Source organism: Arvicola amphibius, chromosome 7 (genome assembly GCF_903992535.2).
Source record: "Arvicola amphibius chromosome 7, mArvAmp1.2, whole genome shotgun sequence".
Lineage (NCBI taxonomy): Eukaryota > Metazoa > Chordata > Mammalia > Rodentia > Cricetidae > Arvicola > Arvicola amphibius.
The window spans coordinates 47,762,028-47,867,004 of record NC_052053.1 but is presented as its reverse complement, the minus strand read 5'-3'; the positions used below and the strand labels follow the sequence as shown (position 1 = coordinate 47,867,004).

Below are 104,977 nucleotides of genomic sequence, written 5' to 3'. Positions count from 1 at the left end.
TTGGGGAAAACACTAATTGTTAGGTCTTTATCCATCATAGCCATAGAAAGTCACCTGTCCACTTTCTCTACTGCTATTGTGCATTCTCTGCAAAGTTCAAAAGCAAGTGCTTGCGTTATTTTTCCCCCTGTAAAGAAGCTGATTGGGAAGAGTCATGCTGACAAAAGGGATGTAATGATGTTCTCCAGGAGTGGAGCTGGCAAGCCAGTCACACAAGTCTTCCAAACACAGAGGCTGTGTGAATCTTGAGGTCATTTTATGCTAAGTGAAACAAGCCAGTATTATATGGTCCTTATCTCACAACCCTGCAACTGTCAGGTCTGAGAACAGGGACTGTGGGGAGACAGGAATGGGGGAAAAGACCATTGTTTCATGACATCAGTTTCCACTTAGGATGAGAAAGTTCTGGAAATCTGGGCTAGGCACTTAGGAACGTATTTTACTGAGTTATATACTTAAAATTTTTTATTACATGTATTCATGTGTGCTTACTTGTGTACCCACAGGGCATGTATGGAGGTCAGAGGACAACTTCTGGAGTTGGTTCTTCTTCTACCATGTGGATCCTGGGGATCAAACACAGGTCATCAGCTTGGTGGCAGGTACCTTTACGTGCTGAGCCATACCGCAGACGCTAGCTCGTCCTCCTCCAAGGGGTGCGGGCATCGATGGTGCGGGCGCAGGGTGGCTGCGGAGGACCACCCCCCACCACCTGTCGCGACGGGTGGGGCCGCAGGCACAGGGAGGGGCCCTTGCGCCTGCCCCAGATTAGTGGCATAGCTGAGTTTTTGGTGTTTGAAATAGGGTCTCATGCTGTGGCTTAGTCTGTCCTGAGCTCAGGGCAATCTTCCTGCTTTAGCTTCCTGAGTGTTGTGATTGCAGAGGCGGCACCATCATGCCCAGATCTCCTGCTGATCTTAAACACATTTTTTAATAATCAGTTTCATAAACCATATCAAATCTCAAAAAATGTTAGCTTCCCATTGTCTAGAGAATAGCCTAATGACAATTTTGAAAAGCTTGCATCAGTCTACTGTCCCATGGCAATATTTCTTACTGCTTTTCTCCGTGCACCTATCTTTACTTGAAAAGCACAATACTAGCTGGGAGTTTTGTCACTTAGTAGAATATGTGCTTCTAGTAGGTGAAGCCCAGGATCAATTCCCAGCACTACAGGTCAACAGTCATCTGCCTCAGAAGAGTCCAAATGTATACTTGCTTTTACAAACTCTTGCTTTAAAAAATAGAAATATTTTATGTGTATGAGTGCTCGCCTGCAGTATGTAGATGCCTAATGCCCTTGGAGGCCAGAAAAAGACTTTGGATCCTCTGACTGGAATTACAGACTGTTGTGAACTTCCTCAAAGGTGCTGGGAACCACACCTGGGTCCTTTGCAAGAACAACAATTGCTCTTAACTCTGAGCCGTCTCTCCAGCCCCTAACCGGGTATTGTCTAATAAACAAAGCCTGGCTTTTACTAGGGACTATCAGTAAGCCCTTTACAATGAGTATTTTTGTAAATGCATCACATTGCTGGAGGCTCACAGCTCTTGTATGCTTTTGTAGATCCACAGGAAATCCAGTGACTTCATTAAGTATGGTAGAGCAAAGAGAATTAGTCAGGTGTGAAAAGGACATGTGAGCAGCTCTGTGGCTTATATCATCCTGGCACCTAGGGATGTCTGAACATCATTGTTACTGCGGTCATCACAGGATTCCTGATTGTGCGTGCGTGTGTGCGTATGTGTGTGTATGTGGGTGCGCGGGTGTGATCCCAAGGCCAACAAGAAGCCCCCAGAGTCATCCTTTTCTGTATGGTGGATGTGCAGAGGTTGCAGCCTACTGGAATTCTCAGCACATCATCAAATCCGCACTAAGATGATATAGGACAAAGAATGACATGACAAAAATTTGGGCACTCAGCCCAAGAAATGAGGTCAAGCTGCAGTGAAAGCAGGCAGATGAGTGAGAGTTTGAACTGAAGAGAATGCAGCTTGTAGCATTCTGTGGCAAAGAATCTGATGTGCCTCTGTGGAGCTACAGCTATCAGCTGGCAGTCATGGTTTCTGAGGTGACACTATCAGTGGGTATCAAAACCCAGCCTTCAATGATCTTCTTTGTTCACATTTGAGACTCCATTAGGATAATTAGCATCGAATGACAAATGCCAAGACTGCTAATCACATCTAAAGGAAGAATATTAAATTGCTAAAAAAGGTATTCTCGCCAGGTATGGAAGCACATCCTTTAATCCCAGCACTCAAGAGGCAGGCGGATCTCTGTGAGTTCAAGGCCAGCCTGGTCTACAGAGTGAGTTCTAGGACAGCCAGTGCTGTTACATAGAGTAACTCTGTTTTGAAAAACCTAAAAGGAAAAAAAAAGGCATTTAGCAATCTTTCTTGTTGGACTATCTTTTGATCGCCAGCTCCCAAATAACACAAAAACTTACTTTTAATAACGAACGCTTGGCCTTTTAGTTTAGGATTGTCCCCAACTAGCTCTTGTAACTCGAATTAACCTGTTTCTACTAATCTATGCGCTGCCAAATGGCTCAGTTACCTCTGCTCTGCACTGTATGTCCAACTTCTTCAGAGTCTCACTGGTCCCTCTGGTGTAAACTGCATGCCTAGATTCCTCCTCCACATCTCTCTCTTCCTAGAAATCCCACCTATCTCTCCTGCCTAGCTATTGGCCACTTAGGTCTTTATTAAACCAACCATAGAGACATATCTTCACACAAATACTCTGAAACCAAGGTCTTCTCAGGCTGGTGAGATGACTCTGCTGGTAAAAGAATTTGTCACATAAGCCTCAAACTTGAGTTCAATCCCCAACCCCTCTAAACAGAGAACTGACTCCACAGTTGTTCAACGGCCTCCAAATGCATGCTGTGTTACACGAGACCATATGATCAAGCACTTATCTAAATGGCTTATTATTAATTAAAAACCAGTAGTCAGATATTGGGATAGAATAGTGATAGATTAAGAAAACCGTGGAGGAACAACCAGATGACCCTCTCTCTACACTTCCCAGATCAAAAGGGCCCACAGATCTTTCTAAGCCCCTCCCTACTCTTTCCTGTACCTCATTTATTTGTTTGTTTGTTTATTTATTTATTTATTTATTTATTATGCATACGATATTCTGTCTGTGTGTATGTCTGCAGGCCAGAAGAGGGCACCAGACCCCATTACAGATGGTTGTGAGCCACCATGTGGTTGCTGGGAATTGAACTCAGGACCTTTGGAAGAGCAGGGAATGCTCTTAACCACTGAGCCATCTCTCCAGCCCCTCCTGTACCTCTTTATCATATCCTGGGTCCTCCAAAATCTCTCTGGGTAATTCTGGTCAGCTAGTAATTGATTCTACCCCGATTCAAGGATAATTTTATTAACAGTGCCAGAGTGTCACAGTGAGATAAAATAGCAGGCCCCTTCCCATTTATCTACATAAAAAGAAAAGGTTTTAACTCTAACACAATAAAACTATATACAAGAACAATTATCAGGCCTTGTCTAAATAAAAAGGGAAGGTTTAATATGAACACAGTAAAACTACACTTAGAACAATTATCAAATAAGAATTATATTTACAATGCAAAGTCCACTTATTTTGTTGTTGTTGTTATTTCGTTTTTGTTTTTTCAAGACAGGGTTTCTCCATGAAACAGCCAACAGTCCTGGCTAGGCTGGAACTCACTTTGTAGAGTTAGCCTCAAACGCAGAGATTTTCTAGCCTCTGCCTCCTGAGTGCTGGGATTAAAGGTGAGTGCCATCATCACCTGGCCTACTCCATTTGTATTTAACAAATTCAGAGAAATTACTCTATTATCATATCTTGATGAGTCCAAAGTTTATACCTAACCCACTTTCTACCATAACTTGTATTACCAGCCTAAAATAAAAATCATTTTAGACCTTAAAACATTTTCTTTTTTTTTTTTAAGTTATTTATTTAGTATACAATATTCTGTCTGTGTATATGCCTGAAGGCCAGAAGAGGGCACCAGACCTCATTGCAGATGGTTGTGAGCCATCATGTGGTTGCTGGGAATTGAACTCAGGACCTTTGGAAGAGCAGCCAGTGCTCTTAACCTCTGAGCCATCTCTCCAGCCCCCTAAAACATTTTCTTAAACAACTTAAGCTTTTATGTCTCTCAACTTTATAAACTTTACATCTCTTTTATAAGTTTCTTTTCTGAATTTGGTAACAAAGAAAACAGTATAACTATCTATTCTTCAACCCCACCAGAGACCTGAGAAGGATAAACTAATACCTGAGTAAACAAAGCAAACAACTTCCAAAACTATAGAAAGGACAGAAACATCCTAGCTGCCTAAACAGCCACCCAAAGCTACTCTGCAACACTGGGGTGTCTATCTTTGGCCTACAGGCCTATCTAGACTATCTGACATACTTTTCTGTGAAGCAGGAATTTTGAAGGACTATCTTACTTTGTCTTGACAAAGCTCAGCAGCTGCCTGTTGTGTCCTGCTTGTATAATTTGGACAGCATACTATCAGCAGTGGAGGCAAGGGCAGTTTCTTGTCCAAGGACTAACTTTGCAACAAATGAGAGCAAACTCTATATGGAGGTTCTTCAGTGTCTGTCATCTTCTCTGAAGTAGATTGGTGCTCCTAGGAACAGACGTATAATACTGTCATGAAGAGCTTTTATGTTATAAAACATCTTAAATGTCATATTCTGTAGGTCTCTTAAGTGTTTGAAGAGCACATAAAATGTATGTTTGGCCTTGAAAACATATCTAATATGACTACAAGTCTAGTCTGATTCTTAGAGATGACTAACTATTAAACCTGCATTTAATGATCCTAAATAGTTTATAATAATAGCTTTCAAGGACTAGTACTTTTTTTTTTTTTTTTTTTTTTTTTTTTTCTTTTTCTTGGTTTTTCAAGACAGGATTTTACTGTTTAGCTCTGGCTGCCCTGAGACTCGCACTATAGACCAAGCTGTCCTTGAACTCACTGAGATCCACCTGCCTCTGCCTCCCAAGTGCTGGGATTAAAGGTGTGCGCCACTGCCACATGGCTTTATATTACATTTTTGATATAACAAAAATGGATGGAGTCCAGTCTCCTGTTCAAGTGTACATTCTGTTCTGTTACATTGGTGGACTTAATATTCTTACTTCTCTTCCTGGAAAGGGGCACTGCAGCTGGAGCCCAAGGTCTCTGGCATACTAGGTAAATGTTATAGTCTCAATCCCCCACATCTCTTGCTTGATCAAAGTCACTTACTGGAACATCATTTTTTAAAAAAAGGAATGATATAAAACCAGGTTTTCCAAGATGAAGACAAAGAGGAAGAAACACATATTCCATACCTAGACCTGCACAAAGTTATGCCCATAGGATTTACATATACTGCTCATTTGCAAGACACAGATAATATTGAGGCAACCACATAATGGCAAAGGATTTTTAAAAATTCAAACTTTATTACTTTTTGGGCACTGTAGTAAACAACTGAAATGCTTAGGCCATTCAAGAGAACCAACAAATACCCACCACACAGGGCCCTGTGCCTGCTGGACTAGATTTGATCTGTGGCTCTGCCTCTGCAGTGCACAAAGAGAGTCAATCTATTCATAAAACAAATACCAGCTTCCACCTGAGAGAGTCAGCTCCTCCTAATGACCAATGCACTCACTGCTGATGATCTTCAGCTTATACCTAATGTTGTAATTCATATCTCAGTCAATCTTAGTTTTTGTCAGAAAAACAATAAAAAGGTACAGAATCTAATACAGCATTCCCAGCTATCCAGGGACCAAATTCCAGATCAAGAAGACAGAGAGTACTCTATAGTTCCATGTTCCTAGTCTTGATCCACATACCAACTACCTTGACGCACTCTGGAGTTCAGTCCATGCCTACACCACACATGTCCTCTGAATATACAAGTAGTTTACAAGCCATAAAGTATAAAGTGCTTTACCTCACACTCAGACTGCATAGAAGATACTGGCCTCTAACATCACATGATACTTTAAAGGGAATCTTATGAGATTTACTCTTTTGGGTATGGAAAGGGATGGGGCCGAGGGTGAAAGTGAAAATGGTGGACTTGCTCCGGGTCAGAGGAAAACACAAAGTCTCACAAACTTTCGGAAAGATCCTGGAGACAAAGGATGCATCCCAGTGCTAAGTGCCTCTTCTGACTCTTCTCATAGCTTGTTGTTCTGTCCTGACACCTATAGGAACTACCAAATCTGACAAGAGACTGGCAAAAGGCTGTAAACTATGAAAATCACAGTCACATGGTACAAATATATACATAAGAACACACTGATGAAGTTCTAAATCTGACATGATTTCTTCCAAACGCGCTGTCTCAGTTGCTTTATTGTTGCCCCTCCTGCAAACTGATGTGATGACTGCTGACGGAGGACATCAGGAGCGCCAGAAGGAGGAAGTCAGAAAGCCTTTGGGGACAGGAATCTCCCTGCGTTGCAGACATTTCTGGATATGAAAGATGAAGAAAACAGGATGAATTTCTGAAAAAACTGCCTCTAGTGTTAACAGTGGGGAGACACTGAGGGACAAGACCCAGACCAGAGAAAGAGAAGACAACAGTCTAACGGATCTGTGGAAATCTAAAACAAATGTAGAGTTGTTTTTATGCCTGCCTACCCATTTCCCCATAGCGTGGCCCCATCTGTCACCATCACTATTTTACAGGTTCCCAGAAGCTGGTGATCAATGGCCTACCTTGACAGAACTACTACAGAGCTCTAGATGACCTGATAAGATGAATGTCTTGGTACTTGGAAATGAAGGAAAAATCCAAGCAAAAGTACAGTATGGTCTCAGAGGCAAAGTAGCCACATTCATAGTTCCCTTCACCTGAGACTGACAGAAGAACCTTGGGTAACGAGCCAAACAGTTTGTAAGAGATTTGTTACACACACCTTACCATCTAATACTCTCTGAGGACAGCTACCTGATGGGCAGTGTGGAGAACGTATGCAGGGGTGAAATGGCATACTGTGGTCTAAAATGCAAGGGGAGAGCCGGACGATGGTGGCGCACGCCTTTAATCCCAGCACTCAGGAGGCAGAGGCGGGCGGATTTCTGTGAGTTCGAGACCAGCCTGGTCTACAAGAGTTAGTTCCGGGACAGGCTCCAAAGCCACAGAGAAACCCTGTCTTGAAAAACCAAAAAAATAAAAAAATAAAAAAAATAAATGCAAAGGGAACTATGAACAAAAAGCAGAGTGTGGGAAAACAGAAGAGATAGCTATCAGGTCTGGAGGCCCAAGACTGCAGGACTCCAGTGTGTCTCAGGCTACAGTGTAGGGAATGTTGGAAGGGAGCATCTTACCTCCAAGAACTGCTTCAGACGTATGAAAGAACCCATCTGTCCTGAGCTTGTGATGGCTTCAATTCTGTAGGGAAAGGGAGGGAGAAAAAGAGAGAGAGATGTGAGTCAAGTAAGGACTAGATCCACTGACTCTTCTAAAGAATGCTGGCTGTGCTGGGAATGGAGGCGCACATTTTTAATCTCAGCACTCAGGAGGCAGAGGCAGGCAGATCTCTGTGAGTTCAAGGCCAGCCTGGTCTCCAGAATGAGTTCCAGGAAACCAAAGATACAGAGAAACCCTGTCTCAAAAAAACAAAATGAAACAACAACAAAAAAGAACGCTGGGTGTTCTTTCAAGTGGTCCTTGCTGGTCTCCCAAACGGACAAAGGAAAGGGACACACTGCTCTCTTCTGAGGTCTTTGTGACCAGACAGGATGAGTGTCACCAAAGCATTCCCCCTGCTTCAAATCCCAATGAATTTGGAGGAGCACTTCAGGGTGCAAGGGTGAAAAGCATACCACAGTCAGAGAATCTGGGGGGCAGATCAGCTTCTCCAACTGACTTAATGATGGACTCAACTTCATGGCTCAATTGGTGACTACTTGTAATCACAAGTATTAGAAACAACACATAAACACACCAGAGCCAGGCATGGTCATGTACACTAATCTTTAGCACACAGGAGGCAGAAGTTGTAGGAATTCAGTGTCACCTTTGGCTACATAGTACGATCTAAGTTGAGCCTGGGCTGGAGAGATGGCTCAGTTAGTAATGTGAATGCTACATAAGCATGAAGAGTTGAGTTCCATCCTCAGAACACACAGGAAAACCACAGATTGGGGATGCACTAATAAATTCTAGAGCTTGGGGACAGCAAAGAAAAAATCCCTGAGGCCTGGTGCCCAGCATTTCCAGACAGTTCTAGCTTCATGAGAGATACTGGTTCAAAAAGTAGTGAAGAGTGATAGACAGAAACACCTCTGAGTTACATGTGCATGTGTACACACAACGCCCCCCACATACACCTGGGCACAAAGCTCAAGCCTATAATCTCAGTATTTGTGAGACTGAGGCAGGAGACTGCTGAGGTTCAGGGCATCCTGGCCTACAGAGTGAGATCTTGTTCCAACTCCTCCTCAAAAATCAGCCAGTATCATCTCAGTGGTGCAAGAGTGCATGCATCTAATGTTTTTTTTTTTTTTCTTTTCTTCTTCTTTTTTTTTTTTTTTCGAGACAGGGTTTCCCTGTAGTTTCTAGAGTCTGTCCTGGAACTAGCTCTTGTAGACCAGGCTGACCTCAAACTCAGAGATTCGCCTGCCTCTGCCTCCCAAGTACTGGGATTAAAAGTGTGCGCCACCACCGCCCGGCTGTATCTCATGGTTTGAATGGAGCCTAGAATGTGCTAGATAAGTGCCCTACCACCCACAGCCAACATCAAATACCTTATTTCAACATCTTCCTAGTTTATACCTTTCCTTAACAAACAATATTTAAAAGGTGTTTTCATTGAAGTTCATAATCATTTATTCAAACATAAAAGAGAAGAAGTCGGAGAGATGGCACAGTGGTTAAGAGGACCTACTGGTTTTGCAGAGGACCTGAGTTCAATTCCCAGCACCCATGAAGAGCAGCTTACAACTCAAGCTCTGGGGGCTCCAACACCTCTGGCCTCTAAAGGCACATGCATAAATTATATGTGTGTTTGAGAACATTCTCAGGTGCAAATACACAGTTAAAAAGAAATTTCTTAAAAAATCAAAGAGAAGGATGAGTAGAAAGATTTCCCCTTTTTTTCAAGACAGGGTTTCTTTCTTTAGCCTTCACTATCCTAGAACTAGCTCTATAAGACCAGGGTGGCCTGAATTCTATTGCCTTGAACTCTACCTGCCTCTGCCTCCTGAGTGCTGGGATTAAAGGTATGAGTCATGACTGCCCAACAATATTATTTTTAAACCGATCTCTGTCTACATCATGAAGACCAAACCCAGGCCCTTGGTCATGCTAGGCACGTGCTCAACCACTGACCCTCGTTCATTTTTTACTTAAGTCAAAAATACCACACACTTGGGAGGCAAGATGGCTTGGGGTGTGTGTTTGTGTTAAAGAAGTTCTTGATACCAAGCCTGACTTACCTGAGTTTGATTCCAGGAACCCATAAGGTGAAAGGAAAAACCTCGTTCCCATATGCTGTCCTAACTTCCAAGTGTACACTGTGGCATGCACAAACCCAACCACAGCCCCACCAATAAACAAAACAAAAACAAATACAACTTTAAAATAAACCATGCACAAGGTCCACAGCCAACAGTAGACAGAAAGCCAGCCCAGGTTGGAGGTCTCCACAGGGTCCCTTCTCTCGGAGCTTGGCAAACTCCACAGGAGAGAGAGAGAAAGAGGTGGAACTGTGGGATGCAGAGGTTGAAGACAGCAGGAGAGCACGGCCTGTGCGATCAACTAAGCAGGGCTCACCGGGCTCACAGGGACTGAACTGACAACTGTGCAGCCTGCATGGGTCTACAATAGGTCCTCTGCATAAACATGTTGTGGTTGTTGGCTTGGGGTTTTGGGAGGACTCCTGACAGTGGGACTGGGGGTGTCTGTCTCTTTTGCCTGCTCTTGGGATCCCTTTTCACCTACTGGGTTGCCTTGAACAGCCTTGATGTGAGGGTTTGTGCCTGGTCTTATCATACCTTATTGTGATGTGTTCAGTTGATGTCCTACAGAAAGGCCTGTTCTTTTTTGGGAGAAGCAAGGAGAAGGGGAGTGGATTTGGGGGAGGGGAATAGGGAGGGACCTGTGAGGAATGGATAGAGGGGAAACCGCAGTCAGGATATATTGTATGAGAGAACAATAAATAAAAGTTTTAAAAAAAAGGCCGAGACAGAGTTGGTAAGAGCTTGGGACAGTCTAGGTTACAAAGACTCTCAAAACAAAAGAACAAGAGAGAACAAAAAATAAACACTCAGCCAAGAAATACACACAAACACTGCACTAGCACTGAGGAATGGCTTCAGTGTTACCTACTAACTCCCAAGTGGTCTGCTTTAACAAGCCTATACCTGGGAAAGTAGTCCTCTTTGATGAGAAGAATCATCTTCCAGAACTGGACCTGGTACTGCTTCATGAGGGCATTCCCACACACCTAGAGGGAAAGTAAGAACCATGAGCACAAAGAACAAAAATCAACTCATGAGAGAAGCACAATCACTCCTTTTCCTATCAGTCCTATCAAACATCTCAGCTACAGCATCACTTAGCTAATTAAGGAATAGGCAGAAAAGACCCAACTTTTTTTGTTTTTTTGTTTTTGTTGTTCTTGTTTTCGAGACAGGGTTTCTCTGTAGCTTTAGAGACTGTCCTGGAACTAGCTCTTGTAGACCAGGCTGGCCTCAAACTCACAAAGATCCACCTGCCTCTGCTTCCTGAGTGCTGGGATTAAAGGCGGGTGCCACCACCGCCCAGCTTCTTTTTTTTTTTCCCTAAAATTTATTTTTCATTATGTATAGTGTTCTGTCTGCATGTATGCCTGCAGGCCAGAAGAGGGCACCAGATCTCATTACAGATGGCTGTGAGTTACCATGTGGTTGCTGGGAATTGAACACAGGACCTCTGGAAGAAGAGCCAGTGTTCTTAACCTCTGAGTCATCTCTCCAGCTCTATAGTGGTGGTTTCTAAGGGCAGGAATTTATGAGCTTTTAGAGAGGTTACATTTTCTCCCCAGAAAGTAGGAATGAAAACAGCAAGATAATGATCCTTCCACAGTGGGTAACCAAACTGAGACTGGGTGACAGCACAGGATAGCTAGCACCCTTACAGAGCACAGAGAAACAAGGAGAAAGAACATTTATGGAAGACTAGACCCAGGGAGATCCAGCTCCTGTTTCCAGTGTCTCAAGAGACTCACTTGCACAGCCTACCATAGTTCTACTACTCAATAGTCCTAAGATGAAGTCTACTTTTTTACTTAGGCTAGGACATATATTATTGCAGAGGGCAGAAAGTACTTGTGTACACAGATCAGTAAGAGAGGCCAGGACAGTTAAACTCACAGGCATCCTTCAAAGGAAAGAGGATTTTGTTTGTTTGGTTGTTTTTTCGTTTTTTGTTTTTTTTTTTTCAAGACAGGGTTTCTCTGTGTAATAGTCCTAGCTGTCCTGGAACTAGTTCCTATAGACCAGGCTAGCCTCAAACTCAAGAGATCTGCCTGCTTCTGCACCTCCACCGCCCAGCTGGAAAGAGACTTTAACCTGCCCTCCTCCTGGATGTAGTCTACAACCTGGTGATCCTTTGCTGTCTGATGAGCCAGGCTCAGCCTGTATCTTACAAAAAAAAATTTGTTTTACTTATCCCAGGCCCTTTCCCCCTAAACCCTGTGCATTGCTTCTCAGCTAAAACCATCCTTGTTGGAGGTATCATCTGTACTTCACAACAGCCTACGTGACTTCTATTTTGTCTTCGGGCCAGGCCAATCCTGACTCCCACAGACGTTATGTTTACCTCAGCCGTTCTCCCTAGACCTTTATCTTGAGCACTGCTTCCAAGCCAACAAGAACCCGTTTCAGGGATGAAGCCATATGTACTTTGTAAGGAGTTTTAATGTAAATGTGTCTTAAGTATGTTGGACTCACAGAGCTATATTGTTATCTGAAAAGATTTTTCCAAACATGTGCTCTGCTTAAATGTGGCAAAAATATATGAGCTGATGTCACATCCCAAGAAGTCCTGGTCCAGTACCGGGCTGAAATGAATTTCATTCTTCCCTCACCTGAAGTGTTTCCCTTGTCTGTGGACCCCCAGACATTATAACGAGAAGAACATGGTCGACAGAGAAGTAAGTCAAGGGCAGTGAGAGGGAAAGTGGAAGCGAGGCCTGTCTCGTGCCTCGTGCTGATGACAGCCGCCTGACGCTGTTCACTACTTGGCTCCACTTCTAGGCTGCTTCCCCACTCATTTTAACCCATGTTCAGAAGCCACCTCAACCACTGGCTATCTCTCATTTGATAACGAAATTACCTCCAAGAAGTCAAACAGGAGAGTGGCTGTCACATCTGATAGAGGCTCCATGTTTAAGATCTGTGCCAACCAGCGCCAGCCATGATTTAAGCCATGAGGATGAGCCTGGAAGAAAAGCAACTGTGTCATGACTTCATCTCATTTTATTCACAGAATAAACTTCATGTGATCACTCAGCCATTAGACATGAACCCATGCATGCATGACAGAACAGAAAAAACAAAAGCTAAGGAAATCTTACGCAGGGTTTCTCTGCGTAACAGCTCTGGCTGTTCTGGAATTCGCTCTATAGACATGGTTGACCTCAAATTCACAGAGATCCACCTGCCTCTGCCTCCTGAGCACTGGAATTAAAGGCATAGGCCACCACCACCTGGTTCAGTGAAATACTCTGATCCATGTGCAGGCTTCCACAAATTTCTTACATGGTTCCTTTGATATGTACACATCAGTTTCATGTTCAGGGAACTTGCCGTTTGTTTGTTTGTTTGTTTCAGATGCAGTACTAACTTTCTAGCCCAGGCTGGCCTCAAATTCATGGCAATACTCCCTGGCCCATTCTCCCATGATGGGAGGAGTATAAAGGTAAACCATCTTGTCTGACTTTGTTGTTGTTGATTTTGGCTTTGGGGTTGTTTTTTGATGTCTTTGTTTGGAGACAGGGTCTCACTAGCATTGGGTAGCCTGGAACATCTATGTAGACCAAGCTGCCATTGAACTCACTGTCCCTGCCTCCTAAATGCTGGCAATAAAGGTGTGTCACTATGTCCCCCACACCTGACTTTTTGTCGGATTTTGGTATTGCAGTGACAGGGTCTCACTTTGCAGCCCAATTGATCTGGAACTTGCAATCCTTCTGCCACAGCTTCCTGGTGGCTGGAATTACAGGCAGCACAGCACAGCTGGCTGAAACTTTTGTAAATGCTATAACTTGTGGACTCTGTTCTAAGATTAGCTCTTTATGGCCTCAGCTGAGGCAGCAACTGAACTTTCTTATTGATTCAAAAAAGTTGCCTAAGAATCAATATCCACTTCTCTAAAATACCATAGTCTTTCCCCATCATTCCATAGCATAGCCTCTCTGAAGAACAGCTTGCAAGAGCCCTCAAAGACCTGCTGACAGCCTTGGTCACCAGCCTGTGGGCTCTACTGGAAAGTGTGAGATCTTTTTATTTTTGAAAATATTTTAAAATATTTATTATATATACCATATTCTGTCTGTGTATATGTCTGCAGGCCAGAAGAGGGCACCAGACCCCATTACAGATGGTTGTGAGCCACCATGTGGTTGCTGGGAATTGAACTCAGGACCTTTGGAAGAGCAGGCAATGCTCTTAGCAGTTGAGCCATCTCTCCAGCCCCAAAGTGTGGGATCTTTAAGAAGTGGAGTCCAAGTTGCAAAGTTAGGTCACTGTGGACATACCCTTGGAGGGGATACTGAGACTCCCCCCCCCACACAAAGTTTTTTGCATCTTTCACGAGCCAACTGCCATAAGCAGCTTTGCTCCGCCCATGCTTCTGCCATGATGCTATGCCTCACCATGGCTCCAAAGGCAACTGGACCTAGTGAAAGTGAGACTGGAAGCTCTCCCAAATGTCCTAATCCATGCATAGGTTCCCACAAAGCAAACGAGAAGTTTCCTCCCTGTAAGCGGATTATCTCAGTAATAGAGAGCTGACTAACACAAAGGCTGCAGTTGCTGTGGGTGCTGGGCTACCACTCCTATCAATTCCAGGCTGTTTTACCTACCTCTTGCCGGTTTCCATATGGCCACTGGAGCTGGATGATGGCAGCATACAGACGGATCATCCCAGACATTCGTTTTAGAAAGTTGTCCTGTTGCTCCACCTTAGAATCTGTCACTTGGTAGCCAAGCATCCTATGTGTGAAGATAAAATTCAGAATGATGAGGCCAAAATGAGGGTGACAAAAAGGCTTCTTTTTATGGCTTAAGGTACTACTAGTTGCACTTTGCATTATTATTACAATTATTTTATCTGAACAAAGCATGATACTCAAATTTCTATTTGTAAAATTTAGCTCTGCAAAGCAAACTCATCAGTGAACTCAGAAATAAGGAAACTGCCTAGGTAGTGGCTAGTTTTGACAACCTGACACAAGCAAGAGTCATCTGAGACAAGGGAACCTCAATTGAGAAAATACCTCTATAAAACAGCTATAGGGAAGCCTGTCGGGCATTTTCTTATGGTCCTGGGTGCTGTGAGAAAGCAAGCTGAGAAACCATGAGGAGCAAGCCAGTAAACAGCAACCCTCCAAAACCTCTGCATCAGCTTCTGCCTCCAGGTTTTGGTCCTGCTTGAGCTCCTGCTCTGCCTATTTTCCATGAAGAACTGTGATACAGAAGTGGGAGGGAAGAAGCCCTTTCCTCCCAAGTCACTTTTGCTTATGGTGTTTCATCACAGCAGTAGTAACCCTAGCTAAGATAGCTTCTCAATGAGATCTAAATGACTTACCCCAGTTTGCAAAGCTGTAAGATGAATAAATTCTAAGACTTAGGATTCTAGATCCAGTATTCTTTCCAGTGAGTAATAGTGTTTATCAATTATCAGCATCCCAAATCTACAAATCCCAAAAGATGTCTAGTTTGTGTAAAAGACATTACTTTCCCCCCTTTTTGTGAGATAGGGTTCTTGCTATGTAGCCCAGGCTAACCTCCCAAATCCTGGGATTACAGATATACAATACCAATCATGGTACAAGATATTTTGTTTCTGGTAGGACATTTAAAGTACAGAGAAGGAGCTGTGAGAAAGACTGAAAATAAATTCAGATTCTTATATTCTCCTACTCTCCCTAGAGTGAATGGGAGAAGAGAAAATAACCTTACCTCTGATAGTCCTCCAAAGCCATCCCCTCCCTAAAAGCTGGGTAAAAAGGTACGGAGTAGGGACACTTCTTGTGGAGATGAGCAAGGATGAGTTCCCCCACTTTAGGGTGGAGCGCCCAGATACCAGATGCCACCACTGCAATGGGGAATGCTGCTTCATGGTGAGAGGCCACTTCCTCCTCACCTTGTTTCTAGAAACACAAATATGGACACAATTTCAGGTTAATATTCCAGCAAGGCTCAACACTGCCCATCAGCTTCTTCTGCCCATACCCCTGACAACAAAGTTTCTCACCACAAATTTCTCTGCCAGTTTGTACTGGACAAAGTCCAACCCTTGTGGGCTAAGAGTGACAGACACAGAACGCCCACCAGATTGGACGGGCTTTCCAGAGAGCAGGCTATGGATCTTTTCAAAGACCTCCTTCAGTTTTGAACCTGGGTAGGAAAAAAAAGCAACAAAAAGATAAAACTGCAGGTGGAAATGATTGTGCACACTTATACTAATGCCAGCATTTGGGAAGGAAGGTAGAAAGATCAGAACTCATGTTTGCGTTGAGTAAGGCCATGTTGTGAGTTTGAGACCAGCCTGGCCTACATGTGAACCTGTCTCAATAACATACAACTTCATGTCAATCTTTTTTTGCTGGTTTTCTGAGACAGGGTTTTTCTTTTCTTTTCTTTTTTAACTTTATTTTATGCACATTGGTATAACGATGTCAGATTCTCTAGAACTGGAGTTACAGACAGTTGTAAATTGCCATATGGGTGCCAGGAACTGAACTTAGTTTAACATCCCAATAATTCTTATTTTCTGACTATTCATCCTGTAGATCTGTGCTGTCTTTTAGTTAGGGTTTTGTTTGTGTGTTTTTCTGTGTTTCAGGGTTTCTCCGTGTTACAGCCCTAACTGTCCTAGAACTAGCTCTTGTAGATCATGCTGACCTTGAACTCACAAAGATCCACCTGTGTTTGCCTTCTGAGTGCTGGGATAAAAGGCATGCACCACCACCGCCTGGCCTTATTTTAGGTTTATGGGGGCTGGAGAGATGGCTCAGAGGTTAAGAGCACTGGCTGCTCTCCCAGAGGTACTGAGTTCAATTCCCAGCACCCACATGGTGAAAGGCCCCCAGAGGTCCTGAGTTCAATTCCTGGCACCCACATGGCAATATGAACAAAGTTTTTTTTTCCTTTTTTCTCTGCTTACTTAACCTTCCTGAGCACTGATTCCAGAGCATGCTGTGCCTCACCAGATGAACAGCGAATGAGAAAAGACATGCAGATTGCTTCCAGTTTCCAGAAGGAGAAAAAAGGCACAGAGAAAATAAATTAGTTAGAAGGGAGCCGAGACACATCTTTCAGAGAAGTGCCTTATTTAGTTGTTAGAGACTGTGAAACTTGGAAGAAAGGAATGACCCAGGACACAGTGAGAAGTCACTGCTATAAAAGTAATGCTTTTAGCCAGGCGGTGGTGGCGCACGCCTTTAATCCCAGCACTCGGGAGGCAGAGGCAGGCAGATCTCTGAGTTCGAGGCCAGCCTGGTCTACAAGAGCTAGTTCCAGGACAGGCTCTAGAAACTACAGGGAAACCCTGTCTCGAAAAACCAAAAAAAAAAAAGAAGTAATGCTTTTATATGGGATTACAAAGGATAAACAGAACTGTGGGTGATAACAGGCCCCTAGGAAGCAAAACAATCGAGGCAAGACTAAGAGAGGAAAGGTGGGTGGAACCTGAGAAGCAGTGGCGCCGCAGTCAGGGGAACTGTTTCATAGAGAAGCTTGTAGTCCAAAGGCCAAATAGCAATACTGGCTAGATTAAAGATTGATCAGAAGGCAGAAGAACAAGGGAATCAATGAAGATATATGAGCAACTCAAGCACATTTAAAGGCTGAGGAAGGGAGCTGCAAAATGAAGCAATCTCAGGAAGCAGAGAGAATGGACAGAAGCAATGAACAAAGTCTGGCAGGTGACAGAAGGGATGGGAACAAAGGCAGACTTTTACAAGAGCTGACTAAGGAAAGAAGGCTACTTCTAAAACAGACAAAAATAATAATAAAAAATAAATAGTAATAAAAAATAGTAATAAATAGTCTCTAAAACAAACAAACAAAAAATACAGCCTCTGAGGAGCTCAGGCTACTTGTTTCCCTGCTGCAGCTGAGATAAGACTGCAGTGACTTAGGTAAGGAATGAAGATAAGCAGGAGAGCGCAGCCAATCTCCCCCCCCAATTCCCCACCCCTGCTGCTGTCAATGCGACTTGAAACTCCTCAATAGGCTAAGAGTTTATTTATACTCTGCCCAGTTCCATAAAGAATTGCAGGCAACAGAGGATTCTAAGTAAGTTTGTTTGATCAAATGACCTCGAGTACACAATCTACAACATTTATGTGCTTTTTTGGCAACAAGTAAGTGTGATAGGGCACATATCAAGCAGAAGAGCTCTTTAGCCGCTCTTCTACTGCTCCATGATACAGCCTGTAATGGCTTCCTCCTCCATTCACAGTTTCCTGTGAAACTGAATAGGCTCTAAAGAAGGGTCCTTCAACATTTGGATTATTTGCTACATCTCTGGAGGGGAGAGTATTAAAATGTCAATATTGGAGTTTGGAAAAGCTAACACAGGACAAAGCAGGACAAAAGCAAAGAGCAGAAGTAACATCCTAGGTTGGTATTCTCTCATTTCCTCCCAAGTTCTCTTCATAATGTTTACAGTACTAACTTTCAACTTTAGACTTAAAAGTCATTCTAGGGCTGGGGGAGCCAGGGTGTGCTCACTGGTAAAGAATTTGTCTAGCATTCTATATAAAACCCTGTGTTAGGGGCTGGAGAGATGGCTCAGCGGTTAAGAGCATTGCCTGCTCTTCCAAAGGTCCTGTGTTCAATTCCCAGCAACCACATGGTGGCTCACAACCATCTGTAATGAGGTCTGGTGCCTTCTTCTGGCCTGCAGGCACACACACAGACAGAATATTGTATACATAATAAAATATTTTTTAAAAAAAACCCTGTGTTAAATTACCAGCACTACTTCAAAAATACAAATAAATAAAGCCAGGCGTGGTGGTACATGCCTTTAATCCCACCACTTGGGTGGCAGAGGCAGGCGGAATGAGTCCTCTATGAGTGAGTCCAGCTTGGTCCACAGTCAGGGCTACACAGTGAGACCCGGTCTCCAAACCACTTCTCCCCGAAAGGGAAAAAAAAGGATTGTAAATAATTTATTATTAATACATATTAAAAATGAATCAGGGGGCTGAGAGATGGTTCAGTGGTTAAGAGCAACTGCTAGTCAATCCTGAGGACCAGAGTCCTTGTACCCACATGAGACAGCTCACAAATTCCAAGGGATCAATGCCCTCTTCTGGTTTCCATAGGCACCTGGACATACACTCATATAGTCACATAAATAAATACAGGTACATGTATATATGCATAAATAAAATCCTTAAAAAAAATACTCAGACACCAAGTGTTGTGGCACATGTCTGAAATCAAAAACACCCATCAGGCTAAGATGAATTCAAGGTCAGCCTGGGCTACACAGTGGCCCACTAGCTCAATAAAGCAAACAAATTAGTATCAGTTGCTCAGTGGTAGAGGCCTTCAACCCCCAACACTATAAAAAAAATAAAAATAGCAAATCTCTGTAAGTTGGAGGCCAACCTCATCTACAGAGCTAGTTCCAGGACAGTCAAGGTTACACAAAGAAACTCTGTCTCAAAAAAAGGCAAATAAATAAATAGACAGACAGACAGACACATAGATAGAGGTTAAGAATTGGTCAGTGGTTTTTGGCATGTGATCCCTCTTTTAAAAAAAAAATTATGTACACAGTATTTTGCCTGCAAGCCAGGAGAGGGCACCAAACCTCGTTACAGATTGTTGTGAGCCATGCTGTAGTTGCTGGGAATTGACCTCAGGACTCTGGAAGAGCAGCCAGTGCTCTTAACTGCTGAGCCAGCTCTCCAGTCTGGCACGTGATCTCTTCATCCCCTGCAGCACTTACTTCTTTAGCACCTTTCCCAGCTCTATCTCACAGGTTCTCAAAATCATTTGAACCTCTCCAAAGAGTCAACAAATAATCCTTTCTTCTTTAATATGCTACTGAAGAATGAGTTAGGCCTAGCAAGTGTCCGTAAGAGTTCCACTACCTGCATCCCCAGGTGTCTTCTGACTTTCTCCTTTTGAGGTAAGGTCTCAGGGCATTGCACTTTATGCATGCTGTCCTTGAATTTATGATCCCCCAGCCTCAACCTTCCCTCAACCAGCTGGGATTACAGGCCTGTACTACTATAACTGACTATCTTCTGTTTGAAGAGGAAAATCAGAAAAAAATTAGTAGTTTGAACACACACATATTTTTGGTGGTAGTAGGGATGGAACCCAGGCCTTCGCACATACTTGGCAAGTGCTCTGCCACTAAGCCACACCCCCAGCCCTGATAAAACACTTTTAAGACCCTCAAAGCAATCAGTTTGGAAAAATAAGACAATGAAGTGAAGGACAATATTTATAACCATCTGACCCACCTGCAATGGTGGAGATCTGGCTCACTGGGATAGTGGCTGCTTTCTGCAAGTCCATCTTATCTTTTTGGCCTGCCAAAGAGAACGGTGACATGTTTAGATAGTGTTGTAAAAAGCTGAGCACACAGGACCTGGAGAGATGGTTCAGAGGTTAAGAACATAGACTGTTCTTCCGGAGGTTCTGAGTTCAATTCCCAGCAACCACGTGGTGACTCACAACCATCTGTAATGAGATCTGGTGCCCTCTTCTGGCCTGCGGGCATACATGGAGGCTGAACACTGTGTACATGATAAAAAAATAAATCTTTTTAAAAAAAAAAAAGCTGAGCACAGGCCTTTACAAATGAGGGAACATGACACACCAAATACTTTCTTTTAGGAGGTCAGGCTGTGGGGCACACTGCCAGAATTTCTGCCACCCAATTCTTCCCTACCTGACTGTCCTTGCTGCTGGTCAGGCCCTCAAAGGCCAACACACATTTGGCAGAAGCATCCTGAAGTTGCTGATACCACTGCATGGTACTGTCTTGTACCTTTACCTGCAGTTCTGAGAATAAAAGACAGGTCTCAATGGCAGTGAGCTTATTGAACACGGCATATGAGCTAGAACCATTCTAAGCACTGCACTATGGATTGACTACTTTAGTGGTCACAATCACACTGTTAAGTAGAAACTACTACTATCTCTATTTAGTGAGTAAAGAAAAAGACATGGAAAGATTGTTTGCTAAGGTCACACGGCTATACAAGTAGAAAGAGATTCCACTGTCTGGCTAAACACATGACAATGTGATCCTCAAACATATTAAACAAGGTTATCTGTACATATTACTTAAAATACTTAGTAGTGGGACTGGAGAGATTGCAGTCCAGCAGTTACACCAAATGAAAATCCTTGAAAAAAAAAATCCTAAAAATAAACAGTTGCTACTCTTGGAAAAGATTAGACCTCTCTGGTTCCCACATCCACATAGTGGATCACAACTCCTTGTAATTTCAATTCGAGGTACAACAATGCTCTTATCTGGTCTCTGTGGGCACCAAGTACACATGTAGCGCACATACGTACACAAAGGCAAAACGTTCATACACACAAAAATAAATAAATCTTAGCCGGGCAGTGATGGCGCATGCCTTTAATCCCAGCACTCGGAAGGCAGAGGCAGGTGGATCTCTGTGAGTTCGAGGTCAGCCTGGTCTACAAGAGCTAGTTCCAGAACAGGCGCCAAAGCTACAGAGAAACCCTGCCTCAAATAAATAAATAAATAAACAAACAAACAAACAAATAAATGGATGAGTGAATAAATAAATAGATAAATAAATAGATAGATAAATAAATAATAACAATTCTGTTAAGTCAGGCAGTGGTGGCGCACACCTTTAATCCCAGCACTCAGAAGGCAGAGACAGTCACATTTCTGTGATTTCAAGGCCAGCCTGGTCTACAGAGCGAACTTCAGGACAAGTTCTAAGCAATAGAGAAATCCTATCTCAAAAAGCCAGGGGAAAACAACAACAACAACAAAAAACCAAACAACAACAACAACAACAACAACACCCCAAATCCCAATTCTTATCAAATTCTTAGCAATATTTGGAATAGCACACCATTAGACATAACAGCCTTTTCAATTCCCTTTTCAAGTGCTAGAATTTGAAACTGGTTCCAGATCAACTAAAATACATTTATGTAAAATTTCTTATGAACTGGGCCATTCTGCAGTGTGACACATTCTCATTTACTTTTTTATGTTTGTTTTCTTTTAACTCTCCTGAAACTCGAAACAGTTAAAGGACTGCATTCACACCAAAACCCACCTTCATTCTGTGTCCCTGCTGGGCCTGGGCTTGGCCCAGTGGGCTGAGTGGGAGCCCCTGGCCCCTTTTGCACCTGTGATTCTTGCAGCTTGATACGGGCCTCCTCTTCCTCCTGCTTCTTTTTGACTTCATAGGCTCTAGTGATCTCCTGCTCCAAATTTGAGAGGACGGGTCCCGCATTTCCTTGCAGTGTTCGCTCAGCCTCAGCTTGGTTCTCTGCTGTGGGATAGCCACTCTGTAACAGAGAGAGACAATACTTAACATTGATTTCCTAGATGCCCTTGTGGGGACACCACAAACCGTACATTTCTAAAGAGGAACTGTTGGACCTGTGCACACACATGATCAAGTACTGATATCTCCTTTCTTTTCCTGTCTCTAAAAATTTACTATCATAGAGCTAGGAGTGGTGGCTCACGCCTGCAATCTTAGCACCTGAGAGGCAGAGGCAGGAAGACTGCTACAACTCTGAGGCCAGCCAGGGCTACACACTGAGACCCTGTTTCCAAGAAAAACAAAAAAACAAAAAAAGCCATAGAGATAGCTCAGTGGGTAAAAGTACTTGCTTAGCAACTCTGACTGACAAGCTGAATGTAACAACTGGATCCCCAATAAAGGTAGGAAAGAACTGACCCCACACAATTGTCCTTTTACTTCCACACATATGCACACACAAACACACACACAATAACAACAAAATATTTTATCATCATCACATTCATAGCAACCAATAATGGAGTTGTTGATGCTTTCATCAACACCGGTAGGAGTAATCTATAAAAAGATTGTGACTAAACCAAGTATATGGTGCATATGCAGTAATCCTCGCACTCGAGGACTGATAGGGGAGCAATGCCTTAAGTTCCAAGTCATGTTGAGCTATACAAGACTCTGTCACAAAACAAAACAAAACAAAACAAAAACAACTGGGGGCTAGAAAAATGGCTCTCAGCAGTTAAAAGCAATTGATGCTCTTGCAGAGCATATGGGTTTGGGGTCCTGGGCACCCATGCCAGGTAGCTCACAACCACCTGTAATCCAGGTCTAGAAGTGACATTGTCTTCTACCCCTCACACACATGTGTACATGAAGAAATAATGAGGGGGCTGGAGAAATGGCTCAGCGGTTTTTAAGAGCACTGGCTGCTCTTTCCAGAGGTCCTGCAGTTTCAAGTCCTAGCAACCACATGGTGGCTCACAACCATCTGTAATGACATTTGGTGCCCTCTTCTGGTCTGCATGCAGAACACTGTATACATAATAAATTTAAAAAAAAAAAGAAAAAGAAATACTGACACATATCTATACATACAAATAAAATCTAAAAGAACAAAAAAAAGGTGGGGAGAGTTACAACAATATGCTAGTTAAAACATGCTGGTTTAGCTAGGGAACACTGGTTGCAGGTCTGCAATCCAGCACTAACAAGCTAAGAAGAAGCATTGAGAATTTGAAGTCAGTCATGGCTACAATGCCTCAGTAACAAAGAAACAGAGCTGTAATTTGTAAAAGTCCTATTAGTGGTGATTCAGTCATAAATATTCAAAGTTCTTTTCCATTCTTTTTGTTTTTTGATAAAATATTAGACTATATGAGTGTGAGTGTGTGTGCGCGCGCGCACGTGCACCAGTGCCCCATTATGAGAGTGAGACAACTCCTGCAGGTCGCTCTCTCCTGTCTAAGCACAAGGCCTGCCCCTGGGCATCCGGCAAGCCCCATTTCAGCTTTTTAAGCCACCTGTCATGTCCTTTGCTCGTTTTCTCTTGTATGAGAAAAGCAGAAAGTGAAAGCAGTTCATCTTTTTGCACAAATTTCAAGAGCATTCTTGAATCAAGGACATTAAATTTTGTGTCTGTGACAAATATTTCTACAATATGTAGTATCTTTAAATTTTCTGTTCTTAGATACATCAACATCTTCTTATAACTTTAGTTTTTCTTGTGCTGTCAACTACTCACCTCTTTTATTGTTCTTAATATTTGTCTCTGGTTTTACATTAAATATAAAAATGTAGAATACAATTGAAAATATGAAGATATATTTAATCTTAATTTATGTATTATAGCTATATTTGCTAGGTTTTCATTTTACATTACCAGGACCTCATGAAAAGCTAACAAATGGTTTACCAGAGAGCTGTCCCCAGTTCTTGCCCCACTGATCAAGCAATCACTGGTATTCCTCGCAATAGGTAGGCATCATTTTAAATCAAAATGCATTTTTACTTTAAGCAGCTGTGTTGTCATTCTGTAATCCCTCACCTCCAAGGTGGTGCGAATGATTCCGGAGATGAGGCTACAGAGCTGGTTGCCCCGGGTCTGGAAGGCAGCCAGGTCGACATTCAGCAGGTCCTTGTGCTGATTGGAGGCATCCAGCTGCTGGTTAAGCTGAAGGACCTCCTCTTGCAGGGTGTACAGGCTGCGTAGACGGACCTGGCCTTCCTCCTTCCGAAGTTGCTCCTGCTCTGCCTGCTTCACACGCTGCTGCTCTGCCTCTCGAAGCTTCAGGTTGAGAATCTACTGAAAGGGGCCACTGAGTCATTGAGTAGGGGAGCCTTTCCCTTTCCACACTGCTCAAACCCCAGGTGAGTTACATCTTTTCACAAGTGGGCTCAAAGCAGAAAATAAATTCCCCAAGGTCAATACACAGGTTAATTGCAATTTTAAGCTTGATTGGCTTGAAAAATAATCTAGGAGATTAGTAAATTGTACCTCTACAGGTTTCTGAGGACATTGTCAGGGAGGATTAACAAAGGAGGAGAGCCTGCTCGAATATGGGTGGTACCATTCCCACAGGTTGAGCCCCAAGGAGAAGGAGAAAAGGGAGAAACCCAGAGTGCAGAGGCTTTCTGGGCCATCTGACACCAACAGTTGAAACAAGCCCCTTTTCCTTTGTCATCACAGTGATGAAGAGCTACTACACAGCCACTATCCAGGAGCATGATCATGGATCAATGGCCGGCTGATGAAAAATTCAGAGGGCTAGAGACAGTCACCAATACAATCATGCTGATTCTCCCAGGCACTGACCTTGGCTCTGTGGCGATGCTCAGCTTTTAGCTTCTCCTGGTGGCCCAGGGCTTCTCTGGTACTGATGAACAAGGCAGAGTCAGGTAGGTCTCCTGAGATGGTTTCCCTCCCCTCACTGTCACATTAGGGCTTTTTCCAAGGTCGGTCACTTTTGATGTTTAAGGACCGACTTTCACCTGGGGATTTCCCTGGGAAAACAATCAAGCTGACCACACAGACATTTGCAGCAGTCACTCAGTAAGACTGACCTCTTCTCCATCACTTCCTGTAAATCCTGGAATTCCTTGTGCAGCTTCAGTTCCTTCAGCTCATCAAAACCCTCTCAGTTTGTTCAGATGCCATTTTGAGAGGGGCTCGTACCTTCCTCTCCTGCTCCTCCTGCCACTGCCTTAGGCCCTCCTGAAAAGAACCAGCACCGCTTTTGAACTGCCCTAAGCCATCTGGCTCGTCTGCTCCTTGACACTGATTGCCCTCAGCCCTAGAACCTGGGAGACTCCAGAGCAGGGAACCACCAGCTTGCTTCTCAAGAGCTGTGTAGGAGCACTTGTACTTCAAGGGGATTTTTTCTTTTTTCTTTTTCTTCTTTTCTCTTTTTTTTTTTTTTTTTTTTTTTTTTTTTTTTTTTGAGACAAGATTTCATGTAGCCCCTGCTGATCTCAAACTTGTTCTGTAACTAGGATGACCTTTAAATTCTACTTGTCTCCACCTCCTTAGTGCTGGAAATATGAGCATGGGCTCAGTTTTTATATGGGTTCCAGTTTTTTTTTTTTTTTTTTTTTTTTTTTTTTGGTTTTTCGAGACAGGGTTTCTCTGTAGCTTTGGAGCCTGTCCTGGAACTAGCTCTTGTAGACCAGGCTGGTCTCGAACTCACAGAGATCCAGCTGCCTCTGACTCCCGAGTTGCTGGGATTAAAGGCGTGCGCCACCGCCGCCCGGCTGGTTCCAGTTTCTGAGCCATGGCTTTGTGCATGCTCAATAAGTATTCTATCAGTTGAGCTTATTTCCAGTTGTGGTTGTGTGTGTGTATGTGTGGAGGGCTAGTGGTATTGTGGTCTGTGTATTATGTTGTGAGTATACACTTACAGAGCAAGATGTCAAATGTCTTCTTCTATCACTCTAACTGCCTTGACATGGGATCTCTCACTGAATCAGAAGCTCACCATTTGGCTGAAAGTGGCTGGCCAGTCAGCTTTCAAGACATGCCTCTCTCTCTCCTAATGCTGGGGTTACAGGCACATACATAGAGTCATGCCTAGTTTTCTGTATGGGTGTTAGGGATTGGAAGTGAGGGTCCTCAAGCTTACAAGGCAAGTGCTCTTTACAAAGCCATTCCCCAGACTCTCGCCATTTTTTAAGATCTTAATTTGCGCTGGGCAGTAGTGGCGCACACCTTTAATCCCAGCACTTGGGAGGCGTAGGCAGGCGGATCTCTGTGAGTTCAAGGCCAGCCTGGTCTACAAGAGCTAGTTCCAGGATAGGCTCTAAAACTACAGCAAAACCCTGTAGGGAACCCTGATGGCTCCTTGGCCTGGAGAGGGAGAGAGTGGGGGTATGGGTGGAGGGGAGGGGAGGAAAGAGAAGAGGAGTGGAGGAGATGGAAATTTTCAATAAAAATTAATTAATTAAAAATAAATAATAAATCAAAATCAGTATTAACATGCAAAAAAAAAAAAAAACCCTATCTCAAAAAAAAAAAAAAAAGAGGATCTTAATTTGCTGGGGTTTTTTTCTGTTTGTTTGTTTTGTTTTTGGTGGTTTTAGAGACAGGGTTTCTCTGTAGCTTTGGAGCCTGTCCTGGAACTCTCTGTAGAACAGCTTGGCTTCGAACTCACAGAAATCTGCCTGCCTCTGCCTTCTGAGTGTTGGGAATTAAAGGCCTGTGTTGTCCACAAGCCTGCCTAATTGGCTGTATTTTTCAATTATAGACTCAGGAAAACTTACTTTTATAAGCTAGAAGTAATCCCAGGGGAGAAGGCAACAAATTAAAAAAAAAAAAATAGAATAGAGTAGTCCCAAAGTCAAATTAATTAAAATAGAGCTGTTCTTTCAGAAGTTAAAATACGACTGCTATAATATAAATATATCTGACACATCTGGACCATCTGCAAATTTTGAAGAACTGGAATACAGGAAACCCTAAGAAACTTTCTGAAGTTAAAATAGAATAGCCAGCTGGGCGGTGGTGGCGCACGCCTTTAATCCCAGCACTCGGGAGGCAGAGGCAGGCGGATCTCTGCCAGCAACTCGGGAGGCAGAGGCAGGCGGATCTCTGTGAGTTCGAGGCCAGCCTGGTCTACAAGAGCTAGTTCCAGGACAGGCTCTAAAAAAAAAGCTGCAGAGAAACCCTGTCTCGAAAAACCAAAATAAATAAATAAATAAATAAATAAATAAAAAAAAATAAAAATAAAAATAAAATAAAATAGAATAGCCAGAAAATGGAACCAAATTTCACTTGAGAATGTTTACTTTTGATCTTTACATATCACACTACCTCCAAAGTGAGCTGTCAGTGGTGACAAATCATGATTAGCATGTCTCAGTGTCCTCCCCCAGGGATCTAGTAAAGACTGCTCTCTAGTGTTAAGCCTTCCTTGCTTTATTGTCTCACTTACTGTTCCTCTCATTCTGTGCACCAATTCGTACATTCGGATGCAGCCTTCCACTGTGATCGCTCGGGAAGACAGAAGTGCAATAGGTTCAGTGCTTTGGGACTCACAGGTGCTCTAAACAAAAGATGACAAAAAACCAGATAAGTAAATGAATTGTCAACATGGTAAACTTGTGTTGTCTGTATAGACAAAGGTCATGTCTTTCTTAGCTTTCCGTCACTGTAATTTTCCTAGAAAATTATCCAAAAGGAAGATTATTTGGCACCCAATTCAGAGGTTTCCATACATAGTCACTTGATTCACTTGTTGTTATGGATATTAACCTTAGACTATATAAAGATATTTTACATTTGTTTATGCTGCATTTATTGAATGATATAAAGATGTGTGGTTTTCCTTAATCCCAGCACTCGGGAGGCAGAGGCAGGAGGATCTCTGTGAGTTCGCGACCAGCTGGTCTACAAGAGCTAGTTCCAGGACAGGCTCCAAAGCTACAGAGAAAACCCTGTCTCGAAAAACCAAAAAAAAAAAAAAAAAAGTGTGGTTTTGCTACTGAAGGCGCCTGATTGGTCCTAATAAAAAGCTGAAGAATGGCCAACAGCTAGGCAATAGAGGCACAGGTGCAGCTGGTGGGCTGAGAGAATAAATAGGAGGAGGAATTCTAGGAGTCTGGGAGGGAGGGATGGGAAGATGAAAGGTGAGGATAAGAGAATGAGAGAAGAGAGGGAGATGCCCCTGAGCCAGAGCAAGGAGGAAGCAGAAAAGTAGGACATACACAATGAAAGGAAAGGCAAAAAACCCTGAGGCAAAGTAGAGATAAAGGAAATAGGTTAATATAAGTTATAATACTTAGTGGATGAGCATAAGATAAGCCGAATATTCATATAGTAAGTCTCTGTATCACAACTTAAAAGAAAGCCTGATACCAACTGGTTGCTTATTGCTTGTTTCAAGGCTGTGCCAAGGCAGAACATGTAGAGAAAAGCAGCTGATGGTGGTATATTCCTTCTGTATATGTGTTCCTTTTATTAGTTAATAAATAAAGCTATCGCCTACGCCAGGCAGAATATAGCCAGGCTGGAAAGAGATATATAGAGTGAGTAGGCAGACATAATAACGACGTAGCTGCCAAAGGAAACAGACGCTGGATCCTTATCAGTAAGCCACAGCCTCATGTTCAAAATACAGATCAATAGAAATGGGTTAATTTAAGATGTAAGAGTTAGTTTGTTGCGGGAGCTCCTTCTGCTCCCTTCAGCAAATAGCCGCTGAGATACCAGCCCATTGGAGCATGATCTCTCTTTTTAAAAATGCAGCCACTTCCCCTCCACTCATGCTCTGGCTTCCGTCTCTGCTTCGGCGGCTAGGCTCCCTTCCTGATTGCGCAGAGGGCTGTTGGCTGGGGACTGTGATCTGTAAGTTTTTCCCCTTTAATAAATAACTATTCTATTAATCATAATTCCAAACTGGTGTGGGATTGTTTGTGACTTACGCCTTCATTAGTTAATAAGAATTCTGAGCTAAAAAACAAACAAACAAACAACAACACACAAAAAGAATTCTGAGCTAATAGGCCAAGCAGTGTTGTAATTAATATATTTTCTGTGTGATTATTTAGGTTCTGGGCAGCCGGGAATGAACTAGCAGTCTCGCCTACAAAATGGGGCTCCAACATGGGGGCAACTACATTCACATAAACCCTGCGAGAGATTGGGAAAAATTCCAGACACAAAAAGTGACAGAGTTAAGTACAGCTTCTTGGTAGCAGCATTTTCTCGGGTGGGCTCTGTTTGCCAGAGGCAAGCAGAGACATAATCCTAAGAGAAAAATTCCTACTCAGAATTAGCAGCAAAAACTGCATGGCTCCTTTTAAGAGCTGGCTTCCTGGTTCGTGCTGATACAGTCACAAAGCACTTAAATGGGGTCTGTAAGTAGCATGTTACAAACTGCTTAATGGCAACATAAACCCACTGCATCCCTGGAGCTGGGGTGGTAAGTATGACTTGCAGAGGTCATGAACATGCCTTTGCCATGTTACACTAGGCAGGGCCAATAAACAGGGTCACAGAGTTGGCGCTGTGCACTCCACTTAACATAAAAAAAAGGCAAACCGGGTGGTAGTGAGCCACAGCACCTTGGGAGGCAGAGGCAAGGCGGATCTCTGTGAGTCAAGGCCAGCCTGATCTACAGAGTTAAGTTCCAGGACAGGCTCCAAAGCTATAGAGAAACCCTGTCTTGAAAAACAAAACAAAACAAAAACAGCAGTCAGTCATAGATTAAAGAGGTGAAGAAAAGTAAGTCATGAAAAGATGGAATATACACAGAGAATCAGAATTATGTATATTATTGTGAATTTTTTGACGAAGAGAGGACATTTAAATATGGGGGCTGCTAAGCTAAACCAACATATATATATTTTAAAGGTATCTTGACTTCAAAAATTTGAATCTAAGGATATGGTTCTTTTAAAAAGAGATTCTGCTTTTGTTTCCACAGAAGATGAGAATTTGTGTATTCCTTTCAGGCTAATGTGGTTTGATGGAAACAAACTCCCCAGAAAAAATGTCTCTGTGAGCCCTAAAAAATAATTTGCCCAACAAACAGCTGAAGCAGTTTGGAGAAAGCAATGCACAAATTCCAAAAATGATTGTTTATAAATGTTTATTTTCATTTAGAAAGGGTTGGTTATAAATGGTTAATGAAATGAGGGGGATATGATATAGAGATGAATACTTTTGTATTGGTATGGATCTTGGTCTACTGAATACAAATTAACATTGATTTGCTACACTATTTATATGTATTTCTGTTCTTGTTTAATGGTACGTGTTTGTGCAGCTCATTTAAAATGTAATGTATAGTTAAGAAATACGATTAATAGTTTCTGTAATCAAACTTTTAATTATATTAGTTTTCTAAATATACAGAGATGTATTTCAGTTAGATAATCTTCACTACTCCAAAGACCTATAGAATATGGCATTTAAAATGTTTTAAGACAGAGAAAGTTGAGAATGTCTGTTTCTGGCAGCACCAATTACTTCAAGAGGATATAGGCACCGAAGAGTCTCCTTATGGAGTTGCTAGCCATTTGGGCAAAAAGCTGCTCTTGCCTGGACTGCTTTATGATATGCTATATGAATTGGACATGCAGGACCCATAGAAAAGTGATTGCAAACTTTCCAAAAGAAGGGATGGTCCTTCAGGGTTCCTACTTCATAGAACAAACTGCCAGATATCTACTAGACACAGAAGAAAGCAAAATGATGAACTTTGCCATTAGAAGGCAGAACAGACCTTTCAAATTTCCTGCTTCATGGGAAAAGTCTGCTAGATACTATAGGGCTTGTAGGCTAAAGATGGATGCCCCAATATTACAGAAGAACCTTGGGTGAAGTCCAGGCAGCAAAGATGTCTCCATCAATTCTAGAGTTTTGGAAGTTGCTTACAATGCACTTCCTGTATATTTAGGTAAAATTATATACTTCTGGAGTCTTTGAAGAGTTAAGACAGTTAGTTATAGTTTTCCTTAGTTATGATAAAATAGATATAAAGCTTTAGACTTACAAAACATAGAAATTCTCCTTAATTTGCCAGATGTGAATGGACTAAATATTGTTACCATAATTCTTGCTTGATGACTGTTTTGTAAATGTAATTTTACTATGTTAATGTTAAACAACCTTCCTTTTATTTAGACAAGAAAAGGGAAGATAATGTGGGAGGTCCTTCTGTATATGTGTTGCTTTTATTGGTTAATGAATAAAGCTGCTTTGGCCTGAGGCAGGGCAGAACATAGCCAGTCTGGAAGAGATTCAGAGAGAGAATAGGCAGAGTCAAGGAGATGCCATATACCTGCCAAAGGAGACAGACGCTGGATCCTTACCAGTAAACCACAGCCTTGTGCTAATACAAGAATAATAGAAATGGGTTAATCTGAGGTGTAAGAGTTAGTTAATAAGAAGCTTGAGCTAATAAGTCAAGCAGTGCTGTAATTAATATATTTTCTGTGTGATTATTTGGGTTTGGGTGGCCAGGAACGCACAAGCAGTCTCCGCCTACAAGTAGCCAGTGTAGAGTAGTTGGGAAGCAAAAGAAAGAGAAAGGAGGAGGCCTGGGATTAGATTTAAGTCACAAGGATCCACTCCCTTCAACTTGGTGCCATCTACTATGTTTACAACCCTGGCAATCTATCAGATTATGAACCCATCAATGTATTTAATCTACTGAAGATAATGATCTAGTCACTTCCCAAGCCTCACCTTTGAATGTTGCTGCCTGAGAGGGGAAGTTCAACCCAGGATCCTTTAAGGGACTCTTGAGTTCCAAAGCCTAACACATCCTACTTAGGAACCAACAATGGGCTTATGAACCCACCAATAATGGAAATAATTTAGGTTCATGTCAGAACACAGTACAAGTCACACAAGGGGATTTCTGAGTGCTTGTAAGAAAATTCTAGGGAAACATGACAAGCATCTTGCAACCTCAGTTTCTTCAAAACACAAAATTGTTCTTGGAATGTGCTTTTGTGCCCCTCCCCACATGTAGCAGATAGGGGAAGTTTATTTCTGATTATTCATTATAACTGGTTGTTATTTTATATGTCCTCCTATGGGAAAACATGTTTTGCTACATGTGTGACTGAACACCCACTCATGTGACTCTTCTTAACCCTCAGAGTATAAATTGCCTAACACTCTGAATAAAGTTGCCTATTACATAAGGCTTCCCTCTGTCTTATTTTAGACCCCAACCCCCCTAGGTTCACACCGCCAGTGAGAGTGGTAAACAGATTAGAATCACTGCGTTTTTCATGATGTCAACTTTGTTCATCCCTCTCCCCATTCCTGGCCCTAACTGATTTACATTTGATCTTTCTCCAAAAGGCTAAGAACCACAATACTTTTCTGTAGTGATATTTTATTTATATTTTAATAAATAAGCTTGTCTGAAGATTAGAGTACAAAGCTAAGCCACTAGAAGCCAGGGAATAGTGGCACACGCCTTTAATCCCAGGACTCAGGAAACAAAGGCAGACGGATCTCTGTGAGTTTAAGGCTACCCTGGGCTACACAAAACTGATCCAGAAACAGATCCAGGTGGTGGTGGCTCACCCGTTAAACCCCCAAAGTTTGGGAGGCATTCACCCTTAATCTGGGCACTAGGATGGTAGAAACAGGAGCGATATGGCTGTGTGGGAGAAAGGAATATAAATGGGAAGAGATAAGCCCTCACTAGAGTGTGGAGTCTGAGCTTGGTGGAAACAAAGTGCAATCTAGGCAGTCTGAGGATCACCCATTTGGTCTGAGGTAGGGTAAAGGTCTCTCTAGTGGCTTACTGTTCTGCTTCTCTGACCTTTAGCTTTAACCCCTATGTCTATCTCTGAGTTTTTATTATTCGCGCTACACTTTTCTTCTTTTTTTGAGACAGCGTCTCACTATGTAGCTGTGGCTGGCCTGGAATTTACTATGTGGACCAACCTGGCCTTGAACACCTGCCTCTGCCTCTCAAGTACTGCAGTTAAAGGTGTGCGCCACCTGGTGTCACACTGATCTTCTTTATAAAATGATGTTTCTCCTTGGGCTGAGGAAACAACTTAGCGGGGTAAAGTGTAAAAAGGAAGGCCTAAGGGTTGTTTGATCCCCTAAATCCATATAAATCTGCATGGTAGGATATGCTCATAATTCCAACACTGGGGAAGAGGAGACAGGAGGACTCCTTGAACTGCTGCTTTGGCAGTTCATCCTAATTGGTGAGCTCCAGGCCAACGAGAGACACTGTCTCAGAAAATAAGGTGATGAGCCGAGCATGGTAGCACATACCTTTGATCCCAGCAGTTGGATCTCTGTGAATTCAAGGCCAGCATGGTCTACAGGACAGATGGCCCTTGAGAATAAATACCCAAAGCTGACCTCTGACCTCCACCCACATGCATACATCTACACATACACAAGAACACTGGGATATATGATAAATATTGTTCCTACAAACAGCTGCAATAGGAAACAATCATTTTCCCAGGGTAATATCACTGTCATGTGACTGTATTATACACTTCAATTTTGCAGCCAACAGGTATTGTCTTCATACCTTACCTTGGTTCCATTTGGTGTTGAAGGTGAGGGGGATTCTGGAGTGCTTCTGACAGGAGACTTAAGAAGTGAGGGTTGGTCAAGCCTGAACCATGATCCAGAGGATGGCGAATTATCAGAGGAAGGGAGGTTCTCTTGCGCGTGGCGTGAGGTGTTGGGTAGGACGTGATCTACTACCCATCCAGAGTAAGAAGACAGTTTGGGAAGAGATGTGCATTCTTCCAAAACATCCTAAGGAGAAAACGGTTATGCCTATTTGTATACCCACTGACAGAAGATATTACATGCAATGTTCAAACAACTGGGGCCCAAGCAAAAAAAAAAGTTAACAATGAAGATAAGTTACTGCATTCACAATCAGAGATGAAAAGACAGTAGGCTTTCTTCATCTTTTTGTTTTGAGACAGAGTATCAAATTGAGATGACCTTGAACTGACCCTCCTGTTTCAACTTCTGAAGTGCTGAGATCATAAGCCACTGTACACAGCAATAGTGGTTTATTACTGCTGCTGTTATTTATTAATGTGTTTTAAAATTTACTAGTACTGTTAGTGTGTATGTTAAGGCTCATGTGCCACAATGCACACGTGGAGTCAAAGGGTTACTTTGTAGAGTCAATCCTCGTATCTACTTTCACATAGGTTTGGAATTGAACTCAGTCATTAAGCTTATGCAGCAACCAACTATACCCATGGAGCTATCTCATCAGCATGAGTGGATACTTCATAACGACCCGGACCATATATCTAAAAAAAGTCAGATTAAAGTCAGATGTGTTGGCACATGCCTAGAATTTTAACACTAAGGGAAGTAGTGGGAGGAGCGTCAGGAGTTCAAAGCAAATTCAGGTACAAAGCAGTTCTTAACCCATGGATCACAACCTCTTTGGAGTCACATATCAGATATCTTGTATATCAGGATATTTACATTACAATCAATAACAGTAGCAAAATTTCTGTTATGAAGTAGCAACAAAATAATTTATGTCTGGGGGTCACCACAACATGAGGATTGTATTAAAGGGTTGTAGCAGTAGGAAGGTTGAGAACTACAGCCCAAAAGGAACAAATTTTAAAACTTATGGTTTGTGTGTGCAAGGGATGGTGGAGGGTGGGGTGCCATGGTGTCTGGAAGTAAGAGTTTGTAAAGTTAGTTTTCTCCCTCCAACTTGACATAGGTTCTAGGGGTTGAATTCAGGCCTTCAGGCTCCTGTAGCAAGTGCCCTTATCAGTTGACCCTCTCACTGGCCCTCACTAAGGCAACTAGGAAAGGAATCAAAAACATCAGAGAGAATACAAGCCCTTTAGAAATTATCAAGTAAACTATCGTGTGCACCATTAGTTTGGAGGTCCGAAGGTATCCTCACACTGGGCACGGTTGTTCAAGCCTGTGAATACAGATAAACTCGATATACTGCCATGAGGCAATAGGCGGGCAAATGTGATGACTGATTAGAAAAAGCCACAAACAAGCATTTAGCTTTGCAAATACTAGTTTACAGGGATCACGTCCACATCCCCAGGTGTGCCAGGAATATAAAACACTAAGCAGCACTAGAGTTAGGTCAAATCACTCTTCGAGAAACCTGGGGGCTCCGTGCAGTGATTCTCAACCTCCACAGTGCTGCGATCTTTAAATACAGTTTCTCATGTTGCGGTGACCCTAACCACAACGTTTATTATCTTCGTTGTTACTTCCTAACTATACATTTGGCTATTATGAATCATAATGCAAATAGGTGTTTTTCCGATGGTCTTAGGTGACTCCCCCAAAGGAGGTCGCGACCCACAGAATGAGAACCGCTGTCCTAGCAACTTGGTTATAAAGCAAATGAAGAGAATCAAAGGCCAGAGCTGCTGACAAGATGCCGCAGCCGGCACTGGGGTTACGGTGACGTCTTCGGGCAGGAGGCTTCCCGTGAAGTGCAGCGGCCATAGATCAAGTAGAACGGGCGGATTAGGTTGTGTGCACGCGAGTCAAAAAGCAACGCGGCCCATCGCCACGCCCGGTCCTCCGCGCCCGGCTCGAGGGAGCGTGGTAATCGCGTGACAACGGCCGCCGCTCACCTCTAGTGAACCAGCCACTCGCGGTGGTAGCGCAGGCGGCCTTTGCTGGAATTCTGCAGCGCCCTTAGAGTTTCCCAGCAGCGACCCTCGGACGGCATGGCGGGCGACCAGCAGCACCTCAGAAAACTCTACTGACAAAACAAACCCTCGAATCCGCCGCCCAGGAGGCGCCGGCCTCCGCTTCCGGACTTCCCGCCCCACATCCGGCGCAGCCTGGTCCGTAACGGTCGCAGGACACCGCCCGTCAGCGGCGCCCCGCCCACGTAGCAACGCCTGCGCCTGCGCAGATGGTTGTGCGAGCGAGAAAGCGGAAATGAGGCTGTGCGTGTGTGTGAGGCCGCTTCTGTGAGAGACTGACAGGTCTGGAGAAGCCAAACGGAGGAATCATTTCTAATAGGGCTACTCTAGAAAAATGAAACGCGTCTGCACTGATGGTTGTACATGAATATTTATACCGGTATTAATAATAATATGATAGCCTCCCAAATCAAATGAATTGGTAAAATATTCTGTGAAATCCAGTGGAATTCTTCCCCTGTCCCGGGTAAATATAGTACATTCTGTAACATAAACCTTGAAAACATTTTGCTAAGAAAAAGCGACACTTTGCTGGGCGGTGATGGCGCATGCCTTTAATGCCAGTATCTGAGAGGCAGAGGCCGGCGGATTACTGAAACCCTGTCTCTGGTCGGGGGGTCGGGGAGGACGACCCAAAACAAAAAAGCAAGTAAGGAGAGAACACAATATACAGTTCCTTTCAAGTGAGGTCTCCAGAATGAACAAACCCAGAGCCACTAGAGATTGTCAGGCGAGTGAGGCGTTGAGTGACTGCAAATGAGGGCGGGGTTTCTTGGGGTTCATGGGATGAACTAAGATTAGATTATGGTAATGATCACACTCTGGTAAATATACTAAAAAACTGAATTGAGTGTAGTGGTGCACGCCTTTAATCCCAGCACCAGGGAGGCAGCGACAGGCGGATCTCTGTGAGCCCAGGCCAGCCTGGTCCACAGAGCGAGTTCCAGAATAGGCCACAAAGCTACAAAGATACTGTCTCAAAAAAACATAAAAACAAAAAACTGAATTGATAAGTTTGAATTTTAATTGATAAGTTTGAATTTAACCCTCCCTTATTCCACCACACGTGGTTGAATCTTAATGAAATTTCGTTCACAAATGCCCAGAGATGGCTTTGATGGATGCTCTACACTTTTTGACCTTCTACTACCCATGACTCTGAGATGGGAAAGAGGATAAACAGGATCTTTTTCTGGAGAGATGGCTTACTAATCTTGCAGAGGACCTGAGTTCAATTTCCAGCTCCCACATGGCAGCTCACAATGGATACTTCAGCTCCAGCAGATCCATTGCCCTCTTTCTGGTCTCTTTGGACATGAGGCATGCACATGGTGCACATGCATACATAATTTTTTCCTTATTGTTTTTAAAATTCTTTTACTTATTTATATTTTATGTATTAATGCTTTACATATATACCTGCAGGCCAGAAGAGGGCATCAGACCTGTTATAGATGGTTATGAGCCATCATGTGGTTGCTGGGAATTGAACTCAGGACCTCTAAAAAAGCAGCCAGTGGCTGGGCGGTGGTGCATGCCTTTAATCCCAGCACTCAGGAGGCAGAGGCAGGCGGATCTCTGTGAGTTCGAGACCAGCCTGGTCTACAAGAGCTAGTTCCAGGACAGGCTCCAAAGCTGCAGAAAAACCCTGTCTCGAAAAACCAAAAAAAAAAAAAAAAAAAAAAAAAAAAAAAAAAAAAGCAGCCACTGCTCTCCAGCCCCATGTTATTATTTTTTAAGTTTATAAAATCTGTGAACTTCTAGTAAAATATTTTATAAAGGTTAATACAAGAGTCCTAGGAGTGATCTGAGTGTGGTGGTGTGCACGCCTTTAATCCCAACACTTGGGAGGCAAAGGCAGGCAGATCCCTGAGTCTGAGGCCAGCCTGGTCTACAAAGTGAGTTCCAGGCAGCCAGGGCTACACAGAGAAACCCTTGTCTTGGAAAAAAACAAAAACAAAAAATATCCCCAGGAATGGACTCCAAGTCAAAAACAGTTACACAGTTGCACGGCTCAACCCTGTGGTGCAGAGGTGGTTACACTAGTTTGGCAAAAGAAAAATGAATTACACACAGAGAAACACACACACACAAATATGTGCATTAGTCTAAGTGTGCCAACTGTTCTTTCTTGAGAAATTCTTTAGGAGCCAGGGCATGGTGGCACATGCCTTTAATCCCAGTATGTGGGAGGCAGTGACAGGGGATCTCTGATTTGAAGACCAGGCTGGTCTACATGAGTTCTAGGCTATCTAGAGGCTACTTGGTAGGATCCTGTCTCAAACAAAAAAGTGTATTTGTTTTCAATGTGTGATAAATGTCCACAAGTGTTGTGGGGTAATATTTTTGTACAGTGCCTAAGGTACCTTCTGATTGGTTTAATAAAGAGCTGAATGACCAAAAGGCAGGAGAGGATAGGCAGGATTTCCAGGGAGAGAGAGGAACTTGGGAAGAATCTGAGGCATGTGGATTTTTGCCAGCCAGACCCAGGAGTCAGACTTAACAGTATGGAGAAGAGGTAAACCACAGGACAGAATGTAGATGAATAAAAACAGGGTAAGTTATAAGCACTAGTTGTGAACAAGCCTAATCAAGCTAGGGCCAAGATTCATGGTTAATAAGACATTTCTGTGTTATTGAGAGCTGGCAGTCCAAAGAAAGTCTGACTTGACTACACATGAGTGTAGAGGCCGAAGGCCAGAGGAATTGATGTCCCAGGGGCTGCACTGAGTTTCTGCCTGATGTGGGCAAGAACAGTTTGCACTCTTAACTACATCTCTGCAGCCCACCTTGATAAATTCAAGGTCCTCTGCAAGAGCAAGAGGGGCTTTTTTTCCCCCTCAGACTCTTAGGTGTTCCTCCTCAAACCACCAGAACAAAGGTTCTTAAGGGTTCTCTCTCCAGCCCCAATCTTGGGTTAGAATGGGTGAGATGCTGTAGTAATTTGAATGAAAATGGCTCATAGTAGAATTGACTTGCTCCCTAGCTAGTGGAGCTGTCTGGGAAGAATCAGGTGTGGCTTTGTTAGTGGAAATGTGCCATTGGGGCAGGTTGGAGGTTTCAAAAGACTCCCGATTCCTGGTGCTCTCTCTCTCTGCCTCCCTCGTGGTATGGATCTACCTGTAAGCTCTCTGCTATTTGGTCCACATTTCTGAACTCTAACCCTCTGAATCAACAAGTCAAATTAAACACTGTCTTTTAGAAGCTGCTTTGGTCATGGTGTTTTATTCTAACAATAGAAAAACCAAAGAGAAAAAAAAATATGAAAAAGGTCGGGCAGTGGTGGCACATGCCTTTAATCCCAGCACTTGGGAGGCAGAGGCAGGAGGATGTTTGTGAGTTCGAGGCCAGACTGGTGTACAAGAGCTAGTTCCAGGACAGGCTCCAAAGCTACAGAGAAACCTTGTCTTGAGAGAAAAAAAAAAGTGCTTTCTCTGAAGAACATGCTTTGTTTTAAAGCATTTGTGGTTTCCAGGTGGTGATAGTGGTGATGGGGGAAGGGCCCTGAAGATTAGACCTAGGCCCTTGGGGCTGGAGAGATAGCTCAGCAGTTTAGAGCACTTGCTGTTCTTACAGGACCTGGTTTCAATTCCCACACTCCTGGTGGTTCTCAACCATCCCTAACTCCAGTATTAGGGACTCTGATGCTCTCTTCTGACCTCAGAGATTTCCAAGAACACAGATGTTACACAGCACATATATACATGCAGGCTAATCACCCATAAATACATAAATCCAATTTAAAAATTAATCAAAACAAAGCAAATCCCTAGGCTCTTGCACACGTGCACATACTAAGCAAGTACTCCACACCACCCATTTTTTCAAAAACAGGAAAATACACAATTTCCCAGAATCTTCTCATGTAGAAAGCAGGTGGTATTTCTGACACAAATATAGGCACATACCACACCTATCTACCCTCTTAAAGCGGTCATCCCCAAACCCTGAATAGTAGGGCCTGCAGCTCAAAGTGTCTTGCCGTTAGCCATCTCTTACAAAAGCACCTATCTCTTCCATCATGAAAAGTTGGTAATTCAGGCATAAACTACTCTGCAAACTCATGTTTTCTCACATGAATATTTTTTAAATATTTATTTATTTATTATGTATACAATTTTCTGTCTGTGTGTATGCCTGCAGGCCAGAAGGGGTGCCAGATCTCATTACAGATGGTTGTGAGCCACCATGTGGTTGCCAGGAATTGAACTCAGGACCTTTGGAAGAGCAGTCAGTGCTCTTAACCGCTGAGCCATCTCTCCAGCCCCACATGAATTTTTTTTTTTTTTTTTTTTTTGTCGTTTTATCTGGTTTTTGTTTTTTCTAGTCAGGGTTTCTCTATAGACTTGTCCTGGATTCCACTCTGTAGACCAGATTGTCCTCAAACTCATTAAGATCCGCGGGCCTCTGCCTCCAGAGTGCTGGGATTAAAGCGAGCGCCACCGCCAGCTCTCACATGCATTTTATGCAGTCATTTAAAAATACTTTGTTTTTGTTCTGACAGTTTCGTGTACCCAGACTGACTTCACGCACTGTGTAGCTGCGGATAACAGTGAGCTCCTGCCTCCAATCCCAAGTCACTGGGAAGCAAGTGTGCGCCACCGCACTCAGCTTCATCTTTTTTAAAGTCGGGAGAGAAGGTTAAAGGAAATCAAAGAAGTCTCAAAGAACTGATTATAAAAACTTTATTTCTTGTAAAATCACACAAACTTTCAGAAGTAGACAAATTCCAGAGCTGTAAAGAGAAGTGAAAGGCAATGAGACAGGAAGCACGCTTGTACGGCTGGGAGGACATTAGCTTCTGTGAAGTGCTGGAGGACCAGTGGCCCTTGCCAACGCTGACATGGGAGGTTTCCGCTGCCTGCCCTATCCATCAAGAAGGAATAAGCAGTGCTCGCTTCAGCAGCACACACACTAAAACTGGAAGAATACAGACAAGATTAGCATGGCCCCTGCTATTCCATACTTTTCCTGCCATTAAGAGGTGGATAAAGTGTCAACAGCAAGAATCCACTGTCATGACCACACTTGCCACTGTGGTAGCAGTGACTGCTCCATTTCAGGACATTTGTAGCTAAAGATTCCAAAGCAGCAAAGGGAGCTGTGACCAGGAGTGAGTGTTACATCTTCCTGTCTCCATTTTATTTTTATGCTGATAAAAGCACAGATTACTCAGTTACTAAGTTATCTGATTTCACTATTTCTTGATACAAAGAAAGTTTTATTTTTAGTAAAAATAAAATAAAAATAAATAAAAAAAAAAGGAAAAGGTGATGTAGGTGGTTCACAGTCCAAGGAGGACTCCTGCTGCTTCACCTCAGAGAAACACAAGACATGGATACATTGAAGGATGAGGACTACAAGGAGACAGCAGGGGAAAGTCCGTCCAAACACTCCCTGAGGCTAGCAAGCAGACTCTGCAAAGTCATAGCACTTTAAAAATCTGGTACCTAATGTAGCAAATCTAAGGCCTGTGAAGATCATTTAAAATTCCACCAGGCTCACAGGTCAGGAAAGAGAAACCATGTTCTTCCTGACTCATCCCCAGCTGCTCTAGGGACTTTCCTGTATCAGAGTTGAGGAATAGACCCTGCGCACATTTGATCACTTGAAGAGAAAGCCAGTGGGCTTGCCAGCTATAGGATGGCAACTCCTCAGTTCTCTGGCATCAGGCAAGGGCTTTAGACCCTAGGCAGGTGGCCTCAGGCAGGGGGAGACCGGGAGCGGATGGGTGAGCTTGTCAGGTAAGAGGATGTATAGGGGCCATCCCCAAATACATTGGCATAGGAGGACTTGAGGAATTGGACATAATTCTGCATGCTGCGGTTGGTGCTCTCAGACTGTTCCAGACGGTCTTTCAGATCCTGCAGCCGGCTCTGGTATCGACGATCCGCCTGACAGAAGAAAGAACAGGGACCAAGATTAAGAAGGTAACAAGGGCAATAAGAGACAAAGGCATTAACTTAGAGGGTGCCAACCCTGGGAGAGGCACAGAGGGCTTGCAATAGAAATGGGTATTTTCCCCTTGGGTGAGGGGAGTTAGTTGCTTGGTTTTTGGTTTAACTGTTTTGAGCCAAAGCCTCACCAAGCTGCCCAAATAACTCAGTACACGTCCTTGAATTTTCTGCCTTAACCTGAGTACTGGGATTATGGCAACATACACTGAGCCAACATACCTCGCTGAGTTTGTTTTATTTTATTATTTGACAAAGGATCTCACTATTGAGGTGGTTCCAAGGAACCTAATACCTTCTTCTGGCCTCCATAGAGGACTTACATTCACACACACACCTTTGAAAGTGAGTTTTAAAGAGTCTGGGAATAAAGCTAAGGATATTGCTGGGTTATACTCTTCTCCCAAAGTTCCATCCTAATCTCCAGGGTGGATGCACAGGTTCCCATTCCTATCAGCAATGGATGAGGACTAAAGGGCTGCTGCCTGCCCGGCATTCTCTGCAACGCATGCTGTCAAGGACTCATGTTGCCCAAACTGGCCTCAAATCTGCTCAGTAGCTAAGGCTGATGTCGAATTTCTGACCCCTCTGACTCCTACATGCTGAGGTTACAAGAATTACCACTCTGCCTGATTTGTTTTCTGTTTGTTTTGTTTTTTGTTTTGTTTTTAGAAAAGCAAATGAGGGCTGGAGAGATGGCTCAGAGGTTAAGAGCATTGCCTGCTCTTCCAAAGGTTCTGAGTTCAATTCCCAGCAACCATATGGTGGCTCACAACCATCTGTAATGGGATCTGGTGCCCTCTTCTGGCCTGCAGACATACATGGAAGGAATGCTGTATACATAATAAATAAATAAATAAATATTTAAAAAAAAAAAAAAAAAAGAAAAAGAAAAGCAAATGAGCTGGTAGGGACTGAACCCAGGGCTTCAAACATGCAAGCACTCTAGTCAACTGAGATTTACCCCTATTTCCTTTAAAAACATTTTTTTACACTTTTTGTGTATGTTTAAATGGTTTTCTCAAACTTTCACCATGTGGATTCTGAAAACCCACTGAACCATTTCTCCAGTTCTTCAGCATAAAAACTATATTGAGTTTGGGGGGGGAGGGGCGTCAAGAGGGGCAGGTTGTTACATACACTAGTTCTGGCATTCAGGAGGCAAACCAATACACATCTCTATGAGTTTGAGACCATTCCGGGCCAGCGAAGGCTACATATGAAACATTGTTTGAAAAACAAACTAAACTAGTAGTAGTGACGCACGCCCTTCATCCCAGCACTCGGGAGGCAGAGGCAGGTGGATCTCTGTGTGAGACCAGCCTGGTCTACAAGAGCTAGTTCCAGGACAGGCTCCAAAGCTACAGAGAAACCCTGTCTGAAACAACAACACACACACACACCCAAACAACCAAACAAAAATCTAAATTGAGGAAATAACTGGATTTCTTGCTATCTGGGACACTGCCAGCCACAGTTTGTGAAAAACCACCTTTATCATGTTGAGGTATGTTCCTTCTACTACAGGTTTCCACAGGGCTTTTATCGGGAGGGATGCTGAAGATCTTTTCTGAATTAACATGATCATGTGACTTGTCCTTGTGTCTATATGTCTATGTATGTGTTATGTGTTCTGTTACTGTTGCTGATCTGCATGTGCTGAACTAACCTTATATCCCTGCAATGAAACCAATTTGGCCGTAGTTTGTGATCTGTGTTTTTTAACCTCCACTTCTAAGTATGTGGAGGCCCTCTGCATCTGTGGTCATCAGACACTGCTTTCTAGTTGTCTTTTTTCATTGTATCGTTATGTGGTTTTGGTATCAAGATAATGCTGGCTTTGTAGAATCAGCTTGGTAGTGTATATATCCTTACTTTGTTACTGGAGAGATGGCTTGCTGGTTATGAACACTGGCTGCTCTTGCAGACGACCCAAGTTCAATTCCTAGCACCTACATGACAGCTCACAACTATCTGTAACTCCAGTTCCAGGGCACCCGACACCCTCACACAGACATACACCAGTGCACATAAAATAAAGTCTTTTTTTTTTTCAAGACAGGGTTTCTCTGATTAACAGAGTCCTGGCTTTGTAGAACAGAGTGGCCTCGAAATCATAATCTGCCTGTCTCTGTCTCCTGATCCTGAGTGTTAGGATTGAAAGTGTGTGCCACTATGACTGGCTTCCAAAAAATAAAATCTTAAAAAAATGCTGGAGAGATGGCTCAGCAGTTAAGAGCACTGGCTGCTCTTCCAGAAGTCCTCTCTCCATGCTGTGACTATCATTGGCTAATAAAGGAACTGCTCTGGGCCTATAGCAGAGCTGGGGGGAGGGGGCATGACTAAACGGAATGCTAGGAAAAAGGAGGCAGAGTCAGGGAGAAGCCATGTAACCCTGCGGGAGCCAGATATAACTTCACATGGTAAGCCACAGCCAGGTGGCAAGACACAGATTAATGGAGATGGGTTAAATTAAGATGTAAGAATTAGCCAATAAGAAGCTAGAGCTAATAGGTCAAGCCGTTGTTTTAAATAATACAGTTTCTGTGTGATTATTTCAGGCCTGAGCAGCCGGGAAACAACTAGCAGCCTCTCCCCAACATATGTCAGTGTACCACGTGCATGCCTGCTGCCCTCAGCCTTATAAGAGGGCACTGAATACCCTGGAACTGGAGGGACACTTGTGAGCTGCCATATGGATGCTTGAAATGGAACTGTAAGAGCAGCCAGCGCTTAAACAGCTAAGCCATCTTCTCTGGCTCCTCATCCTGTTTCCACTTCTCAAACGCTAGAATTTCAAGTGTGTACCACCATACCCAGTATATGCAGTGCTTGAGACTTGTCATTGTAGAAAAACATGCTAACAACTGAGCTACAATATCCAGACTAGTGGGATGTTAAAAGCACCCACTGTTGTTCCATCAGAACCCACCTGACTTGTGCTAGCTAGATGATGTCCTTATGAAATCAGGAGCCCCAACATTTGGCACATATATAAACTGGTACATCTTGTTTCTTGAAGCAGCGTTTTTCTTTGTAGCCTTTGCTATTCTGGAAATTGCTGACCTCAAACTCACAGATCTGTCTGCCTCTGCCTCCCAAGTACTGAGATTAAAGACGTGGTCTGGCTTATTACATCTTGCTTAATTATTCCCTTTATTAATTTGGAATAACCTCTTCAGTCTTCTCATTAGCTTAGCAGACTGGTTCCCATCCTTTGCATCTGTCTGTGTCTAACAGTGAGGCAGACACATACTGATTTTTTGGACACACGTTGTTGTTAGTTTTTCAGCCCTGTCTGTCTGTCTCATAGGTAAGCTGAAGCCTATTATTTTACTATATTTAACTCTATTATTTTACCAAGTCTTGTAATTTTGTCGGTTGTTTTTTTGGTTGGTTGAATTATGTTTTGGGTTCTACATTCTCCTCTATAAGTATTAGTGGTCTGCTTATTTACTGTGTGGGACATGCCAAACTCCTTCCTAGTCCTCTTGTGAAATTTATCCTGGTTCTATACTCTCCTGGTTGATGCTTTCTTCCCTCTGTATAGTCTTTTTTTTTTTTTTTGGTTTTTCGAGACAGGGTTTCTCTGCAGCTTTAGAGCCTGTCCTGGAGCTCTAGCTCTTGTAGACCAGGCTGGTCTTGAACTCACAGAGATCCGCCTGCCTCTGCCTCCCAAGTGCTGGGATTAAAGGCGTGCGCCACCACCGCCCGGCCCTCTGTATAGTCTTCCTTCAACTATCTTCTTCAGTACATAGAAATCATGAATTTAAGGCAGTTTAACTGTATTTCAGTCCATTTTAAAATATAGCTTTGATGAACATTGTAATCTTTTTTATATAAATTTTTTACTTATTTATTATGTACAGTGTTCTGTAATGTGTGTCTGCAGGCCAGAAGAAGGCACCAGATCTCATTACAGATGGTTGTGAGCCACCATGCTGTTTGCTGCCCAGCTCTGTTTGTTGTTTTTTTTTTTTTTTTTTTTTTTAAATTATGGTTTATTTAACTTTATTTTATGTGCATTGGTGTGAAGGTGTCAGATCCCCTGGAACTGGATTTTCAGACAGTTGTGAGCTGCCATGTGGGTGCTAGGAATTGAACCTGGGTCCTTGGGAAGAGCAGTCAGTGCTCTTAACCGCTGAACCATCTCTCCAGCCCCTGTTTGTTGTTTTTTGAGACAGAGTTTCTCTGTGTAGCTTTGGAGCCTGTCCTGGCACTGTCTCTGTAGACCAAGCTGGCCTCAAACTCACACAGATTCTCCTGCCTCTGCCTTCCAAGTGCTGGTATTAAAGGCATGAGCTATCACTGCCCAGCTATTTATTTGGTTTTTCAAGAGAGGGTTTCTCTATGTAACAGCCCTGGTTGTCCTGGAACTTCCTCTGTAGGCCTGTTTCACCTCAAACTCAGAGATCCGCCTGCCTCTGCCTCCCAAGTACTGGGATTAAAGGTATGCGCCACTGCTATCTGGTCTAGAATATCCTTATAGCGTGGCAAGCTGGCAGAGATAATAACCTACGTTGAGTCTCACAAAAACACCAGTAGACAGTTTTACCTGCAGCCCAAAGAAGCCCTGCCCACTAGTGCAACTCACATCATCACGAGTCCGCCGCAGCTGGCCAAGTTCTGTCTTGGTCCTGCTTAGCTGGGTCTCAAGGTCCAGGATTTTGCTCTGGGCTGCACGTTCCTTGGAGAGTGCCTGCTCCTTGGTTTGCTCCACCTGCACACAAGGTAGAGGAAAGGGCGCCTGACCCTACAGAGAAGGCTAGCCACTCCCGTTAGCCAGTGACAGCCCACTGGCACATCAGTAGGCAACACCTTCCCTGAGGCCTTGGAGCGGAAGCTACCTAGTGGGAAGCTCTTACTATCCACCTTTGCCTGCCCTTTTCTAGCATCCCTAAAACGTGATTGTGCCTTCCTGAGTCTCAAGAGGGCAGAGAGTGAATGAGCAGTTATAGAAAGGGCTGGTCCTCATCCTCACAGCACACTCAGGGGGAAGATACTACTATGCCATTCTTCAGATGGGAAAGTAGGCTGAGGAAGTTTAGGACACAGACCTGCCGCCTGGCATCTTCAATGGCACTCTCCAGCTGCCTTGCCAAGGACCCACACTCCCTCGTTTTCTCCTCCAGCCGCAGCTGAGCCTGGTGGATTGCCTCCTCTCTCTTGGCAATCACCTGTAGGAACTCGACATTCTGGGCGCTGGTTGCCTCCAACTTCCTAGGTGAGAGCATTCCATTAGACCATGCAAAGACCTGTCTGCCTTAATCCACTGCCAGAGGGCTGCTGCCTCCCCTGAGCTGGGGATCTTGTCACTTGAAGAATCTCCGTGAATCTCCAAGGAGCCACAAGAAGAAACAAAGTATTTTCAGATCAGCAAGGTGGCTGCTGGGCTGTGCAACTGCCAAAAGGTGATCCCAGAACAGTGCGGAGAGGAGAGGGGAGACTGAGCGTGCTGACGCCGTGCATACCGTCACACAGAGAACAGCAACCTGCAGCTCACAGAAGGGCTGCCATTGTCCGTCCTTTCTAGGAAGAAGGGAGCAGAGCCCGAGGGAAGCACAGCCGGCAGGTCTGTTACCAAGACTCAGACCAGTAACAAGGCCTCAGCGGAGCCACACAGCCCCTGATGTGACAGGCACAGGGCAGCTGGGGCTCCTGCACTTTACACAGGGTCTTCCCTGCTCTTCCAGAACACCTTCCCCTTTAATGAACACTGCAAGTCCTGTTGAACCTAGCTACATTTTGTTGGCCAGCTTGGCAGAGCAGAGGTGGAACTCAGGAGGCCACCTGTTCCAGCCCCACTGCAGGCTGAACTGGCAATTAAGACCTTAAGACCTTAGTTCTTAGCCCTCTCTGGTGTTTGCTTTTTTTTTTTCTCTTGAGACAGGGTCTTATTACATAACCCGGTATACCCTCTAGGTGGCAGCAATCCTCCTGCCTCAGCCTCGCGAGTACTGGGATTAGTGGTATGCCACCATACCAGGCTCCCAGTCTTCTGCTTACAGGTACTAACGTGGTTCTGGAGGAAACTTCCCAGCATAAGGAGCAGCTTTCGTAGGCACCAACTGTGTGCATCTGGGCAAGTGACCACCTCTGCCTGAGCTTGGCTTCCTCCTAGTTAATATTTGGGTAGTTCACAACTATGATCCCAGTACACAGTACAAGAGGAATGAGTTGCAAGTCACAGATTAAGACTCTGTCTCAAAGAGTCAAAATACAGGGCTGGCAAAATACGATTCAGTGGGTAAAGGTGCTTACTGCCAAGCCTCATGACCTGAATTCAATCCTCAAGACCAACAACATGGTGGAAGAAAGAGAACTGATGCCCAAAAGTTGTCCTCTGACAGTCACACCCACACAGCTGCCCATGCTGGGCACAAATAAGTATTAATAAATAAAAGTAGGTTTTAAAAAGATAGGGCTGGAGAGATGGCTCGGTGGTTTAAGAGCACGCACTGCACTTGCAGAGCAGAACCCAGCTCCCTGCAGCTACATCAGGCAGTACACAACTACCTCTAACTCCAGCTGCAAGGGACCTCACTCATCCTCTGGCCTCTGTGGGCACCTGCACTCACGTACACATACTCCCAGACAGCCACAAATACACAGAATTAAAATAGTAGTACCAGCTGACAAACATCTACAACTAGCATATCATGACCATTTCTAAGCAAGTGACATGCTAGACCCCTTTATGAGGACCCTCTCACTGATAACTGGCGGGACTCTTATCAGCTGGTAGATTACACCTACAATGATCCTTCCTCAGATGAGGAAAACAGGTTCAGAAGAGTTAAATGATCCAACCAAGTTCACAAGGAAGGTAAGTGTCTGAGCTGGACCTAAGGTTAGGGCTTCTGATGCCAAATGGTGTGAGCCTCCCCATAACTGCAGAACAGAAGGGAGCACCAGTTCTTATTACTGGTGGTTGTGAGCCACCATGTAGTTGCTAGAAATTGAACTCAGAACCTCTGGAAGAGCAGTCAGTGCTTCTAACCTCTGAGCCATCTCTCCAGCCCCTGATAACTGCTTGTAAGAGTCTGTTAGAAGAGTCAGATCAGAGAGGTTGTAGGAAGGCTCCTTAGCAGCACACTGGTGTTCTGGCTGCTCCATTCAAGGCAGGCCCTGCTGGTCTGCTTCGCCTCAGTGTACCTTTGAGACAATAGTGTCTACCCATAGACTGGCCTCCATCATACAGCCACACAGCACCCCTCCAGGCTGACGCCCCTTCCTCGCGCCCACAAGGCTTACCACTGAAATGGAAGCAGCTCTTCCTTTGAGTTCTGCCTAGCACCTTCCAGGGCCTTGAGTCCCTCCAATACTTTGGCACACTAAGCACAAAGCAGCTAAGCGGCAGAAAGTCTCAAGTCCTAGGAAGAGGACAGACATGGGACCAAGTGCCTCTAACCTCTCCAGTTCATCCACCTTCAGACTCAGTTGTTTATTTTCCTTCTGGGAAGCCTGATGTTTCTCTCTCGCCATCTCCAGCTTGTCCCCCTGGTGTTCGATCTAAAATGACAGGAACGTAGACTGGTTTACGAGGGAATTTCCCATAAGAGCAAGTAATGAAGGAATTCTCCCTTCTCCCTGTGATGGCATCCACACACAGGAAAGAGGAATGTTGCCCTCAGCACGTGTCCCATCTTCAACAACCAACCTGAAAGAGAAAAGAGCAGGGGCAGGGCAGATCCACCCTACCTCCCACACCAGAACACGGGTTAGATGCTGAAGAGCCACAGCTGAACTGGTCCCAAGGTCAGGGTCCAGGGTCCTGATGAGGAGCCAGGTGGAACTGGAGGACACATGAGGTGTGACCAGTGGCTCACTGGACAACCAACCACCGAGCTTTCCCAATTATGTCGTTGGCACCACTGACTTTATCTCCCTCAATGGGGCAATGCAGCCAAGCAATAGGGCAGCTTTGATTCATTCAGGCCAGCAAGCGTGAGAAGTTACCCCTAGTGCTGCTTTAGTGCTCCTCAGCTCCAGGAGCTCAAGAGAACTTGAGATCATTCGGCAGTCTTGAGACACTGTGTTCAAATTTGTGGATGCTAAGTATCCCTGTGACATAGGGGACTCACTTGTCCCCTCTAGGTGTCAAGATGTCATTGGAGAAGTAACCAGTACACAACATCAGGTTTCTGGATGAAATGACAGCCTGCTGGAGTGGGGCAGGTGCTCAGAACAGCAGCAGCTTCCCTTTATGACTGCCCAAGGAAACACTTCAGGGGGATAGGGCACAGAGGTGTGTGACCACAGTCCCAGCATTCTCAGAGGTAGAGGCGAGACTAGGAGTTTAAGGCCACCCTTGCCACACAGTAAATTCAGTCTGGGCTATGAGACTCTATCTCAAAAAAACAAAACAAAACAAAGGCCGGGCCATGGTGGTGCACACCTTTAATCCCAGCACTTGGGAGGCAGAGGCAGGCGGATCTCTGTGAGTTCGAGGCCAGCCTGGTCTACAAGAGCTATTTCCAGGTCAGGCTCCAAAGCTACAGAGAAACCCTGTTTTGAAACAAACAAACAAACAAACAAACAAAACAAAACAAAAAAGACTTGAAAAGGAAAGATTAGAGACCCGCCCAAGTCAGACAAAAAAAAAAAAAAATGAGAGGTATATGATGTCTTGGACAAACGCAGTCGGGAGGCATGGTTCCAGTAACTGAGAGACAGATTGCTTCTGAACAAAGGGGCTGCTTGCTTCTGTCTCTCAGAACAGAATCCCAGGTAGTAGATCTGTGGAAAACAAGGAAAGGCAGTTAAAGCTTGAGAAAGATGGAACAACGGACAAGCAATGGCCAGGTATCTGCTAGGTCTCCTTTCTGTGGCTGTGGGTTGGAGGACAGCGGCAGGATATGCAGGGCAGAGGTAGGCAGAGCACGGAGCCCCAGGCGAGTCCTATAGCTACAATCACTCTGTGCAACACGAAGCATTTGGCACACCAGACTTTTATTTCACAGCACTGATGATAGCTCACTTCTTTCAGAAATCGGCAGCCAAGGAAAAGGAAGTGGTCCTCCCTTGGGGGTCGTGCAGCTCATCTCGGTAAGCGGGACCCTGCTCGGGCCAGTTCGTGGGATCCCTTCTGCCAGTCCCTTACCCGGCTGCGCAGGTCTGAAATGATGGCTGTGAGGTCGATATTCTTCCTCTCGTAGCCTTGCAGCTGGTCTTGGCACTCAGCCAACTTGGCCTCTGTGATCTTGAGAATGTCAGGCAGCTGTTGCAAGTCAGCCAGCTGCGACTGGAACTGCCGGCGGGCCTAAAGCAAGAAAAGCACCACGGTTGGCATGATCCTAACTGAGAATAAGATGGCCTTCCTCTAGAATGCAGCAGGGCTGCCCCAGTCCCCAAAGGTCTCACAAAACCCACAGGTAGCAGCTGGCCTGCTCTCCAACAGGCCATGCTGGTTGATCTTTGCAGGCCACACTTGGGCCTGCCTTGCCCTTGAGATGGCCATTCATTTAGTCAGCAAGCGTCAGTGGCAACACCAGGGTTCAGCACCATCCCAAGGGTTCTGCAGTCACTTTCTTTGAATAATAAAGAAGGCACAGCTGGGACCACAGAAGGACACTAAGGATAGCTCAAACTTAGCTAAAACCTGGAAAAGCAGGCTGGACTAATTCCAAATCCCCTAGGAAGGCAGCTGTGATGATACAAAGACCAGGGGAACAGGAAATATCTGGTCCTGCTCCATCCTTGAGCTTTAACAAGACTGAGGACCAGAGACAGGCAGGAGCTGCTCAAGAAACTAGTGGCTGAGCCTGACAAGACTGTCTCCAAGGTTATCTTTAAGGCAATCACTGTGCACCAGTCAGCCAACAGCTCCAGAAGAAAGAGATCCTTCCAGAGGCAAGAGGCACATTTAAAGATCCTACAAAAAGTGCTCGCTTCGACAGCACATATACTAAAACTGGAACGATACAGAGAAGATTAGCATGGCCCCTGCCCAAGGATGACACGCAAATTCATGAAGCGTTCCATATTTTTAGTGGATTCTAGCCATAAATAAAGGACATTGAGTCAAAAAAAAAAAAAAAAAAAAAAGATCCTACAAAAACAAAGGTTCCAAGCGAGCCGCACGGTGGCTCATCGTGTATGGCGCTCGCGAGTGAGTGAGCGTGCGTGTGTCTGCGAGTTCGAATCCCATGTGTCTGTGTGCTGCTTGTGTGAACTGTGTGTCCCACGGCTTCTTGTGGGGAAAAAAAAAAAACAAAGGTTCCAAACGGAATAAAACAGGAAACAGGTATCCCAATACTTGGCCATTGAATGAATCTGAGTCCACCTAGATGCTCCAAGCAGGATGGGCTTTGTTTCCCTGAGAAAAAGAGAAAGGAGGAAGAAAAAAAACACAAGGGAAAAAATAGAAACAGAAAGCATAGTATAGACAAAGGCCAGAGGGGACAATAAATAGAGAAAAAGAGAATGCATACATAGTGTGGGTGGGAAGCAGCTAGGAAATCAGTTACTCTGTGACTGAGCTCAGGCAGGGTCAAGGGCACAGAGGGTGCCACTGGATCAGACACTTGTACAGGCAGTGAAGAGAGCAAGGAAGGGGGACAGTACCGCCTCAATTTCTTTGTTCATCTCATCTTTAAGGATCTTGTTCTCTTTGTCACAGCGCTCTAGCTGGGCAGCCACTTCATCAGCTTCCAATCTGGTCTTCATCACCTAGGGAACAAAACCACAATGGGTGCTCTTGGGCAGAACACCCCCTCCCACCTTGCCCCACAGAGACCTAGCGGTGAGCTGCGAAGCAGGGGGCCAGGCTACCCAAGGTTCTACCTGGCTCTTATAGTTGTCGATCATCCCCTCGTAGTTCTTCACCGATGCCTTCAGCTGCTGGACCTCCAGATGAGCCTGGTTGAGCTTGTCCTCCATAGGGGCAAAGCTAGCCTAAAGGAGGGAAGACTTGTGAGCAACCAGAAGACATGTCCAAGATCTGAGTCCTTATCCTCAGTCTACTTCTAGAAACCAGCAAAGAACATGCCCCTGTACAGAAGCTCTCATCAGCTAGTGTCTGAGTAAGACTCCTACTGTGACCCCTCCATTGCAGAGCTGATGATAAATGGTGGTTATCTAAAAGCAATATACAAACTCTAAAGGAAACGGGTGGTCCGGCCAAGTAATAATGTACTTGCCTGGCATGCTAGAAAGAAAATGAATATAAAACTCATGGATTGCATGCCCAAGGCTCAAGATTTGGCAAAATAGTTATTGTTCTATAACTTTTTCATGAATAAAATTATTTGCAAGATCCTTTTTTGCAATACAGATAAAGAGGAGGCAGGAGCGAGCATGAGAGTGAATAAACATAAGCAGATAAGTGGTGGAGGATCCTATTAATCCCAGCTCACAGTGGGCTGAGGTGGGACCGCTGCCAAATTTGAGGTTAGATAAGGTCTAACAATACACTATCCAAAAAAAAAAAAAAAAAAAAAAAAAAAAAAATAGGAGGAGCAGGGTGGAAATGGGGAAAAAGGAAGGGTTAATACTATGACCTAAAGAGGAAAGAGCTAGAGCACAGCCTGGTGGTGCAGTGCTGGCCTAGCATGTGTACAGCCCTGTGCTCTGTGCTCTGTCCTCAGCATCACAGATTTAAGAGGAAGAAAGGAAGAAGCAGAAGGAAGCTCCAGAGCATCAGCTGGGTGCCATCAGGACAAGCGCGCACACTGTGACAGAAACCTGTCTGGTGCTGACAAGGAACCCTGGACCTTAGCGCATGTCAACTGCTTGCTCTATCACTGAGCAACACCTCCACAGCTTCTGTGACATTTGAAACATTTCCTATGCACATATCCGACTGTCTAAGAGGATATACTTCCACAGACAACACTTTCAGTGGCTACAGTGCATATTTTACATAGATACACCATGCTGTAATTAATCCCCAAGTGTTGAATTTGGAGGTTACTAATTATTTGAAACAGGATTTCTGTGTATCCTAAGTTGGCCTGAAACTCACTCTACATAGTGTTCAACTCTCTCTACATAGTCTTCACCACTCCTGGCCCCTTGAAAGTTATTTTCAGGGTGTCTAACAATTAAGTAAAGCAAAGACATTGTACCACCAGAGCAGTAAAAATATAAAGGACTGATAATACCAAGTGTTGCCAAGGGAACACAGAGCAACTGTTGCCATAGACAAGTCACTGGTGGAAACAATGTATACAACAATTAGGCCAGTTGTTAACATCTGCTAAGGCTGAACACCAGCAGATGACCTCTGCAATTCTACTTCAAGGAGTATAACCAACTACATGCACCCAAAAGATGTCCACTACCAGTAAAAGAGACAAACACTCCCAGCACCCACCCACAGCCACGAGGAGTAAATTATACACACTGTGCTAAGTGAAAGCCACACATCAGCACCCAGGCTGTCCACAGCAGGCAGATGGGTTTGTGATGACACAGGCAGCAGCTGCCTTTACAAGGATGCTCAGAACTTTCATAGTGATTGAAAAGCTATTCATGTTACAAAAGTTAAGGATCTGTATACTTTTCCATGCCATCTTTGTCTTGCCTAACAAAAATTAAAATCAGAGGGAAAACTTCTCTGGAGTGTCAGCTCTGCTCAGGAGGCTGTGGTCTGTCTGAATCAGGAGCCTACTTGAAGTTTGAGTTGATGTGTTTGAGATAGGTCTCACTCTGTAGGCCAGGTTTCCTCAAATTATTAAACTTACAGTGAGCCTTCTGCCTCAGTTTCCTCAATGCTAAAGATTACAGGTGTGTACCTCCACATCCAGTATTTACAGACCTACAAAGAGCTGGGTCTACAGAATTAGTCTCAATTTCAATTTCAAATCCCAACTCCAAATTGTTCCTTGGGCAAAACCCTGTGTGACTCTCTTTAAGCCTTTCTTTTTCTTTTTCTTTTTTTTTTTTTCTGGTTATTCGAGACAGGGTTTCTCTGTGTAGCCCTGACTGTCCTGGAATTCACACTGTAGACCAGGCTAGCCTCAAACTCATAGAGATCTACTTGCCTCTGCCTCCTGAGGGCTGGGATTAAAGGTGTGCGCCACCACCGTTTGGCTAAGCCTTGCTTTCTTTTTTCTCTTTGGCAGGTTAGAGATCAAACCTAGAATCCCGGGATTGCTAGACTAGAACTCTACAAATAAGCTACAGTGTCCTTATTTCCAACTTCCTTATTGACCAAAAATAGTCAACATACAATTGGAAGGCTAAAATGAAAATGTGTGAGGTACCTAGCAGACCCCTAGAGAGCCATGGTTAGGGCCAAAGTTAATTCTGTAATGCAAATGTATCTAAATGCATCATATAAGCATTTCACGTGAGTTAGCACATTCTCAGCAGGACTCGTCTCCCCACTGAGGCCAGCCTGCTCTTGGCCTCCTAGCTCCCAGTATGCATCCAGACCTTGAGCCTCTCGTTCTCTAGCTTGAATGCAGAATACTCAGCGGTCTGCCGGTGCAGTCTCTCCACCAGGCTGTCCCGGTCTTCCCGCATCTTCTCCTCCAAGCTTTGTTGTTGGTTTACAAGATCTGTCACCCGGCTGGAAGATCAGCAGATAGAATCAGTTCCCAAACCTTCATGGTGATGGAGCTCATCCCTACCACAGACCATTTCCACCTCATGGCACGCTGCCTCTCTGCTCCCCAGGCTCCTCACCAAGAAGCAGCTTTCCCGTTCCAGGGTCCTACCTCCACATAATAGCCTTTCAAAACGGTTCCCATACCACCTCCTCTGGAAGCTACCATTTAGCGGGATGACTGTGTGTCCATTCTGACCACCTCGCATGGCTGAGCTTTCAGCTTTCAGCATCACTAGACAGCTCTCTCCCCATCCTTCCTTCGTGTTAGGACTGACTCCTTTGAGACCTTTCCCTCAAGTTCCAGGTTGGGGGTTGGTAAGGACTACCCAGGTAGGCCTCGTCTCCAGGCACCTGGCACCTGTGCCTTTGTCCCCACAGCACTGTTCCTATGTGTGTACACATGGCTATCATAGGTAAGAATTGGAATGACTATGTGAGAGAGGCTGAGGAGCCAACTGGAAGCTGGCTTCCTGCACACTCTCCCTTTGCTGCTGCTCAGCAGGGCTGTCAGTGGAATTTACAGACTGTGGCCTCAATGGTGAGTTCCAAGGTACAGGTCTCACTCACCTCAACCTCACACCATCACACAATCTTTGCACTATCTGTGCTCTCGGGGTTTTGTTTTTTAAGTTTTACTTACTTACTTACGTATTTATTTATTTATTTATTTATTATGTATACAACATTCTGCCTGCATATATGCCCACACGCCAGAAGAGGGCACCAGATCTCACTTCAGATTGTTGTGAATTGAACCCTGGTCCTCTGGAAGAGCAGCCATAGCTCTTAACCGCTGAGCATCTCTCCAGCCCTGTTGTTGTTTTTCAAGACAGGGTTTCTCTTTGGTAACAGCCCTAGCTATCTATCCTGGAACTCGCTCTGTAGATCAGGATGGCCTTGCGTTTAGAGATTCACCTGTCTCTGCCTCCTGAGGATTAAAGGTGTGCGCCACTGTCCCACCACCTGCCCTGCGTTGCTCTCATTTGGGGTTTTTCAGCTCAGGGGATGCAAACCAGGGCTTCTCACACACGAGGCAAATGCTCCACCAAGCTCACCCCACTGTGTTCTCAGTGCTGTTCAACTAGAGACTGCCATTTAGCAAATGATGAGTGAGTACTGACTGGGCCCAAGCCAGTACACAGCATCTCACCTGGCAGCCCACTTCAACTCCCCTCCTCAGAACATACTTCTTTAATCCCTCATCTGTACCATGTTTCCTTCTTTATACCTTCATCTCTCTTCTCCCACCAGACTGGGAATTCCCTGAGAATAGCACCTGACACACGGCCGGCTCTCAGCCTGTTTTTGCTGAAATGAGCCAAACACAACACACTTTCCAAGGAAAGCTTTCCTCAGATGGCAGGATGCTAACTCCCTGTGACCTCTATCTCCCTGGCCAAAGGAGCCCGTGCATCTTGTATCCCCAGGACCTCCAGTGGAACTCAAGACAGGTAATACATTTGTGTTACAGCCAGCACACAGGCAGGCACGTGGGAACTGCCAGCACACAGGCCGGTGTGCAGGAGCTGCTCCACATGTACTTTTACAATGGAGGAACTGACAACTATGGCGGGAACAAATGGGGGTCACTTATCTTCCCCCAGTGGCAATGAGGTAGGTCAAAGTCAGTCACACACACCTGCAGGCTATGCTGCCTCTCTCTCCCTGTCACACCTCTGACGGGCTGGCAGGCGGCACTGGCAGACAATGGAGAATGCACAGGGACTAGCTGTGCAATCCCTCAAGAAAAGCAAGACAACTGTGTGCTCGTGTCCTGCTGCAGAGACTAGGGCCAGGCTGGGCCTCTGTGATGGGTATCTTATCCCCTTGAGGATGTTTACAGTTCAGGTGATGGAGACCTGAGCCTCTCACGTGCTAGACAAGTGGAGTAGTAGCCTGGGGCTAGAGCCAGAGTCTGGCACAGGAATTCCCACATCTCAGCCCAGTTTATAAGTCCAAGTCATAGAGACCACAGCAGTCTCATGACATTGAGACCTCAGTGCACCATGCTCCTTCCACCTGCTCAAGTCCCTCAGTTCCCCTCTTCACACAAAGACATACTCGTTCAAAACGATAATTTCCAACTCGAGGTCTCCTTTGTCTTTCACAACCTGGTTGTAGCGGCTCCTCCATGACTCCAGAGTAGATAAAGCTTCAGCAACATAAAGGTCCTGGGGACACAGGACAGCAGGAATGTCAGCCTCATCTCAACACCCAGGCTGAAGACAGGTAGGGTGGGCTAACTTAGATAGACCCAGCCTCCCTCTACCGCCTCTCTCAAGATGAGAGGATACTAAAAACAGTACAGAAAGCCAAACTGAGCTCCCAGGTTCCCAGCAAGCATCACATTGCATCCTGTGGGCAGATCCTGAGTCATCCTTCCCTCGAGATGGATGTGCTGGACAGTTCTGGTCCTCCAATCATCTCCATTTCCCCAGCCACACCCCGCTCACTCATGCCAACAACAGATGCTGGGGGCGGGGGGCAGGACTGGCACCTTGTCGGCAAGCTGCACGTGTAACTGCTCAGCATACTCTTCACTCTTCTCGGCTCGCTCCTTCTGGGCTCGGATGGCCTTCTTCAGGGTCTCTTTGTCACGGTCTCCCTTTTGCTTCAGTTCCTTTAGCTGCTCCATGATGGCCTCCACTTCCGCCTTGTGCTGGTTCCCACTCCGCTCCAAGTTCTGGGAGGAGACAGGAAGGAAGAGGTGGAAAAGACAGCAAGGGGGTATGACAGCAGAGAAGAGAGAAGGGGAGATGTAAGAACTCAGACCTACTGGGACAGACACCAGAGCCGTGGCCCCTCTGGGTCCCTTTGGCCATGGAGAGCATTTAGAATCGTTAAGATACCCAAGTGACTCAGCAGAGCAGCCACCCTGGGAGCCTGGAAAGCATTTGAGACTAATGCCTTCCCTCATGTAGTCACGAGAAATCTAAGCGTGACAACCTCTCCCTGCCCCATCTGGGAGCCAGCAAGCACCTTGATCTGCATGCACAGGCGACTGTTCTCAGCCTCTTTGCACCGAAGCTGTGCCTGTAGATGCCCACGCATGGACTCCATGGACTTGGAGAGCTCAGATGCGGTCTTTGCTTGAGCCTTGGGAGACAGAGAAAGTAATGAAGCCAGCTCTAGCATAGCACCGTGCAGCGCGGCTCCTCACAGTGCAGGGGCTGGACTGTACCTTCTCACATTGTATCTCCTGGAGGAGCTCTTCCACCTCCTTGTCCTTGTCTTGCAGCAGTAACAGCAGACGCTGGGAAAAAACAGAGTCACATGCCTCTGAATTGGGCACAGGGGCCTGACCTCTCAACACAGAGAGCCACTTACAATTGTCAGAGACCCAGGCAGGAGCACCTAACCTATAGTAATTAGTAATTTTTTTTTTTTTTGGTTTGGTTTTTGGAGACAGGGTTTCTCTGTATAGTTTTGGAGCCTGTCCTGGAACTAGCTCTTGTAGACCAGGCTGGCTTTAAACTCACAGCGATCTGCCTGCCTCTGCCTCCCAAGTGCTAGGATTAATGTGCGCGCCACCACCGCTGGGCCTATTTTTTTTTTTAATGTTTTTCGGTTTTAAAAATGGCGATGTCGCTCTTTCTCTTCCGGTCGCAGGCGCTTCGGGAGCCGCCGGTTACTGTCCAGCCATGGCCAAGTCCAAGAACCACACCACACACAACCAGTCCCGGAAATGGCACAGAAATGGCATCAAGAAACCCCGGTCACAAAGATACGAATCTCTCAAGGGGGTCGACCCCAAGTTCCTGAGGAACATGCGTTTTGCCAAGAAGCACAACAAGAAAGGCCTGAAGAAGATGCAGGCAAATAACGCAAAGGCCGCGAGTGCACGTGCGGAGGCCATCAAGGCCCTGGTGAAGCCCCAGGTGGTGAAGCCCAAGGTGCCAAAGGGCCCCAGCCGCAAACTCACCCGTCTCGCTTTCATCGCTCACCCCAAGCTTGGGAAGCGGATTAGAAGCTACATGGCCAGGGGGCGTAGGCTCCAAAAAACAAAGCCCAAGGTTCAAGCCAAGGCAGAGGCCTCAGCTGCAGCTCAGGCTCCCAAAGGTGCCCAGGCCCCTGTGAAGGCCCCATAAGAAAGGTCTCAGTCTGCCAGTGTGAAGAGATGGACTGGTGTGGATATCTACACAGTGTCTGCAGATGGTCAGGACCTTGTGCTGTTTTTACAAATAAACTTGAGGCAAGTTCAAAAAAAAAAAAAAAAAAAATGGCGATGTCAACTAGGAAATATAGAAAAGCACAAAGCTAGCCGGGCGGCGGTAGCGCACGCCTTTAATCCCAGCACTCGGGAGGAGAGGCAGGCGGATCTCTGTGAGTTCGAGACCAGCCTGGTCTACAAGAGCTAGTTCCAGGACAGGCTCCAAAGCTACAGAGAAACCCTGTCTCGAAAAAACCAAAAAAAAAAAAAAAAAAAAAAAAACACAAAGCTCAAAGAATCCCTGACACTTCTGTTCATCAATAACCACTCAACATTCAAAATGAGTCTTAAATGCATTTTGTTCTGTACCCCAAAATCTCACATTTATCACAATTTGACTGAATCCTTCACATCTTTTGGAACAGCTGGTGATGTTCCAGCATCTTGACCACCTTAGCTGAGCCTGATCAGCCCCCTAAGCTGTGAGTGGGGGAAAAGCAATGTGAGTATCCCTCAACTTCTACTCCTTCTCCAAATCTGTATTTGTCTTTCTCCTCTTTCTCTTTCCTCACCTTGCAAGAGATGGTTCATGAAGAAACACACTCCAAGAATGTGAGGACAGGTGAGCTGGGAGAGGCACATAGATTGGCATCCTCCACAGTGATCACTGGTCAAGCAGCAAGGCCTTTCCCTCCCTGCCTTCCTCTCATAGAGACATAGAAAGCCATTCAATACCAGAGGCTCCCACCGTCTTGGGAGAAGAAGCCTAGTGAACTTGAAGTTCCCAGGTCATTTGCCCACAAGACTCCTGTGCTTGTTTCTTGCACTCATGAACTAACATCTTGCACAGCTTCAAGTTTCATGGAACACGAAGCCTTGGGAGAGAATTCTAAAATAGGGGCTATGAAGTAAAAAGGTGTGTACTTTTTTTCTCCTTAGAGACAGGGTCTCTATTTTGTGGCCTTGGCTGTCCTGGAATGCACTCTGTAGACTAGGTGGCCTCAAACTCACAGAAATCCGCCTGCCTCTGCCTCCAGAGTACTGGGAATAAAGGCTTGCGCCACCACACCTGGTAGTATGTACTTTTTGACTGCTGGAAATCCAAAGAATAAATCCAGGTTTAACAGGGCCAGAGGACTAATGATCCCTCATCTCACTTTGTGCCTTGAGCCCTCCAGTGATCAGCTAGCTAGGTAAAGCAGAGAAGGCAACAAAGCGGGTATCAACCCATTTTAAAGATCACAAAATGCTACCCAGACAAATGGCAGACATGGGGTTCCAGTCCCACCCTCTGTTCAGCGGCTCCGTTCTGGGACACCCAGCCCTCTAGCACCTAACCCATTGGAGTGGCCAAGGGTGTGGTTACCGCTTTCTCTGAGTCCGCCTCTGCCAGACGTTTCAGTAATGCTCCTTGTTGCTCCATTAGTCTCTCGGAATCCTTCAGCGTGGTTAAAAAGAAAACCCAAGATTTAAATAAGCACAGAGTCTATATCTCACTATTTTCCTTTCCCCAAACAATGTCTAGCCACATATATACCAAAATATACCAATACAGTGTCATTATAAAGTCATAAATATTAATAAAAGTTCAATACACCAGGCAGTGGTGGCGCATATCTTTAATTCCAGCACTCAGGAGGCAGAGTCAAGAGGATCTCTGTGAATTCAAAGGCCAACCTAATCTACAGAGCTAGTTCCACGACAGCCAGGGCTACACAGAGAAACTTACCACTGTTTAGCTCATTTTAGTGTTTTTTTAAAAATTATATATTCTTTTCATCATATATATATATATATATATATATATATATATATATATATATATATATGTGTGTTTTGCCTGTGTGTATCTGTGCAGAATAAGTATATGGTGCCCACGAAGGTCAAAAGAGGGTATCAGATTCCTTGGAACTAGACTTACAGGTGTTTGTGAGCCACCAATGTTGATGCTGAAAATTTAATTCAGAAGTCCTGGAAGATCAGCTAAGGCTCTTAACTATTGAGCCATCTCTCCACCTACAATGTAAGACTGTTAACCTGTAGACTTTCAAAGCCTTTTCCTAACCCTCATTTTTTTGGCATATGCATGGTTGTATACATGTCATCTCCTACCTGGACTCAGGCTAGTTGGTCTTTAAGCTACCAAGATTTTCCTATCCCTACCTCTGTCTCCCCAGCGGATTATAGACACCAGTTCTACCCAGTTCTCATGCCCTCACAGTTAGACAGCAAGCATTTTTACCCTCTGAGCTGTTTCTCTGGTCCACTTTGTCTGTAATCGTCCATTACATTAGCTCCTCCTACAGTTTGGGCAACTGGGCTGCTCTTGGGTTTGTACTTGCAAACAATGAGGCAATGGACATGGCGAGGCATAGAGAGTGGTCTCTTGGAATGACACAGGAAGAGGGACACACTAACTCACGTGGTCACTACAGGAGCTGATGCTTGCTTCACCCCTCTTTCCAGTCCCAGACAGTCACAGTCTTAGCCATGGTCTTAGTGCTATTTTAATTTACGCTTTCCTAATTATCAGGGAGACTCAGCCTCTTTTTGGTTGTTTTGCTTTTCAAGACAGGGTTTCTCTGTGTAGCCCTGGCTGTCCTAGAACTTGCTGTGTAGACCAGACTGGCCTTGAACTCAGATATTTAGCTGCTTCTGCTTCATAAGTGCTCTGTCTCATAGAGGTTGGGATTAAAGGTAGCACCAGTACAGCCCCACTAAGATTCAGCATCTTAAACATCGACAGTCATTTGGAATTCCTCTGATGACTACCTGCTTCTCCTTGCCCATTTTCTCACTCACTGCAGCTCTATGACTGCCCCATCTGCTTCTTGACAGGCAAAGCATCCCTTGAAGGAGGCTCACACTCTTGTTCCCTCTGATTTCCCAGGTACCCTGATGCCATTTTCTAAGGACCTAGGAACTGACAAGCAATAGCACTGAGCACCTGGGAGGCTCATGTAGGGGGAATGGAACATTCAAGGGCAGCCTGTGACTCAAAAGGACAGGAAGGAAAGGCCTGCAGCTGCTACGCTCAGGCTCCTGCCACCATCTACACCCCCAAAACATTCCATTTGTGTCTGAGGTGACATTTTCTCACTTTATAGCTTAGGGTGGGGCTGGGACAAGCAGAGGACCTGAGGCCACACAGCTACAAAGGGCAGGGCTAGGCCCTGAAGTGGACTCAGACTACAAAGCCAGAGCAGTGGTCCAAACACTGAGCACATCCCCCAAGGTAGGCACTGAGCCAGCATACAAGCTGTGAGTGGGAAATTAAGTGGCTGAGTATTCTCATCCAATAAGAGACAGACTCCAGGATGATAGAGGTTAAGTCATAAATGGAGAAAAGCATGGTGTGCCGCCCTGGAATCCTAAAGGCAAGCACTGAATTGGAAGCCAGGGATGAGAGAGATGATTCAAAGGCTAAGAGTCCTCTGCTCTCCCAGAGGACCTGAATCCAGCTCCCATGTGGCAGCTCACAACTGCCTGTCAATCCAATTCTAGGGGATCTTAGGCTTCTGACCATTGACCTTCTATACATACACCCACATACACTCATTTGCACTCACATACATACCCCCCAACACACATAGACACAGACAGAGACACAGACCACACACACACACACACACACACACACACACACACATACACACACAATTTAAAACAGTAAATTTTAAAAAAATAAAAAGATTGAAGGTAAGAGGCTGGAGAGATGGCCTGGCAATTAAGAACACTTGTTGCTCTTACTGAGAACCTGAGTTCGGTTCTAAACTGTCCTTAACTCCAGGTCTAGGCAATCTGATGCCTTTCTTCTGGCCTTTGCAGATACCTGGCATGTATGTATATACATACACGCAGACAAGACACTAATACACATAAAAAATATTTTTTTAAGTATTTTGTGAGACAGGATTTCTCTGTGTTGCCCTGACTGTCAGGCTGGCCTCAAACTCACAGAGATTCACCAGCCTCTGCCTCCTAAGTGCTGGGATTAAATGAGTGCACCATCACTGCCTGGCAAAATAAATTTGTTTAAAACAAGAAAACTGAAGGCTAGCCTAGGTTACACAGAGAGCTAAGACCCATCTCAAAGCAAAAGCAGAACCAAGGGCTTGGCTTGTCACCCCAGCATTTAAGACAGAAACACAAAATTCAGGAATTTAAGGTTATACTTCAGCTACCCATGAAACCCTGCCTCAAATCCAAAACCAAATCAAAGCTGAGGGTAATGGCACCCACTTGTAACCAGGAGTTCAAAGCTAGCCTAGGTCTACACTGTGAAATCCAGGCCAGCAAGGGCTACTGTGTCAACACCTGCATCAAAAAAGCAAAAAACAAAAAACAAAAACAAAAACCAAACTTTCCCTGCTCCCCAAAAGAGAAAAGACAAAATAGTCATAGCAAAGCTTTCAAAAGTGCCACACTCCTCCAGGAAAACCACAGCAGCTGCAATATGCCAGGCATGTCACATGCCAGGAAGGATGCCTGGCCCCCCCATCCATAAATCCTCCCATCTCTGCACAATCCCAAGGGGTGAATGCTCTACGCACTTCTCAGAAGAAAAACTAAGGTATGAATTACCTGCCTGAGATCACCAAGTCAGAAATTAAGCAAGTATAACTAGTTTAGAGAAGAATTTGGCTATAACTAGAAGCATTTAGAAACATATTCTAGACTTTTTATTTATTTTTATTTATTTTTTTGAGACAAATTCTCAAAAATCTGGGAAATCACTGTGCAGCCCAGGTTGGACACAAGCTTGGCAATCTTCTTGCCTCTGCCTATCAGTCCTGTGCTACCACGCCCGTTCAGAATCTTTCGAGAACAACAGGATGATAGATATCAACAATGTCAGAAATAGAGTGACAATCCAAGTGTCCCTCAACAGAAGGATTCATTACAATGAGAACATAGCAATGAAATCCGCAGTAGACTGAAGAAGAAGAGTGACGTCATGAAAGTGTTAGCTGGACACGGTGGCTGACACCTGCTCTGCCAGCACTTGAGAGGCTAAAGCACAATTCTTCCAGGTCTGGGGTCAAAGATGAGTTCTAGGCAAGCCTGAGCTATAAACAGGATGAGACCTTTGCTTCAACACAGTGAACAGACACACATACACGCAAAACACCCATATACATAAAAGAAAACAAAAGTAAAAACAATATTAAATGAAATAAGGCACAGATAGACAAACAAAGGCAACATCACCTCATTCATATGCAGACCCTGCAAGAGTCAAATACAAGGCAGAGAACGGTAGTGATCAGATAGAGGAGGTTCAACTGTAAGATACTGAGCAAGGGCAGTTCCAGGGCTGGAGAAATGGCTCAACACTTAAGAGTGCATACTGCTCTTCCATAGGACCTGAGTTCAGTTCCCACCATCTACATGGCAGCTCACTGTCATGCCTGTAACTCCATCTCTAAGGGAGTCGATGTCCTGTTCTAGCGCGCGCACACACACACACACATACTGTAAATCTTTAAAAACAATTTCAGCTACAAAATAAGTTCAAAAGACCCACCATGCAACATGATGATTCTGGTTAATGACATAAAAAATTGTTGAAAGAGCCAGCAGTGGAGGTGCACACCTTTAATCCCAGCACTCAGGAAGCAGAGGCAATGCAGAGGGAGGGCGATCACTATGAGTTCAAGGCCAGCCTGGTCTACAAAAGAGTTCCAGGAGCATCAGAGCCAGGTGTGGGGGCTCTCAATCTTTCCCACCAACAGGTGGGCACAGGAGAGGTGGACTGCAGCTAGAGATTAGCGTGAGCTATATGAGACCCTTCTGAGAATAAAATTAAAAAGGCTGAACGATAGTTCCACAGGTGAAGGTGCTTACTATGACCACGTAAGCCTGATGACCCAAGTTTGGCTCCTGGAACCCATATAAAGGTAGAAGAACCAACTCTACAAAATTGTCCTCTTATCTTCATGTTGCTGTGGTATGTGTATGTAGCCACGCACACACGAAATACTATGGATTAAATCTAGAGGCCTCCCAGCTTCTTTTCCCTCCTATTTTGTTCTCAGCCACCACCCTCCCCCATCTCTCTCTTTTTCTTTCTTCTTTCTTTCTTTCTTTCTTTCTTTCTTTCTTTTTTTCTTTTTTCATGACAGGGTTTCTCTGTATAACAGTCCTGGCTGTACTATAACTAGCTCTTGTAGACCAGGCTGGCCTTGAACCCACAGAGATCTGCTTGTCTCTGCCTCCAAGTGCTGGGATTAAAGGCATGTGCCACCACCACCCGGCTTATTTTTTTTGTTTTTTTGTAAAAGAGTTTCTCTGTGTAACTCTGGCTGTACTTGAACTCAGAGATCCACCAGCCTCTCTGCCTCCCAAGTGCTGGGATTAATGGTATGTGCCACCACCACCCGGCTTCTCTGCCTTTTTAAAATGTTTATTTGCAACACCGTCTCACGATGTAGCCCAAGAGACACCATGCAATTTTTGGAGCCTAGCCAGTCCTCATTTTTCCACCATACATGTAATGCAGTCTGAGGCAGGTGTAGGGCTCCACCTTTAACGCCAGCATTTTGAAAGCTGAGGCTACAAGACTGTGAGCTTGTGATTCAAGGGAGAAAGAGGAGGAAGGCAAGAGGACAAAGAAAAGAGGAGAACAGGAAAATCAGGCCCAGGACTTCCTGCCCAATCTCCCAGAACTGGCCTCTGACTGCTGAGGTTTCTGCTGCTGGGCTTGGCTTCAACACAGCTCTGAACACCTACATCAGTGACTTCCCGACTCTCTCTCCCTGGTCCACTCAGGCCTGGCCTCACAGAGTTGTTTAGAGACAACAAAGCAGGATTCCAAGACGGGGCAGGGCAAAGAGAGAGGTGCACTGCAGCCACGCCAGGTCAGACACTCACCTCTTTGCAGTGCTGTTCCCTCAGCAGATCTCGGAGGGTGCGGTTGGTCTCCTCAAAGGTGCTCAGCTTCTGCAGGAGAAGTTCCTTCTGCCTCGTCAAGGTGTTGATGTCGGTGCAAGTCATCTGTTTCTCCTGGAGGAGAAGCTGTGTTATACGGGGCGCAGGGGGGACAGGCCCATGCACAAGTTACACAGCAGGGGGGACAGGTCCAAGCAGCATTAGGAAGGGAAGGTGCCAGGAAGCCAGACAAGAGGAGCTGAGCCATGGAGGGGTGGGGGTGTAAGGGCAGGTAGGTTTCCTGAAGTGGGCCTGGGGAGGAGGAGAGGTGGAGAAAGGGATGGGAGTGCTCAGTGTATGGTCAGGGCAGGGCAGGCTTCCTGCAGGAGGAAAGGCAACACATGGTGGCTGACACTCTCAGGAATCAACCACATGCCTTGACTCACTGTGATCCCAAGTGACCCATGATTTGGTCTCCTCAGATGCTCTGATCAACAGAGGTCATCTTCAAGGACCAAGGCCCAGGAAGTGAGAGTGCAGTGGGGGTTGAGACTGAGCAGTTAGGTGTGCCCTCCCCCAGCCTGGAGATGTCATAAAGTCAACCTGATGACTGCGTAAAGCTTTCCACCGCAGCCCCACCCACCCCATCCTAAGGCTCCACCTACGGTTTTCAGCTTCCCAATGGTATCCTTCAAGGCCATGACTTGCTTGGCAGCAGCTGCTCCATCCATTTCAGCCTCTACCAATTTAGACATGAGGCACTCCTTCTCCTGCTGGAGGTGTTTCTTCTGAAGCCTAGGGCCAAAAAAACAGGATTCCTGAGTGATGGCAGGGCCCAGCCTGTCCAGAGCTCTGAAGCCCACCTCACAATGGCCTGAGAAACTCCCTTCTGCTAGGAAACAATGGAGAGGGGTTGCAGGGAGCCATTCCTACCCAGGTGACCTCCTAGAAGAGAGCAGTGTCATACTTGCTTCGGCATTAAACCAGAGCCTCTGCCAGAGCCGATGACTTTGACTGTCAAGACTGCCTCCATGTTCCTGAGTTCATCTCCCTTCCCATCACACACTGTCACTCTGGACTCATGGAGCCGAGGCTGGCTTTGGGACTTGCTATGTCACAGGAACTGGCCTTCAATTCCCAATCCTGGATCTCCTTCCTGGTGCTGTGACTACAGACATGTGCCAACATGCCTGGTCACTGCTCAGCTTTTAAAAGCGATCCCCACATCCTCAAAGTTTTACCCAATAAGTTAGGGGGGTTGTGGATCAAGGGTAAGGCACTGAGCATGCTCAGGCCTTGGAGTCTATACCTACAACTGAAAAAGAAAAAAGATGCTAACTCTACAGCCCGCCGTCTCTGAGACACTTTTGCCCTCTGCAGTCAGTCTTGACCTACTTTCTATTGCTTGAGATAAACGATACCCAGTCCGCTGAAGGCTCCCAGCATTTCATGTTCAATGCCTTCCTGCAACAGTCCTGTCTCCCCCAAGGCCTCTGTAAAGGAGTTCTCTCTGGCCGCGACCTACACCACCACACCGAGCAGGTTTCCCACAGGCACTCCCAGGGCTGCTGCCTCCACTGCCTTCCTCTGGGCCTGTAGCCCAGCCAGGCTTCCTTACATGGTGAAGTCTTTCTCCTCCTTGATGCGCTCGATGTTGTGTCTGAGCACCGTGTTTTCATGCTCCGTCTCTGCCAGCTCATGAGCTACCTCCTCCAGCTCCTCCTTTCGCTCCTCCAGGAACCTTTTGGCCATTTGACGTTCGCCTTTTTGCATCTTGACCTTAGAAAGGGGACACAGGAAAGGGCCACTGAAAGGACAGCTCTTCCCTGAGGCCATTTTGTTACATCTAACCCTTCTAAGAAGAGTGCTAGAGCTTCGTGTCTGAGGCCTTCCAAGCATTGTCTCAGTGAACTGTCACAAGAGCACTGACCGTCCTCCAGACACTCCATCCAGTCTACACATGAAGACCTGAGTACAAGAAGCAGTGACGCGCTGGCCGGGGGTGGGGCAGCCAGCAACAGTAGTGCAGCTGGCACCCACAGGAGCGAAGATGTCACAAAAAAGACAGTGGGCTATGGAGATAGGAGGGCCCCTGCTTGTCAGGAAAGTTAGCTCTCAGTTCTCCAGGAAGGTAGGCCCTCCAATAAGTAGAGGATTAAAGACACAGGCACCTCGGTACTAAGGACCTGGCTTTTAATGTCAGCCTCACTTGCTTCCTGGTCAGGGGCCACTTGGGAGACTCCTCTGTCTCCTCTGCTCTTCTTCAGCCATCTAAGCAGTACAGGCTGGGCCCTGTCTTACAGGCCTTCCCTCTGGGTAGGAGCACTAAGCCAGGGGAGTGGCCCTCAGAAGATGGAAGAGGATGGCTCAAGGCAGGCCTACATTGATAGATGGTCTCAAAACACAAACAAAAAGGGGGCTAACCCCACCAGCTTTACTGGCTGCAGTAATCGCATCTGGCCACCCATTGAGAGCACTGACAAAGCTAAGTATTCTTAGAGAGTTCTAATATGGAGGAAACTCAAGCTGCCCAGTGACCTCTCCAAATAAATGCCCTGGGAAGGCTTGCTGACGAGGGACAGGAGACCCCCAGAGAGGCAGCCTGAAGGAAGCATCCACAGGATAATCCGCTTGTTCTCGGGGTACTAGCTGTCCAGCCCACTAGCTCTCTCACCTCAGATTTGAGACAACCGACCGCATTCATTAGACTGTCAATCTTCTTATCGTAACGGTTCATTTTACAGTGACCCGAATCGTCGTCTTCTGTAGAAAGGTCACTTAATCGCATAACCGAGACCAGTTTTTCTGAAGATGGTGGTGTGATCTCCAGACAGTGAGGTGGATTCTGATGTGAAGCGGGGAGAGACACATAAGCGGCTGAGGTCAACCCTCTGACAGAATTCCACTATAATTATTTGTGCGCTGGAGGCTTGCTGACTGCCAAGGTGACAGGCAGAGCCAACACAAGCCAATGGCCAACCCCAGAGATCCTGCCCAGGAACCAACTGCTCCAGACCTCTGCGGGGAACATTACCTACCCAAGTCTAAATGATGAGTTTGAAGAATTTCTAACATTGAAAGAAAAGGCGTGGGTTAGAATGTTAAGCTATAAGGAGTGCTGTGTGCCTGAATAGTCCCAGCTACTTGGGACTATTACCTACCCAAATCTAAATGATGAGTTTGAAGAATTTCTAACATTGAAAGAAAAGGCGTGGGTTAGAATGTTAAGCTATAAATGAGTGCTGTGTGCCTGAATAGTCCCAGCTACTTGGGAGGCTGAGACTTCTGGGAAGATCACCTGAGCCTAAGAGTTCCAGACCGGACCAGAAAACATAAAGAGAATCTCTACCTTTTAAGAAGAGAGAGAGAGAGAGGGATGTGGTGGCACATGGCTTTAATCCCAGGACTCAGGAGGCAGAGGCAGGTGGATTTCTGAGTTTTACGCCAACCTGGTGTGCAGAGCAAGTTCAGGACAGCCAGGGCTACACAGAGAAACCCTGTCTCCCAAATTCCATGGGATGTCATGCATCTTCTGGCTTCTAAGACATACATATGGTACGTTATATACATATGCAAACATCCATAAAATAAAACTTAAGAAATAATGGGGCTAGAGAGCTGGCTCAGCAGTAAGTGTGTGGACAACCTTGAAGAGGACCAGAGTTCTGCTCCCGTCACATCAGAGGTTTCCCCACTGCCTGTAACTCCAGTTCCAGGGAACCTCATGTACTCTTCTGGTCTCCATGAACACACAACCTCACATGTAAATACTCTGTAATCCCGCACTTAGGAGGCAGAGACACGGGCGGCGGGGTGTCTCTGAATTCCAGGTTAGCCATGAATACAGTGCCACACACATATACACCTAATTAAATAAAATATTTTTCTAAAAAACAAGAATAAGAGCTGGACAGTGGTGGCGCGCGTCTTTAATCCCAGCACTCAGGAGGCAGAGGCAGGCACATCTCTGTGAGTTCAAGGTCAGCCTGGTCTATAGAGCAAGTTCAGGGATAACTGGGTCTAGACAGAGAAACCATGTCTGGAAAAACAAAAACAAAAACAACAAAAAAACCAACAAGAATGCAAAAGGGCTACAGCTCAATGGTAAAGTACTTGCCTGGCATACAAAAAGCTGGGAGTGGTGGCACACACCTATAATCTTGGCACTTGAGAAGTAAAGGCAGGAGGATCATAAATTCAAGGTCATCCTCCATTACAAGTTCGAGGTCAGTCCTAACTTCATGAAACCCTGTCTCAGAAACAAAAAATAAAAAATAACACCACATCTTTAGTCCCAGTACTGCTAAATCTGAAGCAGGAGAATCTCTTGACAGAGATTCAGGCTAGCCTGGGCCACTTAACAAGACCTCATCAAAGAAAAGCAAACGCATAATGAAGATGCATTTCCAGAGCTGAGCTATAGCTCAGGGAAGAGCACCTGCAAGCATCACAAGCCCTGGCTTTACTCCCTAGTAATGCAAAAACAGAAAACTTACAGAAACACCATATGCAGTCACAAGAAAATGTGCCTCAATTCTTACTAAGAGCAAAAGAACAAGACTACTTCTGAGAAAAGAAAAGAGAATATTTAGAGTATGACGACAACTCTTTTCAGAAACAGCAATAGCCTGGAAGTATAGCTCAGGGGTAGAGCTGGCCTAGTATACAGAGACCCTTTATTTAATTCAACGCAGGATTAATAAATTAAATAAAGGGTCGGACACATGGCTCAGCAGTTAAGAGTATCTGCTACTGGGCTGGAGAAATGGCTCAGCGGTTAAGAGCACTGCCTGCTCTTCCAGAGGTCCTGAGTTCAATTCCCGGCAACCACATGGTGGCTCACAACCATCTGTAATGAGTTCTGATGCCCTCTTCTGGCCTGCAGGCACACACACTGACAGAATATTGTATACATAATAAATAAATAAATATTTTTTAAAAAAAAGAGTATCTACTACTCCCAACACCCATAGGGCTGCTTGCACCTTTTTTTAACCCAGTTCCAGGGGATCTGATATGCTCTCCAGCTCCTGCTGGCACTGAATGCACATGGTATCCAGACATACACATTAAAAAATACAGAGCCGGGTGGTGGTGGCGCAGGCCTTTAATCCCAGCACCCGGGAAGCAGAGGCAGGCGGATCTCTGAGTTCGAGGCCAGCCTAGTCTACAAGAGCTAGTTCCAGGACAGGCTCTAGAAACTACAGGGAAACCCCGTCTCGAAAAACCAAAAAAAAAAAAAAAAAAAAATTCCAAGGGGTGGTGGTGGTGCACTCCTTTAATCCCAGCACTCGGGAGGCAGAGGCAGGAAGATCTCTGTGAGTTTGAGGCCAGCATGGTCTACAGAGCTAGTTCCAGGATAGTCAGGGCTAAACAGAGAAACCCTGTCTCCAAAAAACCAAAAAGAAAAAAAACACACAACGGGCAATGATCAGGGCAGAGGTCACTTTGGTAAGTAATGGGGGTAGTGATGAAAACAGAGCCGTGCAAGTTGGAGGCTGGGCACAGTGTCACACACCAGCAATCCTGGCACTGGGAAGGCAGAGGGAGGTGAGTCTCTGTGAACTTAAGGCCAGCCTGGTCTACATACTGAGTTCCAGGTGAACTATATAATGAGACCCTTTCTCAAAAAAAAAAAAATTAAAAAAGAGAGAATAAAAACTTCTTTTCTCCCAAAGACAAACAATGGAGAGGATCAAACAAGGGGTAGGAACGTAGCTCAGTGGGACTGGAGAGATGGCTCTGTGTTTAAGAGCACTGGCTGCTCTTACAGAGGACCTGAATTCAATTACCAGCACCTATGTGGTGGCTCCCAACCATCTAAACTGGATTCTGATGTCCTCTTTGGCATAAAGATTTACATGCAGATAGAACACTCATATACATAAAATCTTTAAAAAAAATTCCAAGCTCAGAGGTACATGCCTATGACTAGAACTCTGGAGGGACAGAGACTAGAGGATCCCTAGGGCTCAATGGCCAGCCAGCCTCACCTACTTGGCAGGTTTCAGGTTCAGTGAGACCCTACCACACACACACACACACACACACACACACACACACACACAAAGCCAAATGAAGATCTCCCAAAGAAAGACACTAGAGGATATCCTCTCACTGTCATGTGTACACACATCTGCACACACACACAACTTTTAATTTTCAAAAAGGGCAGGAGCAGGGCTAGAGAGATGGCTCAGAGGTTAAGAGCACTGGCTCTTCTTCCAGAGGTCCTGAGTTCAATTCCCAGCAACCCCATGGTGGCTCACAGCCATCTGTAATGAGATCTGGTGCCCTTTTCTGGCCTGCAGGCACACATGCAGACAGAACACCGTATACATAATGAATAAATCTCAAATTTAAAAAAAGAAGAGAGAGAGAGAAAAAAAAAAAACCCACAAAGGCAGGAGCCACATTTGTGGCACAGGCCTTTAATCTCAGTATTCATGAGGCAGAGGGCAAGTGGATATCTGGGAGGGCAAAGCCAGCATGGCCTACATTGTGAGTTCCAGGACAGCCAAAGAACTATATAATAAAGACCCTCTTTCAAAAAAAGAAAAGGTTGGAAGGTTGGGTGGACACAGTGGGACATGCCATTAATCTCAGCAGAGGAAGCCAGGCAGAGGTGAATACCTAGCAAGTCAGGAGGCAGAGGAAAGCCAGTCTCTTGAGTTCAAGGCCAACCTGTCTACAGATAGAATTACAACCAAGGCTTTGCTGTCTAGAAAAACCAAAAAAATAAACAAACAAAAAAAAGAACAAACAAACCAAAAATCAAAAACTAAAACACAGCAGAGCTGTGAAGATGCTATGATTTGGAGGCCAACCAGATCCACACAGTGAGTGAGTTCTAAGCCAGCTAGGGATAAGCAGTGAGACCCTGTCTCAAAAAGTAAACCTAAAATGATCTGCCCGGGCAGAGAGAGAGATGGCCCAGCATTAAGAGGGTGTTCTGTTCTTCAGAGAACTGGAGTCCAGTTGCCAGTACTCACATCCAATGACCCACAATTGTACGTAACTTCAACTACAGGGAAATCCAAAGCCTCAGACCACCTCAGGAACCTGCACTCACGAGGACACGCCCACAATATACATAATGAAAAAAGGAATCTTGGGGCTGGAGAGATGACTCAGAACTAAAGAGCATGGGCTGCTCTTCCAGAGGGCTCGGTGACTCCTGCGCCCACAGTAGCTCCAGTTCCAGGGGACTTACTACCCTTCACAGGCCTCTATGGACACTAGGCACTTAAGCAGCACAGACATGCATGCACATAAATTAAGATTTCTTTTAAGCCTAAATCTTTTAAAAAAGAAATTCAGTCATCTGCAACTTCATATGGAGTTTGAAGCCAGCTTAAGCTTTGTGAGACCGCATCTCAACCACAGAAATATCTTAAAAAGTTGGGCTGGAGAGATGGCTCAGTGGTTAGGAGCACTGCCTCCTCTTCTAAAGGTCCTGAGTTCAATTCCCAGCAACCACATCCTGGCTCACAACCATCTGTAATGAGATCTGGTGCCCTCTTCTGGCCTGAAAGCATACACGCAGGCAGAATACTGTATACATAATAATAAAGAAAACATTAAAAAAAAAGTTGATGGGGCATGTGCTTGAGGACATGGGGTATAATTGTGAGCTTTTACACTCCTATCTGTGTTTAAACTTTTATTTTTATTGTTCTTATTTTTTTAGATTTACTAATTTAATTTGTTTTGCCTGCTTGTGTGTCTATATATCATGTGTGTCATGCCTGCAGAGCCCAGAAGAGGGTATCACATAAAACAGCTGGGAACTGACTTCGCTGGAGTCTTACAGAGAGCAGCAGAGCCAGAGTTAGGACATGTGAGTGACCGTGTAGGTGCTGGGATTGAACCTGGGTCCTCTGGAAGAGCAGTCAATGATCTTAACCACTGAGCTGTCTCTCTAGGGCCTTAAACTCCCTACCCATCAATACAAATGATACCGTGCTGTGTTTGTTCCAATTTATTTATTGATTGATTTTGAGACAAGGCCTCACTAAGTCCCAGCTGGCCTCTTAACTCTAAGCAATCCTCCTGTTTCAGCCTCTTAAGTGCTGGATTACAGACACTGACCACATCTGGCACTTCTCTGTGTTTCAAATTTACTTTTCAATGGTTACTACTGAGGTAGTAAAACAATGTTAAGGGAGCATTTTTATTTCAACCTTTTGGGTGACCAGTATCTTTTACAGGAGCCTCACACATGTTAAGTAAGCCCTCTACCATTTAGCCACACCCCCAGCCAAAAATGCCCATCTGCCTTGTGTAGTTAACTATTCTTAACACTTCCCATGCATTGCTGAGGATACCCAGATTCATCTCGTCTGCTAAGGATAAACTGACAAAGAATCAAATCCACGTGTGATCATGAATGTCAGAATTACATCCATTTTTGGATTTCTCATTTTCAGAGAAACAACATATTTTTAAAAAAGACTAACTCTAAAAGATCATGCTTTGTTATGTTTGAAACAGGGTCTTGTCATGTAGCCCTGGCTGGCCTGGAACTTACTACGTAGACCAGCCTGGCTCTGCCTCCCAAGTGCTGAGTGTTGGGATTAAAGGTGTGAGCACCACACCTAGCCCGCTGAGCATTGTTCTGATAATGAGAGTATAGTTCAAAACAGAGCCAAAACCCCTTTTAGCCTTTTCTTATCATAGACTTCTTCACCGCAATGCACTTAAAATGAATAAAGAAGCATGTCTTGCCAGGCTTATAGCTAGAACCCCTATGCTGGCAATGCCTGGTACGCCTGGTAGAAGCCTCAGAGAATGTACTGTGTATGAACTGTTGGCTGGATGACTGAGTAGGGGTGGTGGTGGACGGATGGCTGGGGTTGGGGGATAAGTGGATGGATGGAAGAGTGGGTAGATGGATGGTTGGAAGAGTGGGTAGGTAGTTGAGCAGGTACTTGGATAAACACTGTTAAGGTGTATGACACATATCCTCTTGGCTACTAATAATGAAGGCAATTCATTTTTCCCCCAGACACTGTTCTACAAGCAGTGTGGATGACAGGCTTGCACCATCCACAGGGCCACATGTTCTTGGCTATTTTATATACAGGTATATGTACACTTGCACACATGCCCAACCTTAGCTTTAATTATGCTTCAGATACTATGACTGACGTATAAATCTATTTGGCAAAGCAGAGGCTGAATTCAGTCTCCAAAATGATACAGAGTCCTAAGACCAGCTCTGCTGCTCTCTAAGACTCCAGGGAAGTCAGTTCCCAACCATTTCCACTCGATGCTAAAACAGCAGGACCTACCACATAGCAATGCTGCAAGGACCTAAGTAGTGCTGCATGCTGTCAGGGTCAGTAAGGCACTCAGTAAGCTTGCTGGGATTTCTGCAATCATACCAAGTCTGAGGCTTGCTAGAATCTGACTGACCAGTCCAAGAAGAGAAGCCTGAACAAGACTGAGCCTACCTCCCACTTGCATCCCACATGCCGGGCAGATGATTTTCCAGGGGGCATCCAAGGTACCTTGGTTTTCACCCGGACACTCCGCCGTACATTCACGGTGTCCCCTTTCATTCCGCGCTTATGAGATTTCTATGGAAAGAGACAAAACTGGAGTCATTTCCAGCAGGCCCAGCTGCCTAGTGTCACTTTGGCGGCACACACCACCTCTGCAGGGGTGCCTCTTTTGGGTGACTTTACTGCGGCTGCTGAACAATGGCCTACCTTCTAACCAGGCAAGTGACCTCCAGAGAAGTCTGAGTGTCTCCCAAACCTCTGGAGTCAGAAGTGTGAGGAGGCTGCTGGGACAGGAGACAGTGCCCTGATCCACAGCTGTGACCTCGCCCCACTGCCATGCTCCTACCTGGCTGCTGGCTGCTGACGGTTTCGGGAGTTTTTTTATGTGGACGTGGACAGGAGTGTTCTCATCCACATGAACATGTAAGGGGGGCGTTGAAGACCGGTCCTTCATAGTTCACCTCTGGCAGGCGGGGGAGGGCAACACAAAAAAGGCTGATCTGTGGATAAGTAAACTGGACATGAAAACAAAGCCCAGAGGCTTCTGGGACACCTGAAAACACAGCCACCAAGTGAGCAGAACAGCTACCAACTACTGGCATGCAGGCAGGAAGCAAGGCTGGAGTGTCACTTAGGCAGACTCCACAGAGGTCCCAGCTGAAGACCTCCAGGTCCACTGGGAACAGGGTTCTCTAAAAGCCCAAAGGCGAGCGGCAGGGGGCTCCTCAAAGCTGCAGTTCCACCCAAGCCTACTGCGCTGGGTAACTGCAAAGCTGAATCTTTCAACCATGCATGCAAATTAGCACGGGAAGCACGCAAAATGGTTCAGGGCCAGAATAAATCAGGACACATGCAAGTGAGGTGCTAGGGCAAAGGCGACTGGCGGAAGGCCAAGGGTGAGAAGGCTGTGCAGACTCTAAAGAAAGCACGAGCAGGTCGCATTGTACCCTGGGCACAGGTGCCTTGTCACCAGCAGCTCCTATCCCATCTCCCCTCATTCTTTTTATTTATTTTCTTTCTCCTTTTTAAAGATGCTGGGATTTTCCTGGAAGGATATGGAGACAACCTCCTCATACCTGGCCTTTTCATCAGCAAGCAGGCCATGCTCGACAGTTCTAGCCAAAGCACGTGGGCCATGACAGTCTCGGCAGCCCCCAGCCAAGGCTTGCAGGAGCATTCTGACGGTGCTGTTGCCAGGGTTACCTACCGTCACAGTTACACTTGGTGCGCCACAGGGTGTTCTCAAGACTTTTTTCTGTGTGAGACTCGTTACTCCGTTCTTCCCACACGATGGAAACCTGTACCGAGCACAAGCACCAGATTATGAGCAGAAAACCAGGGTTCTCCTATGTCTCAGCTCCTAAGAGATGACACACTGCATGTGGCGGCTATTGCGCTGGCAGCCGGAAGGAACAGTCTCGAATCTCTTGGCTCCCTGTAGATGAGCATAAGGCACGCATGGTGTGCCCAGCAATAGGATGGAAACAAGGCGAGAGGGTCTTCTGCTGGGCTGGCCTTTTAACCTGCATCGCATCACCTGTATTGTGACCTTGTGCTAAAGCCTACCTGTCATCCTATCAGGTGACCAAAAAAAAGTTGCCAAGGTACTAGTCTCAAACAAGAGTGATGATCCCCAAGTCAGTGTCTGGAACACAGGTTAACCTAAGAGACCTCAAGTGCACTCCACGCAGGCGCAAAGTCAATGTGAATCAAGGGTACAAAACAAAGGCTCACTCCCCTGCCTGAGCACGGGAAGAACCCCATCCAGTGCAGTCCACTCCCTGCCCTACAGGAGCTTTCCCTGCACACCCACAGCCCAAGGCGAGATGTGCAACGACAGCAAACACGCTCCAGAATGAGCAGTCCAGCCAACAATTCCACGCTGGGGGAGAAGGGCTTGGAATGATCAAATCTAACAGCCACTGTCTCCTCACAGTCTCCAGACAGCCTTTTGCCGGCCTCACAAACCCGTGGGGGAAATACTGAACCATGAAAAGAACAGCACCACAGTGTGCATTTTGCTCAGCTCACTTACAGTTATGTACTGAGCTGGACAGTCATTTGGAAGACTGTCCAAACTAGGAACTCGGTTCCCCTCCCGCTTCTACTTACTTGTAACATCTCTGCTCACTTAAGAGACACTAGTTTAGAAGTGGCATGGTGGGAAATGCTTTCAAGACACCACATGGAAGGTAGAGGCAGGAGAATCAAGAGTTTAAAGACAACCTTGGTTGCCTCGTGAATCTGAGCCAAGCTGAACTCAGACCTTAATACTCCATTAAGAGTGATCTTGTTTGCTACTAGAAAGCTGTGGTGTCTTGGGTGAGGGGGGGGGGGTTAAAGCTGCGGGGTGAGCCAGTGTGGCTTTACTCCTTGCTATTCAAAGTCACTTATAAGCGTTTTTGGTCCAGACTTTCAGTACCTGGGAAACTGAAGAGAAGTTTCCATTGAGCCTGGCCTGGGGAGCCCTGACCATTTTTCCCTGCCCTACTGCAAAGGCGCCCCCCACATTGGCTGTACCTGGGGGAGCCGCCTGAGGATGAGGCAGACATGGCTAAGCATCAAAGCCGCAAAGGTGGGCAATTGGGTCGGCAGGCTCTGCTCAGGGGGACTCAGAGGGGCTTGCCAATGAGAATCTCAAGGACCAGGCATCAAACGTCCTCTTTCTGAGGGGAGGAGGGTGGAAGCTTTGGGGGTGGCAGTTGGATGAAAACTTGGGAGGCGCTCCTCTACTGTCCAAGTCGCACAGCAACTGTCCTGCCAAAGTGGGGAGGGGGGAAGACAGGAGAGGCTGAGCGACTTGCGGGGTGCCGAGTGCGCTGCCAGGAGGCAGGTGGAGGGTGCGGCCTGACAGTGAGGGGGCGCGTCACTGAAAGGAGGACGACGACCAGCATGCCCAAGCCCCACCCGGGAAGTAGAGCGGGTCGATGGCTACCAGGGGTTAAACCTGAGGGCTGGCGTGCGAAGAAGGTGAGAACCGCAAGGCCCCAAGTGGGCCCCCAGGGGCGGGAACCCGCGCAGGGAGATGGAGGGATATTCGGGGCGGTGCCCGGGCAACAGTGTCCTAGGTGAAGGGGCGTTCCCGGCAGAATTGCTACCGTGGAGAACCAATAGATGGAGAGGGAGGAGCGGCGGTCAGGGCAGAGCGACAGGGACAGCGGGGTAGCTCCAAGGCCGCCCGCATCCCCGGGGCTGGCCGGGAGGGTCCCCGAGCACACGTAACTGCTGCGGTCCAGGCCGCAGGGAGCAGGAATGGCCTCTAAGGAGGATGGGGCATACGGCCACCCACCAGCGGGCAAGAGGGGATGGGGTTCTGCCCATAGAAGGGCGCAGCCCTGCCCGAGGGCAGCAGAGGAGGGAAAGAACCCTGCCGACGGCCCGGAGAGGAAGGAGGCGGCCGGCCCGCCCGTTAGCGGGAGGAGGACGGGCCCGCGCCCAACGAGGGGCTGGCGGGCCGGGTTCGGACGCAGAAAGGAGCGTGCCTGGACGCGGGGACGGTGCCCGGTCGAGCCAGCCCCAGGCTGGGAGCGCGGGCCTTGAACCCGCGGCGCTCTGCGCCCCGCCCCGCCGCGCGGCCTCTCACCAAGAGCGGCACGGCTGCGCCCAGAACCGTCTCCTTATGAAGTCGTTGAAGTCGGAGGCCAGGGTCGTGCCATGGAGACGCCGCGGCGGATGCAGTCCGGCTCCCGCGGCGGCTCCTCCCCGCTTCCGCCTCCTTTTCCGACAACCGGTCGGCAGCTCGCCCATTGGCCAGTTCAAACCCCCTGGAGCCCCTCGGGTTTCGCCATTTAGGCCCTGCCCCCAGCGTCACAGAGATGCCCCGCCCCACTGGGGACGCTCCGCCCACTTCCGGGCCTCGCGGCCGGCCCACCGCCCCGTCGCCAGGGAGACGCGCGACGCCTCCCGCGCAGACCTGCCTGATCTTGTCCCACCGTTCAGAGCCCCGCGTCCCCTCCGCCATTTTTGTCCTGGTCTTCCCCACTCCTGAGCCCTAACGCGCCCCGCTCGAAACACAGTAGGAAACTGGGCGCAGAGGAGGACGGCTGAACAGGCGACAGCCTGGGACTTCTGGAAAGCCATCTTTGTGCCTAGTCCACTCAGTGCAGACAGCTGTGCACACTACCCAGACTGTGTCCCTATCCCACACCGCCCAAACAGAAGGAAGACGCCCCACTCCCCACGCCCCTCGCCGCCCTCCGGCACGCCGAACGCCGCCTCTGTACGGACCTACTCTGCTGAGGTTCTCTCTGCTGAGCCGCCATCTTCTCAACTATGTTTTCCTATTAGCCAATCGTGGGGGACTGTCACGTGGCTCACGTTGCCGCCCTGGATTCTGGGAGACCTTAACAACCTCAGGGCCGGGGAGACCTCCTTTCCTTGACGCCCTTATCTCCAACACACCATTGTGCTCCCACTAGCTCCTCTCTGGAGTGTGAACCTCAACTGCTTTCCCACCTTCACCCTCAGCCCTTCTCACATTGTTCTATCTGTTCTTCAACCCTTGCCAGTTCATGGTATGCATCTGGCCTGGCTCTGGCTGCCCTTGAGCAGAGATCCACCTGCGTCTGCCTCCTGAGTGCTGGGATTAAAGGAATGACCACCATACCAAGTCTTATTATTTGTTTTAATGCCTGTAATCTCAGCAATGAAGAGGCTGAGGCGGGAAGATTGCCATGAGTTGGAAGCCAGTCTGGATCCCTCAGTCATAACCTTACCATTCTGAGGTTCTGCAAGATCAAATCTACAGCCCAGCTATAGGATAAAGGCTCAGTGGTTGAGGCCCGGCCTGAGATGAGAAAAACCCTAGATTCTGTTTCAGTACTACATAAATTCTATAAACTCCCTCCACTGTCCAGAAATCTGTCTCTAGACTATGACCAAAAGTAGCTTTTCCACTACTTTTGCTTCTTCTGCATTCTGTACATCAAGTTCCTTGTTTTCTTTTTTTAAGATTTTTAAAATATTTATTATGTATACAATATTCTGTCTGTTTGTATGGCCGCAGGCCAGAAGAGGGCACCAAACCCCATTACAGATGGTTGTGAGCCACCATGTGGTTGACTGGGAATTGAACTCAAGACCTTTGGAAGAGCAGGCAATGCTCTTAACCTCTGAGCTATCTCTCCAGCCCCTTGTTTTCTTTTTTTAACTAAATATATTTACATGCAAATTCCTGAAATCTGTGGGTGTTTTTTGAAAGAAAATCCCTGAGTGGAACTGGAACCAGGCTTGGAGGTTTGGAGCTGTAATCCCACACTCATGCAGCTGACACAGGAACATCTCTAATTCAGGACCAGCTTGTGCTGCGCAGTAAGACTCCACCTCCAAAGCAAATTCTCAGCAAGGTTCCAGGGCCAGGGTGTCTGTCTCTGGTGGTGGCTACATGGGTTAAGTTCCTTATTTTCATAGAGAAAAATAAAGCTGCAACAGAACATTGACCAAGACACTATGCAACGGTAGAAGCCTTCTGATTGCTCCCTCCTCCCTGCAGTCATCTGTGGGTCAGCCCAAGAGGGAGGAGTTCTCAGTTCCCTTCTGTGTTTGTGCCATGAATCTACATATAGATCCATCACTACCTATGCTGGGTGCTCTCTTGAGCAAGAACCACATCTTCCTGTCCTGCAGAGCCTGGCACCAAACAGGTTCTGGTGAGCTTCAGATCAAAACTGTAAAGGCCAGGCAGTGCCGGTGTGGCCGTCTTTAAGTCTTTAATCCCAGCACTCAGGAAGCAGAAGCAAGAGAATTTCTGTGAGTTGGAGGCCAGCCTGTTTACAGAGCAAGTTCCAGGGCAGCCAGGGCTCCTAGAGAAACCCTGTCTTTAAAAAAAATAAAGTAAAATAAGACTCGTATTCAAAGTTTACGGCCAAGAGGAAAACTATCATCTTACAGCTACCTAAATATTCCTATATATTCCTTCCTTTTCTGTGAATTCCAGGGAGTTTTGAGGTCTCCAGTCCTGGTCCCAGCCACACAACTCTGTACTGAGGGATGTTTGTTGTAGCCCCCTTGGCTGAGGACCTGATTAGGCTGTTTCCATACAGGAACACCTGCTACAGGGCGCTGATGCAACTGCCGCAGCCTTGACCTGGGAGAGGGAATCAGTCTGTGAAGTGGGTCTGGCTTTGTCTTCTGGTGCCTTCCAGACTTGATAGAGGGTCTGGAAGAAACTCTCCCAGGCCCTCAAGCTTTGGCCTTCTTGGATTCTCTGAGCTGCCCCTCACTGCTCTTAAGCCTCAGATAGATGCTGAACTCAGTGATGGTACTATAATCTGGGTGTGGTCCATGAACTAACAGCATCAGCACCACTAGGGAACTTCTTAAAAACACAAATCAGTTGGGTGTGATGGCACATGCCTTTAATCCCGGCACTCAGGAAGCAGAGGCTAGTGGATCTCTGAGTTCAAGGCCAGCCTGGTCTACAGAGCTAGTTCCAGGACAGCCAGTGCTATGTGGAGAACCTCTGCTTTGAAAACATAAAATAAAAACACAAATCCTTAGGTGTGGGTATGAGAACTAGGCTTACCTCAAACTTGAGATCTTCTTGCCTCTGCTGTCCAAGTATATCACCACCCCAACTTACTTTTGTTTGTAAGATTTATTATCGTCTAAATATTATGTGTGTGTGCATACATACTAGTGCAGGTACAAGAAGGCCAGAGAAAGGAGTTGGATCTCCTGGAACTGGAGTTACAGACAGTTGTGAGCTGCCATGTGGGTGCTGGGAAATGAACCCAGGTCCTCTGGATGAGCAGCCCATGCTCTAGGCCACCGAGGCATTTCCCAAGCCCTGCTGTCGGGCTTTCAGTGGTTTGTAGTGTTTCCTTGTCTTCAGCACTGGACAGGGCTTCATATCCACGCACCTGTCAACTCTTTCCTGTCTGTCCCATTCACTGCCGAATCCTTAGTGCCCCATCTCAGCCCCTGAGTTCATCAAATTCCGCAGAATGAATGAAAATGTTACTTTCTCCTGATCACAGCCACCCAGAGGTAACGGTTTTCACCCTCAAAAGAGCATCTCACCCTCAGCTCTGAGAGTCCTCGGAGCCACAGCAGGTCCTCACCCAAGGACAGAGCCCGCTGACAGCCCAACCTCAGGGGGTACCAGTGGACTCTGCCACTACAGGGTGCTCACATGACTCACGTCCAAAGACTTCCCTGGAAGACAGGTGGGAAAGGGGCGCCTCTGAAGGAGAGAGCCTGTTTGTGTTGGTGGGAGCTAAGGCAGCATGATCAAGACAAGGAGTCCCCTCCCCCTCGATCTTACAGTCAGCTAGGGACAAAGTGCCTGACAGCTGCTATGCCCAGAGACCTGCTCCTTTGTGACTAGTGGAAGGAAGGAGTCCCCCACTTCCCAAGCAGAAGGGCACAGCATGTGGAGTAGCCTATAACATCTCTGCTGCCTCAGCTGGATTGACTCTACATTCCCCATCCTCCCTTCTCCATTGTGGGTTCAGAAGAAGGAAAGAACCTGGCCCACAAGGCAAGCACTGTGCCAGCTGGCGCCTTCTGGTGGGTCTATTCCTTAGGTCCCGAACAGAACCAGGATCTCCCCAGCACAGTACTGGGCTTCTTATGGACACAAGAATTGCAGTCACAGAGCAAAAATCCAAAAGGCAGGAGTGGGGGTGACCTCTGGCTGGACCTTGACCGGGCCCAAGCTGATGAGCAAAGGCTGAGGGTGCCGTGAGTGCCCATTCTGCTCAGAAGTTATACCTCCACCTACCGAAGGGGACATGGACGCCCAGCCAGGAAGCAAGCATCTGCCAACTTGAGCATTCTTCCTGTGCCCTCGCTCTCTGTCCCTAACTCAGGGGTCTCCTGCCTGGGCCTGGTGAGATGCAGAGAGGCTCAGCTATTAGTGAAGTATAAAGTGCCAATGCAGGGGACTTTTATTGAAGGCCTACTGTGTGCCAGGCACCAGGTGTGCCTCCTGCCTTCCTGCACTTTCTGCCAGCCAGGGAGAAGGGTGCTCGTGAGCCCCAGATGTGAAGCCAGGGACGGGGCTGAAGTGGAGGTAGATGGAGGCAAGGTAGCTCCAGCAGCTGAGTCCTTAGAGAGGGCAGGAGGCAGGATTCTAGGGTCTGGCCAGCTTGAAGCCGGAAGGCTGGGGCCTCCCTTGTTCCTGAGCCCACTGGGCTCCAAATCTGCATCTGCGTGTGGAATCAAGAGTCTGAGTCTTGTCTTCTCGTTCTGACGTTCAGGGAATGGACTATCTCAGAGCAGCTCTCCCAACCCGGGAGGGCTCCAGAGGTGGAAGGATGGCGGAGCCCAAGAGAACAGTCAGGCTTCTGCCGAGACTCTCCTCTCTGTTCTTGTTGCTCCTTTGGAGTGCCAACTCGGACCTCGTCGGCTAGAGGCTGAGGGGGCAAGAAGGGAGCAAGGGAAAGTCAGACAGAGACACCGACAGCTGTGGAGAGAGGCAGACAGACAGACAAACACAAGACAGATGGAGACAAAGCTAGAGAAATCAAGAGGAAGAGCTCAAGAGATGGGGGTGGAGCAGGAGGAGGGAAGAGAAGCAGGGAGCTAAGGTGTAAAGAAAGGGACCACGGACTGGTCCTCTTCCAGGCCCAGCCTCACCTAGAGCTCATCCCTGGGGTGAGGATGGAGGCTATAGCCACTGCTGCCAGCCAGGTGCAGGTGGGAGCCTCGAAGAGTCTTTTGAGAGCCAGTCCAGCTAATGAGGCGGCCACTGTCATCATCCCAGGGAGAAGATGTCTCTGTGTCACTGAGCCACTCAGCATCTCCCGCATAGTGGGTGGGGGAGGCAAGCAGAGGCCTGGCTGAGAAGGCTTGGAGGTCCCGAGGCCAGAAGTATGCCTTGTACTGGTCACTGTGGGTGAGAGAAGAAAGCTTAGGTGGACTGAAGCAACTTCCCTCCTAGACCCTGTGATGCTCATCCAGAGCGGGGCCTTGGCTGTCTGCTCTACCTCTGCCCTGCCCCATTAGTTCTCACGGCTACTCGAAAAGTGGCGCTTTTACTACCCCATGATGAGGGCACTGAGGCTCAGTACTGAGTCATATGATTGAAAACCACATGCACAGGGGCTGGAGAGATGGCTCAGCCTGTAGGAGTGTTCACTGCTTGTTCAGGGCTCCAGCATTCACATCAAGTGGCTCTCGACTGCCTATAAGCCCAGCTGTAGGGGGATCTGCGCCCTCTTCTGGCCTCCTTAGACATCTGCGCTCATATACACATACCCACACACAGATGCACATAATTCAAAATTAAAAATAAATCTAAAAATAGAACCCACGTGAGAATAGACAACACAGTGTTGACATCTAGCTGGGCCTGGTACCTGGGCAGCTATTGAGTGGGTTCACCAGGGCCACATGGGTGAACCCTGACCATCTCCCTCTCTCCAGCTGCCTAGTGAGGGTTTTCTGGAGTGGGCCCCTGGCTAGAATGACCCTGCCCTGCCCCACCCAGCTCTCACTTTGGGTGTTGATCAAACATGATGGGCAGGAACTCATCCACAGGCAGCATGCGTTGCAGAGGCTGGGATGCTAACAGTTTGCGAGCGCCTGCCAGGCTCAAGGTGTACGCTAGTGTCCAGTAGGAGTACCCAGCCACCACCAGACCCGGCAGACCCTCCACGGCCACCTCCTCCTCAGGATTCACCTGCTTCCGGCCAAGGTAGCTGCAAAGGACACCGAGGGTGACAGGGTCACTATAGAGCCTGGGTTATCCTGGCCCCCCACAGGTATGCTAAGGCCGGGCTATGCGGGAAGTGCTAGCTAGGATCCCAGCAGAAGCAGACCCCAGAGGCATATTCTCTCCAACTGGCCCCTGAGAGGCAGTCTGCATACATCAGGTCCCATGAAAGCTTCCGAGTCACCACGTCCTCCATCAGCCGTTCCAGCCGCCTCCGGAAATTGTCCTCAAAGCGGACGTCGTCCTCAAACACCACAACCCTGGCCAGGCCCCGAACAACCACCTATGGGACACATGACAGGGGAGAAAACTCTGCAGATCTGAGCTGCCCTGTTCCTACCTGCCTGGACCCAGGCCAGCACATCCTTCTTGGCTAAGTGCCACATACCAAGCCCTGGCTGTATCATGTAGCTACCCCAAAGCCTGCTGGGGCTCCCACTGCCTGGGGACTGAAATCCATCTTGCTCTGACATTCAAGACCCTTGAGTTCCCACATCCTAGTGTAGCTGACAGGAAATTCATGGTGACAGTCATGACTTTGGCTACATTTACTGAAAACTACGCTCTCCCAGGAGCCTGTGCCATTGCTCAGCCTCGGAGAAGCACAGGTGCATGCATGCTCTGACTGTCACCTGAAGCTGGGGTGGGTAGGGAGTGTAAGAGATTCCAGCCCCTAAAATCACCAAGCAAATCTACTTTTTGTAAGTATGGAAAATGTGGAAAGAATGTGAAATCATCTGGGTAGAAAGCCAACTGAGTCATCCTTTCAATTTGCTCACAGATGGCAAACAGAAACAAGACCACACATTCCCCGGCCACGGAAGAAGAGAAAAACAAGGTTTATACACACTGCCTCCTGGAGGGGACACCCTCGGGGACCCAGCGCCCTCCAGTTCTCAACACTGCTGTCCCAGCCGGAGACTGAAGCCTAGCATGTACCTGAGTGTATCTGCCTGGAAGGCTCTTCTCCCTGCCTTCCCTGGCCCCAAGGCAAGGCAGATTGACCACTACCTGCACTGCTTCCACAGAGTGCAGCCTTGAGCCTCTCCTGATTCCTGAGACCCAGGTTGTTTCCTTCCTTTTATGTGCGTTCGTGCTTACATTTGGAGACCACGGTCAATGTCGGGATGTCTTTCTCTATGGCATGACATTTTTTTTTAAAATTTAATTTATGTGCATGGCTGTGAAGGTGTCAGATCCCCTGGAACTAGAGGTACAGACAGTTGTGAGCTGCCATGTGGTTGCTGGGAATTGAACCTGGGTCCTCTGGAAGAGCAGTTAGTCCTCTTAACCCACTGAGCCATCTCTCCAGTCTCCCCCACACACCTCCTTTTTTAATTTTTGAGACAGGGTTTCTCTGTGTAGCCTTGGCTGTCCTAGAACTCACTCTGTAGACCAGGCTGGCCTCAAACTCACAGAGATCCACTGCCTCTGCCTCCCGGGGAACTGGGATTAAAGGTAGCACCCGCCATAATTTTTGAGGCAGGGTACTCCCAGAAGCTGGAGCTTTCTCTTTCATCTAGACTGATTTGCCAGGCAAACTCACAGGATCTGTCCCCCAGCACTAGGGTTACAGATGTGCCCCACTGTCCCCGGCTTTTGCGGGTACTGAGAGCTGTGTTCTGGTCCTCCTGTTTCCCCAGCAAGCAACTCTACCACTGAGCCATCTCCCCACCCACAGTGTCTCTCCCTTGTAGGAATGAGACAGACATGGCTTACTTGTCTCCTGTGTTACCAGAAAAGAGTCCCTTTTTAGGAAACAGCCAGTGTTCACCAGAGACAATAGAATGAATAAGGTCACCTCTCTCTGGGGTGCCAGGGAAGCGTTGACCACGAAGAAGGTCCAATGAGCCTTTTTTCTGGGTGCATTTGTTCACTCAGTGGCTCAACCACCTGTGTGCCTGACACGCAGCAGTGACTAAGACAGCCAGTCTCTCTGCTGTCCCTGAAGGGCATGTGCCAGAGGGCATGTATCCTCACCTCTTCCCAGATGGAGTAGTGGCTGAGGAAGCAGCCCACCTCACCCTTGGTTAATGTGCGGCCCGAGTAAGGGTCCTGGTAGCCAGGGAGCAGATCCACACCCAGGTGCTTAAGGATGCTGCTGTTGAGTGTCCTATGAGACACAAGCATAAGTGGGTGACATGTGCCAAGCAGAGCCTCCATCCAGAGGGGTCTCCCTATAGGTGTTGGAACCACACAGGAGCCTGCTTTAGGGGAGGATCCAGCTTTGTAACTCCGTGTGGCCTGAAGCTGTTATGGTCTGGATTTAGCCTCTAACCTAGAACTCTAACCTCCTTAAGGAAGCCTCAGGAGAATGGACTTTGGAATCTGTATAGGGGGAGGCATCCCAGGAGAGTGGACAACCTCCTGGGGGGCCTCCCCCTATACATATGAACAAAAAGGACCTGGGAGATTTCCTGCACCAAGGTCCAGTAAAGGACAGGCATTCCGCAGGGCAGTCAGTTATAATGGTGCAAGCCTGTAATCTAAGAGCTTGGGAGACAGAGGCAGGCAGATCCTTGTGGATCGGAGGCCAAGCCTGGTCTACACAGTGAGTTCCAGGCCAGTCAGAGCTGTGCGAGATCCTATATTAGAGGGAAGGAGGGGAGGAGAGAGGCGCATACACAGAGACAGAATAAAACAATTCCTGATGCACCTGTGCAAGTCCAGCTCTTGGGAGGTAGAAGCAGAAGGGTCAGGGATTTAATACCATCCTCATTTATACAATAAATTCAAGACAAAACTTAGTTACAAGACCCTATCTCAAAAAAACCAAGCCAAGGACCAGTGGGATGGTTCAATGGGACATAGTGTTTGACCTGAAATCCTGAGAATGTGAATTCAGTCCCCTGGTCCCACAGTGGAAGGAGAAGGGGACTCCCAAAACTCATCCTCTGACCTCCACAGGAATACCATGGCACGTGTGTGCCACTTAAAAAATTTCTAAATAGCCGGGCGGTGGTGGCGCACGCCTTTAATCCCAGCACTCGGGAGGCAGAGGCAGGCGGATCTCTGTGAGTTTGAGGCCAGCCTGGTCTACAAGAGCTAGTTCCAGGACAGGCTCTAAAAAAGCTGCAGAGAAACCCTGTCTCGAAAAACCAAAAAAAGAAAAAAGAAAAAAAAATTTTAAATAAACCTCAAAAGAATAATGGAGAATATGATCAAAACACGTTATTTATGTAAAATTGTGATATACATAAATGTTTTTTATACATGTGAACAAAAAGGACCTGGGGGTTTGAAGCAAACAGCAGCTGGCATATGGGCCATGTGACCTCTGGATCCCTGGGGAACACAGCTGCACTTCTTGCACACTCCACACTCCAGCCCCTCAGGGGCCTAACTTTAGCACAGAGAACATCCCTGAGACCAACCACTCGCCCCTTGGGGTACTTTCTAGGTGCTGGGTCCTGCCTAAGTGTCTCACTGGACCACAAGAGCCAAGCATGATGAGGTACATCTTTTGTAAGTGAGGCTGAGAGATGGGCCAGCTTGAGAGAGTTCATATAGCCAGTACGTTTGACAGGCCTCAACCCAGGCCCCGAGCCCTCTGCACTGCTTTCGGGTGGACTGTCCTGTCAGCCTGTGCTGGCACTCCTGAGACCCAGACCCTATGTGGCTACCTCCTGGATCTTTAGGATGTTCATGCAACTGATCTGTTTGTCCACTCCTAGGATCTCAGATGGGTTTTATGGTCCCTGAGACCCATCCGTGGGAGCCTCACCTGCCATCCACAGCATCTACTACCTGAGCAGAGATCTCCATCTCCCAGAGAGAGGTCAGCATCCGAGCCCGGCGCTGGGGTCTGCGGGCCAGGCTGATGACAAAGACCTAGAGGAAGCAGAGGTAAGTCTAGAGAGGGTAGCTCATTCACCCCACCCCAACCCGATAGACTGGAGACTTACTTCATCAAATCCCATCTTGTTGGGCTTCTTTGGGGGCCGAGACACATGAGCTGAGGCCAGCATAGGGGGTCCATCCACTGTAAAAGGAAACAACATCCCCGACCTCCAGGCATGAGTCCCTACTGGCTTCTGGTCACAGACACAGCCCCAGCTTCATTCCTGTCACTCCAGCAGAACACCTAACAGGATGGGCTCCCTGAGCTCCTACCCCACTCTACAGATCAGAAGACTGAGGTGCCGCAGGGAAAGGGACTCGCTCACTGTCATGACACGAGTTCAGAGCAAGGCAGGCACCCAGACATGCTTAAATCTACACCTAGACAGGAGCACTTTGGGAAGGAAGGGACCCTAGCCTCACCCAGTGCTTCCAGAATCAGATGGATAAAGTTGGTCCTCTCTTCCTCCAGCCCCTGGTGGGACTTCACTGCCACATTCATGTACCCGTAGCGATGGTCATTGCACACGTGCACCGAGACCCCTGCAGAAAGGCTCCCCTGAGTGTTGGAGTTGGGATGAATCTGTCAGGAGACACCGCCAGTGACCCAAATCTTTTTGTTTGTTTGTTTGCTTTTTGTTTTTGGAGACAGGGTTTCTCTGTGTAACAGTTCTGGCTCTCCTGAACCTAGTTCTGTAGACCAGGCTGGCCTCTAACTCACAGAGATCCACCTGCCTCTGCCTCCCGAGTACTGGGATTAAAGGCATGAGCCACCACCACCCGGCCCCAAGTCTTGTCTGGGACTCAGTTGTGCCACATTGGTGAGGGCACCAGGCCACATCTTCAGGAGTTTTTTGTCTTACTTGTTTACACACTGCAGACTTCTCCAACACCTCGGGGGCAAAACAATCAGTGCTCCTTCTGATTCACCAGCACCCTAAGGACACACTGCTTGCTCTGGGGCTTGATAGACACCTCTAACCCTCCCTGACCCCCAGTAAAGTTTCCCCAACACCAGACAGTCAGAGTCCTAGCTACAACTCAGCCTGGGTCTGAGTTCAAACCCCAGGGCTGCAGCCTTCTCAAGCATGGTGTCAAGCATCACTGCCTTAATCTTATCTTCAGCTCTTCCTTGGGATTGTTGGGGTATTTTTTTGGTAGGGGGAGGGCAGATGGAGACAGGGTCTCACTTTATGGCCTTAGCTGTCCTGGAACTCCTCACATAGCCTAGGATAACCTTGAACTCACGGAGATCTGGAGTGCTGGGGTCAAAGGCCTATGCCAGCATGCTACATTTCTTGGAACTGGATTTATCCCACACATACCTAAACACTTCCTAAGTACCTTTCCTCTTAAAAATAATTACAGGCCAAGTGGTGGTGCACACCTTTAACCCAGCACTTAGGAAGCAGAGGCAGGCAGTCCTCTGTGAGTTTGAGGATAGCCTGATCCACAGAGTGAGTTCCAGGACAGGCAGGGCTACACAGAGAAACCCTGTCTCAAAAAAACCAAATAACAACAACAATAACAATAATATGTAATAACTATTATTATTATTGTTGTTGTTATTATTATTATTATTTTAGGGTGAGGGAGAGATGGCTCAGCAGTGAAAAGCACTTGCTGCTCTTACAGAAGACCTTAGTTCAGTTCACAACTACCTTCAGATCCAGTCTAGGGTGTCAGATTCCCTCTTCTGGCCTCCCATGGCACACTGCACCCATGAGGTACACACGGGTACATACATACATGCAGATAGGCAAACTTTCATGCACATAGTATAAAAATAAATAATAATGCCAGGTATAATGGTGCACATCTTTAATCCCAGCTCTTGGGATGCAGAGGCAGGTGGATTTCTGAGTTCAAGGCCAGCCTGGTCTACAGAATGAGTTCCAGGACAGTCAGAGATACATAGTGAGCCCTTGTCTTGGAAAAAAACAAAACAAAAAAAACCCACAAATAACTAAATAAGTAAATAAATAAATAATAAATGATAAACCTTTGGAAAAAACAACTCTACTGAGCATGTGTGTGAGATGCTCAGAAGCTAAAGGTACTTGCTGTTTGCTTTATTACTGCCTGCCCAGACTTTGGATGCCAGCCCAAGAGTTTTCTTCCTTCCTGAGGTCTTCTCTGACTAAATCCACTCTGGCCTGAGCTGTCAGCACACGTATAATCAAGGCCTCCTTGTCAGTCATGACTGGATACTGGCTTGTGAAGTCCTCTGCCTGACTGGACAGCAGCCTGACTGTCACACACGTCACCAGTGGATGCTCCACAGATACCTGCCCAATGAAGCAGTAACTGAAACTACCCAGACGGGAACAGCCAGAGCCTGTCTCCTCCACTAGGCAAGAGACTAAGACAGGTTAGGACCCAAAGAACCAATAGGACTTGACAGGATAAAATGTGGGGTGGAAAATGGCATGCTAAGCAGGGGGACCCAGCAGGTGCAAAACCCCAGGGACCTCCAAGCAACGCTCAAGGAGGCCTGGTCCTCACCAGCAGCCTGGCAGGCATAGGCAAAGACAATGATGTCATCAAAAGGCCAAGTGTAGTTGGGATGAGGTGGGTAGAAGGCCAGCTGGGCTGTTTCCTCAGTCTTCAAGGACACCAGGAAAGTAGAGTGGACCATAGGGACCCGGAAGCATCCCTGACGCTGGCGGTTCTTGGTAGGAAAGTACTCAGCGGTGCGGCGATAGTAGCCCTGAAGAAGGCAGGTTTGGGGCTGAGGCCCAGGCCTGTCCTGGCCCAAAGGCCCGGAAGCCCCAGGCTCCGTGCTCTCGGAGTCCTCCCAGCCTCACCTGGGGCGTGATCCCACACCAGAAGTTGGAGTAATAGGTCTGAGAGTCCAGCATTGGGGCCACCACCGGCAACTGCCGCGCTGTGAGAAGCCGCAGAGTCTGGTTGTTGGTGAGAATGTTGTCTGTGTCTGTGAACTTTGGGGAAGGAAGATGTCACAGGAATCCTGTCTGAGCCTCAGGACCATAGAGCTTACTGAGTGGGAATTCCTTCAGAGTGGCTCGAGGCGCCTGTGCCCACAGATAGCTCTAACGGGGACCAGAGAGGTGGCTAGAGAGGTAAGGCACTTGCTGCCAAGCCTGACAACCTGATTTTGGCCTCAAACCCACATGGTAGAAGGAAGGAGCCAACTCTGAAAGCTGTCCCTGGTGTCCACATACCATAACGCAGGTGCATTTACACACATACACACAGGATACAAATAATTGGTGTGGAGAGACCTACCCAACACAGTCCATTTCTGACAAGAGGCTGAACTGAGACACTAGCTCGGAGTAGACCAGGTAAGCTCTGAGAATCTTATCTGAGATCTAGCCTAGAGGGGAGACCCACAGAACTGCTCTGAGGGAAAATGTCCTGGGTTCTTCCATCAACCACACAGTGGCTCACCACTGAGTGTAGCTCCATTTCTGGGGGGGGGTCTGATGCCCTCTTCTGGCCTCTCTGGGCACTGCATGCACAAACTGCACAGCCGTACATGCTGGCATAAAACAAAAATGAGCCCAGGGCAGTGGCAGCACATGCCTTTACTCCCAGCACTCAGGAGGCAGAGGCAGGCGGATCTTTGAGTCTGAGACCAGTTACAGAGTGAGTTCCAGGACAGCCAGAGCTACAAAGAAAAAAAAAAAAAACCTGTCTTGAAAAAGCAAGTAAATAAATAAATAAATCAAACAAAAAAAATATTTAAAAAAAATCTACTCTGTGCTCTAGTCCTGGGATTCAGGCTTGGTTTATACTCTAGACAAAAGCTCAGGAACCTAGCTAGGCACAGCACATAAACTAAGGTATGTCCAAGTATGAGCTTAAATGCAGGGTCTCTGCTCGTGATCCAGGCTGGTGGTTTGGTCATAACCAAGACTTCCGTCGGGGTTACCAGTACCTCCCGCTCCTACCTAATCCCAGGCCAGGCCTCCTCACCAGGATGTAGTCAGCTCCCCAGGCTCTGGCAAAGGTCAGGGCTTCCTGCTTCAGTTCCATCACAAACTGATGCCTTTCTCTGGTCCAGTGCTTGGGGCTCTGTTCATCTGGGTAGGGCCTGGGGGGGCAAAGAGGTGAGACGTTCTCCTCTGCAGGGGCAGTGGACAGCCTGTTCTGGGGACTGGCTGACACTGGTAACAGCTGCTTTATATCCTCTCCAGAACCCTTGCCCTCGAGTCACCTGGCCTCCTCCTCAGGCTTCCAGACCACAGCCGCGTAGTCACGGCCCACAGCAGCCAGCCACTCCCGCAGCATCTCTGTGGTGTTATCCACATTGTGATCTGTGGCGCACCTGTGAGCACAGGATAGGAAGACTGAGAGACCACGGCCACTGAAGGGCTGGAGTCCCGAGGTGCACTTGCCTTTGAAGTGCCCTGGGACACCCTCAAGTATGATCTTTCTTGAGAGCTACGGAGGAGAGGCATGCTGCAGTGGAGGGGCCGGAGATGCGCTGTGTGACCTCGGGCAAGTTCTTCCCCTCTCTGTGCTTCACATCCTCCCTTCTAACATTGTACTGGGATTGAACCTAGGGACTTGTACACAGCGAGAACCCCTGACCACTGAGCCACAGCCTCAGCCTGAGTGCACTGTGAAAGACGCACTTGACCTTGAGACTGCACCTGCTACGTCCCCTCATTGTCTTCTGTCTTCCTGGCAACACAAGCCAGGCCCTTTCCATTCCTGAGTCAGACAAAACAGTTTCTCTACCCTGAGTGGTGCTGGGGGCTATACCACGCTCTGAGCAACCCAGGAAAGTGCTGGAGGCCTGTGCTCTGTTACTGTGGAACACAGCTTTCCTTCTGTTGGGGAAGGGGCTAGCGAAACGGAGGTGGGATGCTTAGTCAAGAGCCCAGGTTTTAGGCGATACTGCCCCTTTAAGCCAGTTCCCCAGAAGTGAAGACTAACTACGTGTCAAGTCCTTCAAGGGTGGGAACTAACTCCCAAACTGTGGTGACTGTGGGCAGCCTCCCCGGGCCACAGCTCCACCCCAGCCCAACTTTGGTGTGCTGTGAGAAGCAGTTATCTCCAGCCTCAGCCTGGGCTCCTCCCTGTTTAGACTTTCAGACAGGCTGCTGTAGTCTCTGCGCCCGGCGGCCTATGGGACCACAGCCCTTGGTTGTTGGAACCCATCAGTCCCTCTACCTGGAGAGAGAGGCAGTGCCACTGGGGAGGGGACTCAGCCTGCTGCCCCTGCCCAGCATGCAGCCTGGAGCTGAGGGCTCCCTCCACCTGCTCTCTAGAAAACTCCAGTCTGACCGATCCTTGTTCCGAGGCTCCTGCTTGTTCTACTCTGAATCAAGCTGACCACAGGTCCCCACTGAGATGCAGCGTGAGCTCCAAGGACTGGGTCAGAAAGGACAGGCCTAACCTTAACCCAGGGTAAGCCCAGGATGAGTAAGAGGCCCAAAGGAGGGGTGGATGTCCTTGCGCCGACCCATGGCCTCAGAGGTCTGCCCTTGCCCCTCGACAGCTTAGGGACCCCCGCTGAAGGGCTTGAGGCCCTGCGGGCATGTCTGGGAGGGAGGAGCTTGCCCGGGAGGTGTCTGGGCGAGAGGAACGAGGCCTCCGGGTCAAAGGCTGTCCTGGATCCTGGGACTTGATGCCCAGATGTGCCCACCCATGGATCTCTCACCAGAGGGCCAGCCTGGCCCGGGGGTAGTCCAGGCGCTCCAATGCGCCCAGGTAGTGGGGCAGAGAGTGTTCGGCATTGCGGGCCAGGATAGCAAGGACCACAGTGGGCAGCGTTGGCTCGGTGACACCCGCAGCCTGGAGCCGGGGTCCAAGCAGAAACAGCAGAGGTAGGAGCGAGGCAATGCTCATGGCGGGACTGGGTGGCTGCGGAGGCCCCCGGGTCTCCCACCGCGGCAAGGAGGGGGCGGGACGGGCGGGGCATGGAGGCGGGGTCTTTGAGGGGCGTGGCCACAGCAGTGGGGCCCCTATGCCCCTGGCGGGCGCCTGCAAACTCCACTATACTCTTTTCAGTCTGGGCTCTAGATGTCCAGGGTCAGACACCTGTTCCAGACGCGTCCCCAGGGCTGCCCTCTCTGTGTGGACCTCAAAAGGCAACGACAAGCAAGGGAGGATCCGGGGACCTTGGTGGACCCGTCGCACCCTGGACGTTCATCTCACTCCTGGAATTCGGGCACCCCGGAATCCTGGCTCCCTGACCCTCAGCGGTGGACCCGCGAGGCTGCCGGCATCGCGGGGAGCCCCGACTTCCGACCCCTGCTCTGTCTGCGGCGCCCTCTGGCGGCCCCATGCGGGAACTCCACATACCCTCCAGATGACGCGATGGGCTGGAGAGCAAGCCCCGGCTTGGGGCGGGGACCGGGTGCCGCTGATCTGGGCGCATCCTCTCATCACCTTCCACGCTCCGGCCCTTAAAGTAAGCAAAGCCCACTCAGATTGAGTGTAGAACTTGGAGGGCACCACAGAACCCCTGATGGTGACCCAGCCCCACTCCAAAATAGGAGATATAGCCTCCTCTGGGATAGGGCGAGTCTTAGGACCCTGTCGAGGTGAAAGGGTCGGGGGTGGGGATAAGGACTCCAAAAGTTCCAGCTGGGTATCTGTCACCAGCTTTTCCCTGAGTCTCCCCATCCTCACAGGTAAAACCTGATTGATAACACCTAACATGAGGGTTTGCTAGGGGTCCTTGAGAAAGAATGCATTTGAGGATCTTCCCCCACCCCCGCCGGAGTCTGAGCCAGGTTGGAAGAGAGACCTCTATATTCACCTTCGCTCCACTAGCATGTCTGCTTCCCAGGGTTCCCCTTCCGCCTGTTCTGACATTAGGGAAGGGAAGGCGCACACGAGACTGGTGCACACTACCTATACTGACCGGACGGGAGGAGTAGGTTCAATAAAGAAAGGTTTACCTGGTGACGAACTGCATCCTGGGGGCTGAACCCTGGAGTCAGATCTCTAGCCTAGCTCTGGTCACCGCTTCCTGGTGGGCTATTTTCGGGCCAATGGTCCTGCAATGAGAAGGACCCCTGGAAACACCCTGGAGGGAAGCCAGAGTCCTCCTCCCTCTTGCTTGTCCGTCCCTGGCAGAGGCATTCCCAGCCCCAATGAGGATTCTTCCTAAAGCTGTCCCCATCCTACACATGTGGAGCCTCTGCCCATGTATTAGTGCAGGAGTGATGTGGTCAGATTGTGCCCCACACACACGCTCAAAGGTGAGATCTAGTCAACAGCACCATGGGACCAGGAAAAGAGGAGTGACTGCAGAGATGGCTCAGAGGTTAAGAGCACTCACTGTTCTTTGGTTGCCCTTCCAGAAGTCCTGAGTTCAATTTCCAGCAACCACTCAGTGGCTCACAACCACCTATAATGAGATCTGGTGCCCTCTTCTGATGCGCAGGCACATAATAAATAAATAGGTAGACAGACAGACAGATAGATCAAAAAAAAAAAGAGAGAGAGAGAGAGAGAGAGGCCAGGCAGTGGTGGGATGTACACCTTTAATCCCAGGACTCCGGAGGCAGAGACAGGTGGATCTCTGTGAGTTTGAGGCCAGCTTGGTCTACAGAGTGAGCTCCAGGACAGACTCCAAAGCTGCAGAGAAACCCTGTCTCAAAAAAGAAGAGGAGGAGGAAGAGGAAGAGGAGGAAGAGGAGGAGGAGGAAGAGGAGGAAGAGGGAAGGGCTGAGACTGGTGGGTCACACTTGCAATTCTAGCACTTAAGAGCCTGAGGCAGGAGGATGGCATCCTACAGTAAGACCTCATCTCAAAAATAACCAATAAAAAATGTGGCTGAAGAGATGGGGCAGGGCAGGGGTAAATGGCACACACCTTTAATCACAGCACTTGGAAGACAGAGGCAGGCAGGATGTCTGGACTACAGAGTGAGTTCCAGGACAGCCAGAATTGCTACACAGAGAAACCCTGTTTTGAAAAACAAACAAAACAAAACAGCATCAAAAGTGGGGTTGAAGAAATGACTCAGCAGTTAAAAGCATTGACTATTTTCGCAGAGAACCTGCATTCCCAGCACTCACACGGAGGCTCACAGCCATCTCTAACTCCAGCTCCAGGGGGTCTGACACCCTCTTCTCGCCTCTACCAGACACTCATATAGTGCATAAGCACACCAGCCAGCAAAATAGCCAAACACATAAACACATTTTTTTCTTTTTTTTTTCTTTTTTCTTTTTCTTTTTTTTTGTTTTCAAGACAGGGTTTCTGTGGCTGTCCTTGAACTTGCTCTATAGATCTCTGGCCTCAAACTCAGACATCTACCTTTCTCTGCTGGGATTAAAGACATGTGCCATCAATGCCTGGCTTTTCTTTCTTCCTTCCTTTCTTTCTTTCTTTCTTTCTTTCTTTCTTTCTTTCTTTCTTTCTTTCTTTCTTTTTCTCTCCCAAAAATAAAGAAGACCCGAGAGACATCCTCAAACTGCAAGGTGCTATCTGTGAGGAACAGGCCCTCACCAGACACCGGATCTTCTGGACCTTGTTCTTAGATCCCCACCACCACATCTCCAAAACTGTGAGCAAAAACCTCCTTGAGCTAGGCACCATGGCGCATACTTGCATCTTAGAGCTGGGTAGCTAGAGCAGGAGGCAGCCAGAGCAGGAGGATCCTGGGTTCACAGGCATCCTGCAGCTACATAGCAAGACCAGCTTGGGTCAGGCATGGTGTCCCGTGTTGATAATCCTGACACGCAGGCTAGAGATCCTCCTGAACCCCCCCAGATCTGGGCTACATACATGTGCCCCTGTGCCCAATTTTTACCTGAGTTCTGGAATGGTCAGGCAGGCGCTTTACCAACGGAGTCACTGTTGTGTTTCTTTCTGGCTTGTGTCTACCGCGGAGTCGGAGGAAGAACACCCCACCCCTAAGTCCTCTGTGTTTTGTTTTCCTGAGACAAGCCTGAGTTTCAGGATTATAGACACGGGACACCATGCCTGACCCAAGCTGGTCTTGCTATGTAGTTGCAGGAGGCCTTCAAACTCAGGATCCTCCTGTGTCTGGCTGCCCAAGGCACTGTAGCGTTCATGTGCACAGGTACACACAAATCTGCACATGCACACACACAAATTAAAAATAATAGCTATGTATGCCTCTAATTCCAGCACCCGGGAGGCAGAGGCGGGCAGAACTCTGTGAGTTTGAGGCTAGCCTGGTCTACAGAGGGAGTTCCCAGGACAGTCAGAGTTACACAGAGAAACCCTATCTCAAACAAACAAACAAAAGGCAGAAAGAAATCAAGGAAGGCACAAATACATACCTATATCTTTTACACAGAGAAATAGGCAAATATATTGAAAGAAAAGAAGGGAGGAAGTAAAAGAAGGAGGAGGAAAGAAGGAAGGCCCCTGGGGAAAGTAAACAAATAAAAACCACATTTCTCCTGCTCACCAGTAACCTAGGCTATATTTTGTCATAATGGCCCAAAGGGACTCAGGAGGGAGCTTGTGGAGCGTCCCAGGCCTAGAGTCTTGTCTTCTCTAGCACTCTGACCGTTCCAGCTGCTTCCTCCTTCCTTGCCCTCCCCAGTCCTCCAGCCCTCCAGCCGGTCACTTCTATTCCCCACAACTTTACAATCACTCCCGCTTAGAAAAGTTCTAGAGCCCAGCAAAGTCCCCATCTCCACCCTCATCCAGGCCCCGCCCAGCCCTGCAACCCTGTGTTCCGGTGCCCCGCCTCTGTCTTCCCTCCCCTGCTCTATCAAATGCAAATGCCCTTGACTCCGACCCTGACCACGGAGCCCCAACCCATGTTCTGTGGCCCCAGAGTTTCCCCTCCTTTCCCCCAAGCCAGCTTCTGTTGTCTTTTAGAGTTAAAGAGGTTCCCCTCCTCCCAACACAAGTCCCAACCTCTTTACCATCCTTTCCTGTACCCACAACCTCTTCTCCAATCTTCCTTCCAAATTCCAAATGACTTTAACCTCTCCCAACTTAAAGTAAGAACACAGCAAGATGTCCATGAGGCCTCTGCAGCAGCCCTGTGTCTCTCCCTGAAGAATGGAAAGAATCTTTCTATTCACTACTTGACCCACATCAAGTCTCTCCTAGCATGACCAGCATTCTCCAGCCACTTCCCCAAGCACACTCTTCCTCCTCCAAAGGAGCTGGTCCAAGAGGGTCAGCAGCTGTCCAGCAGCTGGCAGCGAGAGCCACACCCTCTTACTGGACCCCAACCCTCCTGCTCCCCACTTATATTCAAACTCCATCTTCCCAAAATAGAACTCCAGTCTTCTGCCAAACCTAATATCTCTGCCTCTCTAGGGAAGGGTACCTCTGTGTGCCTAGTCCCTGGAAGCGTCTCTGTTCCTGGCTGGCTGTGTCTCCTGTACATGGCCACCTTCCTTCTGCAGCTCATTGGCACCACTCACCCGGATACTACACCTCTCAACACCACCACGACCAGGCTTTCTCTCTGGAACTGATCCTGCCCAAAGCCCTCTCTAAAATGCCTGCTGGTGTGACAGTGGCTACCTATCACCCCAGCCCTTGGGAGGCGAGAGCAGAGAGCTCTTCAAGGCCAGCCTGCGCTACAATAAATGTAAGAAAGTGAAGCGAAATCTGTCTCAAAACAAACACACAAACAACGGCGCAAGCCTAGAGCTCCACCTTGACCAGCTCCAGAATCTTGTTTTGCTCACGGTTCTGGAAGCTAGAAAGTCCAACATGGTGTCAGATGGCTGGGGCTGCTGAGACAGCTCAGTGGGCAAAGGGGCTGCTCGCCACCAAGCATCACAACCTAAGTTTGATCCCAGAACCCACACGGTGAAAGGGCAGAGCCAAATTCTAAAACATTTCCCTTGACCTCCCATACCTGCATGGGTATGCGTGTTCATACACATGATCAATCAATAAATGTAATAAAGAATACATTTAAAAAAAAAACAATGGCTAGACAAAAAGTTTGCCTAGCTTCTGCCAGCACTCTGGAGGCAGAGGCAGGTGCATCTGTGAGTTCAACTCCAGCCTGGTCTAGTTCCAGGACAGATAAGGCTACACACACACACACACACACACACACACACACACACACAAATAAAGGGCTATCTGTTGCCATCTTCAGGCTCCAGAGGGCACTCCACATGATATACAAATATAAAAGTGAGCACAATGCTACATAAAATAAAAATAATTAAATCTAAAAAAAAATTCTGAGCCAGAGATGCTGTCTCAAACCTATAACCCTAAAACATGGGAGGTTGAGACAAGAGGATTACTTTGAGTTTGAGGCTAGTCTGGGCTACATAATGAGTTTGAGGAAAATCTAATAGCCTGGGTTACAGTATGAAATTGTATCCAAAGAAAAAAGGAGGGAAGTAGAGAATAAGGAAGGGGAGCTGGGAGGTTGATCTGTAACTCAATGGTAGAGTGTACTTATAAGGCCCTGGCATTGATCTCCAGTTTAGGGGTGGGCAGATATCTCAAGTATGGAGACAACAGGATCAGGAAGGAGTCCATGGCAACATAAGAAGTTCCAAGTCAGCCTAGGCAACCTGAGACCTTGTATTTAAAAAAAGAAAAAAGAGGGGCTGGAGAGACAACTCAGTGGTTAAGAGCACTGGCTGCTGCTCTTCTAGAGGTCCTGAGTTAAATTCCCAGCAACCACATGGTGGCTCACAGCCATCTGTAATGAGATCTGGTGCCCCCTTCTGGTGTGCAGGTGTACATGGAAGGAATGTTGTATACCTAATAAATAAATAAATCTTTTAAAAAAATAAAAAAAGAAAAGAAAAAAACTAGGCATGGTGACACACACTTGCATGCTTGTAATTCCAGCACTCCAAAAGCAGAGGCGGGAGAACAGTAGCAAGGGTGAAGCCAGCCTGGTCCACACAGTGGTACTCTATCTACCAAAGAAGACAAAAACGAGGGTGAAGGAGATGGCTCAACAGGTAAAGGTGCATGGTGCCAAGCCTGACACCTGAACTGGATTCCCAGGATACCTATACTAGAAGTAGAGGAGTGACAGGCACAACTGTCCTTTGAGCTCCGCATCTTACACACACACACACACACACACACACACACACACGCTCGCACACAATGAGATGCTTTAAAAATAACAAAAACAAAACAGGTAGGGTGGTGTATGCCTCCTTTAATCCCAACATTTGGGAGGCAGATCTCTGTGAGTTTCAGACCATCCTGGTCTACATAGTGAATTCCAGGCCAGCCAGAGCTATGTAGAGAGACCCTGTATTAAAAGAAAGAAAGAAAGAAAGAAAGAAAGAAAGAAAGAAAGAAAGAAAGGAGGGAGGGAGGGAGGGAGGGAGGGAGGGAGGGAGGGAGGGAGGGAAGGAAGGAAGAAAGGAAGAAAGAAAGGAAGGAAGAAAAGTGGGCTGGAGAGATGGCTCAGAGGTTAAGAGCACTGACTGCTCTTTCAGAGGTTCTGAGTTCAATTCCCAGCAACTAGATAGTGGTTCACAACCATCTGTAATGAGATCTCCTGCCCTCTTTTGGCGTGCAAGGATACATGCAGAAAGAACCCTTTATACATAATTAATAAATCAATCTGTTTTTAAAAGTATGTATATATATTCTGATTAGGGGTTATAAAGTGAATTCTTGGCTCAAAAAGCAAGTCAGGTGGTGGCGCACGCCTTTAATCCCAGCACTCTGTTTGTAGGGGCAGAGGCAGGTGATCTCTATGAGTTCAAGGCCAGACTGGACTGCAGAGCAAGTTCCAGGACAGTCAGGGTTACAGAGAGAAATCCTGTCTCCAAAACACAAAATCAAACAAACACAATTTCTTTGTTCTGGCTGCAGTTTAGACAGCAGTCATGGGGTTCCTAGCACTGAAATTTCTTTGCTCTGGCTACAGCTTAGATGGCAGACATAGGGTTCCTAGCACAGGGAAGTGAGTCTGGTGAACAGTCGTGAGATGAGGTGAATCTCCCTGACCTCGTGCGTTGGATGTGGGAGACTGAGGAACAAGGGTAGCCTTTGCAATGGCTTGGATGGGGCAGACTGAAGAAAAATCAGGCCAAATAGGAAAACTGGGCATGCTTCTGACCTTATTTTGAGATCACCAACTGTCAATACACACCCTTGCACCTTTTTGGACCCTAAAAATACCATGAGATACATTACTTGGTGATGAGAGGTTGAGGCAGGGTCCCATCATGTTACTCTGAGTGGCCTGGAACTTACCATGTAGACCAGGCTGGACTTTAATTCCCAGAGATCCACCTGCTTCTGACACCCAAGTATTGGGATTAAAGGCATGTGTCCATACACAGCTACGAGATGTATTCTTGTTTTGTTTTTTTGTTTTTTGTTTTTGTTTTTTTGAGACAAGGTTTCTCTGTGTAACAGTCCTGGCTGTCCTGAAACTCTGTAGACCAGTCTGTCCTTGAACTCAGAGATCTGCTTGCCTCTGCCTCCCAAATTCAGAGATTAAAGGTAAGTAGCACCATGCCCAGCCATGAGATGTATTCTTAAAAGCGGCCTGGGCTAAGTTCACAGAGGTTTTGAAGTTACAGTGCTAATCAGCCAAGGTCCTTAGTCCAGTATCTTAGGCCTCACCTGTGCAAAGGCCAACGAGGCAGGACAGCTCATGCTTGTAGTCCCAGCAGTCAGGAGGCTTAAGAAAGACTGTCACAAGTTCAAGGGCAGTCAGGGCTAAGCAGTAAGCACCTGTGTCAGCCATCCACCCTCCTCCCTTCTAACAAATTACTGGATTTGCGGTGCGGGTCTGTAATCTTAGCCGACTAAGGCGAAAGCAGGAGGACTGGCTGTTTCAGGTCAGCATGGGCTACACAGCACGCACCATCCCGTCTTCCTATCAAGACCCTACCTTATTACGAAAAAAGAAAAGCAAATATCAATCCCATCCCCATGCCTAGGAAGTATGAAAGTCTGGGAGTGGAATCAAATGAACTATTTCCTTTTTTTTTTTTTTTTTTTTACCATTTTCCCCTCCTTTCTGGAGACAGTCTCATTATATACTCAAGAAGGGGCACCTGACTCTTCTGCCTTAGACTCATGAGTTGTGTTATTACAGGTTTTTACTACCATGACTGGCCTTTTTCTTAGGGTTCTGGGGATCAAACCCAGAGATCCAATGCTAGAGTCTACCATTGACCTGCACCCCCCACCCCAAGTCATCCGTTTTAAAGTTCCAGGTAATTCCGGCTCAGGCTGAGCTTGGAACTGTACGCTGAGCCCTGAGCTCTGGGTTCTCATAGGTACTTCTCAGTGCCTGGAAAACAGTTACTGCGGTACCCAGCTGGCTGAGTAGGATGAAGACCAGATGCAAGGCTGCTCTCAGGGTTTCTGCCCCTCCGCATTCTTGAGCCCCTCAGCCACTGTAGTTCTGCACAAAACCATGTGGTGGCGCCAGTACCCCAGGGCTTCAGTTGGATATCCTGAACTGGAGACCCTGGAAGAACTGTCCCCTTCCACTGTGGTCCACATCCCACTGGGAACCAAGATTTAGCGATCACTGGCATGCCCTTTACCAGGGAGAAAAGTTGATACCAGAAAAGCGTACCAGCCAAAAGCTGATGCACTCAAATTGGAAGGGGTTAACTCTGGAGGTTCAGGAAGGCAAGCTAGAGAAGACCCCTTGGTCACAGAAGAGTTAAGGGACTTGGAAGTAAATGGCTCAGATGGAGTCTTGCCTCGTGCCACTATAACCCTCAGCCTATCCTACTCAACCTGTCTATCCTGGTCCCAAGTATTGCTTCCCCGCCAAGCACAGGGGTAGTCAGGGCTCCAGGCTGGAAGTTCTCACAGCCTGGCAGTCAGGTAGGCTGGGGATGGGCACTCGAAGCAAAGAGGATGTTTGGATGGAGCTCTTACCAGCTGTCAGCTTCCCGTCTCTTGGGTTGGAGGCTCTCTGGGACCCTGTCCTGCTCTGTGGTCACAGAAGCCCACGATCCTGGTCAGAGGATGAGCCTTCCACCCAGTTCTTGGTTCTGGGTGCAGTTCAACTGACCAGGAGGGCCGCCTGGGCACCATTCTCACCTCTGGTTCCAAGCCCAGTTCCAAGAAGACGGGGTACAGTGGGGACTTGTCCACTGTAGGCTCCCCTGTCCTTCATTTGTCCTGCTTGAGGGAAGATTAAGACCCCAGATCCCAACTGGAGATATTCTTGCCCAGTCTGTTTAAACTTAGCATACTCTGGCTTCTGCAGTAGAAATTGGTCCACACCCCTTGTCTCCGGGGTATCCACCCGACACCCACATGCTCCGAAGAACCACCCTCTCCCTCTTGATTATGCCTTCCTCTTTGAGAACCCCCAGATGTAGTTCTGTCCTCTGAGGTTCTGCCTCTGCTCTTAGGATGCTGGGACTAGGCCAGATGTTTTCCCTAAGAAGCCAGATGTTTTGCCCATCAGAAAGTAGCCCTGGCTCCTCTGCTAAAATCGTTTTTAGGTTGCAGCGTGGCAGCCCTACTGGGCCAGGGCCTGGGAGTGGTTAACTCCTCGGGTCCGGGCAGCAGTGTCTGCCTCCCAGCTTTCTGCATTCTCCAGACTTAGCAGAGACTTCTAGAGACCCTGAGAAGGCTAAGTATGACTGTCGTCAGCCCCCTCAACAACTACCATGCCCCTCTCCACGGAGCTTTGTCCCCAGATGACCCAAGTGAGGTTCAAAGGGATAAATGTTACCAATTGAGAGTAATTATAAGAATAGCTGTCCTCCTGTTAGCCTTAAAGCCACCAGGAGTTTAATTAAATGCCTTCACAACTCATTTGACGGCTTTTTGACAACTTTGTGACATGGGGGAGTATTTACCTAAGAGAAAAGTAGGCAAGCCAAGCTGTGAAGCGCCTCAGTCACCAAGAGTTGGGTGGACGCTGCTCAGTGTTAGTGGCTGCAGACTGGCCCTCTGAGCTACTTAAGTTCCCCTGAGCCCTCTTTCCTAGGTCTGGGCTCGGGAGCCCCATCTGTGAAATGGGAAAACCAACAGATAGGGTTAACACCACTAGTCCCAGATGAAGAGCATGAAGAGCGGGGCCAAGGCACCTTCCAAGTATTTATTAGCGATTCCTCCTCCTGGTGGCTGTGGTCAGCCTGGGCGAGGATCCCAGCCTCAGCCTCGCCGGCCGCTC

General features: G+C 47.0%; 4 protein-coding genes, 1 non-coding gene and 1 pseudogene across 9 annotated transcripts; 3 read left to right on the top strand and 3 right to left on the bottom strand.

The window, feature by feature from the left end:
* Positions 1-6,341: 6,341 nt before the first annotated feature.
* Positions 6,342-35,434, bottom strand: Gle1 (GLE1 RNA export mediator). Its single transcript, XM_042055391.1, is given in 18 exon segments — positions 6,342-6,489; positions 7,351-7,414; positions 10,390-10,472; positions 12,344-12,448; positions 14,094-14,223; positions 15,193-15,383; positions 15,488-15,630; positions 19,725-19,779; positions 20,141-20,268; positions 21,540-21,774; positions 23,800-24,054; positions 24,568-24,628; positions 24,816-24,883; positions 24,886-24,966; positions 27,179-27,289; positions 33,274-33,501; positions 33,960-34,016; positions 35,348-35,434. Coding segments are annotated over 18 exon segments (2,151 nt in total). The 3' UTR covers positions 6,342-6,420.
* Positions 35,435-40,076: 4,642 nt separating this feature from the next.
* Odf2 (outer dense fiber of sperm tails 2) lies at positions 40,077-79,709 on the bottom strand. Of its 4 annotated transcripts, none has more exons than XM_038336705.2 (21): positions 79,677-79,709; positions 76,657-76,747; positions 75,796-75,949; positions 75,399-75,524; positions 68,618-68,788; positions 67,562-67,722; positions 66,609-66,738; positions 65,947-66,078; positions 60,440-60,511; positions 58,105-58,176; positions 57,903-58,019; positions 57,421-57,606; positions 56,985-57,094; positions 54,749-54,884; positions 52,154-52,264; positions 51,935-52,039; positions 50,472-50,630; positions 48,780-48,880; positions 46,426-46,588; positions 45,963-46,088; positions 40,077-41,308 (listed from the first exon to the last, which is right to left on the bottom strand). In XM_038336705.2, the coding sequence occupies exons 3-21, from the start codon at positions 75,901-75,903 to the stop codon at positions 41,117-41,119; spliced, it is 2,478 nt and encodes an 825-aa protein (XP_038192633.1). In that variant the 5' UTR covers positions 75,904-75,949; positions 76,657-76,747; positions 79,677-79,709; the 3' UTR covers positions 40,077-41,116. The 4 variants fall into 4 exon arrangements, with proteins under 4 accessions (XP_038192633.1, XP_038192636.1, XP_038192634.1 ...); XM_038336708.2 differs by having other exon boundaries at positions 75,456-75,524; XM_038336706.2 differs by lacking the exon at positions 79,677-79,709 and having other exon boundaries at positions 75,796-75,964; positions 76,657-76,697.
* LOC119820075 lies at positions 40,305-40,370 on the top strand (annotated as a pseudogene).
* LOC119820186 lies at positions 51,252-51,358 on the top strand. Its single transcript, XR_005286438.1, has one exon. It is a non-coding gene; the product is annotated as a U6 spliceosomal RNA (small nuclear RNA).
* On the top strand, positions 58,524-59,143 carry LOC119818877 (60S ribosomal protein L29). The gene has a single exon (XM_038336711.1). The coding sequence runs from the start codon at positions 58,565-58,567 to the stop codon at positions 59,009-59,011; it is 447 nt and encodes a 148-aa protein (XP_038192639.1). The 5' UTR covers positions 58,524-58,564; the 3' UTR covers positions 59,012-59,143.
* A 3,599-nt stretch (positions 79,710-83,308) lies between the features above and the next one.
* On the bottom strand, positions 83,309-94,795 carry Cercam (cerebral endothelial cell adhesion molecule). Of its 2 annotated transcripts, XM_038337258.1 has the most exons (13): positions 94,583-94,795; positions 93,131-93,241; positions 92,890-93,007; positions 91,755-91,889; positions 91,453-91,657; positions 89,371-89,490; positions 89,013-89,089; positions 88,832-88,938; positions 87,088-87,220; positions 85,263-85,390; positions 84,890-85,093; positions 84,030-84,282; positions 83,309-83,806 (listed from the first exon to the last, which is right to left on the bottom strand). In XM_038337258.1, exons 1-12 carry the CDS (start codon positions 94,768-94,770, stop codon positions 84,030-84,032), a joined length of 1,779 nt encoding a protein of 592 aa, XP_038193186.1. In that variant the 5' UTR covers positions 94,771-94,795; the 3' UTR covers positions 83,309-83,806. The 2 variants fall into 2 exon arrangements, with proteins under 2 accessions (XP_038193186.1, XP_038193187.1); XM_038337259.1 differs by lacking the exon at positions 83,309-83,806 and having other exon boundaries at positions 84,186-84,282; positions 85,075-85,093.
* Between the last annotated feature and the right edge of the window lie 10,182 nt (positions 94,796-104,977).

Coding starts and splice junctions, on each gene's coding strand:
- LOC119818877 (XM_038336711.1), top strand. CDS start 58,565: ATGGCCAAGTCCAAGAACCACACCACACACAACCAGTCCCGGAAATGG.
- Odf2 (XM_038336705.2), bottom strand. CDS start 75,903: ATGAAGGACCGGTCTTCAACGCCCCCCTTACATGTTCATGTGGATGAG. Junction 68,789..75,398: donor ATGTGGGATGCAAGTGGGAG/GTAGGCTCAGTC, acceptor GCTTCACATCAG/AATCCACCTCACTGTCTGGA. Junction 48,881..50,471: donor TTTCAGACCTGCGCAGCCGG/GTAAGGGACTGG, acceptor CTGTCATTTTAG/ATCGAACACCAGGGGGACAA.
- Cercam (XM_038337258.1), bottom strand. CDS start 94,770: ATGAGCATTGCCTCGCTCCTACCTCTGCTGTTTCTGCTTGGACCCCGG. Junction 88,939..89,012: donor ACAAGATGGGATTTGATGAA/GTAAGTCTCCAG, acceptor TGCTTCCTCTAG/GTCTTTGTCATCAGCCTGGC. Junction 85,094..85,262: donor AAGCTTTCATGGGACCTGAT/GTATGCAGACTG, acceptor TGTCCTTTGCAG/CTACCTTGGCCGGAAGCAGG.